This window comes from Cupressus sempervirens, chromosome 5 (genome assembly GCF_028749045.1).
Source record: "Cupressus sempervirens isolate cs-2001-9-10 chromosome 5, ASM2874904v1, whole genome shotgun sequence".
Classification (NCBI taxonomy): domain Eukaryota; kingdom Viridiplantae; phylum Streptophyta; class Pinopsida; order Cupressales; family Cupressaceae; genus Cupressus; species Cupressus sempervirens.
Window position 1 is genome coordinate 688,294,597 of NC_143122.1, and position 144,179 is coordinate 688,438,775.

General features: G+C 35.0%; 1 protein-coding gene across 1 annotated transcript; it reads left to right on the forward strand.

Moving 5' to 3' along the window:
• The first annotated feature begins 31,100 nt into the window (after nt 1-31,100).
• On the forward strand, nt 31,101-99,916 carry LOC149557823 (uncharacterized). Its single transcript, XM_089832305.1, has 3 exons — nt 31,101-31,414; nt 98,396-98,932; nt 99,037-99,916. The coding sequence occupies exons 1-3, from the start codon at nt 31,298-31,300 to the stop codon at nt 99,280-99,282; spliced, it is 900 nt and encodes a 299-aa protein (XP_089688431.1). The 5' UTR covers nt 31,101-31,297; the 3' UTR covers nt 99,283-99,916.
• Nucleotides 99,917-144,179: the final 44,263 nt, after the last annotated feature.

Genomic DNA, 144,179 nt, shown 5'->3' on the forward strand with positions numbered 1-144,179 from the left:
GAGATACAACTTTGCATGTTTATCCTCTCATTATTGCACGTACATTCGTGCACAATGGAGAATAATCCACTCTTGGTGGACATGTGCTTAGTTGTTATGCTTATCTCTTGTATGACTCTTAGACATATCAGTTGCCTTTATATACAAGACACTTCTATGCTGCATTCATCCAATTATATGATTAATCCATTCTCATTTGATCATATCTTGTCTCTCTTGTGCTATCTCTTGAGCTCCTAGATCTTGGCATTTCATTCTTGCCTTAGGAAAATTCTTACATGGTATCAGAGCTATACCAAATTCTTACAATTTTGAGCCCCTATTAGATGGTGACAAAAGAGTCCAACGGATATCTAGGCCTTTTGAGATAGGATTGATATATTTGTTGAAAGGTTGTTGGATTAATCGTGGTCTCTGCAACATAAAAAAGACTGTAAATTCATTAGGAGTTGTTGTCTTGACAAGAGGAAAGAAAAGGAACTATGTTAGAACCTTTTTTGTTATTCGTGTTGAGCCAAATTTTCCAAAACCCAGCGAGATGTTTCAAGACATGACTATGCTTCTTCTTAATGATGGATGCTCATATTCATTATTTTTTCTAAAGGTAATAGGGCCATTAAATATGCCACAAATTATTTAAATATTTTTCAATATAGTGGGTCTCACCATTAATTTCATATAAAATTGGTCGAAGTATGCAAACATGTCCTAAAGGAGTAGCAATTATAGACGGACACCAGCTTGACATGAAATCAATGGATCATCAATTTGAAAAATACAAAAATAATTTATGCAAAATTAAAGAGCTTGTTTGAGATGAGTTTGTTATTGTTTGACTTGAATTTTGGGCCTTTTTTATATTTTCGAGAATTTTTTACTATTTTTGACAAATTGGAGAATTTTTCAATATTTTTTATTTTTTTGACAATTTTGACAATTTTGGATTATTTTTTATAATTTTAAAATATTTTTAACATTTTTTTGGCAATTTTTTTACTATTTTTGATCATTTTTTATAAGTTTTGAATATTTTAAACAAAATTTTGACAATTTTTGAATGTTTTTGACAATTTTTGAACAGGTGGGAGTGGAAAGAGGATGTGAGTGAGATTTTTTGGAATAGGGAGATAATTGGGGCCTTGTTGAGGCACCTAAATAGTCAAGGAGACCAAAAGTGGGCTCGGAGAGCTATATTTGAGATGATGGAGGCAAAAAAGGATCTTATGGGGTGTCAGATGGACTTTATGAAGGCTAAAATGGATAGTGGGAACTATTGGTCATGGCAGATATTTGAGATGTGCACTGATTTTCCTACAATTCATGTTTGTGATATCTTAGAACATAATCGGACTCTGTGTTTCCTTTGAGCTACATGTCTTCCTTTTGTTGCTATATTGTTGGTTGTCTCCACCATTGTGAACTATGTTTGATACCCAAAAACCACTAAACTGTAACCCACAAGTGTTTCTCAATTGGGTATGTGTGAAATTAGGTCAACTATGCTAGATAGGCCATGAACAAGCAAAATTTATCTCAAAGAGAGGTGCTTGAGTCATGCCTTGGTTCTCTTTCTGCATTGAAGGACTTGTGTTGTTTAGGCAATTCCAAAGGTGTTATCTCTCACTCATTTTAAACCAAAGGTGGTATTTCTCATTCCTTTTGTACCAATTTTTTTTAAAAATGTTTTCTAGTGTTTTTTTTTGTTTTTTTAGTATTTTCAGTGATGGGTTTCTTCCTCAAAGCTTTAGACATAAAACATTTTGAAATGGATATTGTTGACGGGCTCTACTAGTTTCCCACCATCACAATCTGAAAGCGTATAGGTATTGGTCCCAAAGGATTCAATGATAATGTAAGGACCAATCTAATTGGCCTCCTATTTTCCTTTCTTCTCTCTAACTACCTAATTCTAAGGGTTTTCCTAGAGAACTAAGTCTCCAATTTGAAAGACACAAGGTTTGACATTTTGTTACAGTGTCTTGATAACCTCTTCTAATACACTTTGAGGTGCTCATGTGTTGTACGCTAATGTTCTTGTAACAGTTCCAACTACTCTAAATAAGCCACTTGATAGTCTTCACATCTGATAGGATATCACAGAGGGTAACTCTCAAAGATGGGATTTAAACCTCTAAAGGAAGAATGGCTTCACAGCCATAAACCAAGAAGGGTGTGGCACCTATGGGCATTTGAACACTCGTCCTGTAAGCCCAGAGGGTAGGGTTCAATTGTAAATGCCAATCTCTACCAATATCATTGACAGTTCTTTTAAGAATGTTTACAATGTTATTATTGATGGCCTCTGCTTGGTCATTGCCTTGGGGTTAATAGATTGACGATGAATGGTGTATAATGTGAAATTTCTCACATAGCTCATTAACTATTTAATTTTTAAAATACAAGGCATTATCTATTAGGATGGCATGAGGTATGCCAAACCGACAAATGATATGGTTTAATATGAATGAAGATATTTGTTTCCCTATAGAGTCTGCAAGTGGTGTCGCTTCAACCCATTCGGTGAAATATTCAATGGCAATGATGATCCATTTATGTTTGTCGAAGGAAGGTGGGTGGATGGCTCCAATCAAATCAAAGCCCCATTGATAGAAAGGCCATGGTGTGGCTAGAAATTTGAGTTCTTGTACTGGTACATGAATAAGATTACTGTGGATTGACACTTTTTGCAAGTTTTAATATAGTCGATAGAATCCTTTTCCATGGTTGGCCAGAAATAGCCCATCCTAAGAATTTTATTTGCAAGTATAAATCCACTAAAGTGTGACCCATAGATGCCTACATGGATTTCTTGTAGAGCGACTCTAGACTCATCTTTTTCAAGACATCTAAACAAAGTACCGTCGAGACCTTTCCTATATAGTATATCAGCCACCAAAGTGTAACACAAGGTCTGTCAAATAAAGTTATGCCTTTGGTTTCATGAGAGTCGGAGGGAATGGTGTTATCATGGAGGTAGGTGGTGAAGGAGTCATACCAAAGGGAATTGGGGGTGTTAAGATGGAAAATAATTAGGGATTCAGATTGAGTAAATGCAAGATGAACCACCTCTTCCACTAGGAACTCATATTGCTCGTGATGGTCTAGTAATTGAAGCAAGGAGGCTAGGCTAGCGACAACATATGTTGCCCTATTCTTGTCTCTAGGATTTTTTTCAAAAGTAATGTGAACAAAACATGCCTTAAGCATATCAACCATATGCTTATAAGGTGATAATTTATCATCTTTGGTTTGATACGTGTCTGTGACTTAATTGATGATCAACTAAGAATCCCCATAGACTTCTAGTATTGTTAACTTCCATTTTAAGGCCAGTTTGAGGCCTAAAACCAAGGCTTTATACTTTACCATGTTGTTTCCACAGGGGAAAAGTAGTTTGTAGGACTTGGGGATGGTAATGCCTAGGGGCATAATGAACAAAATACTAGCACTTGAACCATGATGTGTGTAAGAAACATCAAAGTAGAACTTCTAAGTGACTAGTTTTGTTTGAAGAATATGTTGAAGCAAGGAGGCTAGGGTGGCCATGGCATATGCTACCCTATTCTTATCTCTAGGAATTTGTTCAAAAGTAATGTGAATAAAACATGCCTTAAGTGTATCAACCATATGCTTGTAAGGTGACAATTTCTCATCTTTGGTTTGGTGTGTGTCTATGACTTGATTGATGATCAATTAAAAATCCCGATAGACTTCTAGTATTTTTAACTTCCATTCTAAGGCTAGTTTGAGGCCTAAAACCAAGGCTTCATATTCCACCATGTTGTTTCTGTAGGGGAAAAGTAGTTTGTAGGACTTGGGGATGGTAACACCTAGGGACGTAATGAACAAAATACCAGCACCTGAACCATGATGTGTGTAAGAACCATCAAAGTAGAACTTCCAAGTGATTGGTTTCATTTGAAGAATGTGCATATATGTAATGTCAGTAAGGATATGATTCAATCTCTCTATGGATGCATCTACCAATTGGTCAACAATGGCTTATCCTTTTATAGCTTTCCTATCAATATACTCAATATCAAACTCACTTAGGATCATTACACATTTCACCAATCTACCTATTAATGTTATCTTGCAAAGAAGATACTTGAGGGGGTCAATCTTGGATATGAGCTTAACCTTGTGTGTCAAAAGATAATGACATAGCTTTTGCGAAGCAAAAACTACAACTAAACGAGCTTTTTCATTAAAGGTGTAATTGAGCTCATAATTAACCAAGGTGCAACTAATGTAATAAACATCTCTTTCTTTTCCCTGGTCATCTTCTTGTGCCAAGAGGGCTCCAATTGATTTATCCATTAGGGAGATATAGAGCAACAATGGTTTGTGTGACACTGGAGGTATCAACACAAGTGGATTCATCAAGTAGTTTTTGAGAAGATCAAAGGCCATCTAACAATAATTATCCCATTTAAAACTTATGTCCTTGTGGAGGAGGTGAGTGAAAGGCACACACTTTTCTGCTAACTGAGAGATAAAGCAATGAACTGATTGAAGTCTTCCTTGGAGAGAACACAGCTGACTCAAGTTCTTTGGAGGTTGCATATTGATTATAGCTTGTACCTTTTTGGGATCAACCTCAATCCCTTTGGCTAAAATAATGTACCCTAGGAGTTTGTCAAATTTCATGCCAAAAGCACATTTTTTAGGGTTTAGCCTAACTTTGAATGCTTCTAGGTGGGTAAATATCTTTTCCAAGATAGGAAGATGATCTTCTCGGGTATGAGATTTGGTAAGGAGGTCATCAACATAATCTTCCATAAAAGTATGTAGCATGTCATGAAAAATGGTGGTCATGGCCCGTTGATAAGTAGCCCTTGCATTCTTGAGGCCAAAAGGCATGACATTCCAACAAAATGTGCCTCATGAACAAGTAAAAGTTATTTTCTCTTGATCTTCTAGTGCTATCCTAATTTGGTTGTACCCTAAAAATCCATCCACGAGTGAAAACATAGAATGGCTCGCTGTCAAATTTACAATTGTGTCAATGTTGGGAAAGGGGAAATCATCTTTAGGATACACTTTATTCACATCCCAAAAATCAATATAGATGCATATGCTACCATCTTTCTTTGAGATAGGCATAATATTTGATATCCATGATGCATAAGCTAAGGGCTACATGAAGTTGGTGCTGAGAAATTTTTCCAGTTTTGTTTTGACTAGCAACGCTATGTGGGGATGCATTTTCCTTAGCTTTTGCTTAACCTACTCGGCCTCTAGAGAAATGTTGAGGTGATGGAGGATTAGAGTTGGGTTTAAACCTGACATGTCTACTTAAGACCATGCGATGTTTATTTTCCTCTCCTTGAAGAAGTGAATGAATTTGCTTCTTTCATCTGTGTTTAAAGACTATGCCAAATAGATTATCCTTGGTTCCTACTTTGTTCCAATGTTGAATTTTTTTTTGTAGGTTCAATTAGGATAGATGATCTTTCCTCTAAGTGCTCGAGTAAGGTATCAATCATCTCATCCATGGGTGCTACAATTGGGTTTCACCATTGGATGTGTCATTTTGATTTATTTCAATTATTTTCTCAAGATCAACTATAACCTAGTGTTGGTCATTAATGCTTTGATGTGCCCAACTTATTTTGATATGACTAAGATAATTGATATTAGACCCATCTATGTGTATTTCTCTTGTTCTTTGTGAATGAGATGGCTCAATTGCATTAAGGTAGACAAAAAAATCGCGGTTAGTATCAAAATTGGGAATATGGTGAGGGTTGGTTGTATCCCAACTGATGAGCTCGAGATGGATTGAGGAGAGGGGTATGTAGTATGGATAGGATTCTGTAGAGTTTAAAGACATGACCTCATTTGATGGTTCATGTGTTGTATTAGTTAGGTCTATAACGTGTGCTTCCTATAAAGTATTAGGAAAATTAGAGCTCGTGAGTGGCTCATAGTACTCATCTTCAAATTCTGCTAGAAAAAAGTCAAGAAACAAATTTTGAAATTGAAACCTATAAATAGGTTTCTCATCCTCATATGATGTGATGTGACATATCTATTTTGCATTAGCCTCTCAGTTTTTCTAATGTGTGTTGGCTCTTGTTGAAGTAAAGTCTAAATGAGAGGTTGATCCTTGCACAATGGAACTATTGGATGCGAGAATGTGAACAAAATCACATTATTTTTCATGAATGGACTCTTTAGATAATGATTCAAATTCTCGCTTGGTGGAATAATCATCGTCTTCATTATTGAGTGTGTCCATGGATAGTTCTCATGGATGATGTAAATCTGAGATGGATAAATTTACATTCTCAGTGTCGGTTGCTTTCAAGTTATTGCCATCTCTTTCTTTGGGCACCCACACCAAGGTGGAAGAGGAGGAATCACTATGTTTGAAATACAACTTGGAAGTGATCTATGCATTGTCTTGTTCAAAGTACCCTACCCTTATTTTTGATCTGTTAGACCTAAACTATGTTGCTAGGGGTTCACTGATACCTTTCCCTTTCCCTAAAGGTCCATCTCTTGCATATCCCATCCTTTTCATTAAATCAAAACCTTTTCTATATCGGTTAGGGTAAATGCCGATATTTTGTATTTTTTCACTAATTTCTTCAATGGAATTTGAAGGTACACCACTTTCTTTAACAAAATGTGTATGATGAGGCCTAGTGGTGGATGATGATTTGTCGTGAGATCTTAGAGAGAGTGGGGGATCAAATAATGAGACTGAATACTTGCCCACACCTTTGCATTGCAATTTTCACTTCCTATCAAACTCTTTCATTAGCCTATCCATTTCCTTGTAATGTCACTATTTGGATTATGTTTGATGATGATGCCGAAGGAGCGAAAGAATTGGAATAACCCACTTTATCTTTACCCTTAATTAATCTAGATAAGTGGTTGTTGTCTTGATCTATGAATGTGGATTTGTCTATTGATGTGGATTATTTAACAACACTTGTCAAGATGTTCATCTATTCCCTATTGTGGGGGACAAGAGCGTTACAGTACTGAACATAGTTTTGATCCCCTAGTATGGTCACCTCTTGACCCATGATAGAAATATTAAACATTAATGGTAGGTGGATGGGACAGCCTGCATGTCATGGATCCATGGTCTACCTAACAAGATATTTTAGGTTAATTTCAAATCTAGGACTTGACAAACAATTTCCTTTACAACCTGACCAACCCTTATCGGTAGAATGACCATGCCCTTGGAGGATCTCTCCTCATCATTATATGCCTTAATTGTGATTTTCTTTTTGGGGTCCATAGAATCCTCTATGTATCCTAGGGCTCTTAACAAATTCAATGTTCAAATGTTTAGGCTTGCCCCTCCATCAACCAAGGCTCTTTTGACTTTGTTTCTATGGATAAATAATTCAATGTGCAACGAAGAATTTTGTGGATGAATGACAAGCATGTCATCTTGGGCTGAAAAAGATATACAATGAGGGGCAACAAGGTTACTTACCATGTTTTGAAGTCTGCTAACATCCAAGTCATTTGGCAATAAGGCTTTCGTGAGAATCTCCTTATGCTTAGAGAAAATTTGCAACAACTCAAAAATAGAGATATGGGTGGGAATCTTTAGTAATTGGTTGACCAAGTTGTATTTGGGTAAGGTGGAACTTATGGTTGCATGATCACAACCAATCACTGGCCTTGATAGAATGACTTTAGAGCCTTGACCTTGGGTAACAACATTTGGCAATTGTTTTTTATGTTTGTCTTTAATTATGATGACATTTACGACATTGTCGATTTTAGAGATCATACTAATAGTGTTATCACAGTGATGAGCATAATTAATTTTATCATGGGAAGACATATTCTAGTTTTCTCTAGAGGATTCACCCTTCTCAGGACTCATGAAAGGGTTTTTGAAGGTTGTGTGGTCTTCATTGTTATGGAGGTTATTCACTTCAATGGTTCCATTATTGATCAATTTTTGTATAGCCCCTTTAAGGGCATAATAGTTGTTAGTCAAGCACCCCCTATTTTGGTAGTGGGTAGAAAAGTGCTCGTCACTCCACCACTTTGGTTTAACTTGTGGTTCATAGGGCTTGGCCTCAGGGAGTACAATGAGTTCATCAGCTAAGAGTATTTGCAATGTACTATCATAAGATACCTCAATGGGTGTATATTCCTTAGATATATCAGAAGATTAGTATCCTCTCGAGGGAGGAGCTTGATTATAGGGTACTTGTTGATTGGATGCTAAAGGAGTAGCTATGTTGCATAGGTGAAATGGATGGACATTGTCTTCTCTGGGTGGGTCTTGTCTAGCATTCACATTGGTGTTATTGATGATAGGATAATGCTAGTTTAGACGGGGTTGAGTTCGTGGTTTAACATGATTAGCTTCAACCACCCCACCATTAACTATATTTGTGTTGTTATTTCTCCACCATGACTTTTTTTTATTAGTGGACCAATCAGATGTATTGCGAGTCTGTGAGGAGTTGTTTGAGAAACCCTTACAATCTTTTGATAGCTTGAAAATATGGTTGTTTATCATGCTCTCTTTTACTTTGGCTGCATTTTGTAATGTAGTCTTAAAGTCCTTAGGACCTTGAAGTTGGAGCCAGCAATTCATAGGTTTTGAGAGACTGTTGACGAAGATGTTTGTCTTCTCCTTGTCTAGGATGTCTCTTGGTACTTTGCAAAAGTATGTCTCCACCTTTGCAAGAAGACTTTGAATGACTCTCCAAGGAGTTGTTTGGTATTGCACAAATCAATCATGGTAGCTTCGCTTTCAATATTATAGGAATATTGTGTTGTAAAGACTAAGGCCTGTTAATCAAATGATGTAATGTTGGAAGGAAACTTGGAGAACCACACCATGGCTGGCCCTCCTAGGCTTCTAGGAAATAACTGCATTAGGTAAGTTGTGTCATGGTCAAATTCCACACTTAGAGTATACAATTGTCTAACATGATCCTGATGATTAGATGTACCAAAATACTTATCGTATTTTGGTAGTCGTGTGTTCTGTAGGAAAGGTGTGAAGGTGATACTTTTTTTGAATGGAAGGGGACACACCTTCTCAAGGCTGAATTCTATGGGTTGGAACTTCCCTCTTTTCATCCTTTCCATTTCTATTTGTAAGTCTTGTAATTTTTGTGTAACAATATCCAATGGTGATTCTTCTTTGTTTTGTTTAAGAGTTGTAATGTCATAGTCAGATGATAGTTTCACACCTTGTTGTGTTAATGCTAGCAAGTAATGTTCTTTGTGTCTTTCAAATATTTTCTCCATGATATCAATAAGCTCCTAACTTTTCTAAAAATATTTAATTTTGGTTTTGATGCTCTTTTCATCCCACGCATTAGAGGACACCATTTTGGAAAAGGGCTTTGAATTCTGATTGAACAAGTGTTATACATGTGTAGTTGTATTTGGAAAATAGTTGGTCGATGTAATAGGATCACCAAGGTTTGAATATTGTGTGTATTTGATGGTTTTCTTGGCTATTTTTGCACTCACCCATATAGGTGATCATTTTGGTTTCATGGCTACACTAGTTTTACACAGTGGCATGGGATGCAGATGGAATTCCTTTAGTTCTTTTGCATTTTGACAATATGAGGGCTTCTTTTAGACTGTAATTGTTTAAGTAACAAGCTACGTTTGACAATGTTGATAGTAATAAAGATAATGGTAAAATTTAATCTCGCAAAGTTGGGTAGGGAATGGATGTGTGTTTCTGATTCATTTCTGACTTAATATGCGAGGCTAAAGTGACAAGAATCTCTGTTGGGTTATGACATTGCTTGTTTGAAAAATGGTGATGGTCAATTTCAAAATCTCCCAGTTTTTCCAAATGTTGACAAGGAAAAAGGGTGTCCAAATCTATTGTTCATTTGTGAAAAGTGCACGTGTAGGTAACCTTTTTTTTAGGATTTTCCTCAAATGCACTATAGAAAGTTTTGGATACACTATTTCAATGGTTATATGCACTATTTCACAGTTCACTAGGGGTTGTTCTGTAAGGCATATGTGCTATTTCATTATTCAAATGCATTGTTGCTTTAGTCATATTTGTTATTTTAGGATGAAGATGTGTTACAAAAAAGGTCAAATGTGTTTTTTTAAGGATTGGATGTGTTTTTTTAAGGATTGGATGTGTTATTTTAGGTTTTCCAACAATTTTTGAGCTCAGTCCTATATCAGTTTATAGTTGTATCTTCTTGGAAGGATCAAGTGATATGAAAGATTGATATTATTATGTATTATAAGTAGACACACCCAAACACACTTGTAGTAGAAATGACAATGAAATAAACCCATACACACCTAGAAAATGAAAGAAATGGCTTCCTAACAAGGTTATCTAAGGTTGGTTACTATTGAGTTTTAGTGCTAACCCAATGATGTTTGAATTTACCTCTTTGTGGCAGATAGCTTCCCAACAATGTTGAGGAGGTTTGGCACAATCTCTTGTGAGACTACTAGAGGAAGGCTATATTTCAAACATGGTTGGCTTGCATTCGATTAAGATTGCAAGATTGGAAGACGTTCCCTCTTGCCAGCCCTACTAAGGAAAATCTCAAGAGGTAGCCTTTCTATAGCTGACTAATATAGCTAGTAAAAGGTAGGAAAAGTAGAAATGGAAAGCAACTTTGGGAGTTTGATCACTCTAAGAGAGTGAGAGTATATCCCTACTACTTTGCTCTCCCAAACATGATACACAAAGTTTTGTTCAATTCTGAACCCTTAACTACAAAAGATAAATGGGATCCTAATTAAGCTAAGTTTTTGTTCATTCTTTGTTTGATTGTTGCTGATCTTTATGGAAGGTTTGAGATTAAAATAAACTCTTGTGAGTTGAGAGCATAGGCCTACTTCTGATCATATCAATGAGATCAAACTCCCTACTTAAACTAGGTTATGGATTTAGAAATGTTGCAATCTAATTGACATGGGTCTAGGTCTAGTTACCCGATTCAATGCTAGCAAAGGCTAGGCACATTTTTGAGGATCTTCATTCCCGCCTCACAATTTTAGCAACTTGAGAGTTCTTGATAGACTAGAAGAGATCTGTAAAACACCCCATAATCATATCTACAAGTTAGATATGGTGTTTTATGACTATGATAAGATGTGCTACAGAAAATAACACATGCATTACAGAAAGATGCAAATGTGTTATTTAAACATGCAAATGCACTAAAGAATCTAGCAAATGCACTACAAAATATATCAAATGTGTTATAGAAAACTTCAGGTGCATTACAGAACACTTCAAATGTGCTAAAAGACTTTGCAGAAGCATTAAAACAGTGTTCAAAAGTGCTGCAACATTAGGAAAATTGTAGATCTGATCTTTGTGAGCTTGGGAATGTCTTTAAAAGTTTGTTGTTCTTGTTATGAAGCTTCCCAAACATTGTAGAACCTGTAACCAGTCAGATCTGCACCAAAAACCAAAGAAAAATGTAGATCTAAGAGAAAAAGAAAAGATTATCAAGAAAACTTGAAGAATAGAGAGGCTTTAAGAAGAAGCCCATTGTGGACGCCAATTTGTACATGGTGGATTCATGTATTCATTAGACCTTAGAGCAGAGTGCAAATAGAATGACAATGAACTAATCTAAACCTAAGAAATGTTGTCAAATAGAGATTCTACAAACATCTCATGTTTTCCTAACTACAATTGCTAAGATTGCTCTCAGACTAGCATTTCAGTGACAGTTCTAGAATAGGAGTATGCTATGAATGTAGATCTACAAATGACTATGCAAGATCTATGTGATAATGTAGATTATATGAGTATAATAGCCCTAGAATGATATAATATGAGCATGTAATAGGCTAAACATGTGTTAAATGATACTAAATAACATGAAAAAATGCTAAAATACTATCAAAATGACATGAATTTCCTATAATAACAATGCTAACATTCTAATATGATAACTCTAAATGTGCCTATAGTGCAAATGCATCAAACTTGAGTCCTTTTGCTCTTGAATTTTCTTCCTATTTATAGGATTTCAGGAGGGGTTGGGGTAAATATCAGAATTTCACTTTTGACTGGAGGGTAATGGTGAAACTGTAAATCTCTCATAAGGCACCAAGAGGAAAAGTCCAATAGACTTAGTTTGTGAGAATAAAAGAGGATTTTCCAATTCTTTTAAATGTAAAAAGGAGGATTTTCACTTTTGTGAAGATAAATGGCTTTCTTGATTAATAAATGTTCCATTTATTTTCAACTTTTGTCTTTTCCTTTTTCCTTTTTTTATTTCATTTTATGATTTTGTGGATTGTTTTCCTCTTTTTAAAGTTGATTTAGGTCCTTTTTTATTTGATAAATGATTTGATTGATTAATGACTTGACATAATGATTAATCTAAGAGTCTGTTGTTTTCTTCTGATTTTATCCTTAATTTGTGTTGTTTGATCAAAACTTGCATTGTTTTGGGTCTTTGCCAATTTTTGGGTGTCTATAGTTATCACTTATTATAACAACTTACAATAAGTTACTTAGGCAACCTCTTTAGGGCATTGATCTCCATTGCAAGCCACTTCCCAACATACACATAGATAACCCACCCTAAGCTCATAAAAAGTACAACTCATAAAATCATCACATTTACCTTAGTCCTATACAAGCAACTAGAAAGTAACAAAAGCTAACCAATTGAAGCTCAAAGGTTACAACAAGAAAATCACAATAAGCACCTCAATCTTATACAAGCAACTGAAAAGCACCAAAAGGTAACTGATTAAAACTCATAGGTTACAATAAGAAAATCACAATATTGACCTTAGTCCTATACAAGCAATTGGAAAGCACAAGATAGCCACTGATCCATAACTCAAAGATCAAAACATAAGACCATGACATCTCATTCAACATAATAAAATATGAACTCCTAGGCCTCTAGTAAACATCCAAAACTGGTCAACATACTAAGTCAAACCCAACCCTAACTCAAAGTAAACCATACATCACACTAAAATTAGTTTCATAGTTCATTTGTTTTGAGTCATAGAAGTTCAATTTACAAAAATGTTCAAATTTTTTGTTTTTGAAAGTGTCACAACTAATAAAGTATTCTCAAATTACAAGTATTTCAAAAGACTCAATAATCCATTAGAATTCATCTAAATACATAATACATCTCAAATGAAATATCTTTTAAAACAAAATCAGTAATATTATCAAACCATTTTCTTCAAATTAAAATGACCTGAACAACTATTTTATTTATGTATTTATTTATTATTATTATTGTTTTTAAATAATAATTGATATAACATAGTCTTTTAATTAAATATTATTAAAAATTAATAATAACTATTAAACTATTAATAATATTAATAATTATTAATTAAATAAAATATATTCATTTATTAATAATCAAAATTATTAAATTAATAATAAAATAACAATTAATATTATTATTATTATTAATTATAATTAATATAATTTTTAAAAATTAAAAATTAAAAAAATGACATGCGATAAAAAATTAACACAACCCCAAATATGGGGAGCAACCAAAGTCGCGCTACCAAAGGCAACATGCACTACCTTGGCAGTGATGATACCTTCAAATAGTCATAGGTTGCCAAGGTAGTGTACCTATCCATGGATAGTCATTGCCAATAGTAGTCGGGGATGGGGGATGGGCTCCTTGCCCCCACGCACAAAATAAAAAATAAAAAATATTATTACCATAGTAATAATATATTACTGTGGTATGTACACACACACACACACACACACACATAATATGTATATACATATATATACATATATTATACATATATGTATATGTATATACATATATCTATATATACATAGATATATTATATATAGATATATATATACACATATGTATATATACATATACATATACATATATGTATACATATACATATACATATATGTATATGTATATGTATACATATATGTATATGTATATGTATATGTATACATATATGTATATGTATATATATGTATATATAGATATATATGTATATGTATATATACATATGTATATGTATATATATATATATATATATATGTATATATATCTATATCTATATATATATATGTGTATATATATCTATATCTATATATATACATATACATATATATATCTATATCTATATATATACATATATATATACATATACATATATATATCTATATATATACATATGTATATTTATATATATATATTCAATTTATTTTAATATAGATCTAACAGGACAAAATAATTGAACCAACCAAAAATTGTTAAATTAAATTTTGGTTTTCTTTATGAAACCCTATCCAAATTCATAATTTCCTAAAACAATCTAATTACGAATAACAAGATTTCTCAAAACAGGGTTTCCAATTTGATTTCATTTACAAACATTTTCAATAACAAAGAACAATAATTTTTAACAAGAGATTCAACCATAATTATTTCTGAAAATAGATCTATAATAAACATAGAAAGATAAAGAAATTTTGAAGGAAAATTATTGTGCAAATCTCAACAAGATCCTATCTAGATCTGATGCTAACCATACAAATACTCGGAGCTCAAAAGAATTCACATCTTCTCGAAAGCCCCCTTTCTCTAAATCTGCTCCTCCAAACCTATGTGTGGAGAAATGAGCTCTAACTTCTTAATAAAAAGGTTTCTCCTTTAGGGTTTCGATTTTGCAAACACACAAACCCCTTTTCTTTATTAATTTAATTTATTTTAATTTCATGTGCAACTTTTGCATTTTAATTAAAATAAACTTTATTAAATTTATTTTCTCTCTCTTTTATTAAATCAAAAGATGTCTTTAATAGTATGTTCTTTAATTTAAATAATAAATATATTTAGAGTTCATTAATTAAAATAAAACTCCTAAGTTAATTATTAAATTAAATAAATACTAGTACACTAAAATTAGAACTTTACTTAAATTTTTAAATTCAATTCTCCTATTTAATTAATTTCTCAATTATTTAAATATAATTAAAAATTTATTATTTTCTTAATTTGATTTAATTACAACATAAAGTCACAACAGACTAACAAAAATCCAAATAAAAAAATTATTTTAAAAACAAAGTACTAAATCAAGCTCAATGATCAAAATCTCGAATTCTTGTCACTTGATGAATTCATAAGGGTAAATAACTCAGATACTTGTCCTATTTTCTAGGACAATTGGTTTAGGGTTAGGATTTGGACTCAAGAACTATCTCTCCTCTTTACCATTGAGATATTGTGATAGGGTACACTCATCTTGGCAAATCAAGAAAGTCAATGTTCGATACCTATAATCTGCATAAAAATTGAGCATGTATATATACATATATATCTAAACTAAACAAGCAATGGAAGGGAATGGTGCATCGTGTAGATCCTGACTAGCAAGTGACTACAATTCCCTCCCTCGACCACATCAAAAACATCAAACATAAGGTAAAACATTCATGTACACCATACACATGCAAATATGTGGTAAGTAACCATAGAAACTACATATAAATCATTCATTTAACTATCATCATGAAATAACTGAAAATTAGTATATGACTATACATGTATCATCATTGAAAGAATAATCATAAACACATGAAATAACTAAGTATCAAGTAGCTCATCAAATATATCAACTAAGTATGCAATAACATCCAATCAAATCAAGTAATTGTGTAATGCCCACCCATAGTTTATTTTTCTGTTATATTTATCAAACTCTTTTATGCCTATTTCATGCATGTCTTAGTTTCAAGGATATTGGATTTATAATTAAGACATTATTTAATGACTTGGATTACATGTATATTAATATAGAATTACTTAGTTGATTATATTTCACATGTCGATTAATGATTATGATTACTAGCACATTAATAATGGTTTAATGATTCTTAGTTAATAAATGTGATTTCTTTTATAACAATGTCAGATGATGCTTTAATGATGATTACTTCATATTCGTAACGATACATTATTTTATCTATGCATTTGATGTTTAACTTATAATTATTATGGTACTTACCCCATACTTGCATGTGTATGATGTGCACGTTTATTTTACTTTTCTATCTGACGTGTATGATGTGGTTAAGGGAGGGAGTCGTAGTCACCTGCTAGTCAGGATCTATATGATGTACCACTCCCTGTCATTGCTTGTTTAGTTTAGATACATTTATATACATGTACATGCTCATTTGTTATGCAGAATGTAGGTGTCGAGCATCGACTTCCTTGAATTGCTAGGATGAGCTTGCCCTATGACAATAACTCAATGGTTTGAATGTAGAGATAATGTTCAGGTCCAATCTCAACCATAGCCTAAATACTTATCTTGCAAGGAGGACTTGTAACTGACTTTCCACCCTTTTTAAAACCTGTGAGTTTATCTTTGTCTGTGTTGTTTGATTTTGAGTTTTTTCCTTTTTCTTTTTTTCTTGTTTCCTTTTTTTTCTTCTATTAACAATGCGAGATTTGAACCATTGACCTCATGAAAGGAAGCCATGCCAATTCACCACTATACTGTGAGTGGCTCTCGAGATTTTGAGTTTTGGTCTATTTTGACAATGTTGCTTTTATGTGGATTTCGCTATGTGATTTATTTGGTAAATGATTTCATTATAACATTTGGGTTAATCATATAATTAAATATTATTTGATTAAAAAGAAAATGTTGAAACATGAGAATATTTAATTAATTAAAAAACTAATTAAATATGTGATTTAATTTAAAAGTCTTAATTTAGAAGTCTAAATTTAAAAAATTTGTTAAAGAGAAATTAGAAAATGATGATATTTAATTAATTATAAATTAATTAAATATGTACTTCAATTTGAAAGATTTAATTTAAGAAGTTGGACAAAAAGATAATTAAAATATTAAAGATTTAATATTGTTTTATTATAATTATTTATTTAATAAATTAGAGTTGCATTTAAACTATGAGCTTTGATTATTATTATTAATTTAAATAATAAACTATGCTTTAATTAGTGCTTGCACTAATTAATAAACTAGAGGAAAATAAAATATAAAAGAATAGAATTTAAAGATAAAATTATAGTTCTAATTGTGGTGTAGTTATATTTATTTAAATTAATGATAATTATTTAGAAATTTTATTTTAATAATAAACTCTAAATAATGTTATTTAATTAAATTAATAAATATATTATTAAAAATGCTTCAAAAATTAATTAAAGAGAGAAAGCTGATTATTTAAATTAAGATATTTTGTAATTAAATATCTAGAAGAGTTGTGCATGAAAAGGTAAAAGGTAATAAAGTAATAAACAATAATTGATCAGTGAGTTCTCTCTCGTAATTGCACAATCAAAGCCCCAATTTAGAGGAGAACTCTTTATGAGAGATCTAGACCTCATTTTGCAATTACACAGATTTTGGGAAGCAAAATTTGGATTTGGATAAAAAAAAATTGTTGAAAGTTTTAGAGGGTTTAGATTTGCATGCATTCACAGATTATCTTAGATTTTAGCTGTGGTTTTGAAGTTTTGCGAGCGAAAATTCAGAATTGGATCAAAAGAATTGTTCAAAGTTTCAAAGGGTTTGAATTTGCATGCATTCACAAATTGTTTCAGATTTTAGCTGTGATTTTGAGGTAGGGTTTGAAAACTCAATGTAGAATTTTATTGAAAGATCTGTCTACTTCGTGTCTTCTTGGGTGTTTGCATATTGCTTATTAATTTACTATATTGATTGTTGAATAAAGAATTATGTTGTAGAATTTGAAAAAGGAAAACTTATTAATCAATAAAACTTGACTAAGAAAAATTATATAAAAACTGTAGAAAATTATTGTGACTGTATTCTTATAAACCCCTTTCTAATATAATGAAAAGTTGATTATTGAAAATTGGAAGAAAACAGTAAATTGAATAGTTAGGGTTTAAACTTTAAATTTGCAATTAGAACAATGTGATTATCATGAATTTTCTAATTATAGATGAATATTCTTTTTACATCTAAAATAATTTAGTTGCAATATTTATTTGGAAAGAAAAAGATTAATTGAGAGGAAAACATGTTGTAACTAAACGTATACATACATGTAAAAACAAATATGCTAAAAATAGAAAACTAAGTATAATGTGGTTACATGCATGTGAAAATAAATAAGCTAAAAATATAAATCTTTTTATAGTAAGGTTACATGCATATGAAAATAATTATGCTAAAAATAGAAAGCTAAGTATAGTATGGTCACATGTATGTGAAAACAAATACGCAAAAAATAGAAAGCTAAGAATAGTAAGGTTACATGCATGTGAACACAAATATGCTAAAAATAGAAAACTAAGTATAGTATGCTTGCATGATTTGAGAGATCAAAAATATGCGAAATACTAATTACATATTTATTTTTATTTTTTATTTAAAAATAAAAATAATTTTTTTTTAAAAAAATTTCTAAATGAACTATGTATTATCCATTTAGTTGTAAAGTGAATGTTAGTATTAGTGATTATTTAAGTTTAATTAAACTCTTAGTTGCATATAAATGATTTTATAATTATTAATGCAAGAGGGAAGTTAATGAATAAATATTTAGAATTTTATTATATTTTAAGAGAAATTGTGTTAGAATTTACTTTGTAATCATTTAGTTAATAACTATTTGACTTTATTAGAGAAATTATAAATAATTAAATTAAATTTATAATTTTATCTCTACTTGCATTATGAATTAAAGGAAAAGTAAATATTAATATCGGACTTAAATAGAAGTTAAATTAATATTTTTTCATGAAATTGATATTTGTATGTAATCTAATAATATACATTTATGTTATATGATTTAAAATTATTTAAATTAACAACATGATAATATTGCATGATATTTTATATGCACAAAAATATTGAATATTTAAAAACTTATTGTTTTAAATAAGTATACTAGCATATATATATATATATATATATATATAATTTTAATTATTATTTTTTGATCGGTAAACGACTGTAGCCATGATTACTTTTTATTAAATAAAACAAAATTACAAGTTGTCCTTCGTTCTGACGGGCACTAGTAGGAAAGAACGGGGAAAGAAAATCTTCAGTCTTACTCAAGACCGAAGTCCTATATAATACATACATAAAAGGGGCATACCCCAGTTAATTACATTCTTGTAGATAAAATTTCTAGTCTATTTCAATCATGCCTTTTTGAGGATAAAAGGAAATTTGAATCTTATCTCTGCATTCATAACACCATAATCACTTCAAATGTTAGGGGTTAGTCAAATAAATAAAACCATCAAATTCTTAATGATAGATCAAGATGTCTCAATCCATGAAATGCTAATAAGGATAATTTATTTTTAGTGGTTTGCATTAATATTGAATTTTAAATTAAATAACTTTCCTTATCTTTACTAAGTTTCAAGTTGTTTAGAGTTTACTTAGAGATTAAATTATATTGTTATGATTCATAATCTATATCATCATTATTGCCTAATTTGTTCATCATTTGAAGGAATGGTTATATGGAAAAATAATTCCATTTACACTTCTATCAGGGGGAGCTAACCACTATAGAAATTGTAAGAACAATCCCTCAAAATATTTGATAAAGGCGGAAGGGGTAAACTTTATACACATTACTATACATTGATTCGAGAGCATTCACAAAAGAATCAACTAATTTACGCCAAACCAGGAAGATTTGCAAGAAATTAATCCTAAATTCATGCTTTCCATGTGACAAGAAGATCTGATAAATACCACGTTTTAAAAACTGCCACCGATACCAATGAATGAGGCGAAATATTAGTTGTATTATAATTCAATCTTATTAGATTTCCACAATCCATTAGAATATAATTTTTGCTTCTGGATTTTAATCTTATTTTGATGCTAAAAAAATTGACACAATCAAATCCAGAAGCAAAAATTATATGTATTATAATTATCATTATTATAAGATTCGATATTTACATTTGCAAAATGCCCCTGTAAGTATAGGAGGGGTCTCAATTACATTTTGTTTTGCATGCAACAAATTTACTTAACTATAATCGATAAAGATTACTGAAGGACCGTACTGCTAAATACTTATAGTACCAAAATTTAGGGTCAAGAAAACCTACAAAATGACCCATATTCAAAATTTTGGGTCGTTATCACAAAGACCCACATTGCATACGATTATCAGGATCTTTTAAAGACCATTATAATTTTTGAAGCTTCTTGAAATGATGAAACCTTTGAACCTGGAGGGAATTTGAAGGTTGTCCTGCCCTTGCTAGTTTTATCATAGTTGGGCAAACTGAACTCTACTTCTTCCAAATCTGTAAAGTCTACATCTAGGTGGATGTAAGCATCATACACCCTCAGACAATCAGTTAACCAATTTCTACCCAGATCTACAACAATTCCCCTCCATCTTAGAAGGAAATTAATGCTCATTTCCATTTTTGGCCATTCACGGAAGAACTGGACATTATCCCTAACTACTAGACAGGGACACCTTGGACTCCTACCAATCTCTGGGTTGTTTACATCAAATTCCATATAATACTCAAGGATGGGGATACAAAGCCTGGCGTCTATGTTAGCTATCGCTATCTCCAAGCCTACTAGCCAGCAAGGGTAAAAAATATTGCAAGTTAATCTGATGATATCCCACTTCTCCACACTTGCCCTGGCTAAACATCCCACCCAAATCCCAACAACATCACTATTGGTCCTCCACGAGTATGTGTAGTTGAAGATCCCTTCACCTATTGCCCAACTAACCGCTACCCTAGTCATGTCATCAATAGGTCGGAGGAGCCTATTCCACCTTTCTGGTGTTATCAGCCCACAAAAGGCCATAGTGCGATTCTCAAATGCATGATACAAGTAAATGTTGGAATCCATGTAGCCAAAGCCAAACCTAAACCTATGACGCAATTTGAATCAATCACTTTCCAATATGTAGTGGTAAAAAGGCCTCGAAAGGCATGTATAAATAGTGACGAGTGAACACTCTAGATGCGAAATGATTAGAATGACAACCTAATGATCTAAGTTTCCTCTTGATTACATCATGGAGATATCAATCATGTGAAATTGAGATGTTAATAAATATTTGGTACACTGCCCAATTCTTCTGAGTCACTTTACATGCAGAAGTGTGATTCAATTATGAAGAGTTCTTCTATGTGTTTTAATTATCGATATGGTGATAAGTTAAAGTGTTATTACTGTCGGCACCCAAATTAGCTAATTTATCTGCTTCCTTATCGCCTTCTCTGAATATATGCAAACATCTTGTCTCTTTGAATACAAAGAGTGATTTGATGATGTTTTCTAGTTTGGAATTTAAAACCCAATTAGGGGTGACTCCCTTTCTGAGGGCATTGATAATAATTTGGGAATCCCCCTAAATCATATGTTTTTTTAATTTTGAGTTTAATACTAAGATTAATGCCTTCTTCAATAGCTTCCAGCTCTGCCATATTATTAGTCACCTTTTCTAAAGATTTGGATCTTTCAACTAACCAATTCCCACACTCATCTCTAATAATACATCCTATTCCATCTTTACCAAGATTCCCTCTTCAGGCTTCGTCAAATTTTTTTTTTTTCATCCAGGCAAAGGGGGTTCCCATTTACATTTAAGTCTAGTGAGGTTATTCTTATTTTTGTAGTAGAGCAATGGGTTTATTAATAATGGCCATCTTTTTTTAATTTTGACATCCCATTCTGAAAAGGATCCTTCTTCTCTGGGTCTCTTCCTAAGATCATTGTTCATCACTTCAGAGATTGCCACTTCTATTTTTTAGTAGAGAGATTGTTCATAAAGGTTTTGGTTTTGAAATAGCCTACAGTTTTGTTCTTTCTAAATTTCCCATAGGGCTATAGCTAGTGAAATATTCCAGAGTTTCCCATAGATCTTTTTTGAGGAATCTTTAGGCCATCCTAATAAGTGATCTATCCAATTGCTGGCTAATGGAGAGGTCCAATTAAGTTTTCTTTGAAGCCATCTCCAACATTCTTGTGCCACTTTACATGTATATAAAAGGTGTTCTACATTTTCTTCTACTTCTTTGCATAGAATGCATCTTGATGGTCCTTCAAATCCCATCTTCCTGATTCTATCTGCAGTTAATATTCTTTTCTGCATTGCTACCCAAAGGAACATTCTTGCTTTGGGGAGACCAGTAGGATCCCAACATAGGTCCAGAGGGAGGGTATTGATTTCCCATTTCAACGAATTTGTGATCATTCTATAACCTTCCTTTACTTTATAAATCCCATCCTTTGATGCTGCCCAAATTAGTTTATCCTCTCTATCTCGAAATGGAGTTATTCAATTTTTTAGGATGTCTTCTAGTTTCTCCTTATCTAACAAGGTGATTCCATTTTTTGGTAATGGTTTCCACTTCCATTTAATATTTGGAGCTAAATCTAATTCTTCTATGTAATCTTTCACCTTTATCCCTTGGGAGGTCTTAAGGAACACGATAGTTTCAGGTGAAAAGTCCTAACGAATAAGTGGGGGAAATCCATTCCATGAGTCTTCCTGGAATAGAGCTTCTTCACCATTCCCTAGGTCCCATGTTAAATACTTGGTGATCAAGTTTCTGCTATTAACCATGAAGTTCCATCCTGCAGATCCTTTTATGGGGTTTTTTAATCTGAATAATGAAGTTTTGTCTAAAGGATTAAGGTATTTATTATAAAGGATTTTAGCCCAATTTTTGTCACTTTCATGATATAGTCTCCAAACTTGCTTCGCCCCTAGGGCTTCATTTTTCCATTCTAGATTTTTGATCCCCAATCCACCATATTCTTTGGGTTTACAGATTTTACACCAGCTAATTAAGGTTGCTTTTTTCTTTTCCTCCAATCCATTCCAAAAGAAGTCACGAAGTTTGCTTTCTAATTTAGAGTTGATATTTTTAGGGAGATGAGAGCAAGAGAGTTGATAAATAGGTATGTCTAATAGGACAGCTTTGATCTTGGTCATCTTGCCAGTCTTTGTTAACCACCTACGTTTCCATGATTCTATTTGATTATCAAATTTTTTTAAGAATATGTTCCCAACCTGGATTCGAGTAATTATTTTTATCTAGGTATATCCCTAGATATTTGAATGGAAACTTTCCTTTTTTGAAGCCTAGCTTATTACAAATTTGATCTTCCACTTCCTCCGTTGTATTGAGAAAAAAGATTTCTGATTTCTCGGCATTAATCATTTGTCTTGAGGCTTTAGTATATGTGTCTAAAATGTTTTGGAAATGATCTGCCTCTTGGAGAGAGCTGATTCCGACAAGAATGGTATCATCAACGAATTGTTGATGAGTGGTGTTCTTGACTTCATTAGTGACTCTTACCCCTTTAATCATAGCTTTTGATTGCAATTTTTTTATTGGTCTACCAAAGGCTTCTACCATTATGATGAACAAAAGGGTGATATAGGATCACCTCGCCTGATGCCCCTAGAAATATTGAAGAAACCTTCTGGGGTACCACTAACAAGAATTAAAATTTTGGGAGTCGAGATGCATTGATAAATAATGTTAATCCATTGTTTTGAGAAGCCAAAAGCCTTAAGTGTTTTGCAGAGAAATCTCCAGTCTACCTTGTCATAAGCTTTTTGGATATCCAATTTAAGGAGTAGACAAGCTTCCTTGTTTTTAATTGTTGAATGTATAGTTTCTTATATAATTGTAATATCGTCTAAGATAGATCTTCCAGGAACAAAACTAGTTTGTTCTTCCGATATAAGTTTAGGGAGAAATCTCTTGAGGCGATTGGCTAATATTTTAGAAAAGACCTTATAAATGGTGTTGCATAATGCAATGGGTCTGAAATCTCCAGGCACCAAACTATTGCTTTTCTTAGGGATAAGTGTTAAGAAGGTATGGTTAATTTTGGTTAGGACGGTGCCACCATTGTGTGTGACTTCCAAGGATTTCCATAATTCTTCTCTAAGGATATCCCATCATTGTTGAAAGAAGAATGCTTGAAAGCCATCCGGACCTGGGGATTTATCTAGGTTCATACTGAAGAGTGCAGTTTTTACCTCTTGAAGGGTGAAGGGTTCTGAGAGGAATTTATTATCCTCTTTCGTAATCAGCTTTGGAATGTATTTTAACATTTTTTCTTGGGCTGGTTTATTACAAAATTCATAATTGTTAAGAATGTTACTAAAGTGTTTAGTTAGGATTTCCTCAATTTCTACTGGGTTTTTTGTTTGCTCCCCCTTTGAAATCTTGATTTTTGATTTTTTTATATGATTTCTATTAGATAGTGTGCTGTTATGAAAAAATTTAGTGTTTTGGTTCCCTTCTAGGAGCCATTTCAACATAACAATTTATATTAACATGTATATTTTTACTTTACTTTTAAACACATCCTTATTACCCAAATTAAACAAGAGAAATTGGTGGAATTAAATCATGTGGCTAAAACTATATGTTTTCTAATATTCTATTTATAGTCTTGTGATGTTTATTTTCTTGATAGTTTTTCTTTGTGGGTTGTTTAGTTGGCCAAGTTAGGATGTGAACTAGAGGCAGTTTTTGAGATTTATTTTATGATTATTTGACTGGATTTATTTTATGATTTGAATTGAGATTTATGTTTTATGAGTTTATGCTATTGAGCAATTATGAGAACTTGGGTTTCGAAAACCAATGCTATTTTTTGGGTTTCCTGTTAAGGAACCAAATTCAATCAATATTACTCTTGAAGTATGAGACACGATTATGGTTTGTGATTTTTGGGAAGGTAGTCTAGGTGCATGTCTATGGGAGTGGCTTGCAACAGGGGTCGGGGCCCAAAGTGGCTGCCAAGGTAACTTATTGTAAATTGTGTAACAAGTGATAATATAGTAATTAAAATATGTTGCCTAGCCCTTTTCCTTGAGATACATTAAAAAGATAAGTTAGAGATTTTTCCTCATCTATGCCTTGAGTGCTTGTATAGACTAAGGATTAAATGAAGATGATACCTTGAGAGGTAAGACTAGTTTCTTCGTCTTCACAAGAGGGTATTATGGTTTTGCATAGAGTCACTAGGGGGTTGAGGTCCCAAGAGACTGCTAAGGTAACCTTAAAGTTGGCTCATGTGATGACACTCCGTAGTATGTAGTCTGAGTCTCCTTCATGATTTTTTATATTTACCTCTAGTGGTGTACTTGTTGGATATTACTTTTGATGGTGCATTTATTGTGAGTTGTTATTCATTGATTGGATGTCAGTTATTGTTGACAATTGACTTTTATTAATGAATGATCATTTATTCATTGGTGGTATTTTTTATTGTTGAAGTTAGTGATTGGTAGTTTACTTTTATTGATGACAGTTGTTATCTATTGGTCATTATGCTTGTGACACTTGATATTGATTTCAAGGTGGTTGTATATTTTTGGTCTTGGTATTTGTATGTTGACTTGTTATGAGATATTAGTATTGGAATGAGTGTCGTTTTGTTTTTGATTATCTCTTCTTCTCGAGTAGTTTGTGTTACCCTTGAGGTAGTTTTGGCTATCTGGATTCTTGCCTAGGATTATTTTGTGATTTGATTATCGGTGTGTGGATTGTACATTATCTCTCTTGTACAGTGGGAGTGGGAGCTTGATTAGGTGACCATGTGGTTAGGAGGTAGTGTATTCTTACTATTTGGGTCCCCCTTAGATTGATAGATGTTGGATGCTCCTTGATATAGTGGTACCATTATCATTCTTCCTCTTATCTGGAAAACTTCTATTCATTTGATGCATCTATGTACCATGTGTTTTGAGATCCTATGAGATATTGTATTATATATTGATGTACTTGTATCTATTTTCACATACCCTGTGACATGTGCAGTGGATGTTATTCATTAGAAGTGCTTTCATATTATTAGTTGTACTTATGTATTTGCTTATATGATTATGTATGTGTTTATTTATTTTATGATTATGGACATTGTAATTGAGACTTAGACTCGTTAATAAAACTTTATTAAATGTGACTCAACGTAAAAGAACCCTTAAGGAATTGAAATTGTATTTGTAATTGATTATGTGTTCTTAATGTGTATGTGCATATTGCTTCCATGTTATTGTTACTTTGATGTTATTTAAACTTTAAAAAAAAAAAAAAAACAGTAAACTTTGTAACATATTAGGTTTATTTCTTTTGGGTTCCCGAGCAGGGCGTTATAAACTAAGCACCACTAAATCATAAAACATAGTAATAAATCTGATGTAAAAGGATTTGACAATCCAACATGAAAAGTAAATTAGAGGTAGGTGCTACACAAAACCCTTGAATGTAAGGTGAAGCTGGAAGTCCTAGTTGATGCTCAAAGGAAAATGCATGAGAATCTTGTAATAGAATCTCCAATGGAGGTGGGATAATAGGTGTGCTTAATTTGTCATCTAAGAGGAGATGAATGTCCTCTAATATATCCTTAACAAGTGCACTGGGTGACTCGATGAATGGAGATACAATGTTAGGCAACGCTGAAGAGTAATCCTATGCAACATATGGAATTTGAACATGAGGTGGAGGTGTAGAAGTCACAACACTATGCTCAAGAACAACACATAAGTTCAAGTGACTTGACTTCACCTCAATAGGCTCTTGTAAAGAAAGAGAGTGATTCACTGATAGTGGAGATGGTGGACCAAAATATGAGAAAGAGTACAAGTGGGAAGAATGATCAACAATCCTTATAGCAATAATATCGTTTATCTCATTATCTTTAATGTGCACTAAATCTTGTGTGAACTCAACTGGCCTCCCTATCCCACTATGAGTAATATGATATAAATAGAGAGAAGGTTAGAGGAAAAGGATAGACCACATAACACATCATGAAATGTACCATCATTAATGTCAATAGAACCTTTTCCACATACAATCATAACAGAGTTGTTCCCCATCAAAATGTGTGGAGTAGGAGAAGCCTCGAAAGAAGAGAAAAAATCATGAGAAGATGCCGTATGGTGTGAAGCACCTAAAATGAATAGCCATCTAGAAGAATGTGTAGTAGTTATTTCACATAGTGCATGAACCTTTCATGTATCTTTTCCATCTGTCTGAAATGATGATGAAGAAGACCTGTGAGAAGTAGAAGGAATGTCAATATTGGTCTTCTGAAGAAGAGCAATCAAATTTGAAACCTATTTTGCATATCCATCTATCTTCTTCTCATAGCAATGTGACTCATCATGATTAGGCTTTGGATAATAAGCACATTTTAGTCTTTCTCTCCTTTTATTAAGAGAAGGTGTGCATGAGGAGAGTTGAGTACTAGAATCCACGTATTGTAGGCTATGACTTATGTTTCTTCTCCTTCTTTCCTGAAGATAAGTGAGTTATCAATGCATGATTTTGTGATCATGTGAGAGAGTCCGACCGAGAGATCTTTGCTTGCTCTCGAGTCAAACAACCACAAAAAGACTCAAAGTATGGCATGATAAATCAAGGATCCAAAGCATCCATGGTGGAATGAAAGTTAGAAGAAAAAATCTGAAAGTTCCCATGAAGCTTAAAAAGAATCAGGTAAATGCACTTTGTATTAGTCTTCTTCTTCCCACAACCCTATAACAAAGATATCTATTGTTTAAATCTCATTAAAAAGTCCTCAATGGAGGGAAAATAATTAGGTACAAGTGATGTAATCTTTGCCTCAATTTGGAGTTCCCTGAACTCATTGATGGTACTAAATAAGTTATTGAACTTGGCCCACATCTCTCAAGGAGTATCACGCCCATCAAGATGAAACTGTAAGCTTTTTGAAATACTCAAAGAGTTAAAATCCATTCATCTATATTATTCATATGCTGCAAAGTCTAATAGGTACTTTGAAATATCAATTGCACTTCATCTAAACAAGACCACAAACCCTTTAAACGAAGAAGTCGTGTCATGGTAGCTTTCCATGTGTGGTAGTTATATGGGTTTAGAAGAAATAGACAAAATGAAGTCTCAACCATTTTCTTTAGAAGGTGTTGGTTTTGATATAGATCTGGTTTACTGATGTAAATGACAAAAACAAGAATAAAAAAGCACCCTTCCATAATGCAAAAAATTGAAATCCAGATGCTACAAGGAATGCATATACAAGTAAGAGCAGAAAATAGCTTTATTTGAGTATCAATACTTTTGAATTTGTTTGATGAATATAACAAAGAATCTGAAGAGAGCTCGAATGGACCTTTCCGATGCTTCTTCCAAAATGAAAAACAAAGCAAAATTGAGCAAGTTATGCCCCCAAGAATGTAAAAAAGATCATCAGACTTCACTAGTAAAAATAGGTACCATACTGATTTTTTTAAAAGAAAAAACTTGCACTAATGCGTCCGTCTCAGAATCTTCTTTATGACGATATCTTAATTGCCCAAAAATGCCTCTGTATGCTCAAGTTATGGCAAACAAACCAACATGACCTTCAAAAGACAAAATAACCAAATATATGACGGTTTGGAGGCCATCAAATTTAGGTATCGACTTTGATGATGTTAGCACCTGCCCCTGCAATTGTACCTAATGTCAGATTTGCACATATGTACCTTGATGATGTCATCCTTGTGCAGGCATACCTTTCATGAACTTTGGAAAAGGATAAAGTGCCTTTTTTTTCAAACAAATAGGTGAGGGCTCAATAAAAAAGGGTTTTTTGATTGAATTTTTTTGTAAAACCTTCTCAAAAAAACTTTTTCCTTTTTTCATAAAAAACAATCCACCACCTTGGGAAATGTGCACAACCTAGTTAAAAAAAATAATATATACTTTTTTTGCATCATAGAGCAACAATGCCAGAACTAGGCGTGCCTTATATGAAAATAGGGGTTTTTGGATGCCACAAGCTCAACAACGAGGTCCGTTTTTGCTCAAAGTGCACAAAAATAAGTGACTCCCCTAATTCTATGAAAATAAACCACAAAAATGCTAGATCTGAACCAACAAGCCGTTATTCCTATTTTCTTCAATAAAGTCGAACAAGCTATAGCAAGTCCGACTTCGATACTATAAAGGATTTGATAAGAACATATCCATAGATCCTGTAGAACACTTGCATGCAAGAACCTGCCATAGAGCAAAAAAATACAAGAGAAGGCAAGGGTTTTGCTCTAAATATTCAAGAATATATTATCAGACCAAAAGAATGAGAGAAATATACAATGGATCAATTCTTATAGAAGGAGATCATAACACTTAATAGAAAAACTCTAAGAGGTAAATCATATTTAATAATTAATATTTAATTATTAGATGAGAATACATGTGCATAAAGTGAAATCTTAAGTAGGGAGTAAAGGTAATTTAATAAATGAAATGAAATTAATCCTTTACTCTGACAAATAACTTGTAAACATGATCCCAATACCATTTCTCATGAGATTCAAAGAACTCCAAGATTTAGTCATTGTCAAACTAGGCGCTTGCAAATTTTTTTGGTAGGGTGTTCCTATATGGCTTAGCAAACTTTTGTCATATGTATTGAATTCTTTTCCAAAATTTTTAGGTGGTAACGAGTCTCCCTATACTATTAGCAACGATTAAAATTTTTGTTTGGGTTATCATAAGCTCTCTTTGCACCTTCCTATGGTGCCTATTATGAACTCACATTGACATTTATATTAGATGAAACATTGACAAATTGACAACATTGTTCACAAGATCTAGTTTATTTCTATTAAGCCTAAGCTTGACCTCTTTTCTTGGTGTATCCAATTGAAATGATTGAATATGTGTTCTCATAATTGGTATATACATAACGAAAATCCTCATTGTCCATTTTATGACCAAGCAAAGTCCTTAAAAGCATCTCATCTAGTTTTGTCATCATACTCAACAACATTGGAGTTGAACTTGTGACTTTTTTAGTTCTTTTTTGCTAGAACCCTTTCCCCAATATATAAATTTATTATGGGATTGTCTATGCTTCCTTTCAAGTATACCCGATTTCAATATTCTTTTCCAGTGGATATTTTTGCTTATGGAAAAATAAGAATGTTTTTTTTCTAATAGTTATACTAATATTGTTATTTCACCTTTCACTAAGCCCTTTATTTGTAATAATATTGTGCTCAATAGTCAAATTCAAGCAAACAAGGTGAAACAAGAGATGACTCACCTCCAAGAGTTATTAGATAGTTGGGATAATGGCCCCTGCACTCATGTCGCCCTCTCCACCCCCCCTAAAGTTTATCTTTCAACAATTGATTTTTGCCTTGCAATTGTCTGTTTGGCCAAAGCATTTTGGCTCAACATTCCCAATCCCCCATATCTCAAGTTCCTTGCTGCTATTATGCAAGCAAGAGTGACTTGACTTGAGGGTGCTTTTCCTTGCCTCAACCTAGGGGTAGCCCTTAAATATGGAGCATGGTTGACTTGCTAGTGGTGGCAACAATTGGTTGTTAACTAGTGGTGACGGTTGGGCAAACTCCTTTAATTGGCTCCTTCATATAGCCATGACAATTTCATTAATAAAAAATAAAGACAAAGTAAGGAACACCAAGTAAACAAATAGAGAAAAGATGGTCCATGCTTGATGTTTCCCTAAACTCGATGATATATAGAACAAATTGAATGATTGAGATCTCCCTCTACCTCCGAGTGGTATTCTTCTCACAATTTAACAACGTTATTATTGTTTCTATTATCTAGTTTTCTTGATATTGCCTATATGCCTCTAATGAGTGACATCGTGTTCTCATATAATATATAAATTGATGATGCACATATGCATCCCATATATATCTCGGATAAAACGTGTCCCTTAGGGCCCGTTTGGCAACGAGAATACAAGTGGAATAAGCATATGTAAATTTTTAAAATTTTGAATTCTTCGTTTGGATGCACCAAAACAAAATTGGAATACAAAGTAAAATAGGAATACGTATTCCAATTTTGGCCCAAAAATGGGATTTTGCAATTCCACCCAAATAGGTATTATTGGAATACGTATTCTTATTCCACTTTTTTTTATTTTAAAAAATATAAATTTTGAGGTCTGCAAATTCCTATCAAATATTGGCTAAACCAAACAGAGAACAGAAATACGTAACCCAATTTTCTATTCCAGAATATGTATTCCTATCCCCCTATTCCTATTCCCGCAGCCAAACCGGCCCTTAAGGCCTTTAATTGTACTAATCCCTTTGGAAAATAGATGTACAAGGCAAACACTTCTCGCAATATCAAATTCAAGTTAACAGTAGATTTCTTTGCGGTTGTTCTGTGCCACCGTAAAATTCTGACCCAAGAGAAACCTGCGGACTAGAGAACACTACACCTTTTATTAGTTTCGTAGAACCCTGTTTATCCCATCTTTCATGTAGTAGTCTGTTTCCGTGTAGAGACAAAGATAAATGACAGCCATGGAAATTTCTTTATCCAGTGCGATTATAAATTTTCCACAAATACCCAATGCTCGCTATGGAACAAGGGGCTCAAGATTTCGTCGCCTTTCTTCTCCGGGCTCGCAGGTATTTTTTCTTTCTTTCGTTTGTTCTATTGGCGTTTCTGAGTTGCATTTGTTTACTAAACTCAGTTGAGTGACTTTGAGTATTTGTTTGTTTTTATCTTTTGATGTAAACTGATACATTTGGTTTTTCCGAATGGGCTGTGGGTAATCCCAGTTGAACGATTTCGGAGTCTTGGGTATTACGGACAATATGATGGTAATGATTGGGGTTCTACATTATGTTATATAATTTAATTTAGCCAGGAAAAGTTATGTATTGTTACCTTTTGCTATCGCGTAACAGGATATACCCTTACATAGCTGTGTAATGAGCCTGGGTGGGGATATGATTTCTAGACTATATCCCATGAACTTTGAAGGATTTGCTTAAACAGTGCTATGATTGTCTTTCCTACGTAGGGATCTCATGAGGGGGCTTGGACTCTATTTGTAGGGAAGAGAGGTATGAGAATATTTCTAGGGCACTAAGGGAGCCTTGTTTTCCAGCCCTCATAATTTAAGCAGATGAAAATGGGGTGGTGCTGAAAATAGTCCCACCAGCTTAAGAAGAAGTCAACTATCTGCTCCTTTTTTCAAATCTAAAATAAAAATTTAGAAGGAAAACAAAGTTTTTATTTTTATATTGTAGATTTAAATTCTCCTGAACTTTCTTAAATTTAGAAGCTGAAATATTAAAGCTACAATACACTATATGATTCACGAGACCGCTCACCTTGAAACATTCCTGAAAAATCTCAATAGCCACTGCTCTATTTTTAAGAAGCCCCCTTCATGAGACCCCAATCTTACTATAATGGCTGGGGTCTTGGCTAACGTCATCACTTGGTGATATATTACTACAAATTTGACCCCGAGCACGAGGGATCCATGATGACACATTACTGCTGAAGGGTGAGAAAATATACTGGCACAAAAAGATTTTTCCTACTTGAATGGAAAGGGGAATTGGGTACATATGTATAAGCATGACAGTGGGTTTGACCCCTATTTCCACATGTATCCATGACAATGCATAGGGTGAGCTTGTTTTGTTACATAGGGCAAAAATTAATTGCCATAAATTTGATTGCAACTTCCACACACCTCATGGCTACTTAATGTTGACTATAATACCTTACAAGAGAGTTTCCTTACTTGATTGGGCAGTGAGCTTGGGTCTGAATTACAATGACAAAGTTTTCATTGGTGGTAAAGTTTTCAAGGGCCTAAATTTGGGATTGGCTTATCTTTGATCCATTTGGGGGTGTTGCCTCTAAACCTCCATGAGGAACACTAACCCTCCTCATTGCATCTCCACTCAAAGATCCCCATTAATTATTGGAGCCTGTCAAATAAAATTAATGTTCCACCACTTGTTAGGGATGGGGCAACAAAGGGCCTCAATTTGGGTCTAGAGAGGGTGGGTAGTGTCTTATGTGTTGTTTAGCATGCATAAAGGCCTTGAAATGGTAGTTATGAAAATAAAACAATATAAGAAGTAAAATAGAAAAATTGTAGATGTAAAACACTAAATATTAAAATACTTGTACTAGAAATTAGAATACTAAACAATGAAAGATTTCTATTATGTCAAAAATATCATAAAGATGATTACAATGAGTAGCATGATATCAAAATAAGTACAAAATATAGTGAATGGAGTCCGCTAATCATCCCTTAAGGCAAACTCCTTGTCATTGGAACTATTGGGCTCCTCACTATCAAGATTCACCAAACAAATACCAACCAATTCTACATATGAAGGCATTGCATCATCATCCTCATCAAGTTTTGGTGGATCTTTTGGCTTTACATCCCATTGTGATGTTGGCTCTCCTTGTACATGCGTCTTGCGACCATTGATATGTAAGACACTATGTACAACTTGTTAGGATTAAACCACGGATAGAAATAACAATTACATGCAAATATAACCAACAACAGAAAATAATAGATCACACTGAATAGAACACGACACCAAGATTTAACGTGGTTCACCCAATCCCTGGGCTACGTCCACCAAACAGCAAGTCTGATATTATTATGATTCAGTGATTACAATCTGATTACAATCCGTAATCCCTTATAGCTTAGCATCGCCACAAGAATTAATTTTTGCATCACAACTATGAAACAATCCTTAACCCTAAGCCCTCTTATACAAGTATTAAACCACTTTAGGGTTATAATTAATAATTACATGTCGGCCCAAAATCCCAAAAAAATAGGGTCCAAATTTTTTTTTCGGGATGATGCCCTGAGCCCCAAAGAATTTATGAAGTATGCATAATACTTTCCTGATTAGTCACCACAACCTAACAATCTCCCACTTGGGGACTGATCAGGCTCCACACTAAACAACAATCTCCCACTTGGAGATTGATCTTGTAGCTATGCCGCTACTCCATGAGGCTCCCACTAGATCAAACCACCCTGGACTCTACTATTCTTTTATTCATGTTCAGTCTAGAAGACCGACCGAAGCAGAAGAGGAGTTCAACTTCTCTCTTGTTACTACCTTTGTCAACATATCCGCTAGATTGTCATTTGTATGTATCTTATCCAGCTTTAACTGTCCATCCTCCAAAATTGACCGAATGAAATGGTACCGCAATTGTATGTGTTTTGTCTATGAATGCAGAGTTGAATTCTTCACAAGATGAATGACACTCTGACTATCTGTAAACAAATAATTATCCTTTTGAGGATGTTTTGATTCTTCCAAGAAGAACTAAAGCCATATCATCTCTTTGACTGCCTCTGTAGCAGCAACATACTCTGCCTTTGTAGTGGATAAAGCATTAACCTTCTGTAACCTAGAAACCCAACTCACGGCTGCCTCACCAACAGTAAAGACATAACTTATAGTACTCCTCCTGGTATCAATATCCTCTGCCAAATCTGAGTCAACATAGCTCTGTAGATCAATAGTAAAGCCCACAAAGTGTAAACACTTATTGGATGTTCCTCTCGAATATTTGAGAATCCATTTGATTGCATTCCAATGCTCAATTCCCGAATGACTCATATACCTGCTAACGACTCCCATTGAATGTGCAATGTCTGGCCTAGTGCATACCATAGCTTCCTATAGCTGAAGCATAAGGTACCTTGGACATCTTATCCTCCTCTTCTTGTGTTTTGGGACACATCTCCCTAGTCAACTTCAAATGACTAGGTAAAGGTGTGTTGACAGCTTTAGCATTCTCCATAGAGAAACGCTGCAACACCTTCTCCACATAATCAGCTTGAGATAGCATCAATGTTCTGTTCTTCCTATCTCTGCAAATCTTCATACTAAGGATTTGTTTTGCTGCCCCCAAATCCTTCATAGCAAATGCATGTGCTAACTGGCGTTTCAGCCCCGTAATATGATCCATGTTAGACCCAACTACAAGCATATCATCAACATATAAACATGAAATAATGTAGCTATCATCATCCAACCTCTTAAAGTAGACACAATGATATGAATGACACCTATTGTATCCATGCTCATGCATAAAACTGTCAAATTTCAAATACCATTGCCGAGGTGCTTGCTTCAAGTCATATAAATTTTTCTTCAATTTACACACTAAGTTCTCCTTACCTTTGACCGCAAATCCCTGTGGTTGAGCCATATATATCTCTTCATCCAAATCTCCATGAAGAAAGGCTATTTTAGCATCAAGCTGCTCTAAATGCAAATCTTCAGTAGCCACAAGACTTAAAATAGTACGGATAGAAGTCATTTTAACAATAGGAGAAAATATCTCATCAAAATCAATTCCCTTTTCTGTGCAAATCCTTTTACAACTAACTTGGCTTTAAATCTTTTCTTACCTCCATCCTCTTCTTTTAACCTGTAAACCCACTTATTCTGTAAAGCTCTTTTACTTGCAGGCAACTTGCATAAATCCCATGTCTTATTCTTCAGCAAAGAATCCATTTCGTCTTTCATTGCAGACTCCCACTGAATCTTAGCATCCACCCGCATAGCTTCATCATAACATTCAGGTTCACCAGCATCAGTAAGTAAAATGGAATACAAAGAGGCAGAAAATCTTTCTGGAGGTCTAATTTACCTTGTTGACCATCTAACATGCACTAGTGTGTGTGGAATTTGTTGTTGCGGTTGTTGCACATCATGAGGAATCGCTGAAACATCATCTTTTGAAGTATCATCCAACACTATGTAATCATCTTCTTTCTTCTCATGTTGCTGCAACAGATCTTTGTACAACATTTTCTCATTGAGTATGACATCCCTGCTTCTTACAATTTTATGATTTTCAAAATCCCAAAGCCTATAACCAAATTCATTAATGCCATATCCAACAAATACACATTTCTTTGACTTAGCTTCTATCTTGGTTCTATTTTCAGAATCTATGTGAGCAAATGCTTCACAACCGAAGGTTTTGAGAAAAGAATAACTCACCTTCTTACCAGTCCATGCTTCCTCTGAAATATGACAACCTAAAAGAGTAGAGGGACCTGTATTAATCAAATATACAACACTATTAATAGCCTCCGCCCACATGTGTAAGGGCAACCCAAAATGCAACCTCATGCTCCTTGCATGCTCCACTATAGTCCTGTTCATGCGTTCTACCACTCCATTTTTCTATGGAGTCTTTGGAACAGTTTTCTGTCTATGAATACCATTAGTGGAGTAATAATCTTCAAATTCATGACTGCAATACTCACCACCATAATCAGATTTGAGACGTTTTAATTTCTTACCAGTCTCATTTTCAACCAAGCATTTCCATTTCTTAAAAGTTTGAAATACATCAGATTTTTGTCTAAGGAAATAAATCCATATCTTTCGAGTTGCATCATCAATAAATGTAACATAATAATGAGAGCCTCCAAGGGAAGATACCTGAGCTGGTCCCCATACATCGGTATGCACAAGCTCTAATTTCTCCTTTTTGTTTTCCTTCCCAATCTTCACAAAACTCACTCTCTTTTGTTTTCCATACACACAACTTTCACAGAAATCCATATCAACACATTTTAGACCTGATAAAACTTTCTTTGAATGAAGTACTTATTACGAGGTAATTGGTAAATACTTGCTTTTCTATTAACATAGACCGAGAGGTCAATTTATACAAAAGAATAAAGCGGAAAGAATAGAAATATTCTATTCTAACAAATAAAACTAAAAAAACGAAAGCTAACTAAAGCTAACTAAATATTTACAATAGATAACCATTAACTAATAATAGACGTCTTATCTATTATTGTAATACCCTCCCTTAATGGTTAATCTATCTAACACACCAAGCTGTCCTCTAAATTTGACAAACTTATCAGGACCAAGAGGCTTGGTGAGAATGTCTGCAGTCTGATCTATGGTAGGAACATATTGCAGATCTATAGTCCCGTCTTCAACCAGTTGTCGTATGTAATGACAATGAACATCTACATGCTTGGTTCGTTCATGGAAGACTGGATTCCGTGCTAACTTGATAACGCCTTCGTTATCAACAAACAAAGTAGTCGGTCCGGCTGGTGACATCTGCATATTGCCAAGCATCCGACGAAGCCAAACAGCTTCACATCCTGCCTTAACAGTCCCTCTGTATTCAGCCTCTGTAGAAGAGAGAGAAACTGCCTGCTGCTTCTTGCTGGTCCATGTGACTGCACCGGATCCCAAACTAAACACATATCTAGATGTTGACTTTTTATCATCAACAAAGCGTGCCCAATCTGAATCTGTGAACCCACTGAGTTGAGAATTAGAACTCCGAGAATACAAAAGTCCATAATCGGAAGTGCCCTTCACATAACGAAGCACACGCTTTGCTGCCATCCAATGATCAGCCTTAGGAGCTGTCATAAAGCGTGAAATATAGCTGACTACGAAGCTGATATCAGGCCTAGTAGCAGATAGGTAGATGAGGTTGCCTACTAGTTGCCTATACGTAGTATCATCAACGGAAGGAGAATCAAACTTGGCTAATAACTAGAGACCTTTCTCCATAGGTGTAGATGCAGGTTTGCAATCCTGCATTCGGAATTTGTCTAACAGGGCCCTGGCATATTTGGACTGAGAGATGAATATACCAGAAGACTGTTGCCAAACTTCAACACCTAAGCAATAATGCATGAGCCCAAGGTCAGTCATATCAAAAGACTGGCATAAGTGTTGTTTGATTCCCTGAATCAAAGATGCTGAACTGCCAGTGATGATTAGATCATCCACATAGATAACCAGAAGGATGATGTCATTGTCAGTAGTTTTGATGTACAGATTTGAGTCTGAAGAACTCCTCTTGAAGCCTTGATCAATGAGGTACGTATCAATCTTGATGTACCATGCCTCAGGGGCCTGCTTCAAACCATAGAGAGCTTTTACCAATCTGAGAACCTGATGGTCTTTACCACCAACCTTGAAACCAGGAGGTTGCGTCATGTAGACCTCTTCATGGAGATCACCATTCAGGAAAGCACTCTTTACGTCCATCTGATGGACCTTCCAGCCAAACTGTGCTGCCATGGCTAGGACTAATCTGATGGTGCTCATCTTTGCAGTAGGAGCAAAGGTCTCCTCATAATCAATGCCCTGACGCTGAGAAAAGCCCTTTGCCACTAAACGAGCTTTGTACTTATCCAAAGTACCATCTGATTTGCATTTGATTTTGTAGACCCATTTGCAGCCAATGGGTTTCTTCCCTGGTGGAAGATCAGAAAGGACCCAAGTGTTGTTCTTCAACAGGCTCTGGTGTTCAAATGTCATGGCCTATTCTCACTCTAGAATTCCTATAGCCTCGGAATATGTTTGAGGTTCAAACACACTGTGAATGTTGGCCATAAGAGCAAAGTTAACAGAATCTGTAGTTTTGCTCTTTTTCCGAGCAGTTTTCCCATCAATGAGCTCATCATCATGAAGATCAGCAAGTGTCTTAGCCCACCACTTAGGTCGGAGAGGAGAATGACCAACAGTAGTACTAGGAGATGCTTGATCAGTAGGATCCTCATCAGAAGAATCTGGATCAAACTCAGGTGAAGCATCTTCAAAACGAGGTGATCCTGCAGGAGAAGCCGGAGGTGTCTGTACAGGTATCACTGGCATGACTGGAGTTGCAGGAGCTACTGGAGCCTTCCCATCAGGTGGACCTAATGGAAGCCGAACTCCCAAATCATGAGCCTGCATAGGCTGGTCTGCTGGATCAGGAACAGGAGAAACAGGCATGAATGGTCCTCGCTGCTCATCAAAGACTACATCGCGGCTGTATATGAGACGAGATGTCTCAACATCAATAAGGCGGTAGGCTTTGTGAAGACTGCTGTATCCAGCAAGCATTAGTTTCTGACTCTTGGCATCCAACTTGGTGCGTGAAGCATCAGGGATCCAAACAAAAGCAAGAGAGCCAAAAACCTTCAGGTGACTGATTCTGGGCTTGCGACCTGACCAGGCCTCTTCCGGAGTTTTACTTTTGACCGCTACTGTGGGTGACCGGTTCAACAGATAAACTGCAGTGTTAACTGCTTCTGCCCAAAATTGCTTCAGAACATGTCTGTGTTCGAGCATAGAACGAGCCATCTCGGTGATTGTTCTGTTTCGACGTTCAACTACACTGTTCTGTTGTGGTGTGTGGGGTGTGGTGAATTGGCGTTGGATGCCATCTGTATCCAAGAAGCTGGAGAAAACATTAGAACAAAATTCCCCCCCATTGTCTGATCTAAGAGTAATAATAGATTTCCCAGACTCTTTTTCAACTAAGGGTTTAAACTTCTGAAATACAGTAAATGCATCGGATTTCTTTTTAAGGAAATATACCCACATTTTTCTACTGAAATCATCTACAAACAACAGAAAATACCTGTACCCAAGAACAGAAGGAGTGGCCATAGGGCCATAGATATCAGCATGAACAAGCTGAAGTACCTGAGAAGCTCGCCAAGAATCGCCACTGGGGAAAGGTGTGCGATGTTGCTTCCCAGCCTGACATGCGTCACAAACTCCAAGGTGTTGAGTTTGAATCTCTGGCAAACCAAGAACAAGCTCATCCCGAGCAAGTTGTGAGAGATAATGCACATTTAAGTGCCCATATCGCTGATGCCAAAGTGTGCTGATGGAAGATCGCCGAGCAGCCATAGCTAAGTCCTGAGAATCACCAGAATCAGTAAGTGTGAAAAGACCATGATCCTCAAGACCAACTGCAACAGTAGACTTAGTTGCCCGATTAGTGATGGTGCACTGATTTGAACTGAAGGTGACTGCCATGTGTGGAGAATGTTGTAGCAATTGACTGACTGAGAGTAGATTTAGTTCCATCCCTGGAATGCATTACACATCAAGGAATATGAGATTCCTCCCAATAGACTGAATTTGAATGTTGCCTTTACCAACAACCGTGTACTCTTCTCCACCATCAAAAATAACAGAATCTGAATAATGCTGGTAGTCAGTAAACCAGTCTCTGCGGTGAGTGAAATGTCGAGAGGCACCTGAATCAATGTACCAGGCAGATGACTTCACATGATCTGCGGGTCTTTTAGCCATGAAGGCGTAAAAGGCAGATTCCGCCTGCTCAGCGTGCTCTGCACTGTTCGCTTTGGGTTGCGAACCTGATTGCTTAGACTGGGCAGCTAAGCGTTTTCGACATTCAACCTTCATATGACCAAATTTGTGACAGTAGTTGCATTGAATGTTCTTCTTTTTGGTACCATTTGATGTTGGAGCAGAAGACTTCTGCTGAGATGGTTGCTGAAACTTGCCCTTATCCTTCTGAAAGGATTTTGCAGCAAAGGCTTGCTCAGTGGAGGTGGAATTGGAGCTGCTACCGAACTGTTGTTTCCACCAATCTTGCTGAAGCAGCAGGGTGCAGAGATCAATGAACTTTAGATCAACAACAGTAGATGTGATGTTGAGAGTCTCGATAAAATGCTCATAGGATTTTGGTAAACTCCGAAGAGTGATTACCACAATATCCTCTTCCTCCATCTTGCAACCGATGGTAAGTAACTGATCACGGATTTCCTGAATCCGATTCAGGTGTGCCTGGAGCGAGGTGCGCTCATCCATGACAATAGAAAACAGAGTGTTTTTCAGAAAGAAGGCTCTGCTCTTGTCGGAAGTCTCATGAAGAGCTTTTAGATGTGTCTAGATTTCGGCAGCTGTCTCGTCGGATGGAATCTGAGAAAGCTAGTCATTAGCTACGGATAGTTTGAGAAGCATTACGACCTCTCGATTATTCAAATCCCATGTATCTTGATTAGGACCCGGAGAAGTCGGATGCTGCGTAACACCCAGAACAAGTTGATCGGTGTTTCGATATTCGAAGATTGCGATGATGCGCTGCTTCCAGGTTCCATAATTGCGACCATTGAATTTGGAATTATGTTTGAGCAGAATATTTGTCAAAGATGCCATGGCACGTTTTTCAATGAAAAATTGTGAAAATCTGTGAAGGCACGCTTTTTGAGGCAAAAATATGGAAGACCCAGAAGAATTAGAGAATGACCTAGAAGAGAGCTCGAAAAACTTAGAAGGAATTTGTTGTGGCTTTTTGGATCCGCTGGCTCGAAAATCGAGGCACAAAAATAAGGCACCCAGAAAAAAAGGACGACAACCCAGTTGAGCTCTCGAAAAACCCAACAAGAATTTGCAAACAAAATATTTTTTCGACCCCAAAAATTAGGGTTTCGAACAAAATATCAATCGGCGGCCATGGAGGTCGAATTTTGTAAAAAATGGTGGTTTTCAGTCGACTAATGCTGGTCACGGCAGTATGGAGGTCAGAAAACCGACGCCTTGAGGTCAGGCACAGGAAAAAATGACCATGAAAAACGCAGATGACTGATTTCCAAAAACCAAGTCGTCTGAAGAAAAATGCAGAGCTGTTTTTGGTGTAAAATCATTGACAATTTTCCAGAAAAATGCACTTTTCCCCTGCGAAAATTACTATGTGAAGATCCAAACAGATGCAAATCGCGCGGGATGCAGAATTTTTTTTTCTTCAAACTTGGCCGAAAACTATTACAGTTGCGATTTTTGAAAAACTCAAAAAAAAAACCCTAGTCGAAAATTTGAGGTTTTTAGAAAGCAAGAATCACAGAATAATTTTGAAAATTGGCTCTGATAATTTCGAAAAAGAAATTATAATTTTCGAAAAAATTAAGAAACCTGGCTCTGATACCATATTACGAGGTAATTGGTAAATACTTGCTTTTCTATTAATAGAGACCGAGAGGTCAATTTATACAAAAGAATAAAGCGGAAAGAATAGAAATATTCTATTCTAACAAATAAAACTGAAAAAACGAAAGCTAACTAAAGCTAACTAAATATTTACAATAGATAACCATTAACTAATAATAGACGTCTTATCTATTATTGTAATAGTACTTTCATACCTTTCTCACTCATGTGCCCAAGTCTGTTGTGCCACAGCGCTGTATCAGAATGTACAGCAGCTATTTGTTCTCCTTGCTCAAGTGCAGCAGTTGTTCCTGAACATTCATTTTTCTTTGAAACAATTAAAGTAGAAGGAACGATATGACCTGTACAAAGATATAAGGTGCCTACTTTCACATCTTTTGCTATTACAAGGGAACCTTTTGAAACTTTCCAATTTTTATCATTAAAAGTAACTACACAACCCTCGTCGCCGAGTTGCCTTACGGAAATTAAATTCCTACTCAGCCTTGGAACATGTCTTACCTCATGTAGTAGCCAATGATTCCCATTTTGCAACTTAATCTTAATTTTTTGCTTTTCAACAATTTGACAGGGTTCATTATCCCCCAAATAAACAAGTCTAAAATCCCCTTGGACATAATCAATGAAATAACCTCTATGAGGTGTAGCATGAAATGAAGCACTAGAATCTAAAACCCATGAATCATCAACACTTTTTAAAGATAGAAGCAAAGCATCTTTTTCAAATTTGTTACTTACCACATTTACCTCCTTGTCTCTATCTGGTTTATCTCCTTCATTTTTCTTTCGATTCCAACAATCTTTTTTTTATGACCTAGTTTCCCACAGTACCAGCAGGCGTTTGGTCCTCTTGATTGAGACCTCCTCCCCTTTGACTTTCTTCTTGATTTCTCACGATTTTTGGAATTACTTTTTCTTTCAGTCGTTCTGCCTCTACTTTGTGCGTTCAAAGCACTTCTTGATGTAGATCCACCTGAGTATTTCCTACGAGTTTTCTCACTCAAAACAACATCGATCACATCATCATGTTTTAGGGTATTAGACCCAGGAATAGAATTACTCACAGCCATTACCAAGCCATTCCAACTTTCAAGCAAAGAACACAAAATCAAGAGAGCCTTAATTTTTTCATCAAAATTGATACCCATAGAAGATAACTGACTAGTAATAGTATTAAACTCATTTAAATGATCCGCAACAGATCCACCTTCTGCCATTTTCATATTGACTAAACGCTTTATGAGAAATACCTTGTTTGAAGCGGAGGGCTTTTCATACAGTGTCGCTAGGGTTTGCATCAATTCTTTTGTTGTCTTTGCTTTTGTAATATTAAATACCACCAATGGTGCCAGGCATAATTGAATGCTTCCAAGTGCCTTTTTGTCCAATAGATTCCATTCATCATTTGACATAGAGCCCTGATTCTTGGCTTTGCCTTCTAACGGTTTCCATAAATCCTTTTGATAAAGATAGTTTTCCATTTGCATCTTCCATAACTGGAAGTTTTGCCCATTAAACCTATCAACCCTCAGAATTTGCCATCGCTCCTACTCAACTGTGAGACTCCCACTCAACCGTGAGACTTTCCTACAGAGGATAACTGAAAAAACAACCTCGCTCTGATACCACTTGTTAGGATTAAACCACGGACAAAAACAACTATTACATTTCAACAACAGAAAATAATAGATCACACAGAAAAGAACACAAGACACTAAGATTTAACGTGGTTCATCCAATCCCTGGGCTACGTCCACCAAACAACAAGTTCAATATTATTATGATCCAGTGATTACAATCTGATTACAATCCGTAATCCCTTATAGCTCAATATTGCCGCAAGAACCAATTTTCGCATCACAACTATGAAACAATCTCTAACCCTAAGCCCTTTTATACAAGTATTAAACCGCTTTAGGGTTATAATTAATAATTACATGTCGGCCCAAAATTCGAATTTTTAATTTATGAAGTATGTACAGTACTTTCCTAATCAATCACCACAAACTAACACAACCACTACTACTTTGTTCTCTTAGAGGTGAGTTTCTTCCTCGTAAGAGAGTGGATTAAGCTATGAGTAGACTAGTTCCCCTTTGCAGTAGAAGAACTAGAAACTTGCGACAAGAAAGGGATGACTAATATGGTAATGTTTGATTTTTGTACTCCATGACAATTCCTCCACAAAAGCGGGTCCTCATGTGTCGTGATTCTTATATCCATCTTTGTCGTATCCAAATAATTGCTAAATGTGGTAAATTTTGTCCACTTAGAGTGAATCTAGCCAGCAATTTGAGCATCATACATCTTTTTAATGTACTTGAATAAGCCTACCTTGACCTCATCATCTAAATTGGTGTAATTCTACCAAGCCTCACCATGTACCACTTCGGATTCAATGTATAAGCAACCATGTGTAAGTGAGTTTTCAACCTGTCCTACTTGCAATGAATGATTGACCAAATGTGCTCATTGTAGAATGCCAAAGTGGGCTTGTCCTATGACAAACCAACCCTCATCTGGTCGAGCATAGAATCAATTGATTGATACACCTCTCCAAGGGTAGGCGCATCCCAATCACCATATTTGATCATCTGGGAAACCAAAGGAATGATAGAGACAATGTTTTTGCCTCGCTTCTAAATATATCATTCTTCAGTATCTCCTTAACCCTCTTCCCTTGCTTTGCTTTGGCCTTGGCCCACCAATTCCAATTATTTGTCGTAACCATGAGTTGTAGTGCCTTGTGCAACTCAAGTGTTTTGTGCAAGAGAATGAAATAAGATTCATATCTAGTCTTAGCTAATTTCAAGAACCCCTTCTTTTCAAATGTCCTAAAGAGTGCATGTGAAGTGTGGTGGTTGTTGATAAACATTTGCACAATTCTTGTATTATTGACCACTCCTATAATCCAATCAATATTTCCCATGTCCTTGAGTGCATTATTCATGACATGCACACATCATGGAGTCCAAATATGTTTGTAGGTTGCCTTAATAGGCTTCCCTACAACTCTACACACTTGTTGCATCTGTCACTACTTGGACCACATTGTGTTGCCTAACCTCCTCAGCCTTTCTAAGGACCTCAAATTGAAAATCAATATCTTTGCAATGCCTTGAACAATTAACTGTCTTGAGAAAGTATGGGTGTTGATGAGTGGATGATGGTTAATGTTTGTCCACCATTAATAACTATGCTGCATCCAAACTCTATTGAATGTGCCTTCATCTGCTCCATCAAAGTATTGATCTTGGCATAGTTGTTATCCAATATAATTATCATCAATTTGTGCTCACTTGGTGGTACATATGATGTCTCCCCCTTATAATCATTAACATCATCTCCTTATTATAAGGAGATCGAACTATATGTAAAGGGATGCCATTGGAGAAGAACTTGCCAATGGAATCATCTATATGATCTTTCAACTGCACATTGAAAAAATCAGCCATTAGGCTACTCTGCATCTCGCATTTCCCCATGCCATCTTGTGATGCAGCCACGACACTATGAGTGGATGAAGGTCTTGAGGCTGACCTTGACATCATTCCTACTCTCTGATGCAATGTACGAGTAGAAACATTTGGCTGCCCTTGCATCTGTTGAATTGTCTAAACCAACATCCTACCAGACGAAGTAGTAGGCATTGCAACTGCATTGTCTTCAAGAACACCCCAAATCTTGTTGAACTCAATTTTGTACTTTATATTTTTAGGCTCTTTCAAAAACTTAGTTGGATTCGCACGATTTCCTTCTAAAAGAGGAAGTGTACATTAACTCTAGTGATGTTCCCATACCATTCCATGATACAAATGTTGCATCTCCATTTCCTTGTGCTACCACCTATTGGTGTTGGGGCTGTTATTCTTGTTGTGAATTGTCTAAGAGGAGGCGTGGGATAATAAGGACCCCTTGCAAACACTGCCAAAAGTCGGGAGGGGCAATTTGTTGTAGCTGGTCTACTAGCCATGGAACTAGTTTGGGCTTTCAGATTAGCCTCATGATCACTCTCCTCAGGCTCTACCTCATCCTCAGGTTCATATTTTGATTGACTTGCACTCTAAGATTGAATTTTCATCTCATATCCACTCATATTATGACTATGAGAACTCATTGTGGCAGTACATTTCACAAAATGAAAATAAATTCAATAAGCAACTAGTTTCAGCCTACTTTTAATAATTAAAAATGAAGAAATCCAAATTTTATTTTAATTACTGATTTTAACAAATTTTAAAATCTAAATCAAAAAATAAAATTTATGAATCTTGAAGGCAAAATGAAGAATATCATAAATTCTTCATTCCACCCTCAAGATTCATCATAAGCTCTGATTTAGAACATGAAAAAAAAAGAAAAAAGAAAAAAGAAAAATTGAAAACATTCAAGTTTGAAACAATAAAAATGAAAAGACAATGAACGTTTAACATTATAAAACAATTTAATATTTAGGAAAAAAAAGGTGTTAAAAAACTCAGAATCTCTTCAAGAAAGGTCTAGAATCTTCCTTCTCCTCTTCTTTCTCCTCTTTCACTTGCGTGTACTCCTTTCACTGCTCCAATCACTCCTTTCTCTCCTTTTCGCTTATCTCTATCCACTTTAGCAAACAACAAGAAATCCAACTGTGAGTGAAAATGGATGGAGTGATTTTTGTAGGCTTAGAGTGGCCAAGAGGGGATCCAATACTAATTAGGGTTCGAATGGAACCCAAAAGAAATTAAAAAAAACATGTTTTTTTGAAATGCACTTTTATTTCTACTTGTGATGAGGGATGCACAAATGTCCCCAAAATCGTTGAGGATGCTTGGGTGTCAAATGCTGTATCACTGATGATAGGCTGGTGGCATCAGTCTTTGACTGTGTCTATTTAGAAACACTAGAGCCACGAAAAAAACACTAGAGTCACGAAGAATTGGGGTATAACTCTAGTGTTGGCAAGTGATTAGTAGTGAAGACTCAGGTGACATCATTGATGCAACTAAGTTGGTATGATCGCTGAATTCAGCAATCAGTTTTGGTTATGTTTACACATGAAAAATGCTTCAAGTATTATGCAGGAAAACAACAGTCAGATTATTTTTGCCAACAAGGACAATACACTAATCAATAATGGCCACAATTTTCGATAATGATATTATCAGGTTCATATATGCCTCATATATGTTTGTGTGTGGTTAGATATTGTTTGGCATAGGTTTTGGATTGAAAAGGTTATAGTTGGCAATGATTGCAGTTGTTTAGGAACAACTTTGGTAATTGGGCGAATTGGCCTAAGGAATTGAATAATTTTTCCAATTCAGTAACTTGGCATTGTAGGGATAACATCCTAGATGTTAACCCTTGGATAGCGTTTCTCAAATAATTATTTTTGGATGTTGTGCCACACGTTCTGCGAAGACAGTTTGCTAAGTCAACTGAGTAAATAAATGAGAATAGTATAAGGAAAAGTTAGATTTCGTATGTGAGGATGTTATTATGGACACTGATGTTACCATTGTGCTATTTTGATGGTTTTATGCGAATAGTGATGCTGGATTACATCAGATGCAAGCTCCATTGCAAACTAATTAGGCATTGTGATGTTAGTACAATCATTTTCGGTATTGTAACTAATACTCTTTGTAATTTGACCATGAGTCCTCATTGAGCAGTGAACTCTTTTTGTAATACAACTCCTAACAGGGTTGAGGCCTCTAGTAGGGTCAAGTTCTCTAACATGGATTAATGTACTAAATGTATGTAATGACTCCTAATAGGGTCAAAAACTCCTAGCAGAGTATTATTAGATTGGCACATTGTTGTGGGTACCATCCTCATTGGGGTTTTTTCTTGGCCAGGGTTTCCTTGAAAACAAATCATAGTGTTATGAGTTTCTTTTTGCTTTATGGTTTACTTTCCTGTATTTCTATTTGTAGATTTTTGTGGCTAAGTTCTAAAGTTATTGATTGGTGTAGAAGTGCTGGAATACTGATTACCCCCCCCTTCTTAGTATTGCTTGATCCTAATAATTGGTATTAGAGCCCAGTTCCTCAGAAGAAGTCTTACAACTTGGGGAGAATTCTGATGGATACAAGAAATTTGCAGAGCAACTTTGAGGCAGCACTTGAAGATTTGGACAAAGCAAATGAAAAGAAGGAAAGATTGAGAATGAAGCTTAAGGATGCATGGGATTACATCAAGAAACTTAAAGATCAGATCGATATTTCAAGAATAATGAGGAAAGAGCTTGCTGAACAGATCAAAGAACCTATCAGATGGTGAATCAGATTTGATTAGAAAACTTCAAAAGGAGAATCAACCACTTAAGCGTGAATTTGAGATAACATCACTTCAGATGACCAAGAAAATTGAAGAAAGAAATTTTCAAATAGAGAAAGTTCAAGCAGATTTGAAAAGTAAGACAGATGAATGCAAAGGTTTGAACACTCAGCTTGGTAAGGTAAAATCTGAACTTGAAGATTCAAAGACTAAATATCAAGAAGTTGAAAAGTACACTAATATTGTCAAGGGCGAGCTTGTGGAAACAATGATACATCTTGAGAAACTCTATTCAAGGAGTGACAAACTTGATGAGCAATTCATGCAGCAAAAGCCTAAAGGAGTGTTAGCGAACAGATTGTCCTTTCAACTATTTAACAAACTCACTCTATGCCCAAGGTACAGAAAACACAAAATGTTCACAACAGTTGAGAAAATCTCATGTTATTTGCTTTTCTTTCCGAATTTTAAAGGTACAGCTCTCTTATGAAATTTGCAATGAATTCAAAATTATCTTCGCACTTTTACCAAAAAGCTCGTAAGGATCTCTCACATACTCCTCGGTAGTGAGGTAAGAATCAATTCAAACAACAAAATAAACATTCATCGAACCATACTTCCACAAAATATCTACTTCAAAGGAATGAATAACACTATAAATTGGTATCAATTATTCAAGCACCTTAATTGAAAAGAACTTACAGTAAGAACAGCAATCAAATATCTCGAACCAATAGACTAGAGTTCACAAAGTAACAGTGATCTAACACTTCGAACACCAAGTTCCCAAGCTGAATTCAAGATAATATGTGTGTGTGTGTGTGTGTGTTAAACCTTCTTCATGCACACAGTCATTCAAAAAGCAGAACATCCATATAATATCTTTTGATTACTGTATAAAGTATCTACTTATTAGAGTTTCTAACTATCTATTCTAACCCCTAATAGGTTCAATGCTCCAGCATTTATAATTCCATTACAGAATCCGAAAGGCCTCCATCAAAACCCAGCCGTTTCGGTTAAAACAAGAAACAGTTATGAACAAGAAAGTAGTTATAAAATAGGTGTCAAAATATAACTAAAACAACTATCTTGTTCAAGCCTCGCCGCCAGTCTTCTCTTTCTCGCCCACGGTCTGACGCACCAACTTCCAACTCCTGAAAGTGTTCATGAACTCTTGTATTGCGTGGGAATGTGGATTTTTTAGACTCAACAACCTGGACCTACACGCGTCCTTCTACCATTTGAACTCCTTTATCTTCAAGCTCTAATGCGGCATGAGGTCCTTGGTGAGATTTAACATCGACTCAGTGTTCGCCAACGCAGTGAAGTCATTAGTGCTGGGCGATTCATTATCCCTAATCTGCTCAATAGCTTCATTGAAGCTCTTAATTAGTGTCTCAGAATCCATATACCCGTCATCGAATTGCAGGATTCCTGTAGGATTTACTACTTTCATATCTTTTAGGAGTTCTTCGTGCATTCTAGTGACTTTGTTCTCAATGCCCTGCACTTCTTTAATTGCTTCCTTATAAACTAACTCCTTCCAACTCATGTTGTTTTTCATGATAAACAACATGCAGGGATCTACATTTTTCATTGGATTCTCATTTAGAAACTTAAGCACCCCAAACCTCTCGACTTCAATTACTTGAAAAACAATCGCTTGACACCGGCTTTGCTCTGCTTCCCACCTGGGAATCAAAGTTTGAATCTCTCCCAGCAGTGATTCCCCTTTGGCATATACATTTATGAATTCCAAAATAAACTTATTACCTTCTTTAATGATGGCTTCCGCCCAATCCTTCATGGCATCTGCTAGCAATTTTCCTTTTTGCATTTGCTTCATCAGCTGTTAACTTCCAGCAGAATTCAGGTCGAAAGCTTGAGGGGCTTGAACAACTGGCAGTGCATTGAGACTCATCAAGGAATCAGTATACGCTGCCATAGTCATCACCATGCCCTTAAGTTCCTTTTTCTCTTTGCTATCCTTCTCAGATTGAGTTAACATGTGGTCAGCAGAGAATTTGAAAAAGTGATTACTAGTGCTCCTATTAATGATCCCCAATTCAATCGAGGTAACTTTGAAACCTTTATCATCAATATCTCCTGACTCCGTTTTCTGCTTGTATGTGGCTATTTCAGCAGCTATCTTCCCAGTCACTGGGTCCTTGGTCAGGTGGGCATCCATCTTCAACTTCTTAACCTTTGAACCCCGTGCATCATATTTAGTTACAATGTCCTTCACAGGTAATCTAACCGGTTGCAGACTTCTTTTCTTGTTGGTTGTGTTGGATAACCAAATAGGGATAGTAGGGCCTACAAAAATTGCCTAAGGATCTCTAGTGGGAGTCATAAACTTTGGTTGATCCACCTTAGGAGCCTCAATGAACTGTATATCACTATTAGCGCCATTTGAAAAATTGAGACGATCGGTTGAATCCTGCCCCTGAGTTGACATCTGCTTTGTTTGAATTTTGTGTTGCTTAAGGGCCTCGGATTTAGCTTGAGACCTGGTCCTAGGAGCTGTGTTTTGTGTATGGATGGGTGTCCTCCTCTGTTTACCTTGAACCAACTCACTACCTGCAACAGGAAAAGAAAGTGGGATGTCAGAAGATGATGGTTTAGAAAAAGAAACCACCCCTAAAGAGGGTTCATTGACAACTTTCTTGTTCTGCTTCTTTAGCTAGTCGTCTGTGTAAGTAAATATAAATCTAGCTCTTAGATTTATATCCTCTTCCTCATCCTGGTTCCAATCCACTACTGGTGACTTCGATTCATGAGATTCTTCTAAGCCTGGTTCAATCATATCAGAGCCATTCTCAGTCACCCCCCTTGTTTTGAACTTCAACCTTAGGGAACCAATTTGCTATGATGTTAAACTTGAATGATCTCTCCTCAAAACCTCCTCATCTTTACAATCTTGCCATAGATCTTCTAATTGTGGAGTTGTTGATGAGTGGCTTACAAACCCAAGAATCTGAACTGCATATCCCTTACTATCAAAGTTTCTTCTACTATGATAGGAACCAAAATTTAATCCAAGTAAATTGCTTCCAATAACAAAAGCGTTAGTCATACTATTATAGACCAGAGAACCCAACTTAATTGGGAAGGCTGTCTCCCAATCTTCCTGTGGTAAATTATTCTTAACAATAGAGAATAGTTGCTTGCAAATCTCAGCTAAAACAAAGCAATCCAAAGCATATCGCAGAAGTTTTATAGATTCCTCTTCGTATCCACCTATTCTCAAGTAAGTAAACCTGAGAAACTGTATGAAATAACTTTCGTATTGTTGAATCAACCTTTGAGCTTTGGGAGACAACCTAGGCATTGGTGCTTTCTTCAAGGCTGTATGCACACTTTCAATTAACACATCATGAACTTTCCTAAAGTTCTCCAGCGATTTATCCTTTTGCAGAAGAGGGCAATATTGGTACACCATTATTTATTCACTCCAGAGTCCGTGAGGAAGAGGGGTAAGGTCACAAATATAGGCAATATAATAAGTCAAGTAGGAAGCCATATAGAAATTTTCTTTAGACTCTTTGGCATGCTTAAGCTGCGTCCTTAGTGAACTAGCGATAATCTCGGCCCAATCCATCCATTGTTCTCCCTTCAAAATAATTTCTATATATCTGTACATCCATTCCTCAAAGAGGAGAATATCAACAGAACCTTTGACTCTATGCAATAATACCACAAGGTCGTGAATATGAGGTTTAAGGTGATCTTTAGTGATAACTTTGGGTAGCCTAGAACCTCTGCCATACATGGTCTTAGTCCATTTCCTAGCCAAGGTATTGCGAAATTGGTTTGGAGTTTCTTGATATTCGGCTTGGGCTTGAACAAGGGAGAATGCGGCAAAAGTGCCCTCTGGTAGACGGAATACAAAAGCAATAGTGTCTCTCAAAATTGAGATCACTGTTTCACCATCTTTGCTTACAATACACTTGCTCCTAACATCATAGTGGTCAATACACATTTGGAGCAACTCAAGACTCAAAAGAGATGGGGGAAAAGCCGCAACTTCAAGTAGTCCACTGGTTAGAACCTCCATGCACCCTTTCGATTTGTCAGCATACTCAAGGAAATTTGCTTGCAAATTCTCTACCTTAACACCCTCTAAATTTGTATCACTTATGACAGGCTTTCTACATTCCAAGCTTGAAACATTGCCAAAGAAATGTAAAACAAATTTCATCCTTAATCAAAACAGCAAGGCTTCAAACAAACTTTCTTGGAAAACACAGAGATTGCAGAATAAAAACAAGAACTTCTATGTTTCTCACCTGTGATTTGCTGAAAAACAACAATTTTCCCTTAACAAATTTTTCTCCAAACTTCCAACTCTTCGCACGATAAACAAAAAAAGAAAGCGAAGCTCATTTTAAGAAGGAAAAACACTTATGTGCGGAAGTACAGGCTCATTATTAGGCATCAATGACAAATCACTCCTTGATAAAGATCGCACGTTCGAAAGCCTTGTGATATAACCATTTCATTTAATAATTCCCCTTTTCGGCTATATTAATAATGATAGCTTTATTGCAACATCCAATCCTTTTTCCGGCCAAAGATTTTCCACTTTTTCTCATAATGATGATTTTTGCACGGGAATGAAAACGTCCTTTAAATCATCACTCTCTGACATAACAATCAAAGCCTTGCGAAATGACGGCGCATCGTACACCATAATCCAATTTCACCAAGATGCCTCTACCGTTGAATGACTTTGAACTACTTTGAACCTCAGTTCAAAGTGGTTCAAAGTGATTAAGAAGAACACTCTGCCGGATGGGCGCACATTTCTTGCAAGAAAACTCATTAGTGTAAAACCTTTGGTTGAACTACTTTGAACTACTTTGAACCGGAGTTCAAAGTGGTTCAAAAGAAGGGACTGCAACAGGGATCATTCGGGATTTGTACAACACTTTGAATGATGATGAAGACGTGGAGCGATGAAGACTTCAAAAATCTAAGGCAAAGGTTTTAAAGTATGGTGACTCAAGGACAACTAACAAGGAGATATGACATGAATTGGCTATCATGATGGTGAATGTTCTAAGGAGGCAGAAGAAAAATTTGTGCAAGACCCTAATCAAACAATTATTCAGAATGAAGAACCTAAAGAGCAAATGAAGCAGTTCAAGGGAAGATGTTTTGCATGCCACAAAAATAAACACACGAAGAAAGATTGCAAAGGTAACACTGATGCTTAACCTTTTGCTGGTTATTGATTCAGTTGTTGGCTTTGTGGACATTAATCACATGAATGCAAGCTAGATCTAATTTGAGAACAAATAGAAGAGCAAATGAAAGAACAGATGTTAATGCAAGAAGACCTTTGGGAAGCAACAATGTTATATCTGCTGGTGTTACATGGTACAAGTGAAACAACTTTGGACACATTGCTAGAGATTGCAGGTTGCAAGTGAATCAGAATGGACCAAGGTATGGAAATTATGTTGTTAGATGTTATAAATGTGATAATCTAGGACACACAGCTAGATATTGCAGATTTAGAGGATTTGTGAACAATACGAGAACGACTAATATCAGAAGGAACAATTACAATGGAAGAAGGAACTACAGTGTTAATCAAACTAATTAGAGAACATAAACATAACATTTGTGAAGTAGAGTAACAATGGAAATGACAAAGTATGGAAAGAAAAAGAACAGAATGTTGCAGTAGACAAGGGATAATCAGTGCTCAACACTGACCTCTCCTCATCAACCTAGTTGGCCACCATAGTCTTAGATGAGAATGCAGTGTTGAGCTATGTGAGCTTACCCTGAGATGCATCAGACTTGAGAGATATAATATCTCTATTTGCAGGTGTTTGTGAGATGGTATATGTGAGATCCCTAAGAGTTGGGGCATATTTTGTCTGTATGTCATCTTTATGATCAATGCAACCTAACTCATTTATGACAGTCAATTTGTACAAAGATTTAAGGAGGAGAAAGTGAATTATCAGGTTAAGCAAGGATTTCAAGCTTTTTGCAACAAACCCTACTTTGACGCCACTGACGTGTATTTATTCAAATTGTGATTTGTGCTTGAAAGTGTTTAGAAGTTGATTTGAGTTAGTAAGTCATGGAGAAGCCTCAAATTTTGATGTTAATGAAAGCCCAATGTACCAATTCAAGAAACATCCATTTAAGTCAACGAAGGATGACCCTGACAGTGCGTTTTCGCAAACCCTTGACGAAGTCTTGCATGCAGAAGACATTAGGGCTTACATTCATGTAAGTATGAAGTTACTGGAAATTTAGAGGTTTGTGAAGATTCAGACAAGATTTATAACAATGGCAGAACTTTTATGGATGAGTTCAAGCATCTTGAAAACCTAAACACAGTTCATGTAATGGATTTTGAGGAATTTGAAGAAACAATATGGATCAAAATTGTTCTTAGCCAAATCCATGAACAATTCCTTTGGCTTGGAGATAAACTAGTGAAGATTACCAAAAAAATGATTCATTTAGTCACAAGTCTTGATAATATGGGATTCATTCTCATTGTGACGAAGATGGTAATGAAGGAAGTTGAAACTAACCATAGGTTCTAAATGGGACAAACATGCCATGAATAAGGCAACATGATGTAAGGGCAATAACAAAGATTCTTGGATACAAGATGCATTATAGCAATAGGTTAAACTCAGTTTTTGCAACTGTTATTTAGACAGCCTCCAAAATGGTTTAAGAGCATGAGCACTTTGACATATGTGAGATCCTTAGATGACAATTGCTTGAGAACATGACAAGTATCATCAAGAATGCTGCTCTACCAAACTGCTGCTTTGATAAAAATAACATGTCTGGAATTGTGACACCGCTTATAAAACCCCCATTGAAGTAACATACGAAGCAAGTCAGTATGCGGATCCTAGACTATCAAACTGTCATGATTGTTAGATATGAAGAGATAGGAGCTTCTCAAAAAACTGTCATCACTGAATAACTCTCCAATTGTGAGTGATTTCGCATGAAAGTGCATGGAAATCACTATAGGCATTAAATAAAACATATGAGACCAACTTGAGTTGCTTATGTAATGCATAACAACTCTTGTAGGTCTGAAAAATCAAGTGGGCTGAAATCAAAACCATCGTATATATTCTGCCAAGGTAACTCGAGAGAGACCACCTCATAAGGCATCCTGTCAATTGTGATCCAAGTACTAGTCCTGCAGTCAATACCGTAAATCTGTCATCAACAGTTTGCCTTCAAATGCTAGTGTAGAAAACATGAGCATTCTAATATACCCAACTCACTGCAAGCGCACAAACTGATCAGAGACCATAATGACTCAAATTATCCCAAATAGACATGAAGAATATTTGAGTCGTGCTCAAGAAATGCCCCACAACTAGTTGCACTGAAGTATACAAGTACTCTGAAGTCAACACCCACATTAGGAAGGAACTACACAACATTAAACAATCTGAAATGTCACTGAATACATATAAATTACAGGTAAGGTAGCAGCTGAAAAATCAATTTCTCTGATCAAAACATATCTACCACCCATCGTCAAACCAGAACCTCCCATCTGCTGAAGCAAAGAGTACATCCTGCTCACATGTAGATACAAATACGTACTTGTGTAAGCTGATTGGTAGGTGGGCCACAGTACTAACACTAGAATCTAATCCACTACTCCAATTGCATGACCATCCCTCATTTGTAGGAACTGTACTTGGGTTCCAAATTATGCAATCAATTTCATTCTTATCATTGGAATTGGAAAAAACTCCCACATCCAACTTGAAGAGTGGATTATCAAATGCTCAATCAGCATCCACCACAAACAATGAATTGGATGTTGTCTAGCTCATATGAAGTTCTGGCTGATCCAAAATTTGTTACTTGATCTTTGCAACAACCATCCAAGTCTTAAGTCTATCGTGTGCTATCAAGAAGTTCCTTAATCATTTCCGGGAAAAATTCAGACTTACCTTTATTCTCCTGCTCCCTGTATCGATTGGTTGCAACAATCTGATTTTTTTCCTTCTTGAAGAGCAATCTGTGTATACTCCAAAGTCACTTGTGTATCATTAACCTCCCTGAAGAGTTCATTAAATTTATCCTCATTTTTCCACAATTCATCAGCACAAATTTCAGTAATAATTACAATGTAATCTTTGTCTGAAAGTAGACATAAATAATCTAATTCAAAGTTTCAAGGGCTGCCTTGACCACCTGGAAATTAACAACATGGTAATAACCTTCCATTCTCCTTTGCCTCTTTTCCATTTGAGCCTTCCTGAAGAGATCCTCAATAATCCTTGTGAGTGTCATCATAACATTCTAAAGTTACAACAACCATATCATCAGTAACTTTCAGCTGATTCTTCAAAGTATGCCTCTCATCATTGTCATTTTGAAATGCATTTCTTGATTGGTCGTCCAAAACGCCATCATTCTGAAATGCCATCTTTGATTGTTTTTTTTAATCACTATCATGCATCAGTGATTTGCTGCTATAAAGAACACATGATTCATCACACTTCACAAGGACATCATCAATGCTATCATAGGCCTCAAACTCCTGGTTTGATTGATTTGCATGCAAAGATGAGGTTGTTGCCACACCATCATTCTCACACAATTTCTGATGATGTGAAGTTTCATAAGCTTTGTTGCAAACATCTTGAGATCCTAACATGCTCTCACATTGAGTAAGACTGTCCTCAATCAAGTGTGTGTCAATTACAACCTCCAAGTGTCCAATGTAGATGTTTGTATATCCGTTACCTATATAAATAGCTGAACTAAACTCATTAACAACATTTTTGTTATTTTGTTAAGACAAACTGTGTGATTCTTGTCTTCTTCATTGCTTATCTGAATTTCTTTTGCTGTCTTATCTTCATTACAATCCCCACAAACATGATTAGGTGCTCAACTGTTCTGACATGTAAAAAAAATCTGGTCTCTTCTGATTTGATTCTTGCTAATTTTTTGAGATCTTTTAACCTGTAAGCCCATTGATGTTAGTTGATTTTCAGTCGTGCGCTCCTTGAACCTTTCAATTTTATGTTCAACCAATATCCTTGAGAAAATCCTAATAGAGGATACAACTAGTTCCTTCCTCCAAATGGCTAACAAGTTTGATTGCATTTCCTTGCTATTGATGTGAGTTTTATTCCACTACAACATGCAGAATCAAACACTTTATGTTTCAAAGTGAAACACCAAATATTCAATCCTCTCTTGATATAAGGTCATCTCTTATGCTAAGCTTGCCAAGTAAGATCATGAAATGACTTCAAGGTTCTTTTCCACGGTGAATACTCACTCAGTGAAATAATGTGATTTGCTGGTAATTACTTAGGGGACTTACGTTATTCATTCAATGGACATCAATTGCTCGCACTTCTAAAGGTTTAGCTTCACAATGTGCAATAAAAATATGGCTTGACTTGTCCACACTTAAGTTCCAACTTAAACTTCTAACTTCTATTTCTACTTCTACTTCTACTATGAATGCGAGAAATCATAGATGGACTTGGACTTTACTTGATGTAGCTTAATTAGCAACTCCACCCACCTAGTGCACGCTTCTAAGGATATACTCATGGTTTTCAAATCAATATCTAACCCTCTTCCATCCCATCAATGGATGCAAATTGAAGATTCGATATCAATTGAAGTACAATACTTTCACTAGCTCACCACACAAGGCACCCCTACCATCAACAAGAGGCTAGTGGCCTAGCTTATATTCGAGTCAAGCAAGTAAACATCCACAATTCCTTCATCCAACTAAACTACTTTAAAACAATATGAAATGAAATCCTAAGCCAAGCGATGAAATATGGATCACCATGCAATAATGCAAACTTGATCACAATTTACCATGCAAGACACAACAATGAAAAGTAGAGCAAATTTGGCATTATCTTAGCAAAATTTTTCCAAGAAGCCCTACTTTACAAATGAGAGGGGTGGGGTTTATATAGGAGCCCCAATTACAATGGATGACCAAGATTGATTAGAAATCAATGGTCTAGATTAATGCATTACAAACCTTAACTAGGGAAGCCAAAAGTAGCCAATAGGAATGAGATACCACAACATAAGCCAATCAAAAAATTCAATGGCCCGAGGACCAATAAGAAACAAGGAAGATGCCAAGTCTTTGTACAAGTCATGATCCAAGATGCATACTCCTTTCTCCTTGTCCCTTTCAATAAAATCAATGAACTGAAAAATTTAACTAAGTTCCTCCATGTCAATACTATGAAGGCCTCCATGCTATAACTCTGTGACCTCTAAATTTTCCGTGCAATTTTTCTCTTAATTTCACCACATTATTCTTAAGAATTCTTCATCATTCTTGGACTTCTTTCTCTTGGATGGATGGAGTTTACAATGCTTGAAGCTTTGGTATTTCCAACTTCATTGTTTGGAATTCTTCAGTCTTCTTCTTCATATTTGATCATTTGAACAATTCCTTGAACACATTAACATCTTCCTTGGCATAGTAAATCCATTTCCTTGTGTGAATCGATTGTCATTGGGATCACTTCCCTTATCAGAATCTCGTCCTTAGGGTCTTTCTTGATCTCAACCTCGGATGTGTCCTTATGTCCTTATCCTTGATTCTATGCTAATTTTGGTGTTAGAATGATCCTTGAATATTTCTTGGTGTATTTGTTTAATCCTTATGGAAAATTGATATGAATAGGGACAAGTTAATCTCCTTGTAACACAGTCTTTATTCTTCAAACATTTAATCAAGTGTAGAGTTGATTTGCATAGGGACACACGAATGTCCATGAATTGATTCCTTGAACTTGTCCATGGACCACTTTAAATCTGGACTTGTCCCATGTTCTTGCTTGATGGAGTTTTGGTCTTGGGATAATTCCTTCATCTTGATCCTTGAATTTTCTTTTTTCCTTTGTTATAGTTTTGAAGTGCACCATCTTGAAATGTTTTCTTCCTTTTATCTTGACCGTTTTAGACTAGTTCTCTTTCATTTCTATCCTTGGCCTTGAGCTTGAACTTGTCTTCCACCCTCTTTTCTTCACTTTCTTGTTGCTATTCCTTTCTCTTGATCCAATCATGATTCTTATTACAAAGCTCAAAGTTAGTTTTGTTTTAAAGGACTTAAACAAAATAATAAATTTCAGTCTTTTAAATCCTTGAATTAGTCCTTGAATTCTATGCCATAACTTAGTAATTCTATCCATCAAAAGTAATAACTTGAATAAGCATTTAGATAAGAATCCTGAGGCAAAAATTTGATCAATACTTAGCCATGAACATGAGGGAATTGAAAATTCATTGAAATCTGACCTCTGAAGACAAAGGAACAAGTTTGGAAACATCCATGTATCAGTCCTCGATTGATTCATTTCAAAATCATGACTCAAGGCCCCAATATTGATTAGGAATAAAGTTGCAGATTGAGCATGGTAGCCAACCACTCATTTTGAAATGTTTTTGTTGATGTTTAGTAGCTTTAGTTGGATAATCCCATGAGAGTAAACATATATATATATATAATAAAATAATCAATTATTATATTAATTTAATAATAATGAATAGACATGTCCCATAAAGGGACAATTCTCTCCATGGAAAACACATACTTTACAAGCAATGCTAATACAGTTGCAGCAATCCTAAAATATCATAGTATCAGAGCTAGGCTGCAAAAGTAGAAAAGGAGATGAAAATGACAAAGATTATAATTTTCTGGGCTTTAAGAAAATCGTTTACGAAGAAATAGTCCCATGAGTGTGGACTATGTAATAGTCTAATCATCGTTATCTGTAGAAAAGTATTGACATCTTAAAATGTCAACTTCAATAAAATTCAGAGTTCATGTTATTATTTTAGAATTGACTCCAAAGCTATTAGAGCATATTGGACACAACAAACTACCAACACACAACATAAGCAACAAGTAGGAAAGTAAAAGACTCGTACAAGACAATGTTGGAATTGGCATCAATTCACATAACCATAAGAGGAAATAATTAAAAAATCGGCCAAGTCATATCGGAAGACTGCCAAAAACCATCACAATAAGCAAGACAAAGAAGAGTGACATGGGAGAGACGAACTGTTGGGTACTGTGGTAAAGACCAACCAATATACTGACAATACTGCACACACTACCAACCAAGACAGAGATAGATAAGACCGGTCAGCGCAAAGTACATAGATGACCAATCTCTCATTTAAAACCGATAGTCATTGACATATGTAGGGTGGTGCCTCTTAACAAGGAAATATAAACATCACACCCACGTATGATAAGGTAAAGTAAGTGCCAGTATAGGGAAGGATGTCAGTAAATGAACATGGGTCGATAAGACAACGAGAAGTTAAGAATAAAACTTGACAACAGAACATATACGTGGAGTGAGATGACGTGGAGAGTCCTTGGGCAATATGTAAATTGGAGGAAGATTTAATATAAGGAAAAACAAAAGTTTACTACTTGAGAATCCCCAGAGCGGGTTGATGTCCACATGGTTGGTGGGCCCACCACAAAACATCAAAAGCATATCCAATAGCCGTTGAACATAAAGGGAATAAGAAGTGGAATGAAAAGAATTGAAGTAAACGAAAGAAAGTAATTTCAAATCTGCCAACGTGGATTACAATTCTGCAACTCTTACAAGGTAGTATGATCTGCTTGTACCTCTTTGACATTACCATTTACTAAGCAGTGTCAATGTCAGCTGATAACTAGACTCTGGGTTAGTAAGGAAACACTCTGGGTTAGTAAGGAAACGAAAGACTTTGGAGAAGAAGATTATTAAAGTGAATGGGTACATTAATAGGAGTCTTTTCCAACCAATCAAGAATACATCTAATAGTGGCATCAATAAATTAGATAAAGTCATAAGATGAACACATCAGCGATGACGAGGACAATCAAGGATGTTGATGTACATATAAGTATTTATTAAGGAAACGAAAGACTTTGGAGAAGAAGATTATTAAAGTGAATGGGTACATTAATAGGAGTCTTTTCCAACCAATCAAGAATACATCTAATAGTGGCATCAATAAATTAGATAAAGTCATAAGATGAACACATCAGTGATGACGAGGACAATCAAGGATGTTGATGTACATATAAGTATTTATTAACCTTAAGTATTTCATTTACCTACTCATTGTAGTCTCTCTTATTTATATTTCTATACGTACTATAAGAACTATTTACCTTGATCTTTTCCTTTCTCTCCAGGGATGTTCCTGCAAGAAAAGGAAGATTGATATCAGATCTCGAGGGAGTTTGACACTTCATTCGAGGCAACATTGGATGAGGAGCTTAGAAGATTGATATTTAGAGGGAGTCCGACAATCCATGTGTGTGATGGCATGATTTTTAATGAGCCATCCTCTTGTGTACATCATTAGTAAGTGACGACTTTCACATGATTATCATTTGTATTTCTCAAAGTTACTATTATGATGGATATCTTATGATGTCCAAGCAGATCATGATAGATTTTATATCTTGCATGGTGTATTAATTTTCTTAAATAGACCATGAGTATAATGTTCATATGGTAAGTATCATTGAGGATACATGTGCACATAATCTATGGACATTTTTTGAGTACTCGGTGAATGTCATGCAACTTGATGTTTACAAGACCATTACTCAGAGTACTTGGTGAATGTCATGTGACTTGATGTTTTGGAGGCCATTACTCAAGAGAACTTGGCGATTATCTTGCAACTCAACGTTCAAGAGGCCATTACTCAAAGAGTACTTGGTGAATGTCATGTGACTTGACATTCAAGAGACCATTGCCCTTGGTATCATGAGATGATAGCTAAATAGTTTTGATCAAAGATTTTCTTAAAACTTGCCATTCCTGATTTTACATTGAGGTAATATTGTGTGTTTATCCTCCCTATCGAAGAGGGAGTGTTGATGATTGGTAGCTTCAGTTGGATAAACCCATGAGACTAAATTGAAGATATATATGTGTGCGCATGTGTGTAGTTTAACTATTTTTTTTAATATTAATTAGATAATAATAATGGATAGACTCATGGGATATGCATCCCTGTGTCTCATCCACAATATAAATAAAAGAGAGATAGCTGCCCTTGCAAAACACATACTTCACATGCAATGCTAATACAGTTGCAGCAATCCTAAAATAGCAGTTTTACCCGAGGATAAGTCCGAAAATTGATTTGAATTGCTCTTTTAGATTAGCCACAACAACTTGTTAATAATCAAACCCTATGTCCAGGGATCCAGTTCTGAACTAGGAATGATAGATTCATGCATTAAAATCATGCTAACTACCAAAGCCAACTCCAAGATGTCATAAGACATACTGTGAACTTCAAAGAAAATCGCCTCTGTTGCAGTTGTCTGCAGACCTGGGTCTGCAACAAAGGATTTTTATACCTTCAATGGCCAAAGGTAAGCCTCAAAACCTTGCCAAAAAGATCTGCAACACATTCATGATCTGATTGTGGTCAAAGAACAAACCTAGATTTAAGCTAAAAAAAATCAATTGCAAAGGTAGTCTTCAGACTTTCATTCACAACTTTCTACTGCAGCTCCCCAATGTCTGAAATTGGTTGCAAATGATGAGCATATGACCAAGGAAGACTCGGAAAAGAATAATTGGTGGATCTGAGTAGCAAATTATTTTATATGATTTTTCCAAAAATTGCCCTTGTTTTGGAAGTCTGCAGATTTGGGTCTGCAACACCTTTGTTTCAGTCTTGGAATGCATGCAAAATATGTGCAAAAGGATGGGGATGTAATGTTCCCGTCATAAAATAAATTATTAGTCAATCTATTGTTAATGGGCTGATTGATTTAGCATATTTCAGACACATTTTTGTTTTGTTTCTGTAGGTATTTGTAGCCATCGGCTATCTTTCTACACCCTCGGAAAGGTTTTCTTGACGGGTATTTAAGCACAACTTGTAGGTAGTCATTAGGTATGCATTTTGGATTATTTCTTGGTACTGCGATTCCGATTGGGATTCTTTGTTGTTCACCATTTCGGAAGTGAAAGATCTTCCCTACTTGACTCATGTGGTTTTGGTGGGATTCAACCCTTACCCTATTCCATTGCATGTAATACTTCGCTTGGATCTGGCAAATCAGAGCACCATCTTGTGGCAAATATAAATTTAAGGATTATATGTGTTCAATTTTCATTCTTGTTTTGGATTTATTTCATGAATTCAGATCTATAAGTGTTTTGGTTACAAGACTTAGCAATCCCCTTCTGTCCGCACGCCATCCATTACTATGGCTAACTACAACTCACCATACACCTGGCCATCACCACACCGTATGGCCATCTGGGCCTACTATACGACCATCCACTTGCTATCTCTATCGTATGGTAGACATCCTGCTACACCACCACCCTATAGACTGCCACCTACCATATGGCCTTCTACCTACTGTACTGCTACCCATCGCATGACCTTTTTGTGTGGACACTGTACGACCTTCCTGTGTGCTTGCTCTGATACCACTGTGATGTTCCAATCTGGTAATCACCTTAGAAATCGAGTCTGATGGTTCTGAAGGTGAAAACGTATCTGTGGGGCAAAGAAATGATATAGTTGTGCTTTGAAGAAGCACTAGGCTGTACGGTAGGATAGTACAGGCAATATGGTGCAAGAACAGTTGAGAGAAGGCTGGAAGAATGCGATTTTGGAGGAAGATACATCCTACAAAGATCATGTAGATTTGAGAATGAGATATTCGGGAGGCGGTAACCAAGGATATTTTAATGATGATCTCAGGAGGAAGTTGAGTAAAGTAAATCTATCACCATTTGACGAATCTGAATCCATATCTGCACAAGCGTGGGTAATGAAGGCGGATACTTCTAGCATAATTCCATGCTAGAAGAAGAAGCAATTAAATTTGCGGCCTTACACTTGGAGGGAGTAGCGCATGAATGGTGGCATCACAACACCATCACACTATGGCATGATAAAATAAATACCTATGTGGAATTCACTGAGAGATTGATAGACCGATTTGATGGTAAAGATCCAGAACTCAATTTCAAAGATTTAGCACAGTTGAGGCAAATTGGATCGATTGACCAACACATTGTGGAATTTTGGAAACTCTTTGTTTTGGTTATAGACATCTGAAAGAAGACGGATAGTGCTCTTCATGGATGGACTGACAGAACCATTGAAAGGTTGGGTAAGGGTTCAATCCTGCCACCCTGTCGAAGGCCATTAAGAAGGCATGAAGTATGGCATCATCCTCTTGAGATTACATTCCAAACTGTCGGTGTTTCTGAGGGACTTTGACAATAAACCTCCGCTGAGGAAGTCATCGTTGGATGAAACTACCAGACAAGAGCTCCGAAGGAAGAAACTATGTTTCAACTACAAGGGACCATGGGAACCTAAAATTCACTACATTGAAGTTGTGTCCGATGATGAGGAACAGGAATATCTACCCTCCAAAGACAACCATCCCCACGAGGATACCAAAATGGTTAGTTTGAACTGTAGGGAGAGAATTGCAGCATTAGTACGGCGCAGAGGAACTATTGCCTTAGCCGAGAGCTCGAGGTGTACAGTATTTCATGTACGGGGAACCCTTCAAGGACAAAGAGTCATGGTGATGCTCGATACTGGAGCCATTCTCGACTTCATAAACTCATCTCTAGTGAAATGAAGAGGTCTACCTACCGAGTCACACGTAGAATTCCAAGTCAAGATTGTCGGAGGGACCTTGGTGCCCTGCACACACTTTGTTTCTCAACTAAGTATTACAATGGTGAATCACACGGTGACAAAGGATTTATTCATAGTGGACCTAGATGATATGGAGGTTATTCTGGGCATACAGTGGATGGAGACACTTGATGAATACACTCAAAGCTACAAACACATGGACTTCACTTTTGTTGTCGATGGGAAGAAGGTTGTTCTTCGCGGAATGGCCAATGAGGGACTGAAGGAAGTTTCTGCGCATTGGATGGAGGCAATTTTTCAGCGTGATGGTGTTGCTTGGGCTGCACACTATTTGGTCTCGGTAGAACCCATAAAAGGGCAATGGACACGTCCCTAGAATGATGATCTCCAGAATATTTTGAGTGATCATGATGAAGTTTTTATAGACATTCCTCCTAACATACTTCCCCATCGAGGGTTTGATCATACTATCGAGTTGGAAGTAGGCGCCAAGCCGGTCATAACCACACCCTACTGCCATCCCAATAAATTCAAAGATGAGATCAAAAAGACGATTCAAGAACTACTTGAGAAAGGATGGATTTGTCCCAATTTTAGCCCTTTTGTGTCATTAGTGGTATTGGTTAAAAAGGACAGAATGATGCGCATGTGTGTGGACTACCGTGCATTGAATAAAAAGACGATAAAGAATAGATATCCTATTATGAGGATCGATGAATTGTTGAATGAATTACATGGTGCGGTTTATTTTTCAAAAAATGATCTCCATTCCGGATACCATCAGATTTGCATGAGGGAAGAAGACATGGAGAAGACGGCCTTTTGTTACTACGGGCATTATAAGTTCCTGGTCATGCTGTTCAGATTAATGAATGCACCCACTACATTCCAGTCATGCATGAATTACATCTTCAACAAACAATTGCGTAAGTACTTACTGTTTTTTTTCGATGATATCTTCATTTATAGCAAGACATGGGAATGAAGTCCTAAGAATCATGAGGGTCAATCCTTGTTTCCCAAGCGATACAAGTGTAAATTTGGTATGACAGAAATATTATACTTGGGGCATGTTGTCAGTAAATATAGAGTACAGGTTCATCAGGAGAAGATTTAGGCTATCCTTGATTGGCCTTCCCCAAAATCACTCTTTGAGTTGCAAGGATTTTTTGGATTGTGCAGTTATTACTAGACGTTTGTAAAGGGATTCTCTCAGCTTAGCGCACCATTAACAAATCTGATAAGAAAGGGCTCCTTCCAGTGGAATGAAAAGGCGCAACTCACTTTTGATAAATTGAAAGAAGTAATGAGCACTTGTCCCATACTCGCATTACTTGACTTCACTCAACCGTTCATTCTGGAGTGCGATACATCTAGAGAAGGCATTGACGCAGTACTCATGCAAGATAGATACCCCATAGCCTATGAGAGCAGGAAGCTTACGCAAACAAAACACTTATATTCAATTTATGACAGAGACGTTGGCCATTGTAGATGCACTGACCAAGTTCTAACAGTATCTAGTGGGTGTCAAGTTTGTCGTTCGTATGGATCACAATAGTTTGAGATATATTCTGGAGCAACGAGACGTGAATGAGAGACAACAAAAATAGGTAAGCAAGGTTTAGGCTTTTGATTTTGACATTGAATATGTAAAGGGAAAGAACAATGTGGTTGTAGATACCTTGTCCAAGAAACCTGCCATCTGCTTACTGAACTGGATTTCAGCTGACTAGAAAGCACATTTGTTGGTGCAATATTCCAAAAATACTTTTGCCTGTGAGCTAATGGATGACAACACCCAGGATGATTGGTACAAAGTGGTGGATGACATCATTTACTATAAGAATTCGATATACTTAGTACCAAAATCCAAACTAAAGCAAAAAATCTTCAAGGAGGTACATGACTCACCCTTGGCGGGACACCCAGGCTTCCTCAAAATTTACAGATGTTTCAGGGAGAGGTTTTCATAGAAAGGTCTTAAAGGAGACATTGCAGTATGTAAGAGTGTGTGGTCTGCCAACAAAACAAATCCGAATATACTCTACTTGCCGGGTTACTGCAACCTCTGCCTATTCTAGAACAGAACTGGGAAAGTATCTCGATGGATTTCATTATTGGACTTCCCAAGGTGAACGAAAAAGATTGTATCTTTGTGGTGGTTGACAGACTGATGAAGTATTCACATTTCTTCGCCATTCCATTAGATTTTCAGGCCGCATAGGTAGTTGATCTGTTTTTCGGGGAAGTCTTCCGTCTATACGGGTTACCCCGAAACATTGTTAGTGAACGGGATGGACAATTTATTAGTATCTTCTGGATAGAATTGTTTCGGCTGGCAGGAACAGAATTGTTGCCTAGTACTAGTTACTGTTTACCGTACTAGGTAAATGAATCTATACACACAGACAATAGATAAGAACAACATAACTCCTTGTATTAGTCGCATATGTCAAAATATTACATTATGATTCTGATGATGATTACAATGATCCTAGAGGGTGTATAAATACTTTCCGAAGAACCATCCCGAAGGGGTTTGTCGGCTACATACAACATGTCGGCTACATAACAAGAACATTTGCGAAGGGGCATTAACTGACGACATACACCTTGTCGGCTACACAATGTTTACCGACGACACCATCCCCCCCAAAAAGAAAAGTCGTCTCCGGATGACAACACAACAAAACTCAGAACAATTACAAAATATTTGAGACAAATTAACAAACGAAATACATTATCTGACTAACTACCACAAGATAGATTTGCCTCATCACTTTCACATTCGTTGTAGTATAGTGGTGAGTATTCCCGCCTGTCACGCGGGTGACCCGGGTTCGATCCCCGACAACGGCGCCAAATGTTTACCGTACTGGGTAAATGAATCAATGCACATAGACAATAGATAAGAATAGCAGAACTCCTTGTATTATTTGCATATGCTAAGATATTACATAATGATTCTGATGATGATTACAATGATCTTGGAGGGTGTATAAATACTTTCCGAAGAACCTTCTCGAAGGGGCATTTACTGACGACATACACGTTGTCGGCTATACAATGTTTATCGACGACAGTTACCACCCTCAGACAGATAGACAAATGAAGATTGTGAACAAATGGCTCGAAGGTTACCTCCAGAACTACGTTTTGGCACAACAGGAGGCGTGGGTCAAATGGATGCACCTAGGGGGATATTGTTATAATACCACTAACCACGTGTCCATCGGGATGACACCTTTCAAAGCACTATATGGGTACAGACCCCTTTCCTTCATCGACACAGTTCTGGGTGATAGTCACGCACCAAGGATGAGGGACTAGCTTCAAGAGGGACAGAACATCCTGAGATGCTTGAAGGAAAACTTAAAATGGGCGCAAAATCAACAAAAGATGTACGCCAATAGACACCGAATAGAGAGAAGTTTCTAAGTGGGAGACTTGGTCTATCATAAACTTTAGCCATACTAATAATCCTCATTGAAGGAAAAGAGGAAAGAAAAACTGAAGCCACGATTTTATGGCCCTTATCGTGTAGTTCGCCACATCGGTGAAGTTGCCTATGAGTTGGAACTTCCGGAAGGGAGCCGTATTCATAATGTTTTTCATGTCTCTTGCCTGAAGAAAGTCGTGGGGCAGAACATTATGGTAGTTGCAGACCTTTCGCTGCTCAATGAAGAAGGGAAGCTCATATTGGAACTAGCCGAGATCATCGAAGTACGTGAGAAGACTTTGTGGGGCAGAACGTTATGGCAGTTGCAGACCTTTTGCTGCTCAATGAAGAAGGGAAGCTCATATTGGAACTAGCCGAGATCATTGAAGTACGTGAGAAGACTTTGTTGAACCACACAGTGAAGGAATATTTGGTACGTTGGAGACACTTGCTGTTGGACGATGCGACGTGGGAGCGCGAGCACATTCTACAACAATTGGCATTACATTTGCTTGAGGACAAGCAAAATTTGGGATAGGAGGACTGTAATGTTTCCGCCATAAAATAAATTATTAATCAATCTATTGTTAATGGACTGATTGATTTAGTATATCTCGGACCCATTTTTGTCTTGTTTCCGTAGGTATGTTTAGCCGTTGGCTATCTTTGTACACCTTCGAAAAGGTTTCCCTGATGGGTATTTAAGCACGACTTGTAAGTAGTCGTTAGGTATGCATTTTGGATTATTTCTTAGGATTGCAAATTCTCGTTGGGATTCTCTAATGTTCGCCATTTCGGAAGTGAAAGATCTTCCCTACTCGACTCACGAGGTTTGTGTGGGATTTAACCCTCACCCTATTCCGTTGCATGTAATACTTCGCTCGGATCTGGCAAATCAGAGCACAATCTTGTGGCAAATATAAATTGAAGGATTATATGTGTTCAATCTTTATTCTTGTTTTGGATTTATTTCATGAATTCGGATCTATAAGTGTTTTGGTTACAAGACTTAGCATTCCCCTTCTGTTTGCATGCCATCCATTATCGTGGCTTAGCACAACTCACCACACACCTGGCCATCACCACATTGTACGACTATCTGGGCCTATTGTACGACCATTCACCTTGCTATCTCTACTGTACGACAGACATCCTGCTACACCACCACCATATGGACTGCTACCTACCGTACTGCTACTCAACGTACGACCTTTCAGTCTGGACACCGTACAGCCTTCATGTGTACCTGCTTCTGACATTGTACAACCTGTACTATCCTACCGTACAGCCTAGTGCTTCTTCACTGCATGATTGTATCATTTCTTTGCCCCATGGATGCATTTTCACCGCTGGGACCATTAGATTCAATTTCTAAGGTGATTACTTGATCGGAACATCACAGGGGACTGGTCTGGAAACAAGCCTTGAAAGTTTTGGGCCCGCAACTCTTTTTTTGCAAATTTCCAAGAAACATCACCTAGTTCGGAAACTTTTAGACTTGGGTTCGCATACCTTTGATATAGCCCTCCGATGGCCTCCAAATTGATATCTAAGGATGGGGAATTGGTTTAGAATGAGTGCTTGGCAATTTGGGCACTTCAAAGACCCCCATGACTTTCTAAAAAATTCTTTTTAATATTAGAAGTCTGCAAATATGGACTATAAAATCCTCGTCTTTGGCCCTCCAATGACTTTCAATGTCAGAGGATACTCTCCATAAGTTTGCAATCATGGCTGGACTAGTTTAGAAGCTAGGATGAATATCTCAAGTATGGCATCAAATTTATTCCATGGAGGTCATCCTCAGATTTCAATCACTCTCATGGCTTACCCTAAACTTATAGCAATGTCACGCCTCCTTTCAATGACAGCCACCTTCCTTCTTCACCTAGACTGCAATCACCAATGTTTGTCGTGCTTCACCTTTGTCACTTGCTCTAGACTTTTCATCACTCAACCTTTGTCTTTATAGATCCTTATGATTTCTTTTCATATTGATGGCCTTTTAAAGGGGTTTTGGCTTTTAGCTTGTTGATTTACCTCCCACAAGCAATGTGGGACAAAAGTTTGATGCCCTTCTTGAAGCTTCTTACTTTTACTTCATTAATTTCTCATTATTTTCTTTATTTAATAATAAAAAAGATCCTAATAGGGAAAACAACCCAGATATGAACTCTAAGAAATTTGACTATGTACACACTTCCCTCTCCTAACACATCATCCATAAATCGAAAGGGCACTTCCACACTCCAATTACAGTTATGCAAAGTGGGAAAAATCGGTCAAGGCTTGGATAGGATTCATCTTGTTCTTAGAATTTTTTTTTATCTTGCCTTGCCATCACAAGGGGGAAAATCTACCCTAGTATGGACATCCTTGGTACTTAGAATTTTTTTTTGCAATTAAACTCCGAAGGGCAAATTAACCCTAGTTAGGATAATTCTTACGCATAGAAAAATTTCTGCATTCCATACTTCCCTTGAGGGGAAAAAACCCATATTCGGACATTTTCAACACTAAAAAAATTTCACATCACTCCTTATTCTCCCCAAGGGAATAATGACTTTAGTCTGGACAAATTCTACACTTTGAAAATTTCCCACATTTTAGATTTCTCTTGAGGGAAAAAGCACCCATGTTAGGACACATTTGACAGTCCGATTTTTGTTTTGGAATCCATACTTGTGACTAGGGAAAAGTGAGCCTAGTTTGGACAATCTCTAGACTTAGAAAACATTTCATATTCCACTCCTGGCCTTGGAGGCAAAACGACCCTTGTATAGATGGACAATTTGCAGACTTCAAAATTTTTTCAAAATTTTTTCAAGTTCCCAACTCTCTCTGAGGGAAAGATTACCCTTGTTTGGACAATTTCGAGTCTTAGAAAACTTTCAAGCTCACACTTGAGGGAAAATCACCCCTTGTATGGATTTTTTGAACATAGAAAAATTTCAAGCCAAGATCATCCAAATGGTGGAAATTCATGGTATGCTTGGATTTTGACCTCCACCACGTAGAATTTTCTCCGAAAATGCCAAAAAAAGAAGGAAAATTGATGCTATGTTTGGGTTTTGATCAAAATATGAAGGGAAATTCATGTATAATTTGGATTTTGTGTATTATTCTAAAGAAAAAAGGATTTTCCTTAGGATTTTGGCCATTTTAAGTGGGGACAATCAAATTTAATTAGGATTTTAAGGCCCTTGTGCATGGAATATGCCTTCATATTTAATTTTGGACTAACTGACCAACCAAAATTTAAATGCACGTAGGATTTTACATTCAACCCATTATAACATGATTTCAACAAACTTCAATTTTAACGTTCCCCCTTTAATATCACAACTTGTAAATTTGGTTTTTTGCATTACCCGCTCCATCTTTTAAAGCTCTAAATTGCCAATTTTACTGCCAAAACCTAACTGACCTAACAACTATGAGCTAAAAAAAAGAGGGGGTCCCCAACTGCAATGGGACGATGGTGTGAAAACCTCACAACACTTGCACATTTCATTATTTTTATCAAAAATCAAGGTCATCACGATGTGCATGCAAGCCCTCATATTGTCTGGATGTGCTTCCTGATTTCAGTCAAGAAGTATTGAAACATTTGAAGAATCAAATCATTACATTCAAGTTTTATCATAATGGCAAATGATGTGAACTTTGTCATAATTTCTAAGATCTTAACCCTCTTAACAAAGGCAAGGCCTTTGTCATCACGTAACCCTTGAAAGCTCTTCACAATCAGTTGTAGAACCTTTCTCAGTGTACTATGATTATAGGCTTCTAGAGGAGTTGTTATTCGTGTAATCTCAGTGAGACATGAAGCAACTGCAAGCATAACATCTTTATGTGGATGTCTCATCAACTTCTACTGAACCAAAACGAGCATTGAGGGCCGCAAATCCCAATGAAGAAGCCTCCAATATGTTTCTATTTCTTCCAACTTGAAGAGAACACCATCCAATGATTTCATGGTCTCCAATTGTAAGCCCATCATATGCAGCCAATCGCCCACTTTTTGATTTTTCTACGCGTCCCATAGCTGATAATGGTTGAATGTATCATTAAATTCTTGTGAGAAAAGGTTGCTTTTCAGATTTTCCATTGTCTTAATCTCTCTTTTCCCCTTCCAAACTGAATTCCCTTTTAATCCGAGTTCCATTATAAGAACATGTTCTAGATTCCAGCCAATTCTTTATAAATTTCATAAATTCTGGCTTGTCTCATGCTGACAATCTTTGTCAAACAGTTTACTAGCAAGTGCAGTTCTATTTGGCTGATTGAATGTCAATTCTCAACAACTTTGATTTTCTAGTCATACCAATGGAATGTATATGAAACTGATCAGATTGCAGACATAAGTCTGATACACTCTGGCATTTGCGATTAGTCTGGATAGTCATTCAATTGCTTTCAATTAATAATCTTACTGGCCCATTGCATATAATTGTGTACAAAGGACCAGGCAATATTGCTGTCTGTCACAGATATATCAATATCTTTTTCCAAAATAGGAGTATTTCCAGCCGCTAATTCTTATGACTCTAAAACACTACCTGAAGACGAATTTATTGGAAATCTGTCCCACAATCACCCTATGCAGAACGGTTCTCACTTGGATGGGTTTCCAATCTGACATATTTGCTAATTTTCCAATTCTAATTTAAACTTTCAAAACAAAGCAGAAGAATGCTGGACATTAATGTCATCAAACACTTGACTGTCTTAACATTCAGAAGCTATTTCTTATTTCCCACATAAGCATTTCATAAAATACTTTGCATGTAATCGTATTATAATGAATTAAGTTGCTGCCCAACATAAACTATATAGTTTGCTGTTACAGGCTGAAGCAATGTCACTCTTTTATTATGAAACCAATCATGAACAGTATCACATGAATTTATATTGCCCTTCAATGACTTACTGGATCCGTCCATGCCCAGACATGACTAATTCGAGTGTACATGCAGTCACAGCGCACTGTTCTGGAAATGGAAGTGAATATCAAGACCAGAATTTAGCTCACCAATGAGGTGGTTTTACCCAGCTACAGAGCCAACTAATGTTGACAAGGCTTTAAAATTTCAAGCATGGAAAGATGCAATGGTAGAAGAATATCAATCCATTCTAAAAAACCCAGACCTAAAGACAAATCAGTTGTATCTTCAAAATGGTTGTTTAGAATCAAGTATGCACCTGATGGAAGCATTGAAAAACACATGGCCAGATTTGTTGCAAGAGGTTTCTCTCAAAAGGCCGGAATTGACTATGAAGAAATATTTGCTCCAATAGCATGCTACACCTCAGTAAGAACGATAAGTGCCATTGCTGCATCCAAAGGATGGAAAATACATCAAATGGTTGTAAAGACAGCTTTTCTAAATGGCATCATTGAAGAAGTATATATAGAACAACCTGATGGATTCACCACACATGATAGCAAGCTTTATGTATGCAAATTAAAGAAAGCTCTCTATAGCCTTAAGCAAGCTCCCAGGGCTTGGTATGAGAGGATAGACAGATATCTCTCCAAGTTAGGATACTTTAAAAATGAGGTTGATTCTAACATATACTTCAGAATATCTAATGATGACATGTTAATTCTTGTTCTTTATGTTGATGATTTATTGATAACAGGTGCAGACCACCTTATAGCCAAATGCAAACAAGATCTCATGGTTGAATTTGACATGAAGGATCTTGGACTTCTACATTATTTTTTACGTTTAGAAGTGAGGCAGAAAGAGAAATATATTTTCCTAAACCAAGGAAAATACACTACTGTTATATTGACTAGATTCAGGATGATGGATTGTAAGCCTCTTTCAACTCCAATGGAAATTAAGCTTCATAAACCTAAAAGCGAAGCAACAGATTCAAAACCTGTAGACCCTACTCACTCCTGTCAAATTGTTGGATCTCTTATGTACCTGGTAAATACACAACTAGATATCTGCTATACTACAAATGTGTTAAGTCATTTCATGTATGTAGCCAAGAAGATTCATCTAATGGCTGCCAAGCATATTTTTAAGATGTCTACGAGGAACGATTGGCCTTGGACTAAAGTATACAAATACAGAGTTACAACTTCAAGTGTATTTTGATTCAGATTGGGTAGGCAGTTCTATTGATCGTAAGAGTACTACAGGATGCTATTTTAGTCATGGATCAGCTATGTTATCTTGGTTCAGTAGAAAACAGTCAGCAGTTGCTCAGAGCTCCACTGAAGCTGAATATATGGCTGCTTCTATGGGAGCACGTTGTAATATCCCTCTTTGGATATTTATTAAAACCCTTGATATAAAACTTACAAATTTTAACTGAACAGTAAACCAGTATTTGATATAAACTTCAGAACTTAAATCGACCTTATAACCAGTAGATATGCATACGAGGAAACCCAAAAAGGTGTATTTATTTCCTCCAATATTCAGAAGTACATATATAAACTAGGAATTAACACAAATAACCACCAAATGCGTTATTGTATTTTACAACAGCAATACAATAACATGCAACTATCCAAATGATCCAATCTTATAATCAGTGAAAACAGTCAGATTGGCAATATAGATAAAACCTATAAGAAGACTAGGTTTGCGTCCAACCTCCGAAAGCTTCTTCTAGGATTTGCGTCCTCGAAGAGATAACCAACAACTGTTTCCAGCTCCTAGATTAATATTTGTTTTAATATTATAGTCTTCATGACTTCCCATGTGCAGCCTGTTGTACCTTTATCACTTTTCCCAATGTGATGCACACTCTTTTAAGCAATGTGGGATAAAGCACCTTTTTGTCCTTTAGTCACTTAAGTGAACATAGTATCTTTTTAAAATAAAGTGACAGGTTAAATGAACTTTAAAAGTCACGTAGCCAGTAAACCATATAATCGTCAAGCTTTAAAATAATTGACCAAACGAACTCGGATAAGCACTTGCAATAGCTCGTTGGAAAGCTCTCGGCGAGACGCTTCCAAACTAACACTGAGATATCAAGAATATTGAGCTTTGTTTACTTACTAAAAATAGTAAGCATCCACCAACTTGCCAAAACTGCTCTGATGGATCTGAAATTGAAAATGTCTAGGTCAAATCTCGAACGGACCCCGTAAAGAATCTTCTCGCCCTTGAAACCTAGGTGAAGTGAGCCGGCAACACAGAATTATAATATCCCAGAAAAAGGGGACATTACACACGTGAAGCAATATGGCTAAGGAAACTTTTATTTGGATTATTTGGAAAACCACTAAAACCCACTATAATCTATTGTGACAATCAAAGTTGTATTGAACTATCAGTTAACCCAATTTTCCATAACAAGTCCAAGCGCATAGAAATTTATTACCATTATGTAACGGACATGGTGGACATAGATGTTATCAAATTGATCTACATTAGCACTGAAGAACAAAATGCAAACATTTTCACTATGCCTTTTGCAAAGTTGAAAATTGAGTACTTCAGGAACAAATTTGGTATGATTAAATTGTATCTTTTGATTAAAATCTCATATTATGTAAATTATTCATGAATATTTAATAAAATCAATATTGCAATATTGTGGATGTGTTGTGGCAAGAAAGGTGATGATCTTTCATGCGGATAGGGTCACTATTGTAAGATGACGATCTTAACAATGGTTTGACTTGTTGTCATGTGTTTCTAAAGTATTAGAACAAATGATGACGGCTGACTCAAGATTTGATTACATTGGATTAAAATCCTGGAATATGTTGGATATCTTGATTATCTTTGGATTCAGTCTCAGAATAGACAAGAATAGTGATAACAGTTGATCGAGTGCATTACTAGGTTATATGCATTCAATCCTCTTTCTTCTAATTTAATATATATCGATACATACATACATACATACATATATATATAATTGTGATAATAATATAATAATTACACAAACAACTATATATATATATATATATATATATATATATATATAGTTATATAATCACAATATATATATATATATATATATATATATATATATATATATATATATATATATATATATATATATATATATATATATATATATATATATGGTCAGATCTTAAAATGAATATATATTAATGTAATTATGAGTTGATTCAAATTATTCATTGGTCAATGACATGAATCGGTTCATGACCGATATGTCTTGTAATCTTGCCGATAACTATTATTAATGAATATAAGGGAGTCACGATCATGAAGGGCTGTCACTCTTGTCACAACTCTTCATGATCGTGACCCCCCAAACCATATATATTCCCATTGGTGGCTGTGTGGACAATCAATCAATTACAATGGCATTGCATTCTCTCCAGTAGTCATCGGATTATCAACATTCTATCTCAGATTTGGATATATTTTAAAGTCATCAACATCAGACAATTTTTGATTCATATTGATAGTAAATCAGAGATATTAAAGACTTCAAGAATATACATAATAAGGTCTTAATAACGGTACAACAGAATTTCAGATTTAATATTAAAAGGTTAAATTATTCTTTATAAACGATCCATAGATTTAACATGGTATCAGAGCCTAACTAGAGAAAAATTATAAATCAGATTGAGACAAAAAATTTCAGTATAGAAGGTTATAATAACTTCAACAAAAATGGTGAACGGAATCAAAGTAGAAGATAGATCGGAAGGGGCTGGAAGCTTCTCTTCTTGGAAAGTTCGAATTTTAGCCTTACTTGAAGAACTTGAATTAAAAACCTTTGTAGAAGAAGATCTAAAGATGCCCGAAGAAGAACCTAAAAGGGCAACTTGGAATAGATGAAATAGAAAGGCCAAGAAGATTATAATCAATGCCGTTAGAGATCATATTCTTCCTTCAATAGCAAGATTGAAAACAACTTATGATGTATTTAAAACCATAAAAGATACATTTGAAATATACAACGCAAGCAAAATACTTACATTAAAGCAGCAACTCATGAACATGAAAATAAACAAAGGAGAGGCAATAACATCTTACTTCCTAAGAATTTCTGTAATAAAGGATCAACTTGCCACCATTGGAAACAATGTAGACGACTTTGAACTTTATCTAATTGCTCTAAGAGGACTACCTATATCATGGGAATCATTCATCCAATGTGTAGGTTGCCCTACACTTCCAAAATTTGATCTTTTAAAGAACGAATGTACTCGAGAGGAGTCACGACTAATATCAAGAGGAATCTGTACAAACAAGGAAGGAGAGATCCAAGCACTACCATACAAACTCAAGAAACAAAGGAAAGAAGAGGAAGTTCAAACCAAAGAGAGCAAACAGTCCGTAAAATCACAAGGAAAGAGATCTATCCAAAGTACAGTGCTATTGATGTGAAAAGTTGGGCCACATTCGAAGATTTTGTCTAGAAAGGAAGAAAAATCAAGCTACCCTAGCTGAATCTCATGAAGTGGAAAATTCTCTATTCTATTTAGCATTGTCAAGTGAATTAAATACAAGTAATAATACTTGGATAATAGGTAGCGGAGCTTCAAGACATATAACTGGATTTAGAAATCAGTTTGAAAGAGAGTATTGTACAGAAGAAGTTACAATTGGAGATAATTCTACTTACCTAGTAAAAGGAATTGGGACTTGCTCCTTGCAAATAAAAATAGGAGAAACTCTTCAAATTAAAAGATGTGTTATTTGTACTAGGGATAAAAGAAATCTAATCTCTATTTTAGGACTAGCTGATCAAGGATATTGTGTCACCTTCAATGAGGATAAAGTGTTACTATGGCCTAAAAACTCCAACATAAAGAATGCCATTAATATAAGATCAAGAGATGGAAGCCTGTACAAATTAAGTACTAAAGCAAAACAACAAGCTCTAAATCATGAAGTCCATAAATCAATTGAACTTTGGCATAGAAGATTATGACACCTTGGCTTTAGTGCCCTTTCTACTATAGGAAAAGTCACTACAGGTATACCTGTTGTGACCAAATGTCACCCAACGCCCAGTAATGGGACCCCTTTCCTTGATAAAATGGAGATAAGCCTCCACCGTGGATTCCCTAATATGGTAGATCGCAACTCAACCCACCTCAGGGAATAGTCAATTCCAATAATCCGCGACCAAAGACAAAATGTGCTCTCCACAAACCTTGGAGCAAAAGTTGACAATGGTGTTGGAATGTTCTCCAAGGACAAAATCCTTCACTCGGTGAAGACTACGCTCTCCACCATTCGCAGAACACATTTTTGATGATGTAGTGAATTGTTTCCTACGTAATGGTTATCCTTGACTGCCTTGAAACCTCGCTCTTCCAAGTTCTTGGAGCGCAAATTTGGAGTAGTGGAGGAATTTGCTTGTCGTGGATAAAATCCTTGGCACACTTCAATTTGCACTCTCCACATTTTCTAGAGCGCATTTTTCTTGTTATGAGGGATTTTGTCCAAATCAAAGGAATCTAGGACACACTTCCCAAGACACTTTTTACCCTTGCATGCATACCGATGCACTTCATGAATTTTTCATGATAATTAATGTGAAATATCCAATTGTTTCCAACTTGTCGGGTGACAATGAGAAAATTCCAAAAATCACCCAAGTTTCTGAAAAATTAAAAAAATTGAGTGTGAAAAAATCGTGAAATTTGGAAAACGTGAAAATCCAAGACATCCTAAAAATTCCAAAGGGAAGAAAAAAAGAAGCTTGGAATTGAAATGATAAAGGTTTGGGAAAAATTTTAAAACTCAAAAAATTCTTGAGGATGAAAATCCAAAGTAATGCGAAAAATCCCAAAAGTGTGAAAAATCCCAAATTTGAAATTAGAGAGGAAATCAATTGACATCGAAAAAAGAAAAAGAATGGAAAATTCTTCATAATTGGAAAACTTGGATTCAAAAAACAAAAGAAAAAATGATTTTCTTTCAAGGAGATTTTTGGATTTACATGGAAAATTAAAAATGGATTTTATTGATATTTAATTTGGTTGTTTTAAATAATAATCCAAAAAATAAATATTGGAGAAAAGTTGGAAAGAAATTTGATTTTTCATTAAAACATGGAAATTAATTAAATATTGATTTTAATTGATAATTAATAAAAATTCAAAAAAATCAAAATGGGATAAATGAAGAATTAGCTTCATCTGGAAGCTAAAAGCATCAATAATGTAAACTTCTTGAAACAAACAGAAAAAGTGACAAGTGGGGCAAAAAGATGGAAACCTCGGCCGCTAAGTAAAGCAACTAGCTAATTTTAGCCGACAACTTTAAAGGCATCTTTTTTGAGAGATGATTTTTATAAGAAACCCTTTCATTCATTCCTTCTCACACATAAATTTGAAGAGCAAATTGAGAATAGGAGTGATTCAAAGAGTTCGAAAAGAAGATATTTGGGGAAATTTCTGAAATCGTTGAGGAGTTTTCTAGGAATTTGCGTCAGAGGATCTTAAATTTTATCAGAAAGGAACGTTTTCAGTGAGTTGTGGAAAATCACATGTTTCTTGTGGAAATATTGAAAAGTGAATCCCAAAAGGAATATGGAAATTTTTGCAAAAAATTCAAAATCTTTGCCTTTTGGACAAATTGTATCTGCTTTTTATGCTTTCTTTGCATAGTCTTACGTGTGGACATTTTCTATTTTGTAGGAAAGAAGAATGGCAAAACCTAGGGGAACAAGAGAAACACATGGACAATTGATAAAGAATGACAGGAGAGGATTCTATTCTGAATCCAAAATTATGTCAAAGTGGACAAAAATTGGAGATACAGGCCTCGACGACTTTGATTTGAAAGATTTTAATCGGAGAATGCTTGGATACAATGACCATCACCCAACACACCTAGCCACAAGAATTGTGAGAAGTGGAATTGTTGCTGTGGCTAGTTTCCCTCCTTTTTAGTATCCAGAGTTAATTGTGTAATGTACCAAACACTACAATTCTAGGGACAAAACTATTAGGGATTCTGAAAGAAATATTCTGGCAGATTTTTCTCCGCCATCCATTTTTGAAACGTTTGGGATTCCTTCTCACCCAAGGATGGTCACAAAAACACAGGAGCAAGCACTTAGAATCTACACCTCTTGAGTCCATTTCTGTGAAGAAATAATCAACAAAAGATGGTTGAAAAAGAATAGATTGCATCATTCCAAGATTCCTAAGGAAATAGTATGGCTGGACTTGCAGAGGGAATATAGCGACATGATCATGATGTCGAGTCGCATATTTGGCATGCCTCATTCTTATAGATTTGAATTTTGGATGTGGTATTTTGTTGAGCAGGAGATGGAGGAAGGCGACAGAATAGATTGGGCTGGGCTCATAATTGACAATCTAAATGAACAGTTGATGAATATAGAGCATACAAGGAAATTTTATATGAGCTCTTATGTCATCTACATGCTAGCACGGAGAATGAATTATGATGGACTATGATGCAAAGGACCGATTGGAAGCGGAACCCAACACCTCAAAGTTCATGAATGCTACCCGCAGTTGCATTTATATTCAAAGGCTGATTACATGAGGGTTAATGATACATTTGTCGTGCGCATAGTGCGAACATTATAAAAGAGGCTACATATGAGATTGTCAGTGGGTGCGATGAAGTTGGTCAAAGATTATGGCGCCTAGTTCATTTAGTTTCCCACCTTTTTATACATCCGAGTTCAGGGATTCTCCATGGAGCAACACAAACTTCCCAGGTACCCAACAGACAAGATGGTCTTGTTAGAGTTTACTTAACAACTTACAGCCTATGGCAAGATTTAGAAAGGGAAGAAGTTGGGATTACAGTTCCCAATTTCCATAGAAGATGGAAAAATTGAGGTATGCCCATGTCTAAAGGCTGTAGAGAGATTATCAAATGAGCTCCACTTCTTTTGTCTTTCGCTTTATTGGAGAAGGAATGATTTTGATCCTTACAATACGATCTCATTAGTAGTAGGGTCAAAGTACCAACACAAAATTCACCTTGAAGACTTTTGGGCAAATGTGGCAGATGATAATGAGATTAGAAAGAAGGCGCCTTCAAGATTCTCGTTGAACATTATCAGAATATGCAACATATTCAAGGTTCCTGATCAAATGGAGGAGGATCCAAATGTGATGCAAAAGGGATTTAATTCAGAAATGATAGCTTAGCCTTATGATTGGAAGAGGAAAGAGGTTACAGATTTGGAAGTTCTTTCAAAGCCAGTCTTGGATTTTACAAAGTGGTGGATGAGCGTAAGCTTGAAAAATTAGTTGCACTAGCTAATGGATTCACATATCGGTTGCTTGGTCACTGACCACTAAGGGATGAAAGATTAGGACAAATGTTTGAAGAGACTGTTGAAGAAAGAAGAACTCCATCTGAGGATGTAGGAACCAAGAAAGGGAAAGAGGTATCTTGAGAGAAGCATTCTAGGATTGAGGAAGTCATCCAAGAACCTCAAAATAAGAAGCAGAAACATGGAAATGCTCCCTCTTGTCTAAGCCACACTCCAAGTGTTCAAGAGATAGAAACATTTGAAAGACAAAAGGTACGGACAAGCATAAAGAGATTTGAGCAAGAAGAAAATTTGGATAGGCCAATTCATGATAGACTAAGTATAAATGCCTATGAAAAATCTGTGCAAGAAAGATGGAGAGATCAAGATATCGCTACAAAGGAAAGTCTCGCTACAATTTTAGAGTGAAATGATGAACGATGGAGATGGTCCACTAGAGGAAGAGGCTCCTATGGTAGCAATACATCTTCCAAATGTTGAAGCCGTAGTTCCTGAAGTAATGGTGGATAGTCCATAACGTGAAGAGGAGACCGACATTCGAGCAGTCCAAACGCAAGAGCAATTGGTGATTCCAAGGGACCAAAGTATACCCATTCTAGAATGGTTGAGCAATGAATTCAATTGAGTCAACAAAAGGAGGTTGATTCGGTAGTTGAATTACATGAAATTTTGGACTGAGAAAACCGGTCAGAAGAGCAAGGGAAAGCAAGAAGATATACTAAATTCATCAGAGGAGAATCGGGGTCTAGAATCTTGCAGATTGCGACTTCCACGGTCGACAAAAAAAAATCAGATTGCTCCAGATGAATACCATGTTACGAAAATAAATCTTGGTCAAGCCTCTTGAGAACAAATATTAGAAGAATTTGATGACTCTACACAGGCTTTGAAGGATAGGCTGAAGAAGGTGGAAGAAGGGTATGAGAAACAAAAAAGAGAAATTAGGGCCTTATGTCAGTACATCAATTATTTGCCTCATCCAATAAGAGAAGAAAGTCCATCATTTATCCGTCCAACAAGTGTTTCCATTGAAATGGTAGGTGACATTGACAGGATAAAGCAAACTGCTCAAGGTGCAAAGGTTTGGGTCGAAGGAATTTAGGAGGAACCCTTCAAACATGTAGAAGAATTAGTGCAAGTGCATAGTAGGGCATTAGCTGCACTCTCCAAGATCCAGTCTATGGAGGAATCATGGGTGGATGAGCATATTTACCAAGATGAGGTGATTGCCGACATTCGGAATTTAATGGAGAGCCCAAAGTAAGAATTGATCGATGGTCAAGTTATCAACGAGGGGGATGTCTATGATTTTATTCGATGATACAGTGTAATGATCATAGCTAAGGAAATGTTTGCGAGCTTCACCAAGGAATCCACTCGATGGAAGAAGATTGTTGACAACATCAAGTAGGGAATATCCAATGTAGTTGCATCCTTGTTATCGCAAAGATTGGTGGAAGAAGAAATGACAACTGATAATCTGAAAGTCAAGTTAGAGGAATCTTTCAACTAATTGTTTATGAAAGAGATGATTTTGAGAACTTCTCTATCTTCTCGAATACAATGCACAATACTCAAGACTTGCTACCAGATTGGGATGAAAGCTTGGGAAAAGCAGAAAGAGCAATTGTAGTTCTAGAATTCAAACAAGAATCTGCACCAAGCATCAGTGTAGAGGAGTTGGAAACAATGTTGGATCGATTTCGCGCCTTCAGGAAGGGGAATCAAGGATAGATGCATTTAATGCATAGTGGGTGTTCTTAGTGTCATTTATTACATCCCACTCCCTTCCTAAACTAGCATGCATAGTGGGCATTTATTACCCACTACAGTAGTGGATTCCTTGTTGCATTAATGTAGATTCCTTTTCTTTGCCCTAACCTTAATTAGGGCTGATGTGGCATGATCTTGGCCATCGGTTATTGTAATCATTTGGGTTGTCCGTTGTAATCGAGAACCTATATAAAGGCCTCATTTGTCATTTATATGGGGGATTTTTATGAGATTGTTGCTATGAGCTACTGAGATAGTATAGTTTTCATTAGAGCGTGGTGAATACTTGATGTGTCCTAGTGCTTGCTTGTTCTCTTAAATTCCTTCAATTAGATTAAGTTTAGCCTAGTTAATGTGTGGTGATTACAATGAAGAATATGATGGTGTATTGATGGATTCCTTTGGTTCATACTTTTGATGTTTTAGTGATTCTAACTCGTGCAAAGTTAGCCTGAACCCCTTTCATGCATATTCTTAACTTTTATCATTTGTATACATTGTTCTTTATGATGGTGTATGTGGTGGTATGAAAATCTTTGGCATAACCCTTGAAGATTGCACTAATTCACGCGTAGTTGTAGTATAACTTGGCGAAGCGGAGCTCGGTAAATTGAAGAATTTGTCCACTAGAGTACCATTTATTGTCATCGCTACCCTTAGGATTAGAATAGAATTCCTGAACCCTATCCTAGTTAATTTCTACATATTTTGTGAAAACTCCAAAAGTACTTCATTGCAAAACCTTAAGATAGTTCCCACATCTAGTATGGCTTGAAATGAATTTGAATAAACACGTAAGGCCCCTTATGATCATTAGCAAATCACATTAACCACTGATCTTATCCACAGTCAAGATTTGGCATTAAAGGAACCTTGAAGTCATCGTATGAACTTCTAACAATCTTAGCATACATGAGACTTTATTCAAGAGAGGATAAGATATTTCGGTATTTTGTTTACTGTTTGGTGGGTCATAAAACACACATCAACAATACCTAATCTCAAATCTGATTGCACTAGTATCTGTAAAGTGTGTACACTAGATAATAATAAAAAGGGATATTTTCCTTTAAGTAAACACAAGTCTAAAATGGTACTAGAACTTGTTCACACTGATTTGTGTGGACCCATGTCAACACCCTCTCTAGGGGGATTGTTGTACTATGTGACCTTCATTGATGATTACTCTAGAAAAACATGGATATACTTCCTAAAACATAAAGAATCTAATGAAGCTTTATAAAAGTTCAAAGAATTTAAAGCTCTAGTGGAAAATCATACTGGAAAGAAAATAAAAACATTAAGGTTAGATAATGGAGGTAAATACACTTCCAACATCTTCAAAGAATTCTGTATTTTTGTTGAGATTAAGAGGGAGACTACAGTACCTTATAATCCTCAACAAAATGGGGTTGTAAAAATAAAAAAGAAAACTATTATAGAAGCAGCAAAAGCCATGATTCATGACCAAAATCTCCCTATGTCTTTTTGGGCTAAAGCAGCAAGTACAACAATATACATATAAAACTGAAGTCCTCATGTAACATTAGAAAATGTACTCTCGAAGAAGCTTTCATAGGGAACAAACCAGACCTTAGTCATCTAAGAATTTTTGGTTGTCCAGTCTACATTCACATTCCCAAAGAGAAAAGGTTTAAATTAGAACCTTCTAGAAAGAAAGGCATGTTGTTGGTTACAGTGAAACAACTAAGGGTTACAGAGTATATATTCTAGGACAAAAATCCTTTGAAATCAGTAGGGATGTTCAGTTTGATGAAGATATCACTTTCAAAACATCCTTAAACAAAAAAGATGAGGAAATTGAGAATCAGAGGGAGTACATCATAGAAAATGATTATAATACTCAGAATCAAAGGGAGAACACTATAGAAGATACTTTAACTAGAAATCTTAGGGAGAGTCTTTCCAAAGAATGAGACACATCTGTACCTAATGCTGAGAATGATGAAGTTTTAAATCACAAGAAAAGACCACTATGGGCCAGGAAAATGATTGAAGAGAACAATGTAGAACTAGATGAGATTTCTAGAGAAAATAAGAAAATAAGAAATAAAATATGTTATGTAGCCTTAATAATAGAACTCACAAAAACAGAGCCAACTAATGTTGAGGAGGTTATAAAATTTCAAGCATGGAAAGATGTAATGGTAGAAGAATGATGTCAGGGATATCGTACCCAGACCTAAAGACAAATCAATTGTATCTTCAAAATGGTTGTTTAAAATCAAGTATGCACCTGATGGAAGCATTGAAAAACACAAGGCCAAATTTGTTGCAAGAGGTTTCTCTCAAAAGGCTGGAATTGACTATGAAGAAACATTTGCTCCAATTGCACGCTACACCTTAGTAAGAATGATAATTGCCATTGCTGCATCGAAAGGATGGAAAATACGTCAAATGGATGTAAAGACAACTTTTCTAAATGGTATCATTGAAGAAGAAGTATATATAGAACAACTTGATGGATTCACCACACATGACAAGAAGTTTTATGTATGCAAACTAAAGAAGGCTCTCTATGGCCTTAAGCAAGCTCCTAGGGCTCGGTATGAGAGGATAAACAGCTATCTCTCTAAGTTAGGATACTCTGAAAATGAAGCTGATCCTAATATATACTTCAAAATATCTAATGATGACATGTTAATTCTTGTTCTTTATGTTGATGATTTATTGATAATAGGTGCAGACCACCTTATAGCCAAATGCAAACAAGATCTCATAGCTGAATTTGACATGAAGGATTTTGGACTTCTACATTATTTTTTAGGTTTAGAAGTGAGGTAGAAAGAGAAATATATTTTCCTAAACCAAGGAAAATACATTACTGATATATTGACCAGATTCAGGATGATGGATTGTAAGCCTCTTTCAACTCCATTGGAAACTAACCTTCATAAACTTACAAATTTAGAAATTGTAGACCCTACTCGCTACCATCAAATTCTTGGATCTCTTATCTACTTGGTAAATACACGACCAAATATCTACTATGGTACAAATTCATGTTTGAACCCAAGAAGATTCATCTAATGGCTGCCAAGCATATTTTAAGATATCTACGAGGAATGATTGGACTTGGACTAAAGTATACAAATACAAAGTTACAACTTCAAGGGTATTATGATTCAAATTGGGCAGGCAGTTCTATTGATTGTAAGAATACTGCAGAATGCTGTTTTAGTCTTGGGTCAACTATGGTATCTTGGGTCAGTAGAAAACAGTCAGCAGTTGCTCAGAGCTCCACTGAAGCTGAATATATGGCTGCCTCTATGAGAGCATGTGAAGCAGTATGGCTAAGGAAACTTTTATTTGGATTATTTGGAAAACCACTAAAATCTACTATAATTTATTGTGACAATCAAAGCTGCATTATACTATCAGTTAACCCAGTTTTCCATAACAGGTCCAAGCACATAGAAATTCATTACCATTATGTAAGGGACATGGTGGATAGAGATGCTATCAAATTGATCTACATTAGCACTAAAGAACAAAATGTAGACATTTTTACTAAACCTCTTGCAAAGTTGAAAATTGAGTACTTCAGGAACAAACTTGGTATGATTAAATTGTAACTTGAGATTAAAATCTCATATTATGTGATTTATTCATGAATATTTAATAAAATCAATATTGCAATATTGTGGATGTGCTGTGGCAAGAAAGGTGACGATCTTTCATGCAGATAAGGTCACTATTGTAAGATGACGATCTTAACAAAGGTTTGACTTGTTGTCATGTGTTTCAAAAGTATTAGAACAAATGATGACGGCTAACTGAAGATTGAAATTCATTCTAATTTCTGATTTTCACCCTTGAATTGGATAGAAATTGTGCTAGTTCTGGAAAATTTCGCCTTGTATCTGATTTTTATCCCACCCCTTTAATGGTAGAATTCACACTCGGTGCTTTGGATGTTAGTTCTGGAATTTTGCACCTTTATTTTGAATTTGCCCTTATTTGAGAAGATTTGATTTTAAATTCCAATTCTGGATATTTGCTTTTAAGGTTGAAAATTTCACAACAAAGCTCGAAATGCACCTTAAAGGGGTTGGACTACCAGTTTGGAGCTGAGAACGAGCAAGGAAGTTTACTTAGATTTTCCCATTCTCTGTAATGTCCCCATTTCCATAATAGTATTCAATAATAAATATTATAAATATTTAAAAATAATAATCAATAAATAATAATTATAAAATAATTTCTTATAATAATAAAAGGATATAACATATTAATGTAAGAATATTAGATTATAATCTGAATTATATGTCAATTAAATATTATCATAATATAACTATGAAAATACAGACTATGGAAAGTATATAAAATATAAACATCTAATACCAATTATTAATTATAATACACTATATGACAAGAAATATATATATGCAATAACTATGATAATGAGTAAAATGCTAAATGCATATATTTGGGACTGAACTAAGAATTTATTCTTCACGATAGTAATTCCTCATGGTAATAAATATTTAATAAATATATATATTATAATATATCACTTCAATCAATCAAAATACTAATTATAAATAGAAATAATAACAAGTGAATAACATATATTATCAGTTGAAGCGTGCGTATTCTGTAATCATTGAATGAATGAATGAAAGATTTTTAATGATGTCCTTGAGGCCATAAGCCTAAGGGACCCACATAAAACTGCTAGTCAGTCTGATGTGATTTCTCCCTGCTGTCTCTTTTGTTGTGAATCTGCATGAGTAAGATGGCCCCCTTGAAGTGTCTTGGTCCTTCGAAAAGGTCTTTTATGTTGTTCACTTTTAACATTTCTTTGTGTTGGCTGCTAATGTTTTCGTATGCTGTACAATCCTTTAGATAGTGCCACTCCGTTTCCACCACACCTTTGTTGTAAAATCTACAAATTCTGTCCTCCCACTCTTCCTTAGAGACCTTCCATCTACTAGTTTGAAATGGAGAGTTATGTCTCCCATGTGGCGTCTTTTCCCTTGTGAAGGAAATATAAATATATAGACAAGAATACAAAGGAGCGTCGTGGAAGTGGAGAAATGAGATATGGAGAGAATAATATATTAGAGAAGAGAAAGAAATGAAAAAAGAGTCGAATGCTCAAAGTAAATATATACGGCAGTGTATATATACAGTAAGATCATTACCAATATGGGGGAATATAGAAGCAACATATAGAGCATCAACAGCACTTCCAGCTTGTGGACATTCCGACTCATCTATTGGCTGGGAACGCAACAGTCTAGACTCCCATAACACTACGGAAGAGACAAAAGAAATTACGGTCAACACCAGCAGGTTCTGGATTGATCGAAGATTACCATGGTAGAACAAACAATGAGCATTAATCCTGCAGCGGTAAGGCTGGGAGATTCAACAGTCAACGACAATGGCAAAACTCTGAGATCAACCTTAGACGAGCTTATAGTGACTATATTAAGAGACACTCTTGTCAGGGAGAAAGATAAGTGAAGTCCTTACAGTAGATGAGCAAACATAAGACAATAATAAACAGAGAAAGCAGAAACGTAATGGGGAAGGAAGCGGACAATCATAAGGATTATGAAGCAAAATGTCATTCTTTCACCAATGGCAGAAGTAACAAGCTAACATAAGAAGGAATATGATATTAGTAAGATGGCAACAGATATATGTATTAAGGCAGCTATCTCTCTCAAACATAGTAAATTAGATTGCATTCACTCAGATCGAGTAAGCAGCAGGGATAAAGGAGATTATCATTGATCAGAAATATAGTTTTTTGAATTCAGCCGAAAATTCACTGTTGAGGAATAAGCAGCAGCCTACTTCAGGAGATTGATCAGAATACTTGGCATACCACACAAAGTCACAAATATAGAGGCCAAAGACACAATCCAGTCAGCACATCAATATCCAGGGAAGACCATCAAAAAGAAAAACATAGCAGCAAGCAGGGTCCAGTACTGATAAACAATTAACATTCAATTGAGAACCAACATCTTCAGTAACGATAAGAAAGAAGACAAGACAAGCTCTTTCCAGCAAGTAAAAGATTAAGGACAATTCAGAGAATAAACAGCAGAACTATGACACTGAGATCATATCAATAAAGAATCAATAAATAAAAATATTTTTAAAGTCAACTGAATAACAAAAGCATACCGTTAGATATCAAGATCCAATATCTATGACATACATGTACCTTCGGAGCAATAGAATCTGATAATCCATCAATATATTATATACTTCCACAAGTAGAGAGTAAAATCTCTTGCATATCCAGGACATCATAAGACCTTTGTTCCAACCATATTCAGTAATACCTCCTGGTCTACAAGTGTGAACATAATTTAAAACTTCAATAATAGAATATAAGTTTAGGGAGGAACCTCCCACAGTTGAAGTTTCCAGACCAATGTCCCTAAAACCCAAGACAGTCGGATAGGGGACATTACATTCTCCTTTCATAGTGTACACTTCCTTGTTCAAAACATGAAGATTTATACCAAAATTTTCTTTAACTCCTTGAAACTCTGTTTACAATCAAAATCTCCTCTCCACTACAATGATTTTGTCATTTAATCCCAAACCACATGATTCTTGCAATCTTCCTCTATACATCTTGGATGGGTTTTGGTGATGAAGCTGGAAATGCTTCCTTGATGAAATTGGAAATTCACTTTAAGAGCAATATCTTGTCTATTAATTTTAATAGAGTCTAATCCTGCAGAGTAAAATAGGAAGGCAACATATATCCTATGCAACTTTGTGAAAGCCTTCACTTTATATTCTGTTCACTGAAGGCTCTGGATATCATGCCAGCATCATATTCCATTGAAAATGCCCTTTGTCTGTAAAATCTAGCTGCAAATATCTTGCAGCTTTGCTTAGCCATGTCATTACTAGTTATAGGGTTGTGTGAATTACAAATATTTGGCTAATTGGATGGCTTGTATGCTACAATATTAGCGCAAGAGGTATCTTGCTCTGAATACTTAGTCCTGGATTGTTTGGTTTACTCAATAAGAGTGGCACTCAGAGACTCTGACTCGTCATGTCAAGTAATACTCCTATTAAAAAAAATTTGGATATTTGAATATTGACAGTAATATAACACAAACAGGACCTCCCATTTACTATGTATACCTTGGTTGGGAAATATCTGTAATAGCGCTGCAGAATGAATGATTAACCAGGTTTACAAATGTTGAACCTTATAATGACATATTTGGACGGGATATGAGGAAAGGGCAGGAGATTATGCTTTAAAGCTGATGATATGACACCGATCGTATAAGATTTGATACATAAGTAGCTATCTTTGTAAATGAATAATAAATTTTCTGCCGATGACTTATCATTATTGTAAGAAATGATAAGATTGAGCAAGGAACGAGAAACAATCCAAATAAGTTAAGTGTGAAACAATGTTACCATAAGATAAGCAAAATCCAAGAGCATGCACCAAGATGGTTCAACAATGGAGACAAGGATTTATAAGGGGAAAGCAAAGAAAACCCCTTGTGAGTATTATGAATGAAGGCAAATGCCTAGAGAAGAGAGAGAGAGAGTGTTGGAGCAAAAATAGCTCAATACAATAACATCAAGTGCTAAGAGTGAAGAAGAAAGAAGGAGGAGCATCTCTTATATAGAGATGAGAAAGGAGTTGCATTTGTAACTCCCATTTCTATGAATGCCACATTCATAATAGGTGTGTGCAAAGTGTCACAATCCTCTTAAGGAGGATAAACTAAATAAAGGAATAAAAAGAGTTGTCCTTACATGTGGAATAAAGGACAAACAATGACATGTCCTCCACATGTGTACAATAGGACAAACTACATTTAGGGATCCTTGGAATATCCCAATTAATACATCCAAGGAAAGATTAACCTTTCTAACACCCCCCCTTAATCTTTACTTGGGGAGTTTACATCAATGGGTTGTAAACCCAAATTTTTACAATGGAACTGAAATCTCTCTTTAGAAAGTGGTTTGGTTAAAATATCAGCCACTTGATCTTCTCCTTTACAATAAAGAAGAGCAATTTGCTTGTCTTCAACTTGTTCTCGAATGAAGTGATGTTGAAGTGAAATATGTTTGGTTCGTGCATGAAAAACTGGATTCTTTGCCAAGGCAATAGCACTTTGATTGTCACAATGTAGAGGGGTAGGTGATTGTTGAGGTAGACCCAAATCGTCAAGAAGTCTTCTAATCCACAAAGCTTCCTTAGCTGCATTGGTACAACCTTTGTATTCAGCTTCAGTTGAGCAAAGGGAAATAGAGTGTTCTTTTTTGCTTTTCCAAGAAATTGCACCTGAACCAACAAAGAAACAATAACCACAAGTGGATTTCCCATCATTGGGATCTCCACCTAGATCGGAATCAGTATAGCCATGTAAAATAAATTCAGAATTTGCATCATAAAATAATCCCATATTAATAGTTCCTTTAATGTACCTTAAGATTCGTTTAGCAACTTTAAAATGAGTTTGTTGAGGTTTAGACATAAATCGAGAAACTAAACCAACACTATAAGCAATATCAGGTCTAGTAAGAGTTAAATAATTTAAACTTCCTACCAACTGTCTATACAAAGTTTCATCAACAAAAAGAGTATTCATATCAGTCATTAATTTAGTTCCTAATTCACATGGAATTGAAACATGGTTAGAGTCATTCATCTTAAATTTTTCTAAAAGATCATAAGCATACTTGCTTGAGAAAGAAAGATACCCTTAGGAGTTTGGCAAATTTGCATACCTAAGAAGTAATGTAAGATACCTAAATCAGTCATCTGAAATTTCTGTTTAAGTTGAAACTTGATATCAGAAATCAAAGCATCTGAACTAGAAGTGAGAATTAGATCATCTACATAAACAATAATAATGATAATATCATCGTTAGTATGTTTAATATACAAATTAGGATCATTCTTACTTCTAGCAAAACCTTGAGAAACAAAGAAAGAATTAATTTTAGAATACCATTCTCTAGGTGATTGTTTAAGACCATAAATAGATTTGTTCAATTTGCAAACCAGATTTTCACTACCTTTCTTAACAAATCCAGGACGTTGAGCCATATAGATTTCTTCATGTAAATCACCATTTAAGAAGGCACTTTTAACATCCATTTGATGAATGGGCCAATTCATTTTAGATGCTAAAGCAAGAACTAATTTGATAGTAGGCATTTTAGCAACAGGAGCAAAAGTTTCATTATAGTCTAGTCGTTCAATTTGTGAAAAACCTCTAGCAACTAGTCTAGCCTTGAATTTACTAATTTCGTTATTAGTATTCAATTTTGTTTTGTATAACCATTTACATGAAACTATATTCTTGCCATGAGGTAACTTGACTAAGTCCCAAGTTTGATTAGCTATTAAAGAATCATATTCCTCTTGCATGGCTTTCTGCCAATGAGGTTGAGAGTTAGCTTGATCAAAGGACTTAGGATCGTTAGAATTCATAATAGTAGTCATCAAAGCATAATTACAATAATTAATCCTTCTATGTTTAATTCCACCAAATCTAGAAATGTAATCATCACTTTCATTGATTAAGTTTTGAGCCCATTTAGGTTTACGTTTAGTTGTAATGGAATTATCACTAGAGGAAGAATCATTAGCAATAAAAGCATCATTAGTAGCTGCTTGAATATCATGAGTTGTAGGAGCAGAAATAATAGGTGGTACTTGAGTCGAAGGGTTAAGAGGAGGAGTAGGGTTAAGAGAAGGAGGTTGGTCCTCCACCAGCACAATTTTAGTGCCACTGAATTCTGCATCATGTGTAGTAGAACAGTCATGGACTCCATTTTCTGCAATACAAACATCTCTAGCAACTTGAACTTTGTTAGTAGTTGAATCATAAACACGATAACCCTTAGTGTTTTCATCATAACCAACAAACATATAAGGAGATGACTTAGCATCTAATTTATGCCTTTTCTGTTTAGGAGTATGAACATAAGCAATAGATCCAAAAATCCGTAAATGATGTAAATTAGGTTTCCTACCAGACCAAGCCTCTTCTGGAGTAATAACCTTGAGAGCTTTGGTAGGAGTCCTATTAAGAATATAAGTTGCACAAAACATGGCTTCAGCCCAAAATTTATAATGCAGATTCTTAGCACGCAACATGCTTCTAGCCATTTCAACAATGGTCCGATGCTTTCTTTCCGCCACACCATTTTGTTGTGGCGTATAAGGAATAGTAAGCTCGTGTTTAATTCCACATGATTTCAAATAAGAGTGAAAAACATTATTCACATATTCCTTTCCATTATCAGTTCTGAGAATTTTAAGTTTAAAACCAGATTGCCTTTCAACATATAACTGAAATTCAATGAATATATCAAGAACTTGATCCTTGCTATGCAAAAAATAGATCCAAGTTCGTCTAGAAAAATCATCAACAAAGGTAAGTGCATACCGAGAACCTTGGATGGAGTTATTCTCCATGGGGCCCAAAAGGTCACTATGGACAAGATGCAACTTATGAGTTGCCCGCCATGATTTTCTATTTGGAAAGGGCTCCCTATGCATCTTACCACTCATACAACCTGTACAGGCAATCTTAGAAGGAATAATGTGAGGCAAGCCATCAACCATATTGTGCTTTTGCATGAAAGTAATATAATCTGAATTTAAATGGCCAAGTCTTTCATGCCATATATTGAAATAAATAGAAGTATGTAATGAATATCGTGAACTAGCAAATTCATGGAATTTAAACAAATTGTCATTATCCATTTTAGCATGAGCAATCACTTTTTGAGTTTGAGGATCTATGACATAACATGTATCTTTGTAGAATTCAACTTTATAGTCCTGACATAACTGTGAAACAGAAAGTATATTAGTTTTCAAGTCAGGTACATATAATACATCATGCAATTTACCATTAGGAATAGTAACATCACCTAATCCTTCAACTTTACAAGTCTGATTATTAGCTAACTGAATAGGAATGTTAGCAATATCCGGTTGTAAAGAATCAAAAATTTCTTTATGAGAAGTTACATGTTGTGATGCACCACTGTCAACAATCCATTCTAAAGGTCTACAAAGATTAAAGCTACAAGTAAAAGCATGACGAGAATTAGAACCAGTAGAGTTATTTTTTTTATGATTTGATTTTTGATTATTGTTACTATTATTCATAGGTTTTTTATCATTTTGCTTTTTAAAACAGTTATTGACAATATGATCATCTTTGCCACAATAAGAACAATGAGGTTTGGAATTGGAATGATTCCTTTGATTATTAGTATTACGAGTGTTATTATGATGATTGTTATTATTATTATATTTCGCATGAAATTTATTGTTGGAATTATTTGAATTAGTATTATATTGTTTGTGGTTATTATTATTATTGGAACGAAAATTATTATTTGAATTTCTAGACACAAATGCATGTTCAGTTGATTTAAGGGTACCAAAACTGAATTAGCTTAGCTTCTTCCTGTCTTAATAAAGTTTGAAAAATAACATAAGTTAACTGAGAAGTTAAAGTAGGAATAGCAAGCTGTGCATGAATATTAGTTATAAACTGTTGAAACTGTCTAGGAAGACACTTTTTAAGAATAAGATGAATTAAATGAATGTCCTCTAATTGAATACCTAAGGCAATAATTTGGCTTTTAAGAGAGTCAAATTTTAACAGAAATTCATCCATACTCTTAAAATCTGCATACCTGAGATCTTCAAGTTGATCCTGCAACTGTATTTTGCTGTATTCATCTCCACTGTCATACTTGGTTTGCAAGATGGACCATGCATCATGAGCTTTAGAACAATGAGCAATTAACACATATAAATCTGGAATAATGGAAATACTAATTAAACATAAAGCTTCTTCATTTTTAGATTTCCAAGTATCTTTTTCGTCTTGGGTAGCCGCTGAACCAGGTTCAAGAGAGGGATCAGTGGCTATTTCGAAGAGGTGTTTAAAACGAAAAATGAATGAGATATGAGTTTTCCAGGAATGATAATTAGAATAACTAAGTTTTATTTCTGGAATTAAGGTTGACATTTTTATGAATAAAAATGCCCCCCCTAATAGAAATATGACTTATACGTTAACTTGAATAAAAAACGTGATGATGGAACTAAACAAACAATAATAAAAATCCTGCAACAAAACGTTAGTACAAGGATAAACCTGGAAAAGAATCTTGCAGAAGCGTTATTAGGATGATAATAGCCTAAAAAGGACAATGAATCTAATTCGCTATATTTAGGAGGCCTATATTAATGATATGCCAAATAAAAACAATGATGGAATGCAACAGAATTGCATGCAAGAAGGAAACGAAATTTCAAACGCTTCTAATGATAACGTGAAAGGCTATGTGATAAAAATAGCACCCAAAACGTTTAAGATGCAACACTTGGAACAAAGTTAAAAACGTATCTGCAGGAGAAATGATAATGAAAGTGACACGTATCAAAAAGCGTCACATGCATCAACTCAGGAATGCTAAAAATAAACAATATTCCTTAACAAAGCTAAGAAATTGAAACAACCTCAAAAAAAAATGTCTTACTTAGAAAAAAAAACGTCTTCTTTAGCCACCCACAATCAAACAAACATAATGCTAACAAACGTCTTACTTTGAAAAATAACGTCTTCTTTAGGGGCACCCGCTTGTCATACACCCCACCCCTATTGGAGAGATGCTCGGCCGTTAGGGGCACCCGCCTCTGCCAAGCATGCTCGGCTGATCTTGGAATTATGGAAGGAGGGTTTTATCGGGCACATATACCCGACCTGTGGTTTTATTGATGTGAAAGAGTTAACAATGTGAATATAGTTTTGGATCTAGTCGATTTGAGTACTGCGATCTTTATAATCCCCGGGCTGGTGATATGCTGTAGCGGCGAGTACTTGAGATTCTGAATTGCTCTGGGACGAGAAATGCTGTTACACCCTATTTTTTGAGGGCTCAAAATGGCTGGGCGTTCTTATCTGCTCGAATCGCTATAGTGGAAAGCAAGCTCTGGTGAGAATCACGTGCAGGTTTGGAGGGTCGATAGAGCAATGAAAGAGGCAAAGAGACAATGGATAGAGGGAGCGAGTTCTGGCTGCGATCTGTAAAAGGCGTTCAAGGATTCTTACGAGAGAGTTACTCTATGAAACCCTAACGCAGGACGACTACTTGTGCAAACAATAATCTAAGCTCCAATAATGATCGGCTCACAAAGCTGAAGGAGATTCGCACTGCGATCAGATTGCTTGCGAAATTTCAAAACCCTGCAAGCGATTATTTCCATCAACAATGGCACATTACACAAATTATTTTTAGGCGGAAGAGGAAAAAAAAATCTCATGCAAGAATATCTAATTAGGGTTTCTAATTAGAGTTTCTTTTAAAACTTAAAGAACGAGATTTTATTTAGAAACAACAATCGATCTAAGGAAAGATACTAAAAAAAAACTTAATGAAGGGAGGGAAAGAATGGGAATATATTTTTTTAAAATCTCATAGATTTTCTTTCTAAAAGAGATAAATTTTTAGAATAAAGTTTTAAATTTTAAAGAAGATATATTGTAAATTTCAAAAGAAAATGATTAAAATATAAGTTAAATTTTAAAAGAACTATAAAGAGGTTTAATGAACCTTTTGTATGAAGGATTAAAAGGTAACACTTAGGGTATTTAAGAATACCCTACAATAATAATATTAGAGAAATAATTTTTTTAAAAGAAAATGCACTCATTTATAATAAATGAGTAATATGAAGTAATATTTCTTGTTTTGGCGGCTCGCCTTCCAAAACAAAAAAAAAAATTTGAAATTTTTATAGAAAAACCCTTTGGCGGCAAGCCTTCCAAAGAGGGTTAGTAAGCAATGATAAAAAATGATACACTAAAATCTGCACACAAAGGATGTTAGAATGAGCAGAAAATTGCAACACAAACTTCTTCTCTCAATGACGTCTCCAAATAAGGTGTGCTCCAATGAATGGCAACCTTCAACACAAAACTTAAAACAAGGATTAGATAGCCAAGCTCTGATACCATGTAAGAAATGATGAGATTGAGCAAGGAACGAGAAACAATACAAGTAAGTTAAGTGTGAAACAATGTTACCATAAGATAAGCAAAATCCAAGAGCATGCACCAAGATGGTTCAACAATGGAGACAAGGATTTATAAGGGGAAAGCAAAGAAAACCCCTTGTGAGTATTATGAATGAAGGCAAATGCCTAGAGAAGAGAGAGAGAGAGTGTTGGAGCAAAAATAGCTCAATACAATAACATCAAGTGCTAAGAGTGAAGAAGAAAGAAGGAGGAGCATCTCTTATATAGAGATGAGAAAGGAGTTGCATTTGTAACTCCCATTTATATGAATGCCACATTCATAATAGGTGTGTGCAAAGTGTCACAATCCTCTTAAGGAGGATAAACTAAATAAAGGAATAAGAAGAGTTGTCCTTACATGTGGAATAAAGGACAAACAATGACATGTCCTCCACATGTGTACAATAGGACAAACTACATTTAGGGATCCTTGGAATATCCCAATTAATACATCCAAGGAAAGATTAACCTTTCTAACAATTATTTATCTTGATTCTTCAGAAAAGCTGTACCTAGATGTGCATTTATATTAAATAGTCAGTTTTGAAGCTCTCTGTGAAAGTAGGTCGAGAAAGAACAATATACTGCATTTTTTAGGTGTGTGGGTGTAGGATAACAGAAGTTCATTTAAAAGTTAATCTCCATGAATATATCCATATACCTTATTGGGATTGAATTACAAGATATAGGTTAACACAAGTCAGGTCTGACCAAAAATAACTGCTGGATATAGCTTTTTCAACGTTATTTGTTCAGTGAACCATACATACTCAAAAGGGAGGTTTTAGTCATTTTCCTTGGATGGGATTGCTAGTGTATTATTCAAATTTCAAACAGACTAGATGTAAGAAAACAGAAATTCCTTTAAAAGTTAATTTCTTGATTAAATCATTGTACCTTCGTGGAACAGAATAACTGAATTATAGGGTATGGTATAACACAGTCCAGAAGGTCGGACAAAACTCAGTGCTGGATACAGCTTTAGAAATCTTAAGCTATTTTTATTTTGTTTAATGAATTGCTCATCATTAAAAGTAGGTTCTACTAGTTGATTTGGATTTGATTGCTAGTGTATTGTTCAAGGTCAAGTTTGAAACAGAAACTCAGTATGGCACAATGGAAGTTGCCGATTTTATTTTATTGCATGATGCTGATTGTTTACACTTGCATGGAACACAGACTCCATTTGAACACAGAGGCTCCATTCGCATGAACTGATCTTTTCTATTATAGAATAGATTATAGATACTAGAATTAGTACTTCCTCCCAAACATTTGAGGTTTGCCTTTGCATAGATTATTTCTTTATGGTTCTTTTATTCATTTGTAGGGAACAATGTGTCAAGGTCACAGTCTTTCATTGCTCTCCAGCTTGTCATTATCTACTGGATCTAAAAAAATCAAGATATGTGCTCCTTATGCAATGAATGCACCGTGGGAAGGACTATCTGGCAAATTTGAAGAAATAAAAAACACTCCAATGAAGAATCTACCAAACAAACTGTGGGACTTGTGCTCTGAACCGGTTGGAAAATTCCCGTGGAAGGAAGCCTGTGAGAGGATGATGAAAAATACTCAGTTGGAGGACCCAGCAGCAAAACTGTTGGAGATATGCCCAGAACCAATCAAAAACTTTCCCTGGAAGAAAGCTTATGAGAGAGTAATAGATCGTTTATTTCTTCTTATAGAGGATGTAGCCAAGCAGTTTGGAATTCCCATTCTAGTCGTCACATTTTTAATGGAGGTATCATACAACATAGCACAAAACAAGGAGCTGTTTATACCTATTGCTCTCTTTCCTGGCGTTGCTTTTGCAGAGATCTTAAATGAAACTTCAATTGAACTCAAGCTGCCTCAACGTTTTAAGGTAATGCTTTTATATGTCCTTTAAGATCACATTGTTTCTTGTCTGTATCATAAATTTTACCATTGCTCTTGCACACGTATTGACATAGGTCGTGTGAATGGCAGGAAGGAGATTTGCCCCGGTATCTTTTGATTATTATATCATTTCTTTCGTTGATTAAGATTATTGGCCCCTTCTTTCCTTATTGGGCTCGTATCATTCTTCCTCATTTTGCAAATGGTGGGTTATGTCGAACTATCTGGCTAGCTAAGGATTATTTGAACCAGAACTTATCCCAGACTACTGAAGCTTTAAACCATTCTGGAGGGAATTCCAGATTAGACATTGGCTCAGAAATGCCAGATTCTTAGTGATTTTTTAAAAATGAGAGGCAGAAGTTGGTAACTTCATAATTCATAAAGACTAGACGGACAAATTTTCACAGATAATGCCTTTTAAGTGATGCCATTGCCTCTTGGAAGGCATCTTGAATGAGAATGGCATCATATCATACAAAATCTCTTTTGATCTTATTTGTCATTCAAGGCGATGGAGGAAAAACAAAAACGTTGTTTCCTCTCATGACAAAGTAACACCAACCAGTTGCTTGGGAGAGTTGACTGTGGAATCTGAATTAAGATAATGTTGGTAGTTTTAAATATGACTTCCAATGCATTTATTATGCCCTTCTAAACAAATCTTTATGGTGGGAGGCCTTTATGTAAAATTGGTAGCAGGCAGTCATCACAGGGAAAGTTATTATCACTAGAGAGTTTTAGAGATGCTAATGTTTTTAAGGCCTCATTTTCATCTTGGCATAACACCAACATGCAGATTTTAGCGAGGATATTGTTTTAAACCTACAAGGCATGCTTATTCATAGTACGTGTTAATTTTCAGGATTGATTATGTTCTAGTGGTGTGACAAGATAACTTATATTTTTCTCAAGTTTATAACTCGATATAATATTATTTAATAATAATAAAGGTATCTCATTTGTCGCCTGGCTTCATCACGCAGATAGCATTATGTATAGTTTGGAATGTAACATTGCTAATTGAATACCCCTTGGCCCCATCATCTTTAGCCCGTGTTTGCATACGCATCTTTTAGTGCTTTATACTGAGCTAATATGACAGTTTTTACATCATTTATTCTCATCCATACGATGCTGCAAAATTTTATCTAAACTGTTGCTAAAATCAAAATACAAGATTTTATGAACTGATTTCAAACATTTGAACTGAAAACATGTACAATATTTTGTTACTGTTTTTTCGTCTCTTAATTTAGATAGATCTTTTCCAAGATCGAGATTTTAGCCTTCTTTTACAATGAGAGGAGCCATGTGACAGTTATAATTGATTGCAATATGATAAAATATCAAGTTGGGTAGACTTGTTGATGATTTCCCTGTCAAGGATGAATGGGGCCATGATTCTTTTGAGAAGTTGTTTGTGGACACTCTTTACATAATATTTTTGGTTGATGCAAGATTACTCTGAACTCAAGATTCTCTTGCATTAGACACACGAGGTTGATTACAATTTGAGTCTCAATTTAATGCCTAAGACAAATTAAGATGATCTAACTTGACATGAAAAATCTAGAAAGAATCTTCAATTGCTTTGTTGTTCCACTTGATCAAACAATCCTTAGTAAAGAATAAGTCTACTACATGTATTACATCAAGACATTTCAATAACATTTATCCACTACTACAAAAATAGAATCATTACATCTTTGTGTTTTTGTTAATCCCAAAACAAAACCTATGCCAATATCCTCCCAAGGTCTACTAGTTATAGGCAAAGGTGTGTCAAACACACAGTTCGACTACTTCTCTTAGCAACTTGAAGATTTTTGCAACTCAATAAATTTTGTGACATCCTTATAAATCTATGGCCAATAATATCTCACTTACCAAGCTTATGGTCTTGTCAATACCAAAGTATCTAGTAAGTCCTCCACTATGTGTTTTCTTAGTCAAGATATCCCTCATTGACCCTACAGGTATGCATAATTGAACTTTGGTAAATTATATACCATCTTGAATAAAATAATCCAACCATTTTCTTCAGTCAACTATTACTGATTCTTTACAATCCTTCCATACTTGAGAGAAAAATTAGGACTTAATATATCATATAAAGTTATTAATTCATCAAACCCAACTACGTTTACTTATCTTTGTACAAATTCCTCCTACTCAATGCATCAACTACTATATTTGAGTGTCCACTTTAGTGCTTCAACACGAAAGTATACAAACCTTCCATGCTTTAGCAAAATCAGGCTTTGTCTCATATAATGTCTTTAATTCATCAAACCCAAGTACTTCTACTCTTATCTTTGTCAACAAATTCCTCCTAGTGAATGCATGGGCTACTATATTTGAGTGTCCACTTAGATGCTCCAACACAAAAGTTATCTTTCCAAGAACTCAACTCTTATCATGTGTCTATTATTTAACTTCCCTTGACTACTTAAATATCACAAATAGTGCTCTATATATAACACAAATTCGTTCGCCAACAAGTAATGTTTTCACTTCTTCAAAGTTTGAACTATGACATATAAATCTTGATTATAAATCAAATATTTCCTTTTGACATTATTTGACTTATCATTGGTAAAAGAAATAGGTCTACCTTCTTGACTCAACACAGTTGCAGTTGTATTCCTACTTGCATTACAATCCACTTTAAATACCTTAATTGAATTGGGTAAGCCTGAAACTGGATGTTTTTCTACTATGATACTTAAAAACTTTGATTAGCTCCATGTGTCCATTAGAAATCCTTCCAATCACCCCTCATAATCGTTGCAATAGGATTACGAATTGAATTGAAATTCTTGATAAACTTCTGGAAAAAACTAGTAAATCCATGAAATGATTAACTTCTCCAACACTCTCATGGGTACATCATTTCAAAATTGCTTTAACCTTTTGAGGATCTATCTTCAAATCTTCAACTAAAATAAACTAAAATTAAAAATCCTAGATATACTATCTTCTCCTTCATGAAATAACATTTTTTTGATATTGATCAACAACTTCTCTAACTTCAATCTCTGCAATACTTGTCCTAGATGCAACAAATATTCTTCCTTACTCTTATAGAAAATTAGAATATCATCTAGGTACACAATCACATATTTGATTAAGATTTTTTCAATGTCATTCATCAATCTCATAAAAGTACTAGGTGTGTTGTTTAAACCAAAAGGCATACCAACCATCATGTAAAGTCTCATTAGTCTTGAATGTAATATTCTATTCATTGCCTTCTCTAATTCTAATATGATGGTAACCACTCTTTAAATCATTTTTGGAAAATTATTTTGCTCGACTCAAATAATCTATTTTGTCATCCATTCTTAGTAAAGGAAATATATACCTTAATGTGATCTTGATGGCTCTGGAATCAATACACATTTTTCTTTTCTCCATTTGTGTTAGGCGACAATACCGTGGGTACTACACAAGGACTTAAAATTTCTGTAATCATGCCTTTCTTCAAGAACTCTTGCATTTGTCAATTCAATTCCTCATTCTTTGTAAACTTTGTTTGGTAAACTTGCTCCTAGAACTAGATACATACAAATACTGATACTTCTAACATGAGGTAATCCATCTAGTACCTTATCTTAAATGATGTCTTTAAATTTTGTAACTAACTTTGTTATCTCTTTAAGATGTTCATCTATCATCCCCAAATTGGGCTTTTTTTGAATCAACACATAACACATACTCTCTGTATACCATCCAAGAATTTCCTTCCTTAAACTAAACAAATCCTAACTATGGTACGATTCTCCTTTTTAGGATCTCCTATCAAAGATAACAATACTTGCTTCATCCCATTTTATCCTATGGTATATGTATTCAATTTGGCATCATGTATTGTTTTTCTATCATATGAACAAAGTCTACCCAACAAGATATTACAACAATCCATTGACATAACATCACAAAGAGCTTCATCATGATAAGATCCAATCTTAAATTTTACTATATATCACTTACTTACCAATACCTTATGATCATCTTTTATCCTTGCAATTTGACATGGCTCAAATGCTTCATCCTTGGTAATTGCAACTTGGTAACCGATACCACCGAATGCTAGGTTATCTGAACTCCCACTATCAATGATAGACTTTACAACAATTTTCTGCAACTTTACATATGGTTTTAAACAAACTTTTTCTCAATGCTGATTTTTGATCAGGTTCCTATTACATAATGCTCTTCTAACCATAAGGGCTTCTCCATATCCCAGTTGATTCATAGATTCAAGTGTTTCCTTCTCCATAAATGCATTTTTGCTACTACTATTGATCTTATTGCTTGAATTACCTTGTACACACTCAAATGCTCCATGTCCTCCACATTTGAAATAAGTGCCTTTGAACAAACTCATATTCCATAGTTAGTAAGTTTAGGGTAACTTATTCCTCTTCCACATTATGAACTGTCTTCTTTCCATTCTGATTTGCCTTTGTTTGATCTCAATATTCTTTTATCCTCCAATCAATTTTTTACCCTTTTGAAATATGTCACCCCAACCTCTTTGTCTATGTTCTTGTCTCTTCAATTTCTCTTCAACCTTTAGGGAAAATTGATAAGCTTCCTCAATACTTTTCATTTTAACCAAACTAATCCCATACTAAATAGATTTCCTTAAACCATTAAGGTATCTTGCAATTCTTTCAACCTCATCATTGATATGTCCAAATATGAGATTCAATCTAAAAAATCTTCATTATGCTCCTTTACAATATATTCTTTTTGCTTTAAAATTTTGCATCTTCGTGAACATACTAAGCTGGCAATCACTAGGCAAGAATTTACCTTTAAACTTATTCACCATCTTACCCGAGATGATCTTTTCCTTTCATTTCCATTGTCTATTGGTTTGTAAATATTCTTGTTGTAATGACACATGTTCTTCCAACTCAGTGCTAGTAATTTTTACCTTCTTATCTGCATTTGTAATTTCATATTCAAAATACTTTTCTATCTTAGAAATCCAATCAAGCAATTCATTTGAATCTATCTTGCCATCACAAGTTGGTAATTTGAAATGTAGTTTTGCACTAACTCTAGTAAGGGATCTTAGGAATCTTTCATCCTCTTGTTCAAGTATAGGTTTAGCATTTTCTTTAATAGTTGCCTCAATTTCTTCATCACCCACATCTTCAACAGGTCTTCCTCTTATTTGGGCAATTTCTATTACTTCAAGTCTAGCCAAAATTTGCCGCATTATTCCCATACTTGTTGGATCCACATCACTCCTTCCCCAAACCATCCTTGTGACCCTCTGCAATTGTATATTAGATCCCGACACTGTAGCCTTACAACTAAACTCAATTAAGGTTTGTAGCCTCAAATTACCAACATAAATTTAAGGAACATAACCTTAGCTTTAATACCACTTGATGCTATCTCGATTTGAGAGACCTCAAAGAGATCAATCCAATCGTGCAACAAGAGTAAGCACAACAAAAAAAAAGTTGTATATGGAGAGAACCAAGCAAGATCAATATTCATTCATAGAAAATTAGATTTATAATGGTTTGACAATAAGCCTTATTACATGCCAGGCTTCTAATAATCTTCAGCTAGAGACCTTAGATCCACTTCTAATGACAAATATATTGATATTAAACAACTAAATCTCTCTAGAGATACATCACATTACAATATATAGGCACCACGACATGCAAGTCGGCCTCAAGATGCAAAACATTGCGCAAGAACAAGGAATGTATTACAACCAAATAGGTTCGGTCCCAAATCATAAGGAACAAGTTACATAAATTATTTGAAAGCTCGTGTTTCCAAATTTAGGTCCAGACATGATCCAAGAACACCGAAGATCCATGATCGTAGATTTCCATCACAAGATCAAAATCCACCAATGGTCATGAAAAATAGTAAGAATATGATACCCAAGAGAGAATGAGTGATAACTCTAGCAAAAAAGATTCAAATGAGATGCAAACCTAGGAATAGGTATCAAACAAGGTCTAGATCATGCTTTGAACATCAGAAGTGCTAACTCAGACAAATCAAGTATCATTAAAATGATCAACCGACTAGTAAATTGGCAAAATTGTAAACACAATGTTTTTTTTAATGTAATATATCTTCAAAGTGAGGATGCTCTTGCATCATGACCCCTTTTCCTCCTTATAGGTTTTGAGCCTAATGTTTTGCAAATTGCCTATATCAATAATAAGGACGTTGGTTTTGTTTGCATGGGTGTTCACACCAAGAATTTTGTGTTGATGAAAGTACATATTGGTGAGGATGGTTTTGAATATATTATTTTTTGTTATGTCATAGTTGAGGGGTAGATTTAAATTTCTATCCTCAACCCTTACTGCTAAGTGTACTACCTAGCTTAAGAAGTCACTTGTTGGGATATTTTTTGGTAATCACCTTGAAATTGATGCTATTAGAATATCGTTTCAATGGAAATGGAATGTTGACAAACTTTTTCTTATTTTCTCTTTCCAATCACAGTGATTGTTGTTGGGTTCTATGGGAAGGTCCTTAGTTTATGAGGCAAATGGCATGTCTTAAACATTGTTTCTTTGCTTTGATAATTCGAAAGGAGGACCCTTCAAATTATCTATTTGAATGTTGCTAGGTTTCCTTTTAAGTATTCAAATGAGGAGGCTTTTAGGGTCATTGCCAACTATTTTCAACAATGCTTCATTACTGATTCAATTAGTTTCACAAAACATTTTTTTCCTAGAATTTGTGTGCTTATGGAGATCCCTTCTAAAATTAACCTTTCTCCTAATCTTGGTGAGTGTGCAACTTATTGAGACCAATGAATGTTATAATTTATCCTAGATAATGCAAATAGTCCGTGCAACCACTAATTTCCCATTAAGAATGGGAAACTAGTTCATGTGGAGGAAGAAAGAGAAAATACATGTTGTAAATATTTCCTTTGTTGAACTTTAGAAGGTTGGCTGGTTTTTTTGAGTTTGTAATTCTTTTGATTTTATAAAATCTCATCATTGGTCCTCTTGGTTGTCTTTTGTAATTGTGCTTTTCTTAATGCCTTATCCTTTTGGTTATAAAGGGGCAAGGCCCTTTCAAGATCCATATTGTACCCACGATTATCAAAAACAATAAAAATAAAAAATAAAAAAATACATGAAAAGTCATGGGGGAAGCACAAAAGGTCATTTTGTGAGGTGTGAAGAACTAAAAGTTCATAATGTGTCAATCATGTAGCATTTTTTCTTATTTTTCCAAAAGAGAAAAAATTGACGAATTCCATTTTTTTGTAGGGAAATAGTGGATTATTGGTTTGTTCCATATTGTTTTGGATAGTGGTTCACATCCTTTGGGATCCTTTTGCATCATATATGAATTTTAAATGAGGAGTACATTTAGTTAATAGATTAGCGAAATTGTCAAGAGCTCATGTGGTAAGACATATGTAATTCAAATTAAAGCTAGACTATAACTTTATTCATGTTGAAAGTCAAAACATATTGAGACCAATTTCATAGGCTTATGCACTACTAGAGTTCCATAGGTGGATAATAATTAACGTAGTTATTATATCACATAGTTTAAACAATTTAATAAATCAAATACATAAATTGCCTCTATATGTTTGCACACCAAAATAAAAAATAAGTTGATAACTATCCTTATAAACTCTAATAACTTTCCTATTTTGAGAAAATTTTATGTATTTTAACAACTTTCTTTTTTATATTTAATGTTTACTAAAGAGTGTATAACATCTAGAGGATGTTGGAATAATATTTAACAAACTTATTTTCTTTCTTTGGTCTATTTTTGAATTCAAAAGTGTTTATTGGATTACAGAATTTGATGATTTAATATTGACTCTTTTATGCAAACATTAAATTATTTTTTTATATTAACTACGATAATATTTATTGGTTGAATATTTTACAGTTCTATTATTTTTGAATCAATTGCAAAACATAAGTTTCAACTACAACATACGAGACAAAGTATCTCCTAATTATAAGGTAAAGGATACCCCTATTTATTGCTACTCAAAATAATTAAAACTACTAGAACTTGATATTATGTACACTAAGCTAATTGTCTGGGTGCTACATTCACCATATTCTCCTTATTTAGAATAGATGCATCTTTCATTTTATCCTCTTGTTTTTGGATAGATTCTCGTCTCTTACAATAAATTTTCAAGTATTATCTAATATAGTTTGTTGGCTTCTGAATTAACAACTTTTGAATAACCCAATGATAGGAACAAATACATCTAGGGGTAGCTAATTCCCATGCCTAACATACCCATTCAGACATCAGGGCCAACTATAAGTGTAAGAATTTGGCTTAGGCTAGAATTCACCCAAGAACTAAAGAACTCAACACAAGCACACAGTAGACCAAAATAGACAGAGTATGATCAGAATGACGATATTCATTCAATAACTGGTTGAGAGTACACTAGGAGTGCCTGAATATAAAGGCCTCCGGAGAGCTTCTAGAATGCATAGAAGTCAGCATCATGATATGTCATACAACCAGACACATGTCCACTAGATATGGTTTATCCTCCATTGAGCACAGGATTAAGTGCAATGATGTGAGGATAAGCCTACAATGGTGTAGCACGCAAATCAGTGGTGTAGACAACATGTGCTAAATGAAGAGTGCGGATAATTGTGTTGTCATCATGACAACTCAGTGAATGATGCATACTCCTATGTTGTAGACACCATGTGCATAATTAGAGTTGCGTAACTCAATGAGAGTACACAAACTCCTAAGTCTCTCACCTAAAATAATAATAAAATAATGCATTAACCTAAGTAAAACTTAAGTAAGTGTAATAAGTAAATACTTATTTACACCAACACCCCCTTTTAAGTGCAACTTAGGGGAATGCCCTTATGCTTACGAAATCTAGGATGAAATGCAATATGGGTCCCAGCTACTAGGCCATGTTAGGTACCCATGTACATAATGATATGCAATCTCCCACAAAGCGGGGAAGGAGGGAAAACCTCATGGGAAAAACCCTCCCCCAAAAAGAGAGATAAATAAGGATGCATGGATGGATGGAGAAATCAAGACCCCCCCATTATGACATACATCCAGTATATACATAAGAGAATGATGAGAAGAGGAAGAGAGACAAGATAAGGCCCCCCGCCCCCCACAAAGAAGAATGCCAAACAGTGACTGCTCTGATGAAGAAGCTGATCCAAGACTGCAAAATGGTGTTCCTCCCCTTAGGAAGAAACAATACCAAGGGTACAAATGAGACGCTTCCACTGTGTGTGGAAAGAACCCCATAAATAAGTGATGTCTCTGAAACTTGCTCAACTGGCTGAAGAACCTGTCCCAAAGAACTGTTTGTCTTTGCAACTGATGAAGAACCCTGCTGCAACTGCTGATCATAAGTATCCACAATCACTTCAACCTGTGAGGATCGATCATGTAGAGAATGAACAAGAGAGTCTGATGGAACCCTCGTGACAACTGAAGAAGGTAATTCTGCATCAAGAAGAAGAGGCAGATCATGAACACTATCCCCCAAATCTATCACTGAACCTGTATCTGGAAGATTGGATGTACCCTGCTGTTCTGGAACTATCACTGTGGCGATGTATGCATGGGGACTGAACTGATGAAGTGACCTCTCGCTGCAACTATCGATAGAACCCCACGTGTCTGAATCTGTTGAAGCACTATCGCTGAAATCACTACCAGTATCCACATTGTATGATGCGCGAAGAGGAGTAGAGGACAAGCTTGGAGAACTTTCCTCAAAGTATACATCCTTCTCCACAAATATCTAATGTGTCTCTGGATCTAGAAGTCTATATGCCTTCACACTGTCTTCATAACCAATGAAGGTACAAGGCCGAGATGGCTATGCCTTGCATCCCCTGGAAGATCTCTTTACCCATGTAGGACAACCGAAGACTCTGAAGTGCATCACAATAGGTTTTCTGCTGCACCATGCCTTAAAAGGAGTTTTTCCATCTAAGGTTGGATGAGGAGAATGATTAAGAATGTGAGTGGCACTTGAGATTGCTTCGACTTCTAATGATGGATCTAGAGACTTGGCATGAATCATGCAACTTGCCATAGATTTGAGAGTGCAGATCCTCAAAGCTGCAACATCTGTCTTATGCAGACTGAATGCTGAAGGAGTCTGAAGATGAATGCCCTCATGTTTGCAAAAGTCCTTAAGTCTTCTGTTCACATCCATGTTTCCATTGTCTATGTAGAGTACTTTGATGGCCTTTCTGGATTTTCGTTCAACATGAGCCTTGAAGTCTAGAAACTTGTCCAACACTTCATTCTTGTTATGTAGAAAGTAGACCCAAGTGAACCTTGAAAAGTCATCAACAAAGGTAAGTATGTAGCGACCTTGGCTGAATGCAAAAGGACCTGCTAATACCATGTGAACCATCTGTAGAACGCCTGTTGCTCTAGAAGACTTCCCTCTCTGTAACTTCCCCTCTGGATGCATATCCACTGAATCTATTGAACATTCACCTTTGGAAAAGTTGATTTGAGGTAGACCTCTCACCATGTGGTATGTGCAAAGTTGCTGAAGATGGCGATAGTCAAGATGACCATATCGCTCATGCCATAATTGCATGCTTGAATTTGATTGAGTTAACAAGGCTTTTGAAGAAGACTTGGGTAAAAAATGTGAGAAAGAGTACAACCTCTTGTGATCATTCACTTTCCCCACTACAACCAAGGAATTGTCTTTAAGACTGTGCACTTTTACTGAGTTTGGAAGGAACTCAACTCTATGTCCATCTCCGAGGTGAGTGATTTGGTAGATTGGGAGGAGATTCGAACTTAGGTTTGGAACATAGAGAACCTCTTGAAACTCTCCATTTTCCATCTCCACATTTCTTTTCCCTTCAACTTCCATTTTTCTATCATTCCCCATGAAGATGTGCAGTACCTTTGATTGATTCAATGAAGAAAAATCCTCTCTTGAAGAACCCATATGATATGAGGCACCTTAGTCAAATACCCATTCCTTTGAAGAGTTTCATTTTCCATGAATGCTTGCCCTTTGCCCTTTGAATTTGAAGATGATCCTTTATCCTTATAAGCATTAGACAATGGAACATTATGTTTCTTCATGATGTTCGTCAATTCATCAATCTTTTTGAGATAACACTCATGCTCTTCATGACCCAATTTTTTGCAATAAGCGCACTTCTTCTTCTCCTTATTGTTGTCCCCTTTTTTGTTGGAATTTGAGGACTTTCCTTGTTGATTGGATTGAGGTGTTGTCTTTTTTGCATCCTCTAATTTATCTTTCTTCTACTTCTCCTTACCCTTTCCTTTATTTGAAGATTGTGCAGCTAAATTTTGAGAACCCTCATTATTGGCCACCAATGCTTTGGGCTGAGGTGATTTGAGAATCCCCATTGATTTCAACTTCTTTTCTTCATCATCCAACAGTTTAGCATATTCATCAAAAGTTACTTTCTTGTAGGCAAACCCTAAGGTAGTCTTTGAGGTGTTAAAAGAAGATACAAATGTGGAATACTCCGATGACAGCTTGTTATGGATGAGATAGATCTGTCAGTCATCTTTGATAGAACTCCCACAATTAGTAAGGTTTGTCCTCAGTTCATTGACCTTAATGATGAAGTCCTGTATTGAGTCATATGACTTAGGATCTAAGGAAACAAGCTCATCTTCAATTTTGAAAACATCCTCTTCAGACACTTTACCATAAAGGCTTTCGAGGGTATCCCAAGCTTCCTTGGATGTATTACATTTCTTGATTTGATACATGATCTTATCATCTACCCCCAAACATATATCACCTAGGGCTTTCCTATCCATGGCTACCCAATTTGAAATATCACTTGCAAAAACATTATCACTTGCTGGTTTAGGAAGAGTACCATCTACATATTGTGAAACTCCATTATGCATTAAGTGATACAACATTTTGATTGACCACGAAGCTTAGTTATCAAGAGTTAATTTAGGAAACTTAAAGTTGCCCATAATGCAAAAAATGAAAGAAAATTGCAAAAGAGAGAGAACACAACACCAAGAACATCCCTCCTTTTCACTAAATCAAGAAACCCCCCCAAAATAGATGCTTTGGGTACTTTATCAGTAGTGCGATTACAATGAGCCACTCACCAATTTTGACATTTGTGGACTTTTGATTTTTCTTGTTACAACCTCTTAATAGAGTACAAATATGAAACTTTACAATGTGCTACAATTCTGAAGCATTACAAAGCAAAGAAAGGCCCTATTGTTGAAAGTGACAATTTTGTCCACACAACACTACAATCTGATGCCAGATCTAGAAAGTAGATGAAAAAATACACACTTTCAAAAAAAATAGAACTTGTTTTCGACTCTAGATGTGCCCATACGGAGTGGTTGAAGTTGCAAAATGTAGGATTATGCAGGTACAGTTGCCAAAAAATGCAAATTTTGAATAATCTGTGCACCAAAACAAGAAAATAGCTGCACCACTAATTTTTTTAGAAAATTTTACCCAATTTCAAAAAAAATTGCAGCTGATTTGGAGTCCGAGTGTGCGAGTTATGGCCTCTTGAAGTCAGACTGTAAAAACCAAAATCAATCTAGAGAGGGGTTGCATCAGCGAATGAAAAGGTTAAATTTGATGGTCATACGAACGTCTCAACAGTTGTAATTTGGCCTGATATGATGTCTAGATGGGTGTCAAATTTAAATTCGAGAAAATGATGATGTCAACAAACCCTTGGCCAAAGATGACGTCAGCATGATGTGGCACTTGAATGGTCTTACGGAACTGTACGGACTTGGATGACGTTCTAGGTTGTATGCTGATGTGGCCGATGATGTAGTGTTTGCATGGCGCTGACTGGTTGTGCAAGTAAGTACTGCTGAGTTGGCGATGATGATTAGGATGCTGGCGTGGCACGTCTCCATGTGGCAGACAGGTGGAGGGTCGCGTGTCTATTGACTGTAATGCCGTATGTCATCTATGTGCGCAAATTCACACTGTGCTAGAGAATGGGTTTTCAATGTCGAATTTTGTAATATTCACGCCGGAATTCCTTTAATGATGTCGGAATGTATTGGAAATATCCCACATTCGTGGGGCGAGCGCTAAATGTGCTTTTTAATACAAACTCCCGCAAAAAATACGAGAGGATGAAGCACGCCGAATTTTGTGCTGGTCGCTGGTGGAAGTGCCAGATTGAGTCACTGCTGAGATTTGCCTCCTTCGGTAGGAATTTGCTCGCGAATTTATCAGGGTACGGCTGGCGGGTCGGGATTTAACCCGAATTTAAAATGACAATGAGGCCTGCACGTTAATAAATTAGACCCTGCAAAATAAATAAAAATTCCACCAAATTTGCAGTACAGGATCTGATAGCCCGATACTACAAAATAACTAGAGAAATAATAGATCCAAAATTTAAATAATCAGATCAATAAATTGATGATACCCGAATTGCAAATCGGGGCCTCTGGGTTCCAGTTTGCAAATTTTTTTTGCCTCACGATCAACTTTTATCCAATATAGGCAAATTTATAGTCGATCTTCACTGAATCGACGCTCCGGACTCAACGGTGAGGTCAGATCTGGCTCTAGATGCTCCCAATTTCTGCGGATCCTCCAGATTCTTGTCGAGTTGCAGAAGCATGAATGGTCTCAAACAGCTACGTAATGAGAATCTCCCTCAGCTCTGATACCATGTAAGAATCTGGATTAGGCCATAATTCATCCAAGAACTAAAGAACTCAACACAAGCACATAGTAGACCAAAATAGACAGAGTATGATTAGAATGACGATATTCATTCAATAACTGGTTGAGAGTACACTAGGAGTGCCTGAATATAAAGGCATCAGGAGAGCTTCTAGAATGCATAGAAGTCAACATCATGATGTCATATAACTAGGCACATGTCCACTAGATATGGGTTATCCTCCATTGAGCACGAGATTAAGTGCGATGATGCGAGGATAAGCCTACAATGGTGTAGCACGCAAATCAGTAGTTTAGACAACATGTGCTAAATGAGGAGTGCGGATAACTGTGTTCTCATCATGACAACTCAGTGAATGATGCATACTCCTGTGTTGTAGACACCATGTGCATAATTAGAGTTGTGTAACTCAATGAGAGTACACAAACTCCTAAGTCTCTCACCTAAAATAATAAAAAAATAATGCAAAATAATTAAATAATGTATTAACCTAAGTAAAACTACAATAAGGCTATACTCTTTCTATTTCAGGCTCTGCAAGACCTAGGCGGGTGAACCTCAGATTCTTCATATGGTTCCAGTTTTATTACCGTGATACCACAAGGTTGGTTTCGGTTTTACTACCAAGAGGTTGGTTCCAGTTTTATTATTGTGATACCACAAGGTTGGTTCCAGTCTTTTGGAAATTTTCCAGAGTTTTGATTCCACCAATCCTCAACATTTTTCTTTGTTATGAACAACATTATAATTTCTTTTGAGCATTTAGATAATACAACCATCTGTTGTGTATTTTGTGAGTTTTTGCATACACTTGATGTGTTGGTTTCAAGGAAATGGATCATGGGAGGATTTGATAAGTATGAGCTTCATTTTGAAGATAGATGTTTGTTTGCAAGGTGAATGGATAGATATGATATCTAGGTATATGAGTATGTCTTGGGTATCCTTGTGTATGTTCTAACTTATTTAATGCCCAATGGATAAGGGATTGATCAACTTGGAGATTGCATGTTTATTGTTGTTCATATGTGGGTTTTGTTGATAATCAACATCATTAATCAAAGTATTTTCGCTTTTATGTTGAAGAGTTGAAAAGATTTACCCTCACTTATCTTGTCTAGTAAATAGGTCATATTATTAGCTATTTCATGTCTATGTTGTTAGCATAAGCAATAGAAGAATTGGGGTTTCAATCTACTTTTTCCAAATTTAGTTGTATGCTTTGAAATTGGTACCATATGAGGAATCTGAGGTTCACCAGCCTAGGTCTTGCAGAGCCTAAAGTAGAAGGAGTACAACCTTATAGTTGGTCCTGATGTCTAAATGGGTATGTTGAGCATGGGAATTAGCTACCCCTAGATGTATTTGTTCCTATCATTGGGTTATTCAAAAGCTATTAATTCAGAAGCCAACATAGTCAACAATCAAAAAGTTCATGGGACCTCAAAGGCTTCATGACTTGTTTTGTAAATTTAGTATGAATTTGGAATATTTTTGAACATCAAAGACTACAATACGTATTACATCTTAAAAGCACAAAAGATTAAGATACAATTAGTACAAAGGATACAAATGCACACTTTGCTAGGGAAACTAACATGAGCTTTAAACATGACCAACAACAAAAAGATTACAAGATCAAATTTGAAAGTATAAAATCAATTATAAGCACAACAAGTGGCTCAAATATTGCAACATTGGGTTCAAATCACCTTTAGATAACATCACAAGATTCACAATCAATTTCCTGAAATGTCATCACATAAAAAATTTCCTCAATACAAAGTTTGGAAGTGATTTGTGTATTGTATTAATTATAATTTTCTTTACATTTAAAATTGAATTTTTAGAGTACACATAGAGATCCCTATTTATAATAAGCCCTCTTGTATTTATTTAATAAAGGTAAGAGAAATGTGGGAGAAATGAGACTAATTTTTGGCTTATTCCACATTATAATGTTATTTTAATATGACTTGTAATGTTATCACATGTAATTACATCTTAATTTTGCAAGTAATGTATAACTACACTTTACTATTTTGCATGTGAAATGATCATATGTAATTATTTATGACTTTACATGTAATCTGTCAAAAAAAAAAGAAGCATAATCAAAACTAAACTAAGTGTTTGACACGACAAAATTCTCACTATGCCATTTTTTTGAAACAAGTTTTCATGGTTTTTCAAGACTCTTTAGTATACTGATGAATGTGTGTGAATGCCAACTTGCACCTTGATTGTTATATTGTGCTTCATCAATAAATTCTAACCCCAACCTCTTGCTTGGTATGATATTGAATTTCTAAGGAAGTTCTCTTCATGGAGTGGAGATGAGGAGCATAAAGTGTGAACTTGAGAAATTGAAATGGAGTTACAATGGTTGATTTCGAGAATTTCTCTGTTAGGCACTAACTTGGGACAACTCATGAGACGATAGAGAAAAATACAAAAAAGATAAATTAAAAAAGGGAGGAGAAAAATGACTACAAATAAACCAATTGAAATTTCAAGGTTTTAATGATGAGTTGTAGATGAAGAGATAAATTATACATAAAAAGTGTAATCAAAACTAAAATTCCCCACTAGATATTTATTGTGAAAGAAAATGTATTGTACATTCATAAAAAAAAAACTCCACTTCACACTACAATGTAAAACATTAAGTGCAATAATAAGTATAATTAGAACTAAAGTTTGATTTACACTTCGTATATAAGACTTCTAAATTCACGTGCAATTGGATCTTGTATCTTTTATTACACTAAGGATGTAAATTCAAATGTAATTAGAATTGAACCACATGAAGGTAATCTTAAGGTGTAATAGAAGGTAAAAGGTTTGGATTTCTTGAACTAAAAGCCCCATAACACTTGAAATTGCACAAAAATAAAAAGGTATATGGTTGAGATTAATGAATTTGGCTCTCTAGATGTGTATATGTGCTATGAATCTAAGGACTAATAATACTTTGGATTTCAAGTGTTTATATTTATATGTGTATTTGAATGTGTTGTCAGGATTAAAAATCTTGACCACATTGGACAATCATAATTTATTATTATTATTATTATATTAAAGCAGTAAAAAATAGGGGCTTGGTCCTTAAGAACAACACAATGGGAAGCCCATTAACAAAAGACAACTAGAGACAAAAAAAAAATCTAATTCACAACCCTCTCAAGTAAAATAAAAAATCCATCCCAACAAAATCTACATAGCTAGTTAAAGTACTTACCTAACTTAACACTAACAAAGTTCATAGTAGTATCCATCATAAAGATCATACTAATAAAAGTAAGCCTAAGGCTACTATCAATTTTTTTAAAATCATAAAGTGCCACGTAGGGCTAGTCCAAAATAGTCACAATTGGGTCATCCTAGCATATCCACAACACTATAAACAAAGAACAATATACAAAACAACAACTTTTTTCCATATCCTTCTTTGGCTTTGATATGAGGATCCTTGTCCAATAATATACCAAAAATTCATAAACTTTCTCACATTCACCACCCTCTAGTGTCACATCCTCTTTTCTATGATTTATGAGGAGTATCATAGTAGTTGTCGCATGCATAACCTTCACACAAAATTTTGTGAGTGTGTTATAGCTCTCATCAAAGGAGTCAAAATTAACCTACATGGATTCAATGTCATTTCTTGCTTTTGCAACGGTATTCTCCACACCCTTGAGACCAACACACTTTTCCTTAAGCATATCATAATCATTGACCTGCAAAGCAGTAGGGTTAAAAAAAAAACCTTATCTTTTCCCTTATTCACCTAATCCATTAGGGAAGTAGTGGTCATAGGGGAGGTGTCATTTTTTTGGAGGAAGAAAGAGGGCAGGGGAAGTGAAGTCTACAGTATTGATGGTAAAGTAGGTAGACACATGGGTGAAGACAAGGTTGGGATCCTTCTTCTTCTTCACATCAACCACATCCTAATCCGAGGTCACCTCTTCACCTCATCCTCCTCAACATATTTTTCCCTGACAACTTCATCCTTCCTCCTAGGTCTCTATCTTTTCACTCTCCTTTGACCTCAAATCCTCTTCCTCCATATCCATTCTCCTATTTTCCATTTGTTTCTCCCTCATCTTACTTTTTTAGAGTCTATCAGACCTCATACAACCAACCTCATGATCATCTTCAAGTTCCACCAACTCAAAATTGATAGGGGCTTCAATTTTAGGTGTTTTTACATTTGAATGGGCCAAATTATATCCTTTTTCTATTTGTTAGAGGTCCCAAAGGGAGTGGATGATGAGGATCAATGAGGAGTGAGGATCACCAAATAAATTCCACCCATAGGAGTCTAGTGATTAGGCGGGCCTTGGGCATAATGAATGGAAATACAATAGAGAGTGCACAAGACAAGACATAAGTTATAAAGGCGAAGAGTTATCTCCAGGTGTAAAATCACATTTTTTCTCTCCCTTTTTTCTTCATATTCTTAACATCCATCCCTGTGACCTCTAAGTCATGCAACATAAAGGGACAAAGATTTCATCATGGTGCTTAAAGTGATTAAGGGAGGGGCCACCTCTATGCTTGAGTGGGGCTTCATCTTCTTGAAAAATCTATTGAGACTGGCTTTGTCCATGACATTAGTCCCCTTCTTCTATATTTTTCCCTCTAAGGATAAGCTAGTAGCCATGATGATAATCTTCCCATTGATTTGGAAAGTGATGGCATTTATTGTAACTTTCATGTCATTCCATGAGTTGATATACTAGGTCAAGAAATTTCATTACATCCCTCCATCACCTCCATGAAAGGAAGCAAACCACCCACCTTAATTTTCATCCATGCATAAGTACTTCTCTACATATAATCCACAGTTTTTGGAGGCTCCACCTGTACCATGTCACCACCCATCTCAAAGTCTTGTTCAAAATCCTTTGAGTACTCTAGATTGATAGTATTAAGAAAATCTTCACTTTAGGAACTCTTATCGTGGAGATAGAAAATCACAAATAGATAAAAAAATATTAAACTTGGTTTTTGAGAAAGCATCACAATTCCCATAATAATTACTTAGAATGGTAATAAATTATTCCACCAAATGTCAAATTAGTGACACATGTAAATGGCCCTTACCACACTCAATTATCATTCTTGCAATTCTTCAAAAATCATGAATATTATTTTGTGGCAAAAGATGGGTAGGACGGAAAGTGAATTTCAAAACGTGATCTAACACTAACATAATCACTGGAGATCATATTTTTAATCATTATGGATTGATTAATTATGACCCCATACATATTACAAAGAGTAACTTTACCATTTGACACGTGTCTCCTTCTTTTCATGATGACACTTAAATTCAAATTTGAAATAGAATAGGTGCCTCATCTAGTATTCATCACTACCTTTGAACCCCAATGGGACTTCCGACTAAACAAGTGAATCATTAATTCCCTTTTAGATAATTTTTTCCCCTTTCAATAATGTATTGGGTATGTGTTGGTAGAGATCTTGAGCATCAAACTTCACAAATATAATTTAAGGATAGAAAATGAATCCACCACAATATTTCTTACTTTGTAAGTGTGTTTTATTATGTATCTATCTAAAAGATCATCCATATGTCACCAAGAATACTGGAAAATGACTAGCATGGCTCCATATTCCCCTTAATTGTCTCCATAATAATTTTACAATCTCCCTCAATATAGAGGATTCTATCCCATATTAATATCCAAATTCAAACCCCAAAATAACTCTAAATCATCAACCATGTTGTTAGACGTCTTGCCAAAGTTCCCCAGATAAAATATAAGATAACTACTATACCATCTTAAAATGGATGCACTTGCATTTTAAGACCTTTTAGCACCCTTTTCTGTGATTCCTTTCCTAGACCATAGATGGACTTGTGCTCAATGTCTCTTTTTCTCTCCTCCTCTTCCCTTTCACTCTTATTTGTCATCTCTCTCCTTCTAGCATGGTCTTCTAGATGTCACTTTGCTACCCTTTTGGCCATATTAGTCTGTTTCATTTGTGCATCCTTTTGGATCTTCTTGGAGCTTTTCTCTCTAGTCTCTAGGACTAGGTCAGCCTAGTTTAGGACTAGGTTGACCTAGTTCAACTTGGTCCTTTTTGAGCCTTTTTCTCTAGTCTATGGGACTAGGTCAACCTAGGTCAACCTAGTGCAAGACTAGGTTGACCCAGATCAACTAGTCCTTTTTGAGGCATTTTCCCTTCCATTTTATGTGTTTGGGTTGATCTAGGTTAACCTAGTTTAGGACTAGGTTGACCCAAGTTAACCTGGTCCTTGATGAGTGTAAATTTAGGCCTAAAGATCCTTGAGTTTACCAATTCATTTCTCTCTACCGTAATCTTGAAGTTAACCGTCCACTCAAAAATCGGCCTATAGCCAACTCTTTGTTTAATAATCAACCTTAAGTCAACCTTTAACTATTTGACCACTAGGAAACTAGTTTAAAAGGAGGCTAATGGGCTTTATTTTCTCATATAATCTCATCAAGTATTCATGGTTTAGAAGTACTCAAAGAAAGGAGTTCTAGCATTCAAGCATTTAAGCAAGTGAGTTAATTCAAGGATTCTTTGTGGAAATTTCCTTTTCAAGATCTATCTTATGGTTGGCCATCAAGGGAGGAGTTCCAAATTGAGGCATTCATTATCTTCTTCATTGATGCACATTTACACCCATGGCTCCATGATGTGGTTATGATAGATCCATTGAAATTGTGGAGATGTCCTATATCCTTGATTCCTAATTCAAGATCTACAATACATTTACATACATCCAAGAAAGGTGAATCCTAACATTTATCCTTTTTTACAATCATTTACATTTGCACTTCTCAATTACAATTAATTCCTTAACTTAGGTCTTGCCAGGGAAAGCCCTCATCAAACCCTAAGCCCCAAACCTTTCCTTTTTGTGTTGATTTGTAGGTTGGGAGCAAAAAGGATTACAGATCTAGAACCTATAGTTCACAATATTTTTGGAGTCGTTAATTTTGGAGTTGCAGACTATGTCAACTTGGTTGTAGGATGTCTTTCCAAGTTGACCTAGTTCTTTAGTCTTACATTCGAGGGCGATTTCTAGGTTTTGTTGCTTTCATCATTTTATTCTAAGATCCACAATTAGAAATTCAAAAAAGATTTAGATCTAAGGGTTTTCAAGACTAAATACATCTTCCTCTATGTATTTCATGGTGAGTCTTTCATATTTCATTTTATTTCATATCTTTTTCCTAGATTTGCAACTTAATTGGGCTGATTGTATCCACATAGAATCTAGATTTATATTTCCTGAGCAATTAGTTCAATTTCGCATTCACATTATCTATTAAGGGCCTAAGAGGGTATTTATTTGTATGAAATTCCTCTTTACAACCCAGATCTAGTATTAGCACCCTTATCCCTTTGGGTCCTAGATAATCTAATTTGGATTAGGAATCATACTTGGAAATCCTCCTCTTTTCATAACACACATATTTTTAATAGCTCGGTGCCCCATAAAGTGGAGGCCTGCATCCTATTAAAATTCTTCTATTTTACCAGTGAACATTTTGGTAAACCCAACGAGTCCCCTCTTTTTGATTTTGGAGTTAGATCTCTTTATCTCTTTTATTCTTCCTCAACTTCACCAAACTGAATATTTTGGTGAACTCGACTGCTTACCTTGTTTTATTTTTTGAGTTAAATTATTTATATTGGGTGTTTACCTTCTTTTGGTGAAGCCGAGATCTTCCCCCCTTCTTTTGGATTGTAGAGTTAGATCCTTTGATATCCTTTTCCTTATTTGCATTAGTTATTTATCTTCTTTTAGTGTATCTAAATCTACTTTGTCTTCATTTAGATCTCCTACTGCATTTCCTTTTGATTGGATCATTATCTTTCATAGATGCATATGATGATTCAATATATTCCCTCATTGAGGTCATCTCTTCAAAGATGATAAACCTGTATATAGTAATGGAAACACTACTTGGGATAAACCTCTTGATCATAACTTTGACTATGAAAAAGATGACAAGATGATTTATACATTTCCTTTTCAACATAACGAGCCTTATGTTTATTCTTCTCCTAATCCTCCTCTTAGTGAGCAAGAAGATTGTAACGCCCCACCACGAGATCCAAAAGAAGTAACCTAAAGTTATACTAAGTTTGCCAAACATTTAAAAAGAAAAGAAAGGATAACATACACATCAATCATAAAGTAGCAGAAGCAATAACACATAATCATAAATAAGAAAACATAACATGTTACATTCCCTAAGAATACCATAACATTGAATCACATTTAAAATTAAATAATACTAAGTCTAATAAATAACATATCCATATGAAAGTACAACTACAAGTCCATTCCACTTAAATAATATACATTTTTTTTGAATGCCACTTGGCAATAAAATTTGGAATGCTCAATCATCCACTGTACATCTCACAGGGTATGAAAGGCTAAAAGAATATACATTTATAAAAATAAATTACATCATCCCTTTCAGATCCATTATACAAAGTACAATACAATAAGTGAAATCATCCATCATAAAGATATAACCATCTATCATAATACACAAAGATATAATGAAAGGAAATGTAGACAAGGAACTCCAGCTACAACATCAATGAATGGATCTCAATGGTAAGAGTAAAAAGCACTACCACCCAACCTTGTGGTAACCCAAAAAGGTCCACTTCCACTGTGCTGAGGAGATAGTCTCAAGTCCCAAACATGATATCAATCCAAAAATCAAAAGTAATCTCTATGTCAAGAAAACCCTAAAAGCAATCTAACTCAAAGGTTCCAAGATAAATTGACATCTAGACCCAGAGGCACACAAAGACAAGTAAGGAATCTACTATGTAAGCAGGCAAGTGTCATCACACGAACCAATGCTAGAGTTACCTTGGCAGTCTAATTTGACCTTGACCCCCTAGTGACTCTATGTGGTACTAGTATCCTTTCATATTGACAAGGCATACTAATGATGCATGGTCACAACCAAGAATTCTCTCTACTCCCATCCTAGTCTATACTAGCACTCAAGACATGGGCAAGAACATGCAACAACTCTTATTAGGTTCATTTTACTCTCATTTAGTGTACTATTTTCACTTATTAAACAACTTACAATGGGTTACCCTAGCAACCACTTTGGGCCATGACCTCCATTGCAAGCCACTTCTCGACATTACATATAAATAACCTACCCTAAGCTCATAAAAGCACAAATTAAAGAATCATAGTATTCCCCTCAGTCCTATACAAGTGATTGGAAATCATTAAAAGATAAATCACAATAACCCATCAGTTCTTTACAAGAAACTGGAAAGTATCCCAAAAATACTGATCAAAGATTCAAATAGGTTAAGTTAAGTATGTCATAACATTCATCTCATTATCCCACAAGAATGCTTGATAGCAATAAAAAAATATATAGTCAAACTCATCATAGAGCATACTAGACACATTACCATGGTCAAGTTTAAAAGATCAAGATCAAATCATCATAATAACACAAACATAGAACTCCCAAGCCTCTTGTAGATGTCCTAAAACTAGTCAATACTATAGTCAATCCAAACCCAAAGCATAGACAACATACAGATAACAATGCAGGTTTCATAGTTTGGTTTGATTTTGAAAACACATAGTTGAGTTAATAGTAAGGTTTCAGTTTTTGGTTTAATGTATATTTCAAATAGATAAAACTCACAATTTACCCTTACAAATTAACCCATCCTTATATTCGAATAAAATACACAATTACCCCTATTTGATTTTAAGTCAGTTATTCTAAAATAATTTAAGGGTAATTATTTATTTCAATTATTAAAATAATAATAATAATTTTTTAAATAAATAAATTACAATTTAATTAAAAAATATCATTAATTAATAATAAAATAACTCCAACACTTCATTAAATAATTTCCATTATTGTTTAAACTTAATTAAATATATTTAATTTAATTAATTAATAATTACACAAATTAATTATATCAATCAGTTATTAATTATTTATTAAATTTATAAATATTAATGAAATTAATAATAATTAAAAAATTAAATTTAATATTATTAATTATTAATAAAGAAACTTAAAAAAAATTAATTAAAAAAATCACATATTATAAATGCGTTTAGATTTAAAAGGCTTGCTGGCCTTTGACTTGCAACGACAGGTCTGACTACTACAACAAGTAGCAATATTTATTGCTGCTCTGGCTGATAGTCCTGCCTACTGCCACGACTTTAATGCTAGGCAGGTGGGGGTGTGTGTGTGGTAGGGTGGGGGGGGGGGGGGGGGGGGGGATTCCCCACCCCCTTCCAATATATATGTGTGTGTGTGTGTAAAATTTTTAATTTTGTTTTGATAATAATTTTTATAAACAAAAGCCCTTCCCACTTTTTATTATATAATTATTTTTAATACAATTCCAATGATACCTTGATAGGGAAAAATACAACAAACCAACCAAATTTTTTTCTACAATTTCTATTTCTTCTCAAACCCTTCCCCATTAAATTAATAATTCTTAAAACTATAGAACAAGGGTTTCACTGATCTTTTAATCCTCACGTATATAGAAGGAATCAACATGCATACGCTTAATTTAAAATTAAAATATTGAAAGATTCATCACAAAGAAATTCAAATAAACAATTCACAGTCACGAAGAAGACATAAATATTTAAATAACATAATTAACTGGGTGAACAAAATACAAGAATCTACCTACTTTTGATGCTACAATTCACAAACACCCAAAAGATTGTGAGAGAAATCTTTTTTGTCAAAACTTTCTCTAAAAAAATCCTTCTCTAAAATACCTGATCCCCCAAAAATGAACCCTCAAATGTTGATAAGAAGTTCTCTCCTAAATTAGGGGCACTAATTGTGCGATCACCCGAGAGAACTCCTTGCTCACAACTCTGTAACTCTTTATTAACTTTTCTTTTATGTTTTCATGCACGCTTATTGCAATATAAAATATCTTTATTTAAATTAACTTACCTTCTCTTTTAATTAATCTATTATATTTTAATCTCATGCATACTTTATGCAATTTTAAATAACTTTAATAGATTAATATCTTTTCACTCTTTAATATATTTTTGAAGCGTTTAATTGATAAAATATTTATCAACTGAAGTAATAATAATATTTAATATTTAATTAAAAATGATCTCCTAAATATATTATTACTAAATTAAATAAATATTACTATGCTCTAAAAGTAAACTTTAATTTTCTCTTTAAATTTAATTCTTCTTATTTAATTAATTTATCAATTAATTAAATATAATAAATATTAAAAATATCATAACAATTTTTTATTAAATTAAATCATTAATTAAATCATTTAATTTGACTTAATTAATATAAAAATCACCAGACTTATAAGACAAAAGTACGAAAACCCATCATAAAATACTACATACAAGATCAAACTAAAGAGTTATAATCACAAATTTACATCATACGGTGCATTCAGAAGGTAATCATCTCAAAATACCTGTCCTACTTTTTTAGGAAAAATGGGTTTAAAGGTTAAGATTTGGACTCAAGAATTTATCTCCCCTCACTGTGAGATAATGCAATAGGGTATGCTCATCCTAGCAATTTAGGAAAGTCGATAACCCATACCTACAATCTAAACAAAATCCACGCATGTACAAACACATATATTCTACTAAACAGGCAATGGTAGGAAGTGGTGCATCGTGTAGATCCTGACTAGCAGGTGACTACGACTCCTTTCCTTAACCACATTGGAAACGTCATACATAAAGAAAACATACGTGCACACCATACACATGCAGTATGGGGTAAGTATCCATAAGAACACACGTATAATAATGCATCTATCTACTCATCATCAAATAACTAAAATCATTGTAATAACAATCATCATGCATACACAAAGTAAATAGTACCAAGTATTCTCATCATAAAATCAATTGAATATGAAACAATATCTAATAAACTTGAAAGATAATGCTACTAATCATCAAGCATAAACTGGCCTAAAAGAGTTTGGCAATGATAACAAAATGTAAACTAGGGTAGGCACTACAAAGACATTATATATATTTTCATCAATGTGATCTTTCCTTCATTTGATGTTACTAGTAGAGATGAATCATTAATAGAAATACAAAATCCTTATTCTAAGGATTCCTTAGAAAAAGAGGATATTGACAATATCCTTAATGCTTCCCCTTCTAGTCATGACTCTATGGAAAGGCAAGAACTTTATCTAGTTAGCATGGTTCATATTCCTCAACCTCCTACTAAACCTATTATCACTCTCAAGGGTTATCCTTTATCAAATGAACCTATGCTTACTCTTAAGGTTTGTCCTCAGATAAGTCTTAAAGGGGAATCTAGTAACTATTTGGATTATCATATGGTGTCTCACACCTATAGTACAAGAAATAATCCTCAACCTACTACCTCTCTTCCACCTTCTCAACCCATTCTTCCCTCTCCAACTCATCTTTCTCAAAATCTTTGGTTGGATTATGATTTGGTATCATAGTTACATAATAATCCCACCAAGATTTCTCTTTGGGAACTTATTCAAACATCTCTTACATATCATGAAGCTTTGAAAAATGCTTTATTGACTCTTCCAACCCCATCTCCTATTCAAAATAACATCAATTCCTTTTTACAATTTATGAATACTACATCTATCCCACCTTAAATTGTGTTTACTTGTCATGAATTACCTCCTAAAGAGATTCAAAATCACTATGATTCTCTTCTGGTATCTATTCTAGTCCATGGTAACCTTATTCATTGAAATCTAGTTGATAATGGATATGGGATTAATATTTGTAGCATGGATATGCTCAAACAAATTAGTGTTGATATTTCTAATATCAAACCCAATAGTGCTTCTATTCATGGATTTGATAATATTTCTATGAAAACTTTAGGCACCATTACTTTACCTATCAAAGTAGGTCTAGTTGTTCTAAATACTCATTTTCATATTATGCATGGACCTCTCAATTAAAATCTTCTTTTGAGTAGACCTTGGCTACATGCTATGCATGTTGTTCCTTCAAATCTTCATCAAAAAGTCAAATTTATCTATAATAATTTCATGTGTACTCTTCATGCAAACACTAAGCCAAATATTTGGCTAAATAATGATGAACAACAAAATCAAGAATCTAATAATGACCCTCCTACAAGTACCCTTCTAGGTGATGATTGTGGATCCTTAGATTTTACACCCATTTTTATGGAGAATATAGATTTAAGAACTTTCTATTGTTGAGAAATCATGCAACTCCTATTTTGACTAACTTTGTTTCTACTTCCACTCACAATGAAACTATTAAGTCTATTGATAAAAATCATATCCCCTTAGGCAATGAGGGGCATACAAATGTTTCTCACACCATTGTTGATCATAATATAGGATGTGTGCAACAAAGTATTGTATCACATTATTTGTCCACATCTTCTCACATATATTCTCCTAAAAACCAAGAACTTATTTTACCTAATATTCTTTGTGCTAAGGTGATTACTAGGCCTAAATGTAGAAAGAAACATCATAAAAAACTCATGAATCTTCTATTTTGCATGTATCACTATTATCATGATCACTCTACAAATGATTGCAAACTTTACATTTTAAGATTTAACAACTCTTTAATAAAGAGGTTATTCACATAACTCATGACAATGAGCTCTCTTTTTACTCTAATTTATTTAGATACCATTTAAGTCCTATCATGCTTCTCCATGCCATGTAACATTCTTGGCCTTCTTTTGGGAGGCTCATTGTCATACATGGTTATCTATGTGAGTAGCATAATAGGTTGTTTTCTCTTATCTTGTTAATATACTTAGGGGGAAAGGAAATCATACCTATTTTTTTCACTTTCTTGTGAAAACACTATTTCCTTTGGTTGAGTGTTATTTATTTACCATGTCACATCCAATTTTATATTATTAGCAAGTGGATTTTCATGGTAGATAGATCACATATCTTGGAGAATCATAATGGTGCATCCTCTTTTTTAAGGATTCCCTTTTTCACTTATTGCATGGTGTCTCTACATTCTATCCCTCCATGATCTCATAGGAGTCACGATCTCTTTGGTTTGGATTGAGTTTTTCTTGTGGAAACTATCTTGATGATGAAATTGCTTTATCCTTCTTCATCACTTCCTTAAGATGCCAAAATAAGAAATTATTTTTCCATCTTATGGGGGGCATACACAATCCCCTTATCCTTTTCATACGTCCAAACAAATCTTATAGAGTGCACTATCATGACACAACTTGCTAGGGCCAACTACTCTCTCTTTATACATATCTTGGATTGGTTGACTAGCATGACACACAAATTAGCTAGACCATTTGACCTATCCTAAAGAATACACAAATCATAGTCGTAATATAGGAGTACTATATCATGAGTGTGTAAAGAAAATTTTTGGGATTGACTATCAAGAATACAAACCTGCTAGAGTATTTGATCATATCCCCTTATATGTGATTCACAATAAGGAACACAAACCTTATTGGGAAAGTTGGTCACACCCCCCTTCCCTCTCTTTCTATCCATTCAGTGACATCTCTCTTATTGTGATTTTTGGATTTGATGAAAACTCAAGTTTCTTAGGGGAAAATATAGATTATGAGTATGGCTTAGAGTACTTTAACCTTTATGGCTTTGTATGATTTATGGGTTATTCTCAAATCTATGCATTGTTCCTAGCTTGATGATTTCTTTGTCTCCTAAGTTGTGATAAGATCATATTTTTCTTTTGATCTACTATACCATGAATTTGAGATAACTCACACTCCCACTAAAGTGGGGGCTAAATGTACTACCTTAAAATGGTCACACTTATATTTTAAGACCTTTTAGCACCCTTATCCATAGTTCCTCTCTTGGATCATGGATGGAGATGTACTCAATGTCTCTTTTTCTCTTCTCCTCTTCCATTTCACTCTTCTTTTTCATCTCTCTCCTTCTAACATGGTCTTATGGGTGTCACTCTACTACCCTTTTCTCTATATCTGTCTATTTTATATGTGTATCCTTTTGGACCTTCTCAAGGATTTTTCTCTCCAGACTCTAGGACTAGGAAGACCCAAGTCAACCTAGTCTAGGACTAGGTTGACCTAGATTGACCTGGTCCTTTCTAGGGATTTTTCTCTCTAGTTTTTAGGACTAGATCAACCTAGGTCAACTTGGTCCTTTTTGAGGCCTTCTTTCTCCATTTCTAGGTTTGGGTTGACCTGGGATGAGCTTGTTAAGGACTAGGTCAACCCAGGTTGACCTCATCTAGGACTAGGTTAACCCAAGTTGACTTGGTCCTTGATAATTGTAAATTCTAGAGTTTTAAAATCCTCAAGTTTATCAATTGAATTATCTCTCTCCCTTGTAATCTTGCAATTAACTCTCTGCTTAAAAGTTGGCTTGCAACTAACTCTTTGTTAAATAATAAAGGTTAAGTAGATCGTTAACTATTTTCCCACCAATAAAATAGTATAAAATGAGGCTTGTGGGCTTTATTTTCTCATCTCATCTCATCAATTATTCATAGTTCAACAAGTGCTCAAGGCAAGGAGTTCTAGCATTCAAGAATACAAGCAAGCGTTTCTTCATTCATTAAAGGATTCTTTGTATTTCCTCTTCAAGATGTATCTTATTGTTAGCCATGAAGTGAAGAGATAAACATTGAGGCATTCATTATCTTCTTCATTGATGTAGATTTACATCCATGGCTCCATGATGTGGTTAAGTTAGATCCATTGTAGTTTTGGAGATATCCTACATCTTTCATTCCTAATTCAATATCTACAATACATTTACATACATTAAAGAAAGGTGAATCCTAACATTTATCTTTTTTTTATAGTCATTTACATTTCTCAATTATGTTTAATTCCCTAACCTAGGGATTGACTAAGGAAATCCCTCATCAAACCCAAACTCCCAAAAACCTTTCTTTTATGTTTGCATTTGTAGGCTGGGAGTGAAAGGGTTACATATCTAGATTATACAGTTCATAAGCTTTCTGGAGTAATCAATTTTAGAGTTTTGGACTACATCAACCTAGTTGTAGGATGTCTTTCCATTTCGACCTAATCCTTTAGTCTTACATTCTGGGGAAATTTCTAGGTTTTGTTACTTTCATCATTTCATTTCAAGATCCACAATCAGAAGTCCAAAAAAGATTCATATATGAGAGTTTTGAAGCCTAAATACATCTTCCTCTACGCATTTGACAGTGAGTCTTACATATTTCATTTCTTTCATATCTTTATCCTAGATTTGCATTTTAATTGGGATGATTATATCCACATAGCATCTAGATTTACATTTCCTAAGCAATTAGTTCAATTTCACATTAACATTATCCTATTAATGGCCTAAGAGAGTGTATTTCTTTGTATTGCATTCTTCTTTACAACCCGTACTTTGTATTATAACCCTTCTCTCTTTGGATCCTAGCTAATGTAATTTGGATCATATGTGGAATCATACTTAGAAATCCCTCTCTTTTCCTCACACACATATTTTGAATGGCTTAGCACCCAGTAAAGTGGAGGCCTACATCCTATTAAAATGCTTCCATTTTACCATTGAGCAACTACCATTAGAGTTTCTAACCACACCTCCACCTACAACACAACAACCTCTTGAAACACCATTGAAATTTGGTTTCAACATGAGGGGACCCATTTAATGTTTATCCAAATTAAATATTTAGAGTTGTCAAAAGTTTTAAAGACATTTGGGAGTTTCCTAGCTAAAGAAGTTTTCTAGTAAACAACAAAAGGTGGGTTAGGGGGAGTTTTCCACTTATAGATGACTAAGTCATCCTTTAATAGATTAATTATAATAGAGGAACCACATCAGGAAGGAAAAATTCCTTCCTATAAATTGGTTTGTACATCTCTTTCCAAACTCCTCAACAAAGAAGCGGTAGTGCCATTTTACAACATACTCTTATCAGAGAGTAGAAAAAAAGACATTGCCACTTTAGGATAGACTAATGCAAGTCATTTAAAAAAGCCCATGAAAGATTATTTTTAGAGGACCAACACCTAGACCTCTCTAGCAAATAAAAAAGAGATAAATATGTGATTAATATCCTTCTCCTGCACCATGAATTGATAGCATATAATTGTAATTTGAAAGTATTTTTTTCTTATGTTGTCAATAGTAAGCATCTTCCCATACAAGAAAGCCCACCCAACTTTTTTTGGGATCAAATAGTAATTCCAAACATTCTTCAACCACTAAGGGGTTAAATCCCTCTTTAAAAAAAGTAGGCAAGTCAATTTAACAATTAATTTACTCGTAGTTTTTTTTTTCCAAACAATTTTGACTTCTTCAGGGAATTATTTGATACGATGTTCCTTAAGGAAAATCTGCAACTTTACAAAAAGTAGTTCAAGGTTATGGGGTATTCTTCCATCAATAAGCTTCCTCCACTTCCTATTTGGGGTAAAATAATTGTTGAATTTCTCTCAAAATGTATTTTCAAGATATAAATGAGCTAACAAAATTTCCTCATTATTAATAGCTTTGCCCCATGACAATTGTCATCTCATAATCTAAATTTGTTCCATGTTACCACCATCCATCGTAGACCATCTCGGAGGATGGTTTTATTATAAGTAAAATTATTCCAAGTCTTAGAGCTAGAGAGGCATTCATTTTCATTTAAATAGTGCACAAGAGTCAAGTTATTGGGATACTTTGCTCTCATAATATCTCCCCAGCTTGTGGCATTCACAATAAGTTTTTGTCCAATTTTAGTAATAGGAGTTTTGTTTAGATCAATGATTTTTTTGATTCCCAAACCTCATTTATCCTTAGGCTTGCACACTATGTCCCATTTCACCAAACTCATCCTATATTTATCCTTAGTATCTATAGTGCCTCTCATGTTTGCATTCTTTACCTTGTTATATTTTGATCTGAGAGATACTTGTACTCTTGTTTATATTTCTGCATTTGAGATGACCTAAGGGTTGAATGTTATACCTTGATTTTAGTATCATAGATGTTAGACTGCTATTCTATTTAATTATCATATTTGCATAATGATGCCATTTTGAGATGACAATATGTTTTGTGATGATATCTAGTTATTTGGTATTCAAACATATCTTTGATTATCTTAGTTGTGTTAGATTTAATGCCATGGTTATTTACTTCATGCTTGCTTCATTATGCTTTATGAGAATGTGAGTGGTGTAAATGGATCATTTCAGTATAATTGAATAAATGGTTAAATTGGGTGATTTAATGCATTTATTGCTTTGGCTATGTTATTATATGCAATTGCACTTGATTGTGTGTTTTAGTGTGTGGGATTTATATCCTTGGCAGTGGCACATGGAGTTAGTGATTTAGTTATTCATATTTGCCAATGTCATTCCGGTATGGTCGATGTATCCTTATTTAATTATTTAAATTAAAAATTTTGGTGATTATTAAATCCAAACTCATTTGCATTAGGTGACTAGACTTGTGAGCGCACCTGTGCATTTAGAGGTTCACATTTGTCGCAAAAGATCTTAAGGAATTTCTATGATTTTGGGTTTTTGCACTTTATATTTAATTAATTTTAATTTTTGATAGCTTTTCCATAGATGAATTCCTATTACAAGGAATAGCCTATTTTCATTTAGGTTAATTCAGGGTTTAAGTAGGCTTTCTGGTTATTTCCCTTAATTGATTATTCACTTGAAAAGTGAATAAGTATTGAAAGAGGAAATTAATTCCTCACTTCTCTCTTTTGGAAATTGAGATTTTGAGAGCTTTTTCCAAAATCCTCTTCTAGAGGATTACGTTTCTTCTTGTTGTGAGAGCTACGAGAGTGAGATCTTTGTAAGGTTAGTCTCTTGGATCTAGCTCAAGGAGACCTTAATGTGTCATGTATTTTGGCTGCTGCTGCTAGTTATTCATTTTATTGTGCTATTTCCTATTTCAACCCCTTTTGCTATCACGTAGGGCTCTCCCATTTTCTTGTTTTAGCTTCATATCTGGTTATGTTTTTGGCAGCCATATGTTAGGAGGCTGAGAAATAGTGTTCCCTCTATTTTCGATTGCTAGTTCTTTCCAGTTGGATGTGTATGTATTTTTCCTTATTTTTGGGATGAGGGTTTGGGGTTTCACACCATTATGTTGGCTATTTTTGCATATGGTGTCTGAACCTGAATTTTATTGAATTTTTGTGGCTTTTATGCCCAAAGACCAAATAAGTTTTTATTTCAAAGTTTTTAAGTATTAGAATTTTTACCTTGATTTGTGTACCACCCAGTTTTCTCAGGTTTTCTTGGCATGATATTGGTTGTGGACCTGGATCATTCGTAGGATGTTAGTTACACCATTGTTGCACTTTTATGTTGCATTGGGATGCACGTCACATCTATTCTCCCAAGATTGTATTCATTTGAGTGTATTTTCTCCTTGTGTTCTCATCCAACCCTTGTGTTATAATTTTCATGATGGTGGTGCACCACACACGAGCACGCACATGTGCATTTGTAAGGTGACTTGCAAGGTCTGATCTCCCATTTGTATTTTAGTTGAATATGTTCATTTGGGGTTGGGTTGGGAATATGCATGCCCATGGGCACTCATCATGTAATGAGCATGGGTATGTAGGGTAGATAGTGGAGGAGCTTCTCTCACAACCTTGGTGACTATTTTCTTAGTTGACGTAAATAAGTAATAATTATATAAATTAATGGGTAATAAAACTCAATTCAAATAAATGAATGCCTGCATGGGTTTTTTGAAGGCATGTCATGATGGTTTCCTAAGGGATTCATTCCACGTGGGTGTGATGGTTTCCTAAGGGATTCATTCTACACTGGTGTGATGGTTTCCTGAGGGATTTTTTCTGCACCTAATTCTAGCTTGGTCTACTTGATGCCAAGTGACTCACCCTCCATAGAGTCCCTACATAGTGACCCATAGAGCATTTGACCAGGACCTATTGTACTTACATTATCTCACGATTTTGGTTGCAATCCTCTTTACTATCTAGCATGAGTGTTATCCATAGATGTTTACTTTATGTGTGTTTGTAGTTGGATCATTATCTCCATCAGCACAACAGGAGTGGACCTATGGGTTCCACATGGTTGGGAGGCATAGCTACCTATACCACTAGTGGGGACTGATGTACAAAGATAATCTATTATTCCGGTGAGACTATTGCTAGATGTTTTCACTTGATACTTCAAGTTTTGGAGTATGCTTTCTTTTTATTTATGTTTTCATTGGAATGCTTGGATATCATGTTTAGATGATGTTAGTTTATTTGATGCATTCCCTTATGATGATGTTTAGCATGTTAGATTTCCTGTTATTATGATGTTATTATGCATTAGTAGTGATGTCCTTATAAGATAGCTCTAACTATCTAGTTGGAAGTTTGGGATGTTACAGATGGGGGATAGCTAGAACCTTTGAGGTTTCATGATGCTATTATGGTTGGGAGGAACCACACACTTAGTTTTTTTTTTAGTACATTGTGATGTTGCTTTTGTACACTATGATGTTACTTTTAGCTATTTCCATTCACTGCTTTGTTACATGGTTATAATCAACTTCCATTTTTCAATTGTTTATCGAGTGTCCTTGCCTTGAAATGTAGATCTAGCACTCCTTGGTGTGGAGGAATATTATTTCTTATCTTTTTACTCTTTTTCTTTCTGGCATGCTATTTTGGATTCTCGCATGAAATTGTACATTCTCATGCAAGAATGCAAAAGCTCATGTGGTGTGCTAGGTTTTCTCACGTGGCTTTTGGCACTTTATCACATGAAATCCCACACCATTTTTGGGTATTTTGGTTGCTAGGCTAAGTGCTTCTTCATGCCACTTGGTGCACTTCCTTGTGTGCAAGATAGTTTCTTGTGTGGCATGCTATACTTCCTTACGCAATATTTCTGTCTGTTGCTAGCCCTCACATGAAAAAAGGGGGCATCTCCACTAGTTTTTGGGGATTGATTTTTGGTGTTTTAAGTACCCTTTTGGTTTGCTTAATTTTCCATGCTTTGACAAATCTTAGATTCTTCATACTATTGTCATCTTGGGTTTCCATTCTCTATTTGTGCGTATCAGTTTAGTAGTGGCATTTGGAGATTTGTTGGTTTTTGAGATTCTAGCTAAGTCTTCCATTGCGATCTTTGTGATTTGGGTATGTTGAGTGTCAAGTGCATCCTTACTTGTTTTAAAAGAAAAATAATTTTGTCTTGTACTGAATTCTTGTTCCAAGGATCTCTGGGCGGGGCATTAGAGTATCAGTTAAGAGGAAATTCCTTTATGGTTTCTCGAGGTTATCAAACATACTTTGAGAGGTTTTGAATAATGAAAGGAAATAAATAGGGAATCCATGAAGAGAGTTAGAGTCCAATTGAAGTAAATTGACAGTACTTAAAACTTTACCCTTTCATCTAGCTAATTTATTATGCATTATCTCAAGGATAGTATTTTGAAAAGGAGATGATACTTCCTTCACCATAAGGGGAGACCAATGTATGCATCAGAAATATCAGTATATTGAAACCCCATCAAATTAGTAATTATTAATTGTAGATCATGGTGCATGTAAAAAAAATACATTTTTCACTTATCATTATTTATCTCTTGGCCATAAATGGAAGCATCTTCATCTCTCCAATTCCTAGTTTCTACCATATCAGAGTAATAAGAAAGATATATATCATCTACAAATGATTAAATAACCTTAGGAAGTAAGGAAGTGGTTGCTATAATCCCTTTAATAACACCCAATTTGGCCAAGCTAATAAAAGATCTTCCCATAACTTTCACTACCGTAATGAATAGGTATGTTGATAAAAGATCCCCCTGCCTTAGCCCCTATCCAACCTTAAAGAATCAACAAGGATTATCATTGATAAGGAAAGAGAAGTTCACAGTTTCTACCATTGTCTTGATCATTCTAATAACTTTATTATTGAAACCAATTCTACTCAAGATCTCATAGAGAAATGACCAATCCACCTATTTTATAAACTTTATAATATCTAGTTCCATCTACACTTGTGTTTATACTCTTCTTCATTAAGTAAATAACTTCATGACTAGTTATGTTTAGAATGAAATGTTAAGCAATCAAAATAGGTCTCAACTAGTTCACATTCCAGGGGTTTGACAACTCTACACCTCAAAGTGTATGCACCCTAAAATGGTCGCCTAGACTGTGGGCCCCCATTATTCAATTTATCAAATTGTTTGAATCAATGGTTTGCAATATTTTATTAAATCAATTCAAATAAATTTCTTTGATCAAATTATAATTAATTTAATTATTTCAACATTTCCTAAGGTTTGATTATTTTATCCTAAGTCTTATTTAATTAAAAGAAAACCTCTCTTTTAATTAAATAATTAATCCACATTTAATTAATTAAGAGAGAAACCCCTCTTTTAATTTAATTAAATATTTCCTATTTAATAAAAAGAATTTGCTACCTTTTAATTAAATAAAATCTCACTTGAAAAAGGAAATAAAATAAATAAAAATTAAATAAATTCTTTTTTTCTTGTACACTTAAATGCACATATTTCTAAGTGGGATTCCATTTAATTTTTCTCCTCTTTTCTCATTGGTGGAATTTTGTCTCACACAAATCATTCTTTCTCCAACCTTGATTAAATCTTATTACCTCTTAATCTTAATTGTCCATTCTTCTTTATAAGAGAGAGCCCTCTCCTCATTTTTGACATCCACGATTATCCTATTGTTATGCTGCAGGTTTGGAGAGTGATTTTTAGAGGAGTTTGAGCATTAAAGCTTTTTGTGGAGAACTTCTGTCTTCTTTTCTTCTTCTCTCATGCATATATGGCTCCCATCATCATGATCCATCCTTGCATTTTCATATTAGCTGAGATCCATATTTGCTTTCATAGATTAATATTGCATTCTTATTTCCTTTCATAGATTAGATTTCCTTTCTTGCATTGCTTTGCATTGTTATCATTTAGATTAGCTTGCATCTTCATTTACATACATATTTTGATCTTTGAATCTTCATTTTATGGTATACTTGCATGGGCACAAACTAGGTCAAACTGAGGGACTCCATTACAAATCTTTGCACTGCATGAATATAGAGCTATGAGCCGCCATTGGAGACCTCATTCTTGAGCAATCTTGGATACAATGACTCATAGAAGTGTGCCAATATTTTAGCACACATTTTTGGTGCCCACCATGGGTCAACCCACCTTTACTTGCTAGTTTTAGATATTTTTGGAGCTAACCCCCTTATGCGGATTTTTTTAGAGACAAAAAACCCTAGATCTTAAAAATTTGATCATATCTTCCAAACAACTTGGTGTTTTGGTTTGAATTTTTTTTTTGTAGGTTGGCGACATATCAGAGAAGCTTCAATGAAATTTTTAGATTTTTTTGAGATATTTTCTATTTTTTATAATTTTTTCTTGATAAAAGTCTACATTTTTGGAAAGGTCTTTGAATTCTAAATAGGGTTGGTGTGTTTTGATTTTAGAGATCATACTAAGGGTCAATAATTCAATTTGCAAAAACTAGTCTATTTTGATAAAATAGCTCCTTAGGACAGAGATGAAAAGATCTTTTCAAAATTCTGACATTTTTGTAAAGTTCTCTATTTTTGATTGGGGTCTCTTTTCTGCATTTAAGATTTTGGATCCAAATTCATATCATATAGGTCTAATCTTGTTGACTAGGTCAAAAATCAATATTAAAAAAAGAGTATTTAATGAATAGCTTGCATTTAATTTTTACATGGATCAATGCATGATGTGAGCTTTCACTTGGGTTATTTATTTGTTATTATCATTTTTAAAAATTAATTTTTTAGATCTAACCCTAGTTTTGCATAAGTTGGATATATATTGCATATCTTGTGTTTTCTTGTTTTTCTTGTTGCTTTGTTTATTGTGAGTGAGCGTTCAAGTGCAAATGAAAGGTACAATAAAGAAAAAATGTATTGCAAGGATTACCAGGTATTTTGTTGGATATCTATAACATTTGGATTTGGAAATGAAATGAACCCTCTCATGTGTTTGGCTTGAGTGATTTTACATACTTTCATAGATTCACACTTCATTTGGTGCTCTAAAATTGGATCTAGATTTACTTTCATGCATATGTGTTTTACATAGTAATTAGGCTCTATGAAAACTATTTGTGGAGTTCTTGAGGGAATGTGCTTCATTTGCTTGCCTTACATCCAAAGCTCTTCTCAACAATAGATCCCCTTGTAGGTAGGGAATGATATTTGTTAGTATCTCACTATTCTATTTAATTTTTCCTCAACATCCATGGGTACTTTCTCTTTTGAGAATAGTGGTGTTTGTTGTTGGCTTTTTCAAAAATTTGGTGAGGTGATTTCAAATTAGCATGTCAGAGAATCTTGTTTGCTATGTTTGGGTAAGGTGAAGAGGCTAGAGGAGTATGCTTTATTCCCTTTTGGGCACATTAGAAACATAGAACAATTGAATCTGAACTAAGTCCCTATGTGGTATAACTTTGTGAGTCTTCTTTGATTAGAGAGGGTTAACCGTAGGGGACATTCCCTTTAGTGGGTCAACTACATGGCTGAAACCTCAAGTGGTAATAGCCATTTTTGACGTGGTAGTAAAAACTGCTATATAAATATGTGGAAGAAATTCTCATAGGTGTAGTATTTTTTTGGGTTGTTGGATCTCCTCAGTATCTCTAATTGATTAAATTCTCAGAATATGTCAAAACACTAGTGCACTAGGATTGGATTTTGCCCACTCTAGATTGTAAATGTTATAGAGTTGAACATTACTAAGAACCATAGTGTTACCAAATTTTATTTTCTAAGACTATGTGCATGATTGAAAAATATTTTGAGAACATATACAATGGTAGTTCTAAGGATTAGATTGATATTATGAAAATATTCTTATTCATGTGCAAGGTTTCTTTGTCCCTTGCTCATTGTTTGAAGATGTTTGCTTAAAATTCCTGATTGCTGTCTTGTGTGTCTGATTCGTGATTCAAAATTTATCACACCTAGTTGGATATTTAAAACAAATAAAATCTGAGTTCCTAAGTTGAGACTTTATGATCAAATTGCTTTGCCATCCTGTTCTTTCCAGTTTCCCTAGGTTGATCCGGTTTAGATTAGGCTACTTACCCTATTCTTAGAAGCTTTTTTCACCTTGGGTTATTATGCTTTGACCCATTGAATTAGTGATCTTTGATTTCACAAGTGACCTTGTTTGGAGTCGATGAGTTAGAGACTATCCTTGTTGAGAAAGATATACCATTGGATTCTTTGATATTATGCTTGGAGAGTCTTAGTAATCTCTTGTCCATCCACTTTCATTAAAAAATAATTTTAATTATTTATAATTTGGGTAAATCATCCTCTTAGTCCATAAATGCTAGGGTATTCACCCAAAGTTATGGACACCTCTGTGGTAGTGTTGGTTTATGCCTATTGCAAAATTCTATCTTATCATATCTCTTTTGGACAAGTGAGTGCTTTTACTATCCTAGTTTGGTACCAACATTCTTAGGGTTATCCTATCACCTAGTACCTTTTCATTCATGCTAGTTACAACAAGATGTCAAATAGATCAAGGAAAGTGACCTCAAGTTGTCTTTAAACAATTACATTTAGTTCAAACTTGTCAAAGACATAAGGGAAAAAACTTGTGTTTGTTCAATCACTTGAGAATATTCCAAAAGCTTTGTTTCATCCTAGTAGTGACCTTATTTAGTTGAGTACACCCTTAGCATCACCTCACTCAGATATGGATATGAATTTTACAATGGTTTAACAAAAGAAGAATCAAAGTGGTGAATACTATGTTGACCTTTTGAATGGTGACCCCACTCGTGAAAATAGACCAACCTTACCCCATCTTGAGGATTGATATTTGGATGCACACCAAAGGGCTGAGAAAGGTAAGCATTATACCTATCAAAAGGAGAAATCCCAATACGATGATCAAATTAGTGAGCCTTCTAGTGCTCATGTGAATGCAATATTTATTGGTAACTAGTTTAGACAGTCAAGACTATGTACATTGCTCATGACACCTTTAGGTTATGCAAGTGATGGACTCAAAGTAGTTGAGTGTGAGAGTAAAGCCCTTCTAGATGGAACACTTCTTAGATGCTTAGAAAAGGAAGAGTCTGATCTAGCATTAGTTGGCATCCATGAGGGCATATGTGGGGGATATTCCAATGGTCTTTCCATGGCTTGAAGGTTTCTTAGGGTGGGGGTACAATTGGCCCATGATGTAGTAGCTTTTTCAAAGTCATGTGAAAAGTGTCAAAAACATGGTAATATAATACATGCTCTAGGTAGGGAATTCATTCCTTCTATCTCTCATTGGCTATTTCAACGTTGGGCCTTTGATCTTGTTGGGCAGATTCATCCTAACTCATCATGTGGACACAAGTTTATTATCACTGCTATTGATTACTTCATTAAATGGGTAGAAGCTATCCCACTTTTTGTTGCTTCGGGCAAGACAATTTATCTATTTATTTTGAATCATATTATCTGTAGTTATGGAGTTCCTTCTAAAATTATCACTGAAAACAGAGGCTAGTTTAATAATAACAACATTAAACAACTCTATAATAAATTCAAGATAAAACAAGATTGGTCCTCCATTTACTTCTTGCAAGGAAATGGTCTAGCGGAAGCATCAAATAAAACCATTCTCAAAATCTTATATAGAATAGTTCATAAGAATGGTAGAGATTGGCACTTACAAATAAGTTTGTCTTTGTGGGCCTATAGAACGAGTATTTGTACTCCTATTGAGGCTACTCCTTTTCCCCTTACATATGGTGCTAAAGTAGTGTTACCTTTAGAGGTTGAGATTACTTCACTTCGAGTTTCCCTTAAAGGTCTATTTACAAATGAAGACTACCACACCATGAGACTTCAAGAGTTAGAACTTCTAGATGAGAAATGCCAAGCATCTTTGACCATATGAGGGTATATCAAAAGTGCATGTCAAAAGAATTCAACAAAAACGTTCACCCTAGAGAATTCCAGGTGGGAGATCTTGTCCTATGTGAAAATCCTAAGAATCAATAGAATAGAGATCAAAAGGGTAAATTTGAACCTAATTGGCTTGGACCTTACATTATTACAACAAATTTTGGGTTTGGTGCCTATTTACTATCTATAATAGAAGGAGAGCAGCTCCTTAATCCTATCAATGTCTTGCACCAAAAGTTCTATCCATTATGCCTATTCTGTCTGGAGGCATCTTTGTACATATTTATTACTTTTAAAAAATAAAAAAAAAGATATATTTCAAAAACCCAAAAAAATGATATACTACCAAAATTATAAAAAATGGATAATGTCCTAAACAAATGATCATCTTAGTAGTAAGTGCTTTGATGTATCTCCAATTTTTTTTAATATATTCCAAAAATAAAATAAAAATAAAAATCTTTCCAAGTGGTGAAAACCTAGAAACAGACACTACTTGAGGCCTTTGTACCCCTGTTTCTTAGCATGTGTCTTCGACATTTAGCCTTTCTCTATCATTCCTTGTCCTTGTTTCCTTAGTATGGAATTGGTGTTTGTCTTTGTCTAGGGGGCATAACTATGTTAGATTTGGTCTCTTCATTGCATTAGTCTTTAGGAAACCTTGTAAATGGTGTTTTTCAACACCACCCCAACTGTATTTTTCAATATAGTCCTTGACATCGAGTGTTTTTCAACACTTATTGGTTTGGTTTTACGCAGTTTTGTCATGTGATCTTACCTACTTACAAGAATTTGATCCTTATTCTTGGTACTCAATATAAATTAACACACTAAAAATTAAACATGATACTTAATGCTTGACCTATTTCATGATCTTTTCTTTGTGTGTTGACTGTTATTGACTTTTGTTGAGTGTCCTTGTTTGATAAGTCTCTCCAAGATACATAGTTAGAGGACTTGGGCATGGGGCATGTTTTTATTTGTTTTGTACTTGTGGGTGTGGTCTTGAAACTCTAGTGTCTCTTGTTGTCATTTTTCAACACTTAAGATATTTGAGGAATCATCCTTGACTACTTTTGCACAACCATTCTTATGGTCATCCTGGCATCTATGCCTTGATGCAAGCATAGTTTTGCTGCATTAAATTGGGTAAGCTAACATCAAATTCATCTTGACCTTTATGTATTTGATGCTTATGTTAGAATATTTCCACATTCTAATTTGATATAAATCACATTCATATCTTCATAGTTGTGCTTGTGACTAGTGATGATTGTGTGTTTTTTTTATGTTTTTTAATAATGGCCAAATGATGAAAATGAGTTCCTTTACATTCTTTAATGAATGATGAACACAAAATCCTATGTTATAGTTTCTCTATTGCACGTACACCTTTGCATTTTCATGTAGCTTGCATTATTAGACTTCATATTAGTTTTCTTTTTTAGGTTGCACTATGAGTGTAAGAGAGTTTTCCCTTCATCTTTTTTGTGGAATTTTAATCAAATATGGTTATATTTTGATCTTCATTTCTTTATCTTCTTTCATGATCTCAATCAAAATTTTCTCTCTTAAATAGTTGATTGATTTTGAGGCATTCTCTTTCTTGAGGAAAATTCTCTTTCTTCTTGTTATTTCTTTCCACCTCTTCCAAACATCTATCTTCCATTTACTTTCACCCCACTTCTTTTCTTCTAATTCACCTTTGGGTCATAATATTTCATGTTTGATGATCTAGCTTGGTTCTGTGATTCTTATATCTTTCATCTTACATAAAGAACTTTATCTTTTGTTTGATTTGATCAAATTTATCAATTTTCTATTTCCTGTCTATCTCATTTTGATTTCGATCACAAGGAGGCAATACCTATCAACTTCAATCCTTGATTCAATTTTATCAATTTTATCCTTGACTTTTTTTGAAGTCAAAATTTATTTGTATTCTTTGTCCTGATGTATTCCACAATTGACCACACATCTAGGTTTTTTTTTGATCCCAAATCGATCTCACACTTTAATTTATTTCTTTGACTGCGTGTGTTCCCATATCAATCACACATTAGTCAAAGAGGGGCAAATGTATGCACCCTAAAATGATTCCCTAGACTATGGGCCCCCATTATTCAATTTATCAAATATTTTGAATCAATGGTTTGCAATATTTTATTAAACCAATTCAAATCAATTTCTTTGATCAAATTGTAATTAATTCAATTATTTCAACATTTCCTAAGGTTTGATCATTTTATCAAAAGTCTTATTTAATTAAAAGAAAACCTCTCTTTTAATTAAATAATTAATCCACATTTAATTAATTAAAAGAAGAACCCCTCTTTTAATTTAATTAAATATTTCCTATTAAATTAAAAGAACTTGCCCCTTTTAATTAAATAAAATCTCACTTGAAAAAGGAAATAAAATAAATAAAAAATAAATAAATTCTTTTTTCTCTATACTTAAATGCACATATTTCTAAGTGAGATTCCATTTAATTTTTTTCTCTTTTCTCATTGGTGGAATTTTGTCTCACACAGATCATTCTTTCTCCACCCTTGATTAAATCTTATTGCCTCTTAATCTTAATCATCCATTCTTCTTTATAAGGGAGAGCCCTCTCCTCATTTTGACATTCACAATTATGTTATTGTTATGTTGCAGGTTTGGAGAGCGATTTTTGGAAAAGAAGTTTGAGCATTAAAGATTTTTGTGGAGAACTTCAATCTTGTTGTCTTCTTCTCTCATGCATTTATGGCTTCCATAATCATGATCCATCCTTGCATTTTCATATTAGCTTAGATCCATACTTTCTTTCATAGATTAAGATTGCATTGTTATTTCCTTTCATAGATTAGATTTACTTTCTTGCATTGCTTTTCATTTTTATCATTTAGAGTAGCATGGATCTTCATTTGCATGGATATTTTGATATTTTAATCTCTCATTTTATTGTATACTTGCATGGTCACAAACTAGGCCAAACTGAGAGCCTCCATTACAAACCCTTGCACTCCATGAATAGAGAGCTATGAGCTGCCATTCAAGACCTCATTCTTGAGCAATCTTGGATTTAATGACTCATAGAAGTGTGTCAACATTTTAACACACACAAAGGGGAGTTAATAATATTGATCCTCTTGATTATAATTCTAAGGTAATTAGATTTAAGAATGTTAATGAAAGCCAAATTATGAAGGAGCACTAACTCAAATAAGGATCGAATGATTATTGAATTACAGAAAGGATATAATGCTCCCTTAAAATTCTTAATGTAGAAAGAGCTATGAAGTGAAACTATGACTATAGATATAGAAAGTAGATATGTTAAAATAAAGAAAATAATTAAGTAATTTACATGAAAATGAGGAGGAATATTAAATATAATTTTATGATCTATGTACAATTCTAAACAAAAAGAAAATGTAGTCCGAAACATGAAGTAGTGAGATCTCTGAAACCCAAAAATATTTTGGTTGTCTTATAGAGTTGAGTTTAGGAAACAAGAATAACTTTAGGGAGTAGAGTCAACTTAAAAAGGATGAGTTCATCCATGTTCAACAGTGTCCAATCATGAAATGGGTTTTGGATCTATGAGGTTCTACAAAAGGGTATATGAATTTGTACTCTAATTTTCCTTTTGAGATTTATAATTTGTAATAAAAATGGTTTTTATTTGTTGACACAAATTTTCCCTAGTCAAATCCTAGTTTAGGAATTAACCTTGAAATTGGAAAAATTGAAATGGGAGAAATATAAAGTAAATACACAAATTCATCTTACAATAGTAGCATTTGTTGAAATAAAATGTAATAAGCTCACTTTATCAATTGAATGGATCAAGTAAAAAAATGATGGATATAGATGAGATGATCAACTACCCAAATGAACTCCTTGAAGCTCCTTGAAAGCACCTTGAATACAAGAGATGTCCTATCCAATGCATTTCTTGTGGTTTTCACAACGCACGTCCTATTCTCTTGGAAATGGGGAGCCCCTAGTTTAATTTTTTTCTTTTCTAGACCCCTAGTCTGGGGTTTGAGTCTTTTCTAGGGCTCTATCTAATGTTAGAGTCAACCCTAGCTCTTTGCCTGAGAAACCAAGTTGTCAAAAACTAGAAATTTTGAGTGAAAATGTAATTTTTTATAATTAAAGGGATGCACTAGCACACCCAACACACCAAGCATACCCTTCAAGGTGCACTAGTGCACTAGTCACTTTTATGGGAGCACAATCTTTTGGGTGTGAGGACCTACACACATGTGTAGGTGCACACCTCTAAGAAGTGCACTCCATCCCGGGCCTATATAAGCTAGAGACCCCTCTTCTCATATGCACCCATTCTTAGCCTTCACACCTCCATGAGCACATCTCTGTACCCATAGAGGTGTGATATACCTTCAGACTTGCACGCACACAAGCAAACAACAATTTAAGAACAAAGGTGTGCACCTTGTTATTTTTTGAAAAAACTAAAAAAACTAAAAAACTTAACACCTAA

Coding starts and splice junctions, on each gene's coding strand:
- LOC149557823 (XM_089832305.1), top strand. CDS start 31,298: ATGACAGCCATGGAAATTTCTTTATCCAGTGCGATTATAAATTTTCCA. Junction 31,415..98,395: donor TTTCTTCTCCGGGCTCGCAG/GTATTTTTTCTT, acceptor ATTCATTTGTAG/GGAACAATGTGTCAAGGTCA. Junction 98,933..99,036: donor AGCTGCCTCAACGTTTTAAG/GTAATGCTTTTA, acceptor TGTGAATGGCAG/GAAGGAGATTTGCCCCGGTA.